At 37.7% G+C, this 144179-nt stretch overlaps 2 protein-coding genes across 5 annotated transcripts in view; one reads left to right on the top strand and one right to left on the bottom strand.

Moving 5' to 3' along the window:
- LOC126827870 (muscle calcium channel subunit alpha-1) overlaps nt 1-43764 on the bottom strand; it is a 68471-nt gene extending 24707 nt beyond the window's left edge. The window contains exons 1-29 of the mRNA XM_056102175.1: nt 43665-43764; nt 41032-41171; nt 39961-40067; nt 39084-39236; nt 32230-32423; nt 29269-29372; nt 28721-28836; nt 28241-28297; nt 27626-27710; nt 26539-26699; nt 24540-24765; nt 23262-23472; nt 22127-22247; nt 21193-21326; nt 19855-19964; nt 18294-18400; nt 16639-16843; nt 15458-15587; nt 12825-12884; nt 11922-12028; nt 10943-11030; nt 9181-9288; nt 8022-8074; nt 6744-6890; nt 5082-5283; nt 4233-4391; nt 2800-2910; nt 1365-1448; nt 1-7 (exon numbers count right to left, since the gene is read on the bottom strand). The exon at nt 1-7 is cut by the window's left edge and continues 116 nt beyond it. Of these exons, the coding sequence (XP_055958150.1) occupies nt 1-7; nt 1365-1448; nt 2800-2910; nt 4233-4391; nt 5082-5283; nt 6744-6890; nt 8022-8074; nt 9181-9288; nt 10943-11030; nt 11922-12028; nt 12825-12884; nt 15458-15587; nt 16639-16843; nt 18294-18400; nt 19855-19964; nt 21193-21326; nt 22127-22247; nt 23262-23472; nt 24540-24765; nt 26539-26699; nt 27626-27710; nt 28241-28297; nt 28721-28836; nt 29269-29372; nt 32230-32423; nt 39084-39236; nt 39961-40067; nt 41032-41171; nt 43665-43673 (3496 nt within the window). The 5' untranslated portion in view covers nt 43674-43764. The remainder of the gene's footprint in view (nt 8-1364; nt 1449-2799; nt 2911-4232; nt 4392-5081; nt 5284-6743; nt 6891-8021; nt 8075-9180; nt 9289-10942; nt 11031-11921; nt 12029-12824; nt 12885-15457; nt 15588-16638; nt 16844-18293; nt 18401-19854; nt 19965-21192; nt 21327-22126; nt 22248-23261; nt 23473-24539; nt 24766-26538; nt 26700-27625; nt 27711-28240; nt 28298-28720; nt 28837-29268; nt 29373-32229; nt 32424-39083; nt 39237-39960; nt 40068-41031; nt 41172-43664) is intronic.
- A 16977-nt stretch (nt 43765-60741) lies between these two features.
- LOC126827255 (mRNA-decapping enzyme 1B) lies at nt 60742-143830 on the top strand. 4 transcript variants are annotated; one of them, XM_050556524.2, is made up of 10 exons: nt 60742-60873; nt 68583-68623; nt 118188-118315; nt 125916-125979; nt 126905-127082; nt 129575-129846; nt 130957-131212; nt 132636-132762; nt 133706-133806; nt 136865-143830. In XM_050556524.2, the coding sequence occupies exons 1-10, from the start codon at nt 60754-60756 to the stop codon at nt 136937-136939; spliced, it is 1362 nt and encodes a 453-aa protein (XP_050412481.1). In that variant the 5' UTR covers nt 60742-60753; the 3' UTR covers nt 136940-143830. The 4 variants fall into 4 exon arrangements, with proteins under 4 accessions (XP_050412481.1, XP_055958151.1, XP_055958152.1 ...); XM_056102176.1 differs by lacking the exons at nt 60742-60873; nt 68583-68623 and adding an exon at nt 115297-115397; XM_056102177.1 differs by lacking the exons at nt 60742-60873; nt 68583-68623 and adding an exon at nt 115694-115844.
- The last annotated feature ends 349 nt before the right edge of the window (nt 143831-144179 follow it).

The following is a 144179-nucleotide window of genomic DNA, read 5'->3' as shown; positions in this document are numbered from 1 at the left end:
CTCCATCCTGGAAAAAAAATTAAAAAAATGAATCAATATAAAAATAAGAAGGCATATAAATCATTACAATCCAGATATAAAAGAATTTTAATAAACGTAATATTAGTCTAGATTAACATTTATTATCCTTATAGTGTTACATCACATGCTTCCTTAAAACTGATACTCAACTTATTTCAGTAGATTGTTCGTGGTTTTTTAAAATGTAGCACTGTGCTCTCAAACATTGACTAGTCTGGACATTGACTAAGAGCATGGAGTCCAAATTTTGGGGAATTTTGAATATGATTCATCATATGGTGATGTCCGATTTAACATATAGCCGGTCGGACGTTTGCAAACTTTCGTAGGACATGTCCGAGTTATAGAAGCGAAGCGGCGCCCTGACCCTCGCGCAAGACAATGCGTAATATATTTAAACAACTGAATGACCAACGCCCTTGTGCAGTATCACTATATCACCTAATTCCTCGCTCTCTACAATTAAACCACACAAAAATTATCTAAACATTTTAAATCTAAATCGATCTAGTTCTATCTTTTTAATATTCGGAATCTACTACATAAAATCTACTACATGATATTGTTTTTATTAAATTCATTAGCAACTGAATTGACATGAAATAAGAGAACTTAATGCAAAAGAGATAAGTTATAACTAAACATAACAATAAACTCATATGATCATGCACATGTAGTTCATGCTGAGGAGTAACAATTTAGGTTTCAAGTAGACCAAAATATGTTATAAAATATTAACAAACCTCACCACTCTAAAGGAACAGCATTGAAGGGGAAAAAAAAATTATATATGAAAATAAACTAAATCGATGCAATTCATATATCATCCATGTTAATTTACGTGCAAAGTTAAGAGTAATAAAAGTGTTATTCTGTATAAATAATGATGTGTTTAATTAATTATAATTAGTGGAGTATACTACATGTAGGTATGTTAAAACTTTCTAGCTAAATTAAAGGCATCCATCATCCATTATCAAATACTTATGACAAAATATGGGGTTGGATGGCTGAATGGTTAGTGCGCACGCTGTACCATACGGTCTGTCATTGAGTCAACTGGCGGGTCGCCTGTCCAACCTCGTGGGTTTTCTCCGTGTCCTTCGGTTTCCTCACACTGCTAAAGACCCCTATGCGCAAACGAATTATTGAAATAAAATTGAACCTTGTGTTAGTCCTGAAATGACCTAGTTTGTGTCGAGTGGATGTTAAACCCCATTTCTCTCTCTCTTCTCTTTATCACAAAACATTTTTGAGATTAGGAACTCTATGATCACAAAACACGGAGCAGAGGCATGGAGATAAAGCGAGAAAAATTTGGCGAGAGAAAAGATGGTACTTACGTTGGTTTCTGTATAGATAATATCTATAAAACTGCCCAGTACAATAATAAAATCAAATACATTCCACGCATCACCAAAATAATTCTGGAAAAAAAAGGAAAAAATCCAATATTCAGGGGAAAAAATTTGACTGAAAACGATTCTCTATCAGTTGATATAGAGAATTGGGTTTAACATCCACCGGACACAAACTATTTATTTCTTCAGCAATGGGACAAAACCAGAGGACCTGGAGAAAACCCATGAGGCTGGACAGGCGACCCTACTCCTTGTCACGTACAACCGGAACATCGAAACCACACCAGTTAACTCAATGACAGACCTTATTATACAGCACGCACGTGCTAACCATTCGGCCATCCAACCCCCTAAAGGTAAGAAACAGCCAAGTCCAACTATAGGTTGGAATCAAAGTCCACTACCCTATAGTCTGTCAACCAGTCGCGAGGGGTTGGATGGCTGAATGGTTAGCGCGAGCGCGCTGTATCATAACATCTTTCATTGAGTCAATGGCCTGGTTTTGATTTCCCGGTTGTACGTGACAAGGAGTTAGGTTGCCTGTCCAACCTCGTGGGTTTTCTCTGGGTGCTCAGGTTTCCTCCCACTGCTAAAGATCCCCTACACACAAGCGAATTATTGAAATAAAATTGAACCATATGTTAGTCCCAAAATGACCTAGTTTGTATAGAGTGGACGTTAAACCCCATTTCTCTCTCTCTGTCAACCAGTCGCACTACTCATCAGTTCTCACTAATTAGAGGAAGCGACTGTGCCTAAGTAAGACGCTGGCTCATTAGCCTGGAGGTTGTGGGCTCATTCCCGGTGTTGGCCGAAAAAGTTCATCAGGAATTCCCGGCGTGGTTTTTCCTTGTCAGGTCAACTGTCTAGTCGTTCAGATGGGACGAAAAATAAAAAGAGATCCGATGTACACATTGGCTTGCACGTAAAAGATCCCTTGGCAGTTAGAATTCGACATAAGAACTGGCCCCGAGTTCACAAAGCATTCTCAGACTTAAGTTGAGAATTTGCTCAACTTTCAATCTCTGTTTATGAGAAATATCTTAGATCCAGAAACACAAAACTTTGCACATAGTTTCTTATTGATATATCTGATACATTCAAACAACAAAACTATTATAAAGGGCTATATTTTAGTTAAAATAAGGTGAACAAGTTTGAGTAAATTCTCAACTTAAGTCTGAGAATGCTTTGTGAACTCGGGGCCAGGCCGTATTGCCACTCTCCAGACAAAATTTCCCTCGTAGAATTTGCCGGTCTTCATTAGCCCAGTCGAAGCAGAACAGTAGGACATTAAAACCATTTCATTTCTTACTAGTTAGACAATTGAGTCTTTGTTAAAAATGTCCACTTGACATGAATATTGTGTCGCTATGGTTATCTTGTGGTGCTCTGAGAGAAGTAACACTAGACTTACCTTAAACCTAAAGGCTGCAAGTTTGAGCAGGAACTCGACTGTGAAGACACCAGTAAAGATCATATTGAGGTAGTCAAGGGCCTTGGAGTATGTGCTACTTTGACCATAATACTGTAATTACAACCAAATATTCTAGAAAATATAACTTTATTTAAACATGCATTATACAAGAGCAAAATCTGCTTATTACAAGTCTTTCTTTAGGCCTGAAATGTTATCTAAATTATCAATTAGACATTAATTAACTTATCCAGACCATAATCAACTCTCGATGTCAAGGCTAGCCTTCGATGTTGGCTGGATTAGATTCCTATATGCCGCTAACGGCTATTGATAATTAAATCAATAAAAGCGGATAATCGAGACTATGCTGTTTATATTAATGATTTTAGTAATGATGACCGAGACTATGCAAAAATTTCACCCGCTTCTTTCTCGGCTCATAGTGGATCAATTTGACTGAAATTTTCAGCAAATTACCTTTACACTATCTAGTTTTTAACTATTATAGCGAGAACTGCCATCTCTTTATCTTATCTCCCATAATGTATCTTTAATTTATAGAAAAATCAATCCAGAATCATATCTGCATGAGCATCACCCACATCTTACTAAGCCACACCAGTCGTCGCCCGGATGTAATGCAAAATTGCCGAACAAGTTTCCCTTGAACTAAGTAGGCCTATTTCAAAGGACCCAAAAGAATTAATATTTCATTGTAGTTTGCCAACTGGTTTCCATTAGTCCAGGAGGTGGGGGGGGGAATGGCCAAAAGGTTAGCACAGGTGCGCTGTCGACTCAATGACAGACTTTATGATACAGCGCGCATGCTAACCATTCAGCCATCCAACCCCCCTATTGCCCAAGAAGAAGAAAAAGTACAAATTGAGTCGTGGTTAGCGACCAGTTAGTTCTTTGTCCAAAAAATGTGCAAGATATTTCTGAAGAAGCAAAAAAGATGAATGTCATAAAATATGCCAAAGATGACCCTTTGATATGCTCACCGATATGTTAATGAATAAATGCAGATTAAGTGTTCGTTCACAAATGAAACTTACACTGTCTGCCGACAATAGCTCAAGTCTGTTCACCGCCATTTTCATTATCTTTTCGACGACTTTGAGGATTTTTGTAAGCATTTATTTTATGCGTACTAGACCCTGTACACTAATTTTCAATATGGCAGCCAATCAGGACAGAGAGAGAGAGAGAGGGGGAGAAATGGGGTTTAACGTCCACTCGACACAAACTAGGTCATTTCGGGACTAACATATGCTTCAACTTTATTTCAGTAATTCGCTTGCACGTTGGGGTCTTTAGCAGTGGGAGGAAATCGGAGGATCCGGAGAAAACCCACGAGGTTCGACAGACGACCCTAATCTTTGCCACAATCGGGGAATCATGAACATAATATGAAGTGTTCGTCAACTTACCTTCATCGCCAAGGTTACCGTATTTATCATAATTAATAGAAAAATACCGTACTCAAAAGCCTGTGACGTCACAAACCACCAAATTTTATACTGTAATCTAGCTTTAGGTATATAACGACGAATAGGTTTGGCTTTCAAAGCAAACTCAATACACTTTCTCTGAAATATAAAAAAAAACATTTGCATATTATGGTCAATAAAAATGTCAGAAAATATGCTAAATAATAATTTAAAAAATGACTTTGATGGGAGATCACAAACTGATAACTAGTTTTTATTCGTTTGGTCGTCAATATCACCAAGTAGAATGGAATCTGGGCGAGTTGATTAGCTCGACCCAATATTCAACTTCTCTCTCCTGCTAAATATTTCCTAAATGAAATGAAATGGGGTTATCCTATGCTGGGCTAATGAAGACGGGCATACGCCATACAGTGTGCTATGCGGGAAATTTTTCCCAGGCAGCGGCACTATGGTCAACTCTTATATCGAATTTCAACGCCCAAGGGATCTTTTACGTGCATTTTTCCCAGGCAGCGGCACTATGGTCAACTCTTATATCGAATTCCAACGCCCAAGGGATCTTTTACGTGCATTCCAATGTGTACACGGGACCTAGGTTTTCCGTCCCTCCGTCCTGCACAACTGACAAGAGGAAACCACGTCGGAAAATCCTAATCAACTTTCTCGCCAAATGCAGGGATCAAACACCCGACCTCCAGGCTAGCGAGCCAGCGTCTTACCCACTTACCCACCGTGATCCCCATATATTTTCTTAAAACATTTTTCTTAAATTATTAGAAAGATAAATAAAGATTCAAGTTTCAAAATATTAAAAGGGTGTCTCACCTGATTTTTATCCAGTTCACAATTTTTATATTCCTGTTCTCCTTCATTCTGGAAGGTGACGATAACAAAAGCAACAAAGATATTCACCATAAAGAAAGCAATAACGATAATAAAGACAAAGTAGAATATGGCCACAAAAGGCCTAAAGTTGTGGATAGGTCCCACCCCCTCCTCATTAGAATCTATAGACTGATATAATAATCTGAAATAAAAAATAAAACAAAACCAGTAAATATAAAATAACTGATTAACAAGTAGGACCAGGAACTGACTATTACGTCATCATAGCCATCTTGGAATTGAGACGTCATATCAAAATAGACGTCCATCAAAGGAATAAGCGTGGCATGTATATATATATCGTACATGAATTGGTGGAGCGTCACCCACCCCCAAGCACGTCGGATCTATATATTAAGGCCATCTGCAGATTTCGCCAAGGTCACAAGATGTAAATAGCTTTAGGGTACAAGATTGTTGATTAGATTGTGGGTTAGGGTTTACCTCTCGTGACCTGGACTGAATCTGCAGGTGGTCTTAATATTTAGACCTGACCCCCAAGAACAAGATGGGCATTTTTTTGGTCTAAAGAATCATCTAAATCACAATTGTTGTGTTCTACAGAAAAAAAGACCTTTTTGATGTTAACTTTTAAAATAAGAAAGTATTATTGACTAGGAACTGAGTATGACGTCATCGCAGCCATCTTGGAAATGTGACGTCATATCAAAACTCAAAGTCTGACCATTGTCTATAGCCCCGTTTACACTTGGCTGCGATAAGAGTGCCATTCTGAGCACAGTACCACGCCGCGATAAATCTAAAAAATTTGACCAGTTTACATTACTCTAAAATAACCGGTCTTGGAACCTTTCCAAGAATGTCAAATGTAAACTCTTCACAGAAAAGTTTATTTCAGTCCCTATGCAAATTACCCGGGTAGAAACAATTATGATGGTTGATTTAGTTTGAGCAGCCATTTTGATCGAACTGATGACAACTGTCAAAGTTTCGAGCATGTGCAGTAATCAGTACTGGTACCGTGCTAAGACCACCTCATTTGACCCATTTACACTACAAAAAAATTAACCGTGCCGTGCCTGGTACCGTTCCTGGCATGCTTAAAATTTGTAATGGAAACAGGCTATAATAAACAGTTCAATCACACATGAAATGGTTGGAGTTTTAGGCTTTTTTCATAGAGCGTCGCCCCAAAGACGAACAACAAGAACAAGAAATGAAATGAAATGGGGTTTAACGTCCTACTGTTCTGCTCCTAACCTGGGCTAATGAAGACGGGCATGTGCCATACAGTGTGCTATGGGGGAAATTTTGCCCGGGCAGCGGCACTACGCCTACTCTTATAACGAATACCAACTGCCAAGGGATCTTTTACGTGCACGCCAATGTGTACACCGGACCTCGGTTTTTCATCCCATCCGAACGACTAGACAGCTGTCCTTGTCAGGCCCTCTGTCCTGCATCACTGACAAGGGGAAACCACGCCGGAAAATCTGGATGAACTTTCTCGGCCAATGCAGGGATCGAACACCCGACCTCCAGGCTAGCGAGCCAGCGTCTTACTTTCTTAGCCACGTGAACCAACACAAGAACAAGACAAGTACGACAATTATTATGTTGTCAAGAAAGACCGTAACTTACGTAGGCCAGCCTTCAAATGTTGCTACTGTAAATAAAGTGAGCATGCCTTGTTTGACGTCATCAAAATTAAAGGCACTCTCTTCCCATTCTCTATCTAACACAATAGGCTGTTCAAAATCTCCTTCCTTAAAGTCTATATATTGGCCCCTGGAATATACAAAATATATATAAAATATTGGTGGGGGGGGGGGGGGCGTTTGAGGGCTCCGAGTAGAAAAGGGTGTCGGCATCAATGGTGATTTGTGGCACTTGATAGATTATTATTTTTGTACTGCCAGAGAGCATGGGCGTCACACATGGGGGGGGTCTGACCCCCCCAATTGTTTTTCTGGGGGGGTCTGAATATACTTGGACCCCCCCCCAAAAAAAATTTACATAGTAGGCCCAAACTCCTATTTATTTACAACAATTGGAAACAAATTATATGGAAAACAATTACTGAGTTTATTTCACACTACGTTGCAACAAGTTCCTCTTGTTTGCCTGAGAACGACAAGAGCATGTTTTTCGGGGGGGGGGGGGGGGTCTGAATATACTTGGACCGCCCCCCCCAAAAAATTTACATAGTAGGCCCAAACTATTTATTTACAACAATTGGAAACAAATTATATGGAAAACAATTACTGAGTTTATTTCACACTACGTTGCAACAAGTTCCTCTTGTTTGCCTGAGAACGACAAGAGCATGTTTTTCGGGGGGGGGGGGTCTGAATATACTTGGACCGCCCCAAAAATTTACATAGTAGGCCCAAACTCCTATTTATTTACAACAATTATTAGGATTAGTTAAGATTCTATCTGTATAAAACCTATACATATCCCAATATGGTTTACATTGCTAAAATAAAACACAAAGAGAATCATCCTGGAAACATGTGTGAAGTAAAATGTACCTGTGTTCCATAAAATTGTGTCTAGTTAGCCTTTCAGTAATATTTTGTTTATTTTTTTCTGCCACTTATCAGAGTGAATCGCATGTAGGTACCCAAAAACATAACCGCCTAAACCAAATATTTATCGCCCGCTCAGCCAGCAATGTAACCAAAATGCTTTTGCACACGGTGTCTTGGTAGACAGCATGGCCACATGGTGTTTGTTTATATTTTTTAGGGGTTTTAAAAAATGGGTTATGGTTAGGGTTGCGCCCCCCCCCCCCCAATATATATTTCACAGCTACGCCTCTGCCAGAGACGGACTCGAGATGACTGTTGGTATCTCAACTACAATTATTTATTGTAACGAAATCTGAATTTAGCCAAGTTCCAAAATATTACTTACTGACATTCGGCTTCTGATAATTTAGATGTATCTGTACAACTGTAAAACTTCCCCTAAAACAGAAACATCACAGGCTTATTCTTAAACCAGTTCAAAATCGCCGGGGTTTTTAAGACACCATCGTGTTGCGTTCACACGTACTATAATATATGCTAAGCCAGTTTAACTATTCTGACCTCTTCGGTCGGAGGTTAGAGTTAACTACGCATGGGTAGCTTTACATTCTTTATTCGGTTATAGCATGCTTTCGATAACATTGGCACTGTCTGACCCCAATATTTTCAAATGAATGTAACTTACTGCGTACTGAGCACGCTCAAAGCAAGCTGGAGCCAGGGTTTTTAAGCCAACCCGTTCAGATGGCCAAGATGAACCAGTTTAAAATAAATAAAAAGCCTTCTAGAAAACAGGTAGCGAACTAGGGTTTTTAAACTGGGTTATTTGCCCCACATTTGCATTTCAGACGACAAAGTTAGCGTCTGAACGGGCTAATAGTCACACTCACAACTAAACAATCATATTAAATCAATTATCGTTGTCATTTTTGTAAACTAGGTGCTCATGTGGAGAATATTCTCGGGACACACTTACTAGGATTATCGTCCTTGTTATTTTTATTTTTTTTTTTGGCATTCTAATTCATGACATCACCTGACAAAGAATCGCTATCTAGAAATGAAATGAAATGGGGTGTAACGTCCTACTCTGTCCCGACTGGGCTAATGAAGACGGGCATATGCCCTGCAGTGTGCTATGAGGGAAATTTTACCAGACAGCGGCGCTACAGCCTACTCTTATATCGAATTCCAACTGCTAAGGGATCTTTTACGTGCACGCCATTGTATACACGGGACCTCAGTTTATCGTACCATCCGAACGACTATACATTCTCCCTTGCCAGGCCCTCCGTCCTACACCACTGACGAGGGGGAACCATGCCGGAAAATCCTGATGAATTTTTCGGCATACGCAGGGGTCGAACGTCGTACCCACTGATCCACCGTGGCCCCTGCCATCTAGAAACAAGGGGTAGCCAGACTTGAAAATCCTGAGGAGGTTTCTTGGTCTACACCGAAATCGAACACGGGACCTCTAGTCAGTGAGATAGTGCGGTAGCCACTGAGCCCCATGGCTCCTAAATTAAAAATGTCAAAATTACCTTAAATAGTTGAACTCCTATTACAGCAAACATGAATTTGAGAAGGAATGTGACCAACATAATATTATAGATAGTTTGTACAGCTACAATAACACACTGTACTACATGCTGTAATAATAAAAATATATAAACATATTATAAACCAGATTAAAATATATAAACATATTATAAATACTCCCATAACAACCAGATTAAAATATATAACACTCCAATTTAAACCAGATTACAATATATAAACATATTATAAAAAAAAACTTTTATAAGTGTAAAATCAACAAGAATACAGAGGGTAATAAATATTTCAAGCATTTACAAAGATATGATGAATTTAAATTTTTCCAACATTCAGCAGGCGATGCGTAGAATTTAGTCAACACAAGTCATCTATGATTTTTGATGAAATCTCTGGACCTCTTTTAAAGAACAATATTGGTGTCAGTCATTATTATCACATGTGTGATAGAACTTGTTAAAGGGACAATAACACTCTTGCTGGCTTGACAGCTCCAGAAAATAAAAAATAGCCTTATTCTAAGTACTAGATGTGTTAGTGTCCTACCTGTTGTGTAAATTATCCATTAAATCCTATTTTACTTGTCCACGGGGTTCAAAAATAATTTTAAATCCAAGTCACATTTGAAAAGCTTTACGTCAGGCTTTTCAAATCATTTAGTTGAATTTTTCCAATTTTTTAAATTAGGTGTGTTAAGATGAAATTTGTAACATCAATTAATTGGAATATTGTAAAATAGTACAATTTGTTGACCAGAATAAAGATTGGGACATATTATTCAGTTACAACAGGAGTGGTATTGAGCCTTTAAACACGTTCCAAATATAATTTTAACACAGAGATCATTGCTACGATAGATGCGTTATGAAGATTTCAAGAAATGGAAGTGACAAACACAATTTCTGCTCACTAATAATTTCTTCGAAAACCGAAAGGATATCTGATAATTCAAAAAAGTAATTGAATGTCACAAGATAAGGGAAAACAAGAAAAATAGAAATAGCACGTACATTCCCTTGTCTTTATTCATTCTATACTTAACAAAAAAAAATGGTAATGCTCGAATATCCAAGCCATGGTACTATCTACCGTTGATAATTCACTTTTAATTTTTTTAATTCAATTTAATGTTAAATCATCAATTTGAATACATTTTAAAGTGGATGAAACAGTGAAAAAAATAATATATTGTCCTAAAAAAAATGTACACGTCATGATCAACCACTTTAATCTTTAGAAAGGGGGATTACATGGCTAAGTGGGTAAGACGATGGCTCGCTAGCCTGGAGGTCGGGTGTTCGATCCCTGCATTGGCCGAGAAAGTTCATCCCGATTTTCCAGAGTGGTTTCCCCTTGTCAGTGATGTAGGATGGAGGGCCTGACAAGGACAGCTGTCTAGTCGTTCGGATGGGATGGAATACCAAGGTCCCGTGTACACATTGGCGTGCACGTATAAGATCACTTGGCAGTTGGAATTCGATATAAGAGTAGGCCGTAGCATCGCTGCCCGGGCAAAATTTCCCTCATAGCACACTGTATGGCGTATGCCCATCTTCATTAGCCCAGGTTAAGAGCAGAACAGTAGGACGTTTAACCCCATTTCATTTCATTTAAACTTTAGAAACAAAAATAAAATCATACTGGGTTTATCCCATTAAGTTTAGGTATAACATCTCTGGAAAAACCCAATTCAATGGTTTATGTTGAGGTATAGCCCATCCTCAAAATAATCAAGAGCAAAAATCCTACCTTTAGACCTTTAGCTCTGTTTATGGCACGTAACGGACGTAGTACTCTCAACACACGGAGAATTTTTACAACTGATATAGCTTCGTGACTGAAAATATTTGAACAAAAATATAAAAATCATAATTTCATCTGGATATGAACAAAATATCACAGGGCACCCAGTATCTTGAAGATGTGCTTAATTCTTCATCACCTATTTGAATATACAACCTCAGTTTTTTGTTCCTCCTCCCTGACAGGGGGTTGGATGACTAAATGGTTAGCACTTGTGCGCTGTATCATAGAGTCTGTCATTGAGTCAACTGGCGTGGTTTCGATTTCCCGGTTGTACGTGACAAGGAATAGGGTCGTCTGACAACCTCGTAGGTTTTCTCCGCGTTCTCCGGTTTCCCCCCACTGCTAAAGACCCCTACGCGCAAGCGAATTGTGGAAATAAAATTGAACCATATATTATTCCCGAAATGACCTAGTTTGTGTCGAGTGGACGTTAAACCCCATTTCTCTCTCCTCCTCCCTGTCATGTTCCTGAAGCAATGACTGCGAGTTTTACAACATCTAGATGTTGCTAGGCTGGTCTGAAATTCCCGAACTTATAGCTACATTATCTCCCTTTAACTCACACACGTTGTGACACAAACATACTCAAATCAAACATGGCGACCTCGATGGAAACCTTGACATTGACTGAACCTTTAACTTTGCAACTCAATTATCACATGTAGATATTTTAGCTGGAAATCCTGAGACTTGGTATTCGCGATGATCGAGGAATCTGGGTCAGTAGCCAATCGAAATTAGTGATGAAATATGTATGAGAAGGCCTTGATAAAATGTACAGAGTTAAAGTGGGATCAAGGCTTCTATTGAAACTAGGTGAAACTAGGTAGGAATATATCAAAGGAACTCTGTTGGCTAACATATGACCACGGCCCACTCACTGATCCACTGTGACTCCCATATAAAAGAAAAGACAACTTACTTCAGTGGGAAAGATATCAAGGAAACTGCTACAACAATTAAATCCAGAATATTGAATGAACTGCGACAGAATGATTCTTTATGGAAAACCAAACCATATGTTATAATCTGTAACAAGAAATACATTAACAAGGTTATTTTCTGTATCAGCACAAGACGAAATGTTCAAGTCATTATGACTAACATAATGATATGGTTAAGTCTAAATATTAAGGCCAACTGTAGATTTGGTCAAAGGGCACGAGATGTGAACAGGGCTAGCTCTAACATAATGACGATATACTGTCTAAATATTAAGGCCAACTGTAGATTTGGTCAAAGGCCACGAGATGTGAACAGGGCTAGCTCTAACATAATGACGATATACTGTTTTTTGTAATGAAAATGAAATGGGGCTTTAACGGCCATTGTTCTGCTCTGACTGGGCTAATGAAGACGGGCATACGCCATGCAGTATGCTGTGAGGTAAATTTTGCCCGGACAGCGGAGCTACGGCCTACTCTTATATTGAATTCCAACTACCAAAGGATCTTTTACGTGCACGCCAATGTATACACATACCGGCACACATGATTCGATTTTATCTCAATTATTTATTTGTGCGTAGTAGTCTTTGTCAGTGAGAATAAACCGGAAGACAGGGAGATAACCTACGAGGTTGAACAGGCGACCATACCCCTTGTCATATAAAATTATGGGATTGAAACCATGCCACTAATTGACTCAATGACAAACCCTATCAGCTAGACCTTAAGAAATAGACCCCCACCCCCACCCAACCACCCCTAGTCCAACTTACCTATAGCTAATGCTCTGTACATATTGGATTATCAAACACGAATACTACCCCCCTCCACCCCCCCCCACCCCCCCCCGATTCATTTCAACTTTGTTATCTACTTACTTTAATAATAATTTCAACAGTAAACACACTGGTGAAAAAATAGTCAAAATAGTTTAAAATCTGAAAAATAAACAAGTAACAATAAGATATTTACTGATCACAGATAATAAATGTTAATGTAATCAAATTTAGTAGTGTACCTTAAGAGAATTCGGGAGTGTACCTTAAGAGAATTTAGGATTCGGGAGTGTACTTTAAGAGAATTTAGGATTTAGGAGTGTACCTTAAGAGAATTTAGGATTTAGGAGTGTACCTTAAGAGAATTTAGGATTTGGGGGGTGTACCTTAAGAGAATTTAGGATTTAGGAGTGTACCTTAAGAGAATTTAGGATTTGGGAGTGTACTTTAAGAGAATTTAGGATTTGGGAGTGTACCTTAAGAGAATTTAGGATTTAGGAGTGTACCGTAAGAGAATTTAGGATTTGGGAGTGTACCTTAAGAGAATTAAGGATTTGGGAGTGTACCTTAAGAGAATTTAGGATTTGGGAGTGTACCTTAAGAGAATTTAGGATTTGGGAGTGTACCTTTGACGTTCACGTCCAAACGACTGAATATTTTTAGCTGAAATTTTGTGACAAGGTAAATACACCATTCTGCTATATTTTGGCGCTTAAATTTCATACGTACTCTGACTTTTATTTTTGAGACTCTGTTCAAATCAAATCGGGATAGTCCCTTTAAGCAAATAAAGGAGTGTACCGTATGAGAATTTAGGGGTGTACCTTATTAAGAAGATTTAGGAGTCTACCTTCAGACAATTTAGGAAATAAATAAAACGAAATGGGGTTTAACGTCCTACTCCGACTGGTCTAAAGAAGACGGAGAGAATTTAGGAGTGTGCCTTCAGAGAATTTAAGAGTGTACCTTCAGAGAATTTAAGAGTGTACCTTCAGAGAATTTAGGAGTGAGCCTTAAGTGAATAAAGGAGGGTATAGTAGGAGAATTTAGGGATGTAGTAGTGTACTGTAAGAGAATGTAGGAGTGTACCGTAAGAGAATTTTGGAGTGTACCGTAAAAGAATTTAAGATTTAGGAGTGTACCTTAAGATAATTCAGGGGTGTATACAATAGCAGAATTTAGGGGTGTACCTTAAAGGCTCAATACCACTCTTGTTGTAACTGAATAATATGTCCCAATCTTTATTCTGGTCAACAAATTGTACTATTTTAGAATATTTCAATTAATTGATGATACAAATTTCATTTTAACACACCTTATTTAAAAATTTTGAAAAATTCAACATAATGGTTTGAAACGTCTAACGTAAACCTTTTCAAATGAAACTTTGATTTAAAAATATTTTCGAACCGTCTGGACAAGTAAAATAGGATGTAATGGATAATTTACACAACAGGTAGGACACTTAAACATCTAGTACTTAGATAGAGATATTATTTATTTTCTGGAGCTTTCAAGCCAGCAAGAGTGTTATTGTCCCTTTAACAGAATTTAGAGGTATATCTAAAGAGAAATAGAATTTCACGCTGTCAGTCTTTAATCTCATTTCAGATGTCTAATGTCAACACAATACATCCATCCTTTTTATTGCATTGCGAGGTAGAAGAATTTTACTAAGGCATTGGTGTTTACGCCTACTCTTCTGTAATTTCCAAATGTCACACTAATCTAGATGTAGATATACGCACAATCACACAGCATACCACATTATATTTATGATCCTGCTGAATTTCCCCCCCCCTCTCTCTCTATCAGATGGCTGGTCCCCAAGGTACAGCTATAATCTATGCCTGATTATGTCTGAAGCCCTCCCAGTCACATCTGAAAAGTTGCCAAATGTGACAGAATGCTCTCATCCGGAATCGAACCGCAGGATTCACAGCAGGATTCAACATCGGTGTGATGGTAACAGAATCTTTGGCAGTTCCAATTCAAAGAAACGAATGTGGAAAAGCCGTTGTCCGAACAATATTCTCTTCATTTGTCTCAGTTGGTGCGAGGGTGTTGGATGGCGGAATGGTTATCATACGGTCTGTCATTGAGTCAACTGGCGGGGTTTCGATTCCCCGGATGGGCGTGACAAGGAGTAGGGTCGCCTGTCCAACCTCGTGGGTTTTCTCCGGGTCCTCCGGTTTCCTTCCACTACTATAAAGACCCCCTACGCGCAAGCGAATTATTGAAATAAAATTGAACCATGTGTAAGTCCCGAAATGACCTAGTTTGTGTCGAGTGGACGTTAATCTCTCTCTCCTCTCTCTCTCTCTCTCTCTCTCTCTCTCTCTCTCTCTCTCTCTCTCTCAGTTGGTGTAGAAAGGTAGGAACGTAAACCCCATTTTATTTTACACTGTTTGAGAGAATGGTCAAAATCTGAGAGAGAGAGAAATGGAGTTTAACGTCCACTCGACACAAACTAGGTCATTTCGGGACTAACACATGGTTCAATTTTATTTCAATAATTCGCTTGTTCGTAGGGGTCTTTAGCAGTGGGAGGAAACCGGAGGACCCGGAGAAAACCCACGAGGTTGGACAGGCGACCCTACTCCTTGCCACGTACAACCGGGGAATTGAAACCTCGCCAGTTGACTCGATGACAGACTGTATGATACAGCGCGCGCGTGCTAACCATTCGGCCATCCAACCCCCCCCCCCCTCCCGGTCAAAATCTAATAACTTACTTTATTTCTAGGTGATTCCGACTGTAATGGATCTTCTGCAGCTAACATAGAACTACTGATTAAAATACACACCAGAACCACATTACGGAAGTGAGAATGATTGCATATCTTGTGACATAGGACTCGGAATCTAAAAATAAACATCATTTTTTGTAGTCATTCAAGCTCAAAGACGTCATCAACATTTTAAAATAATAAATTTCTTACTTTCTCAATTAATCCATTTCTTTATTATTTTTAAGACTGAAATTTTCCATCAATACTTTTTATATCATTGAATTTTAAACGGGCAGCAAATTTTTCCTGCTTTGGGGAGCAGTCTTGCAAACCTGTGGCATAAAAACAGAATTGGATCAAAGTAATAATTTCGTTAAATTTTGACATGGCAGAAACTGACCTCTACTATTGTCATTTGACTTACAAGTATGTGGGGCCTGGCCTTCAACGAAAAACAAAGGGTTATCTCCACTCGTGCCATGATTATGACGGGGACAAAGTATAAATTTATACAAGGAGCAATAAAGAGAGAGAGAGAGAGAGAGAGAGAGAGAAGAGAGAGAGAGAGATTTAACTCACTAGACACAAATAGGTCATTTTGGGACAAAGATTTGGAACCATTTTATTTCAATAATTCGCTTTAGCAGCAGGACAAAACCGGAAGATCCCGATAAAACTGGTAACTTTACTTCCTTGTCAGGTATAAGTGTGGGATCGAATCCATGTCACTTCATCTCATGGCAGACCTTATGATCTAAAGCACACGAGATTGACCACTAGACCACTAAACCCTCAGGTACAATAAAGGTGAGGTTGGACAGGTAACTTCACACCTTGTCATGCGTATAAGTGTTGGATCGAAACCATACCACTTCATCTAATGACAGAACTTTTGATGTAAAGCACACACAATAGACCACTAGACCACTAAACCCTCAGGTGCAATAAAGAGAGACAGAGAGAAATGGGGTTTAACGTCCACTCGACACAAACTAGGTCATTTCAGAACTAACAAATGGCTTAATTTTATTTCAATAATTCGCTTGCGCGTAGGGGTCTTTAGCAGTGGGAGGAAACCGGAGGACCCGGAGAAAACCCACGAGGTTGGACAGGCGACCCTACTCCTTGCCACATACAACCGGGGATTCGAAACCAGGTGCAATAAAGGTAATTGATCAACATACTTGTTTGTGGGAGAGAAGAGGAACAAAGAGCTAGCCTGTGGTATTGGTCTGACTTTATTGGAGATATGAATTTCAGATATTCGTCGTGGTCTCATCTGTGTTGAAGTTGTTCGTACGTCATCTTCTTCTTCATCATCCATTTCATCATCTGTTGTTCCTTCTTCATGTTCAGTTTCTTCACCTTTCTCCTCCTCATCGGTATCTTCTAAAAAATAATTAATAAGGCATAAAATCTTATTATTATGGAATGTTCCTATACATCATATTTTTTTTTGAGGGGGGGGGGACTGTTGTACAAGTTGAGAAAACAAACTATTTACATATTGTCCGACTTAAAGGAGCTAAATCGCTAATATTTGGGACCTAGAAATCGACCCAAATGGGTCGCAACGCATATAATAATGTAATCTGATTGTATATAAACTGATTTACATTCAATTGTTTCCGTTTTGACTCTAATTTCAAATCAGTTATGTCCTGCGAAATACGGCATGTGTCTCAACCCTATAGCAATTTCTAGCGTCTGGTTATTCCAGTCTGTCTAGCAGACTCTCCAGTTGAATATGTCTAGCCTCATACTTTCTGATCACTTGTTGCAAATGACGCTCAAACGTACTATGGTACACGATTCGTGCACCAATGGTAAAATGTTTATTTTGTCTTAAATATTGGATATCAGAAGCCTGCCTTTTCCTGGTAAGATCACAACATCAATGTTGATTTGAATTGACAAATAATTCGTATTTTCAATGTGTAAAACTTTGGATGATATTGAGTTAGAGAATTAGCTACTTTAAAGCGGAAATTGCAAATTTTCTAAGAAAGTCAAAACGTAATTATTTCTATGTCTTTTGCTCAATAGGTTGTCAACAATTATACGATCATAGGTGTCATCCTCACACTTAAAACTCATTTACACATGAAATAATAACACAATTACCTCCCAATTACCTCCCTTGTTTTCTATTCTCCACCATGGAGTAGCTTTCTTCAAACGTTTGAAAATGAAGAGGAAAATGATATTTTTGCCAATTTCTCAGCTGGCAATAGTGAATTATAGGATTAATAGGATTATTCTTTAACAAGGTAGGACTGTTTATAGATACCATCTATTTTCAGGCTTTATTTTAATAAATTTTAAAAATATAACTTAAAAATTTGCAATTTCCACTTTAACTAATATGCCCAATGTCCGAAAGGCAGCAGCACTGTTAATGATTATATTCAAATAAGCGAGTCTAAATGAATTGAAATGGGGTTTAACGTCCTACTGTTCTGCCCTGTCTGGGCTAATGAAGAGGGGCATACGCCACACGATACAGTATGCTATGAGGGGCAGCGGCGCTACAGTCTACTCTTATATCAAATTCCAGCTGCCAAGGGATCTTTCACGTGCACCCCAATATGAACACGGGGCTTCGGTTTTTGCGGGCTATCCGAACGACTAGACAGCTGTCCTTGTCAATCCCTCCGTCCTGCTCCACGCGATACAATCTCGTACTTTCTCGGCCAACGCCAGGAGCAAACTCGCGAACCAGCATCTTACCCACTTAGCCCAGTTGGTACAGAACTGTAGGACGTTAAACCCCATTTCATTTCATGAAATTTCGTTATATTTGTTCAACTGCTAAAAGTCATTCAAAGCGTTATCATACCGTTATTTGGAACTTTTTGACTGTGACGATATTCATCAGAATCTGCATCTTCAGCACGAAGATTAATACGCACATGATGATCAGCAGCGCTACTTTTTCTACGACTTCTGTAACAAAAATATATATTAATTACAAATATCTATCAACCAGTGAAAAAAATCGGGAGTTCGCAGGATGTTCGCCAATCTGATTAAACCACAGATCCTATTTCGTTTCGTTTTACTTGTCTTCACAACAGATCTTCATGTAGTGTAGGACATCGAAAAGGTAAAAAAAAACGAAACGAAATATAGATCTGTATGTTAATCAGATATTGGAGAGAGAGAGAGAGAGAGAGAGAGAGAGAGAGAGAGAGAGGTCATTTCGGGACTAACAACATGTGGGTCAAGTTAATTTAATTAATTCGTAGTCTTCAGCAGTTGGAGGGCACCGGAGAAGCTGAAGAAATCCCACGAGGCTGGACAGGCGACTCAATGACCGACCTTATGATGCAACTCACACGCGTTAACCATTCGGCCTCCCAACGGCCCCCGCTGTTATTAATAGGAATAGTGATCATCTTGCTATGATTGACCAGAAACTGTAATTGTTTCATACATATTTGTTTCGTAATTTAATGTTTTACCTTCATGGACCATGCTCAGGTTTATCAAAGATTTATTTTGTGATTAGTGGTTTCACGCACGTTAAGTCATAAGGCACCTAATATTATGGGATACACGACTGCCTACAGTAAATACAGATGTTGTGGGTGAGGGATGGGATCCACTGTTGCGATCCACTGCCCTATGTACTGATTAAATAACAGTGTTATTATTCTAAAGGATCCACTCGAGAATGATATAAGTTGGGAACCACTGTTCTAGGAGACGAAATGGGTAAGGAACCACTGTTCTAGAGGATGAAATAAGCTGGAACCACTGTTCTAGTAGATGAAATAGGTTGGAACCACTGTTCTAGGGGATGAAATGGGTTAGGAACCACTGTTCTAGAGGATGAAATAGGTTGGAACCACTGTTCTAGGGGATGAAATAGGTTAGGAACCACTGTTCTAGGGGATGAAATGGGTTAGGAACCACTGTTCTAGAGGATGAAATAGGCTGGAACCACTGTTCTAAAGGACATCTTGAACATGTTTTTATTGTTTGTTTATCTAGTTCCTCCAATCACTATTAGCAGTGTTACGTTCATCTAGAAGGCTTGATCTCGCTTTAACTACGTACATCTTATCAAGGCCTTCACGTAATACCCTGCATATTTCAGCACTAATTTCGATTGGGTACAAGCCCAACCTGTGAGCCTATCAGATTCCTCGGTCGTCGCGAATACCAGGTCTCGCGCTTTCAAGCTAAAATGTCAACCCGTGATAATCGAGTTGCAAAATTCAAGGTTCATTCAATGTCAAGGTTTCCGGGGAGGTCGCGATGTCACAACCTCTGAATGGACGCTACTGCTCACGTGTCTGTGGACAACATAGCTATAAGTTCGGGAATTGTGAAGTAAACAAGCAACGGCCAGATGTTGTGAAACTCGCAGTCGTTGCTTCAGGTACATGTGTTACCTTCTACTTCTGTTACTCGGATGGCGACTCAGTTTCTCGTTTTCTTCTCCACTTTCAGCTTCGTTATTCTCATTACCATTTACATCTACTCCTTCAGCTACCTCAGCATCCTAGTAATATATATACGGACAATACGTAAATAGTTTATTTATTGGTTTTAAGTTACGGACAATATGTGACCACCCAGAGAAGTAAATATAAATTCAAAGATCAGCTAGGAATGGCCAATCGTCGCATTCGTAACGCATCACACGGCAGTGGGAAATGAAATGAAATGAAATGGGGTTTAACGTCCTACTGTTCTGCTCCTATATTGGGCTAATGAAGACGGGCATACGCCATACAGTGTGCTATGAGGGAAATTTTGCCCAGGCAGCGGCACTATCGCCTACTCTTATATCGAATTCCAACTGCCAGGGGATCTTAAACGTGCATTCCAATATGTACACGAGACCTCGGGTTTTCGTCCCATCCGAACGACTAGACGGCTGTCCTTGTCAGGCCCTCCGTCCTGCATCACTGACAAGGGGGAACCACGCCGGAAAATCTGGATGAACTTTCTCGGCCAATGCAGGGATCTAATACCTGACCTCCAGGCTAGGCGGCAGTGGGACCTTAGCATCGGTAATATGCGATTTATATGACAGTTATGACTTATTTTTCATCATAATCTCCGCTGACATCAATGCAATTGTTCGACTGATCATCCAACGTATTTAATCTGCCGGAAAACCACTGGTTGTCACATGCCTCTAAAATCCCCCACAGCAATGATTACATTTAACACCAGTCCAAAATATGCAGCCCTAGAGGACAGATTTGATTTGTGGGAAGCGGAAGAAGTGAGAGGGAGCTCTATCTGGAGAATAGGCTGGGTAAGGGAGAATCCTGAAGCCACAGTCCCTGCAGCGCTCACTGCTGTTTGGGTTGTTTGAACAGAAGCATTGTCCTGGAGCTGCCAGGCACCGCGGCGCAATTGGTGCAACTCATCTGTGTACTATTCACCATATTGTTGTCATGGTAATCTAGTCTTAGTAACAGATATTGTTGTCATGGTAATTTATAGTGGAAACCTCCTTTAGATCATATATCTGTTAAATTTATCAAGCAATCGTTTTTTAGCTTTATCAATTTTGTATTTCTGAACCATTCATTTGTTTACATTATAGCTTGGTTGATATTTTAAACCATTCATTTATCTATATTATAGCTGGGTTGATATTTTTGAACCATTCATTTGTTCACATTAAAGCTTGGTTGGTATTTTTCAACCATTCATTTGTTTAAATTATAGCTTGGTTGGTGAAGAAAAGCAGTAAGCTTAACCCTATTTCATACCTGCGAATCTTTAACGGGACTTTTACTTTTCGTGCGTTCTTTCTCTTCGTTCTTTTCTTCTTCTATTTCTGTTAAACTCTGGGCATCGGCTAAATTATCAACAGCAATAGCCAAGAAGACGTTCAACAGAATATCTGATTTTATGGTCAAAGAAAACTGGGGGGTTGGATAGCCGAATGGTTAGCATGTGCGTGCTGTATCATAAGGTCTGTTACTGAGTCAACTGGCGGTGTTTCAGCCAATATTGCGTTAACCAATATTTTGCTATCAAATTCGATATTTTTGTTTCATACAACACGTCTCAGTATTATGTATAAGCATTCAAAATTTTATATTCTGTATTCCTGCAACAACTGGAAGGCAAATAGAATAGACGAGAGAAGCGTTTGTATTTTGAATGATCTGATCAATGGTTTATTTTACGTAGATATAAACTCCACTAAACTAAAACATACCAGTCTCACAGCTAGAAATGAAATGAAATGAAATGGGGTTTAACGTCCTACTGTTCTGCTCCTAACCTGGGCTAATGAAGACGGGCATACGCCATACAGTGTGCTATGAGGGAAATTTTGCCCGGGCAGCGGCGCTACGGCCTACTCTTATATCGAATTCCAACTGCAAAGAGATCTTTTATGTGCACGCCAATGTGTACACGGGACCTCGGTTTTTCATCCCATCCAAACGACTAGACAGCTGTCCTTGTCAGGCCCTCCATCCTGCATCACTGACAAGGGGAAACCACGCCGGAAAATCGGGATGAACTTTCTCGGCCAATGCAGGGATCGAACACCCGACCTCCAGGATAGCGAGCCAGCGTTTTACCCACTTAGCCACGTGATCCCCCCTCATAACTAGAAGACAATAAAAGGCCCGTGGAGTGTTGTAATTTTGAATGTTTTGATTAAATGCTCAGTGGTTTTTAAAAGGATACAGTTACCGCAAATAAAAAGAACAACAAAATAAAGACAAACAACACATCCAATTCCTGCAACACCACCATATGCTCGTATACCATCATACATAACAACATTCCAATCTTCACCAGTCAATATCTACAAATAAATAATGAATTCACTAGTAGTACCACTCGGCAAACCTTGGCAAACTCTGGTCTCCTACATCTAGCCTCAGCTGTACGACGATTCAATGATATGTACCTATACCTATACAATTGCTATGCGGCTTCCAGTTTACTTGTGACTTTTAGAAAACAAATTTCAAAATTGCACTCTTCCAAGAGTGTATAGAGCTTTCATAGCAAATTTTTCCTTTGTTTAAAGAAAACTGGGTAAATAATGTAATCCTTGAGTGGCATTTAGCGATTGGGCACATTAAAAACATAACATAGTTTATATGGAAAACAATCACTGGTTTATACACATAAAGCAAGACGTTTCGACAAGTATTCTCTTATCGTTTTCAAGTGCAAAGGATTCATACCTTTTTTTTTAAAAAACAAGTATTCTACTATAGTTAAAAACGTATTTAGAAGAACTGTGTGTTCCTGAGTTGTTTAACATAGTGAAGTGATATTGAGTCCATGAAGATGTCGAATTTGAAGTCCATTTTGAAACACAACGTGAAGCAAATATTTAGCGTTCGTACGAAGGGCATTTCTACTTTTGGTTCCATTTTACTATTACTATATTGACCATCATGGTACAACGTTACTGAAGTACGTAGTCTGTATGGAGACGGCATTCAAATGAAATGAAATGAAATGAAATGGGGTTTAACGTCCTACTGTTCTGCTCCGAACTGGGTTAATTAAGACGGCCAAAGCAGCGTCTTGCCCACTTAGCCAGGACGAAGGTCTTGGCAAGGATAAAGACAGCTGTCTAGTCGTTCGGTTGGGACGAAAAAACTGAGGTCAGGTGTACACATTGGTGTGCACGTAAAAGATCCCTTGGTAGTTGGAATTCGATAAAAAAAAAGTAGACCGTAGTGCCGCTGTCCGGGCAAAATTACTCTCATAGCACACTGTATGACGTATGCCGTCTTCATTAGCCCAATCGGCACAGAACAGTTGGACGTTAAACCCCATTTCCTTTCATTCCATTTCTTACCTGAAAGACGGTGAGTAGAGACTGGAAGAAAGTATCAAAATTACTGCGTGGTTTCATCTGGGTATCGTCAAAGTTAAATCGTCCACCAAACAGCTGCATCCCCAATAAGGCAAATATCACAATAAAGAGGAAGAGTAGTAACAATAAACTGGCAATAGAACGCATACTGTTTAACAAAGAGGCTACAAGATTTCTTAGAGAAGACCAGTATCTGAAATAAACAATAAATATTACATATTGTAGTTAACATATGGTTCATTTTTATCTCAAACATTTGCATGTGCGCAGGGGATTTCAGAAAAGGGAGAAGATCGAGAGAGAGAGAGGGTTTAACGTCCACTCAACACAAACTAGGTCATTTCGGGACTAACATATAGTTTAATTTTATTTCAATAATTCGCTTGCACGTAGGGGGTCTTTAGCAGTGGGAGGAAACCGGAGGACCCAGAGAAAACCCACGAGGTTGGACAGGCGACCCTACTCCTTGTCACGTACAACCAGGGATTCGAAACCGCACCAGTTGACTCAATGACAGGCATTATGATAAAGCGCAGCACACACGTGCTAACCATTCGGACATTCAACTCCCCAGAGAAAATCGAAGTACCCAGAAAAAAGCCTTGAGGTTGGTCATGCAGCCATACTGCTCAAGTTCACGTCCGGACGTAAGCCGTCTGTCACAAACATTTTAACATAATTGAGAATGGACATGGGACCTTATTTAAGAGAAATATTAAGCAAAAATATTTTTTGAATGTGGCCATTCTATTGGTTGATGGTTAAAATTCTAGTAAAAATTTTTTGCTCTTAGCCAATCAAAAGGCTGCATTCTTCAAATAATTGAAGTTTTAATGAATAACGTCCAAGATATGTTATCAATAGGTTTAATGATTGACGAGGACCACGAATTTCCCTATTGGCGGGCACGTAAATGATACATTGACAGTTGGAATTCCACTGCTGCCTGGGCAAGTGTTGTTTCATAGCACACAGAGTTGTGATCGGGCGTCTTCATTGGCCCTGTAGGTCCAGAAATGGTCGCCTTCATTAGCCCTGTTCGTGTAGAAATGGCCGCTTTCATTGGCCCTGTTGGTGTAGAAATGGCCCCTTTCATTGGCCCTGTAGGTCCAGAAATGGCCGTCTTCATTGGCCCTGTAGGTCCAGCAGAAATGGGCGTCTTCATTGGCCCTGTTGGTGTAGAAATGGCCACCTTCATTGGCCCTGTTGTTGTAGAAATGTAGGACGTTATACAATTGACGAGAGGATTAAATTAATTACCTGGTTGCTTTAAAGACACGTAATAATCTGGCACATCGCAACACACTGACACCTAATGGTGGCATAACTTCTGTATAGATTAGAACCACCTCTAATATACTACATAACACAACAAAACTGTCAAAACGGTTAAACAAAGACACAAAATAACCCTGGAAGCCTAAACTGTACATTTTTAACAGCATTTCAAATGTAAATAACACAACAAAAAACAGATTGGCGAGACCTGAAATACGAAAAGAAAAAAAAAATCATTAAATTTAATCCTAAACATTATGTTAGTTTTTATATCTAATTTTTTTTTCAAATACAATAATAAACACATATTGGGTTATTGTCAAGAATAAAGACCCTGCACACCAAATTGGGTTACTGTGAAGAATAAAGACCCTGCACACCAAATTGGAGTTTAATAACCTTAGAGATCAAGAACAATAGGATGATAACCTTGTACCGGGTTATTATGTAGAATGATAACCATGTACCAGGTTATTATGTAGAATGATAACCACGTGCCAGGTTATTATGTAGAATGATAACCTTGTACCGGGTTATTATGTAGAATGATAACCATGTACCGGGTTATTGTGTAGAATTATAAACCTGTAACGGTAAATCTCTTTGATCTTTTGGGTATATTCTATGCCCGGAATAACTTGCGGTCTGCAAGTCTTTGGTTATTTATAGGGGAATTTGTGGTTATTCTTCTGAAAGTTTTTCTTTAAACCTGTAACGAGTATGTTTTTTTTTTACATAAGAAAACATGATATAAGGTTTTTCTTTCAGGAATTCTGGGATATTCTCATTTTTTGTACATAAACGTTTATAAGCAAGATAAAGTCCTCGGCTTTGGTTATGCTGGGAAAGAAAGACTTCAGAAAAAACCCTCGACAAAAAAAGCTTGGCCTGTCGGCCTCGGTTTTTCTTTTTCTCGGGTTGTTTTCTTTTCAGTCTTTCTTTCCCCAGAAAAGTAGGGCGCTAAACCTTGTTTCTTTTCATTTACCAGCTTATATGGGATAATAACCTCTTATTATGTTGAATAACAGCCTCTTATTATGTCGAATGATAACCTCTTATTATGTCGAATTATAACCCCTTATTCTGTAGAATAATAACCTCTAATTATGTAGAATAATAACCTCTTATTCTGTAGAATAATAACCCCTAATTATGTAGAATAACAACCTCTTATTATGAAGAATAACAACCTCTAATTATGTAAAATAATAACCTCTAATTATGTAGAGTAATAACCTCTTATTATGTAAAATAAATAACCTCTTATTATGTACCGGTTTATTATATAGAATAATAATAATCTCTTATTATGTAGAAAAATAACTTCTTATTATGCAGAAAAATAACCTCTTATTATGTACCGGGTTAGTATGTAGAATAATAAGTTCTTATTATGTAGAATAATAAGCTCTTATTATGTAGAATAATAAGCTCTTATTATGTAGAATAATAATCTTATTATGTAGAATAATTATCTCTTATTATGTAGAATAATAATAATCTAGAAAAATAACTTCTTATTATGTAGAATAATAACTTCTGATTATGTAGAATATTAACCCCTTATTTTGTAGAATAATTAGCTCTTATTATGTAGAATAATAACCCCTTATTTTGTAGAATAATAAACTCTTATTATGTAGAATAATAACCTCTATTTATGTAGAGTAATAACCCCTTATTATATAGAAAAATAACCTTTTATTATGTCGAATAATAACCTTTTATTATGCCGAATAATAACCTCTATTTATGTAGAGTAATAATCTTTTATTATGTAGAAAAATAACCTCTTTTTACGTAGAAAAATAACCTCATTTTATGTAGAATAATAACCTCTTATTATGTAGAATAATAACCTCTTATTATGTAGAATAATAACCTCTTATTATGTAGAATAATAAGAACTTTACTAAATCTGTACAGCAAATTAATCAAATAAAGAAAGGAATTCAAACACACTATGAACAGGAAAACTCACTTTGAAAACTATCGAGCCATTCAGGCTGTCTATAATGTTCTGATGTTAACACACAAGTATTTAAAAATACTAATACAATAACTGCCCAATAAAAAGCTTGTGATTTCACTATTTTACGGCTAAATCGTCTACATCTTCGGTTCCATTTCTCTAATATAAACCTGAAACATAACATTATGATTATGTCTATATATCATTTCCATAAGTATAACATGATCCCGAATGTCAATGTTACCTGCCACAGGTAAAATTTCAACAGGTATATTTCCGCCGTTCTCCGTGAGTAGTCGTTACTTTCCGCCAATTGACAAGAACTCAAATGACGTCACGGCTTGTTTATTGGCGGAAAGTTACGACTACTCACGGAGAACGGCAGAAATATACCTGTTGAAATTTACCTGTGGCAGGTAACATTGACATTCGGGATCATGTTATACTTATGGAAAGGATCTATAGACATAAGTCCTTACATTATTTAAAATTAAAATACTTATGAAGCTTTTCCGGTGACCTTGAAGTTCACAGAAATAAAGAAAATTTGGGATTTATATTTTCTCAAGGTCCAACCGATTAGATATTTCGTTGTTAATAAAATTGAAAACTTAAAATTGGAAACTAAAAGCTTTTGAAAAGAATTACCAAGTATTTTTAATTTTTATATTTAAATAGGAAGCAAACAAACTTTTTTGTTAAAGTTACAATTTCATATTTTCTAAGAAAGTCAAAACATAATTATTTCTATGTCTTTTGCTCAATAGGTTGTCATCTCACTATTATACGATCATAGGTTATCTTTCTCACACTTAAAATTCTTCACACCGGAAATAATAACACAATTACCTCCCTTGTTTTTCTATTCCCCACCATGGAATAGCTATCTTCAAACGTTTGAATTTGAAGTTGAAATTGATACTTTTGGCAATTTCTCAACTGGTAGTAGTGAATTATAGGATTAATAGGATTATTCTTTAACAAGGTAGGACTGTTTATAGATACCATCTAATTAAGGGCTTTATTTTAATACATTTTAAAAATATAACTTAAAAATTTGAAATTGTAACTTTAAAATATCTCGAGTTTTCCTTACTTTTTTTGTTGGAACCAAGATGGAGTAGAGTCCGTGCTATCTACCTCTGCTGACGGATCTGATAGTTCGGCTTCCATAGCTTTACCTGTAAAAACCAATATTTAATTACTGTCGGAACCAGGAACGCTGTTCCAAAATTTTACCTGACATTTTTAGTTAGGGTTTTTCATATTTAATTCCCGTTCCGGTTTCAAGTTCAAAGGGGGTTGGATGGCCCAATGGTTAGCGCGTGGGCGTTGTATCCTAAGGTCTGTCATTGAGTCAACTGGCGTGGTTTTGATTCCCCGGTTGTACGTGACAAGGAGTAGGGGCATCTGTCCACCCTCATGAGTTTTCTCCGGGTCCTTCGGTCTCCTCCCACTGCTAAAAACCCCTACGCGCAAGCGAATTATTGAAATAAAATTGAACCATATGTTAGTCCCGAAATAACCTGGTTCGTGTCTAGTGGATGTTAAACCCTCTCTCTCTCTCTCTTAGAAATTCTAATTGCATGGCATGTAAAATGACTGAATGATAAGTTATGGCGTATGCCCGTCTTCATTAGCCCAGTATTGGAGCAGAACAGTAGGACGTTAAACCCCATTTCATTAAATGAGTTAAGAAAAATTAACATACTATGCCTGGGTGTGGCTACTTCTTCACCTTCTTCATCACATTCAGGATCAATATCGTCTAGAATATAATTTGATTAAAATAAACTTGCTTAAAATAATTATATGTATATCTCTTTAGTTACAGTTGCGTGCAGAGTTTTATCGTGCACGTGGCTAGCTTCTTGATTGTATGCCCGTACGACTCTAGCAGAAGTTACATTGATTAGCCGCCAAATCCTTCTTTAAATTAATTAATCTTACCAGCTTGTGTAATATCTGGTATAACCCCTTTAAATAAACCTGCCTTACCAGCTTGTGTAATATCTGGCATAACTCCTTTCAATAAACCAGCCTTACCAGCTTGTGAAATATCTGGTATAACCCCTTTAAAATAAACTAGTCTTACCAGCTTGTGTAATATCTGGTATAACCCCTTTAAATAAACCAGCCTTACCAACCCGTGTAATATCTGGCATAACCCATTTAAATAAATAAGTCTTACCAGCTTGTGTGATCCAATCATAATAACCACGCAAATCCTCCTCTAACTGTTGTTTTTCCCGTAATTTTTGGAAGTCTCCTCTAGCTTTTGCTTTTTCCCTTTCTTTGGAGAATTCTCTATAAAACACAGTGACAACAATACGAATGGATTGAACATGAAACTGAAATCGGGTTCAACGTCCTACTTTTCTGCACCGACTGGGCTAATGAAGCGGGGGGGGGGTAAATATTTGCAAATTTGGGTCATATCAATGTTAATGACTACTGTATATCGTCGGTGAAGTGTCAAAAGTGTGTATCTAAGAATTTCTAAAGATTACGAAATAGAACCTTTTGCATTTCAAAATTTCCACAAAACAAGATACAACATTTGGACACATGATACCCAGAATAGTTCTTATTGGCATAGAGATACACAGCTTAGACAGAAATGTGCATATTAATTGAGAGTGTAATGAGACCTACGTTCAGAGCTTAACTAGTACGATCGATGATTTGCACGGAAATGCACATTATAGAGTTTGCTAGGCAAATAACAATTGTACGTACCCACTCAACACACCAAGAACAAGATTAAGTACAAAAAAAGAACCAATAATAATAAGACTGATAAAATAAATCCATGGCCATTCATTACCAACTGCATCATTTACCTGAAAATAAAACAAAATGGCGTTTAACAACATCCTTATGTTGTGTACCAGTTGAAGTTATGCAGACGGGCATACGCCATGTAGTGTCCTATGAGAGAGAGAGAGAGAGACAGACAGACAGAGAAAGAGAGAGAGGGAGAGAGAGAGATGGGTTTTAACGTTCACTCGACACAAACTAGGTCATTTCGGGACTAACACATGGTTCAATTTTATTTCAATATTCGCTTGCGCGTAGGGGTCTTTAGCAGTGGGAGGAAACCGGAGGACCCGGAGAAAACCCACGAGGTTGGACAGGCGACCTTACTCCTTGTCACGTACAACCAGGGATTCAAAACCACGCCAGTTGACTCAATGACAGACCGTATGATACAGAGCGAGCGTGCTAACCATTCGGCCATCCAACCCCCCCGTGTCCTATGAGTGAAATTTTTCCCTGGACATCGGCAATACAGCCTACTTTTATCTGGGATTTGGATATCGGTCTAATTACAAGGGTTTATTAATGTGTCTGTCAACGTTTACACAGTGCCTCAGTTTGTCGTCTCATCCGAATGACGAGACACGGCGAGAAACCACACTGCAAAATATCGAGGTATTCTCTGGATCGAACCCTGGAACACACCCAACCATTCGGATAAAATCCGGGATCTTCTGATTGGCGAACCAGGGCCCTGATTCACGAAATCTTAACTAAAGATAAAATCCAAATTTTAGTAGATACTTCAGTTTTGATTGGCTAAGCACTAAAATCAATCTAATATTATCCAATCAAATAACTAAAATTTTGATTTTATCTTAGTTAAAATTTCGTGAATAAGGCCCCAGGGATCAAAACAATACAAAACGAGTATTCGGATCCGCGGTTATTAAGGGGAATATCCCGGGTTTGAATTATTCAAGTCAGCTTCACACAAGTTAAGTGTAGCTGACATGGTGCTGAGAATGGAAGTGTTGCCAAGTCGAAGAAACGCAATTTAATTAAAATACAGATCTATATTTCGTTTCGTTTTCTTTATACCTTCAGTGACCTACACCACATGAATATCTGAACAGTTTTTTGTAGGAGGTCGCGTCAGGTGTTGTACAAGCTGCTTTTTGACCTTATGATGTCAGATATTGATTAACGAGTCAGCTTGTCGTTTCTGTTGGTTTACGCACAGTTACGTGCATCGAACACCAAGAAGTCGCTGTAACAGACGGTTTCATTGGCTAATCTCTCACGCCATCCAGAACGCAGGTTGTATAACAACTCTTCCAGATATTAGCGTAGTACAGACAATTAAAATGAAATTTTGAACTATAAAAAAACGAAACGAAATAGGATCTGTGTTGTAATCAGATTGGGTGTAAGCAAAGCTTATGACAGTGTCAAAAATATTATACACCTTGAGTCCCTGGGCTTTAACCTACCAAACTTATTGCGAAATCCGGCAGTGAGCTGTCAATTAAATTGGCATTTGAATGGGTTATTTCTCCTGTCGGAAGTATTTTATAATATTAGGTCAGTGGAATCGAAATGAAATGAAATGGGGTTTAACGTCCTACTGTTCTGCTCCTAAACTGGGCTAATGAAGACGGGATCAGTGGAATCAATTGTTCTGCTAACATATATTAACAAATAAAGGAAACATGTACTATTTTAAAGAATCCCCGGTTGTACGTGACTAGGAGGAGTAGGTTCGCCTGTCCAATCTCATGGGTTTTCTCTGGGTCCTCCGGTTTCCTCCCACTGCTAAAGACCCCTACGCGCAAGAAAATTATTGAAATAAAATTAAACCATATGTTAGTCCCAAAATGACCTAGTTTGTGTCGAGTGGACGTTAAACCCCATTTCTCTCTCTCTCTCTCTCTCTCTCTCTATTTTAAAGTTTCGTAGTTTCTTGGAATCAGAAAATGCAAAACAATGATCAATTTTGTTTTAAAACAATTAATCATTCAAAATGAATCGAACAATATTCCAATATCAATCCAATAACTTCATAGTTTCTTGAAATCAGAAAATACATAAAAATGATTCAAAACGATTTTAAACAATTGATCACTTAAATGAATCAAATATTTGAATATAATTCCAATAAAATATTTTAATAGTAAAATCATCATTCGATGTGATCACTACTGTTTTACAGTAGGTAAATCGCAATTCTATGACACCTAGAAATGGACACTAATGGGTTCAACGCATTTAATATGAATGTATATAAACTGATTTACATTCTATCATTTCTGTTTTACTGTAATTTCTAATCAGTTAGGTTTTGCGTAATAGCCCACGTGAAGAGTCCAAATTGAATGTCAGTCTTTGGTGTCTGGTTATTACAGTCTACATAGGTAGTATTTTACCGCTCGAAAGCATTCTGGCACGCCAATTTAAAAATGTGCATTTTGATTTAAATGTTGGATATTATATGCCCATCTTTTCAGGGTAAGATAACAACATCAATGTTGATTTAAATTGACCAATATAAGTCGTGTTTGCAATGTCAAAGACTGTGGATGATATTGAGTTAGCGTCTTGCCTCGTTGAATGGTGTAAACATACTTACTCTTAGTACACATGTAGAGGTGTAGACACACTTACTCTTAGCACACATGTAGAGGTGTAGACACACTCACTCTTAGCACACATGTATAGGTGTACACATACTTACTCCTAGCACACATGTAGAGGTGTACACATACTTACTCTTAGCACACATGTAGAGGTGTAGACATACTCTTAGAACACATGTAGAGGTGTAGACATACTTACTCTTAGCACACATGTAGAGGTGTAGACACACTTACTCTTAGCGCACATGTAGAGGCGTAGACACACTCACTCTTAGCACACATGTAGAGATGTAGACATACTTACATCATATAAGACATCAGTCCATCCTTCCATTGTGATACATTGAAACACTGTCAACATAGCTAGGCCAAAATTATCAAAGTTTGTAATGCCAAAATTTGGCCCTTCCCAGAATTCCCGGCACACTGAGTCTGGTACATATTCCGCACACTTAAACCCTCTTCCACACGGATGTGGATCTTCAAATGCCATAGATCCTGAAAACATCAAATAATAAATATCAACAAGTTCTTACAAAATATACAACTCAAAACTAAAATCTGAAGAAATGATCTAGATCCCTAGCCAAGCGAATTATTGAAATAAAATTGAACCACACGTTAGTCCCGAAATGACCTAATCCTAGTTTGTATCGAGTGGACGTTAAACCCCATTTCTCTCTCTCTCCCCCTACGCGCAAGCGTACTATTGAAATAAAATTGAACCACATATTAGTCCCGAAATGTCCTAGTTTGTATCGAGTGGATGTTAAACCCCATTTCTCTCTCTCTCCCCCTACGCGCAAGCGTACTATTGAAATAAAATTGAACCACATATTAGTCCCGAAATGTCCTAGTTTGTATCGAGTGGACGTTAAACCCTATTTCTCTCTCTCTCTTTAAATAATATGAATAAAAACACCCCAAACAAGACAAATCAGTGCTGGAGAAAGTGACCCACACTGTACCGGACAACGCCTAGATTTGTGCCTGACAATGTTTACCATATCTCCAGTCTTACCATTTAAAAATAACCAAATAACCGTAGCAAAAGTTGGCATGCCTTACATAAGTTTTGGTTGGCTTGCTTTCGATATTGGATTGGATGACCTGTATTAACGTGATTATGAGATAAGTTTGTATATTTTGCCAAGTTGAACCGAACAGGGGCGTAGCGATGGAATCTATATTGGTACAGCCGTGTGAAATAAAATATTGAATTAGCGGACATGATAACCCAGACCATGGGCGGTACCTGTTTTCCATTATGTTTGGAAATATATGGGTTATTGATTGAAATAAATACCGGATATACAGGGAATGGTAGGTTTAAGTTATGGATTGATATAAGTGTATGGATTGATATGAGTATAATTATATGGTTTGATATGGTAATAATTATATGGTTTGATATGGTAATAATTATATGGTTTGATATGGGTATAATTATATGGTTTGATATGGTAATAATTATATGGTTTGATATTAGTATAATTATATGGTTTTATATGAGTATAATGATATGAGTATAATTATATGTTTTAATAGGAGTATAACTATATGGTTTGTTAGAGTATAATTATATGTTTTGATAGGAGTATAATTATATGTTTTGATATTAATATAATTATATGGCTTGATATGGATATAATTATATGGCTTAATATTAATATAATTATATGTGTTGATACAAGTATATGGTTTAATATGTGTATAATTATATGTGTTGAATACAAGTATATGGTTTAATATTATGAGTATGAATATATGGATTGATATAAGTACATGGATTCATATAAATATATGGTATGATATGAGTATATCATTGATATAAATATAAACACAGATCCTTTTTCGTTTCGTGTTTTATAGTTCAAAATTTTGTTTTACTTGTCTTCACAACACTAGGTTCTGGAAGAGTTAGCCAATGAAACGATCTGTTACGGTGAGTTCTTGGCGTGCTCTGTATGGAGTGCACTGTATCATAAGGTCTGTCATTGAGTCAACCGGCGTGGTTTCGATTGTCCCGTTGTACGTGACAAGGAGTAGGGTCGCCTGTCAAACATTGTGGGTTTTCTCCAGGCCATCCGGTTTCCTCCCACTGCTAAAGACCCCTACGCGCAAGCGACTCATTGAAATAAAATTGAACCATATGTTAGTTCTGAAATGACCTAGTCTGTGTCAAGTGGATGCTAAACCCCATTTCCCTTTCTCTCACTTCGATAGATGTGTAGGATTTGAACGGAATTAATTATAAGCTACACTATATAGATCATTTTGAGTCTAAGAGAAATTTTCATGAATTCAACTGTGGTAGGTTTATAAATAGACATAACCGGTATACTGGCTGAGTGCCTGATGTAAGTTGAGACATGCAGTAGTGGATATGCCAGGTACGTTAATTCTAAACTCCAGCTGTTACTGTCTAGTAAGATAAAGTACAACTATACACCTTAACAAACTCTTGTATGTTGAACAGACTCATATATCATCTTCTAAATAGAAATTACACATCTATACTATATAATACTAGACTATATATACTATATACAGGGCCGGCGGAAGCAATTCTTGATTGAGGGGGCTTCCATCCTAGGTCCTTATAGGCAAGGGTCCAGGGGCCGCAATAACCTGGAGAAAAGAGTACTTGCGGCCAAATTATGGGGGCTAAAGCCCCCCCTAGCCCCCCCACTCCGCCGGGCCTGATATATACCGCAACGTTTCAACAACATTTCACAAGTCATTTTCAAGCAAATACATATTGTACATTGAGTACATTAGGTATTTGCTTGAAAACGACTTGGTTTATTATACTGCAGGGGGATCACGTGGCTATAAAGTGGGTAAGACACTGGCTCGCTAGCCTGGAGGTCGGGTGTTCGATCCCTGCATTGGCCGAGAAAGTTCATCCAGATTTTCCGGCGTGATTTCCCCTTGTATTTGCTTGAAAACGACTTGTGAAATCTAGTTGAAAACGTTGCAGTATAATAAACCAAGTGATTGTGTCCATAATAAGTGTTCTACTAGTATTAAATCAAATGCTAAATGCCTATAATATAACCAATATATAACATCTGAAGCCCAAATAAAGACCTACAATAGGCAGATTTAGCTCTTAAATAATCCATCTTTAATGCGTCATGCTAATTTTTTTTAATGTAATAATAATCATAAACTCTAAAGAGAGAGAGAGAGAGAGAGAGAGAGAGAGAGAGAAATGGAGTTTAACGTCCACTCGACACAAACTAGGTCATTTCAGGACTAACATATGATTCAACTATATTTCAACGCGCGTAGTGGTCTCTAGCAGTGGGAGGAAACCGGAGGACCCGGGGAAAAGTCACGTGGTTGAACAGGCGACCCTACTCCTTGTCAGGTACAACCGGGGAATCGAAACCACGCTAGTTGACTCAATGACAGACCTTATTATACAGCGTTTACCATTCGGCCATTTTGTATGTGCAGGACCAAAAGTCTCTGTGGGCCGTCTGCAATCTTCTACAGTGCCGAGCACACACTGATCAGCAGTGAATATTCGCTAGGCCTCTACAATCACTGATCAGGATGACATCAATGTGGCTTAAAGGACAATATTGGTGCCAATCATTATCACATATGTGATAGAACTGGTTAAACAGGTTTCAAATATTATTTTATCACAGAGATAATTGCTACGATAGATGAGTAATCAATGTTTCAACAATAGGAAGTGGCGAACGCGAAAGGAAAACATGAGTTATCCCTCTATATAACTGGCTGAAGTGACGGGTGATAACAGATACATGGGCGAATTTCTGCTCACTTAAAATTCCTGGGTTTACTAAAATTTTCGCTGTAGATTGCCCATAGGCACACGTACTCGCGAGCTAGACTTTATCAGTAAATCTAAGTAACAGTCTTATATTAAACATACATTATGAGAGATTATAATAGTTAAAAACTAGATAATGTAAAGGGAATTTGCTGAAAATTTCAGCCAAATTGATCCACTCTAAACCAGGATTTAGGATTGAATTTTCGGACTAGCCTTAATCATTACTAAAGTCGATTATCCATTTCATGATTAAATCATAAATGAAAGTAGAGCAGCAGATCAGATCCTAATCCAGTAAATATCGCAGGCTACCGATCATCGAGAGTTGATTATGGTCTGGATAAATTAATTAATGTCTAATTAACATTTCAGGCCTAAAGATAGACCTGCAATAAGCAGATTTAGCTCTTGCATAATGTCTGTTTAATTACGCAATACCTCATACCGTTTTGATTATGGCAGAAAATGCATCAATTTGTATATCTCATAATGTTTTCATTATGTCAGAAAATAAACGTTAGAATATAAATTAATAAAACAGAGATTTACTGGAAAGTACACGGTGAATGATATCGGTGTACTCATACCTAATACCCCCGTCAGACCGGGGTGGCTTCCTTACTGCACTGCTTCGACCGTACGGCGACCTGAAAATACACAAGGTCGCCCGCAAACGTAAACACAACCCGAGAAAATGTCTCAAAAAAAATTTACAAACTTGAAAAAAGTCGCGTTCTTACAGCTTTCCAGATCAGATCGCAGAACCTTGGCGTTTGTTTTGAACATGCTCAAAACAAACGCCGTGTCTCGGCGATCATTTGCGATCTTGACGCGCTCTGCGACCATTTTTCGTCGCCGTCAGACGCCACCCCAGTATAATATCCCCGTCAGACCGTCTACGGCGATAGAAAATGATCTCAGAGCGCGTCAAGATCGGCATAAGCGTGGTAAAAGCGTGGTGGAAACGCCAGATATCGTGCTGTGGTCTCCGTGGTCGCAAATGATCGGCAAGTCACGGCGATGTGAGAATGTGGTGGGGTCGCAAAGGTCGCGAGACAAGCCTCGTAACATCTCCATGAACGTAGTACACGTGCCGTACACACGCGTACACACGTGGCAAAGACGCTTCGAAAATTGTAACGTTTGCAACGGCGACTTCATAGCATCTTCACTACGACACTTGCGTGTCTGCCACAACCCCACTAAGCGTTCGGAGTCCTTAGGGCGTTGACATGGCGATGTTACGATGATTTAATCACTGTTATGCGATTGCGTTTAATACGACCATGGCGCGGTTACCAAGCTTGCATTACGCTCCTATGGAGACCATGCTTTACATGTACGACTTGCTATAAAAACAGGTGATAAAATTCATACATCTGTGTGCATGTCGTCATCTTGAAATTTTCAAAAATCTGACCAGCTTATATAGTCGCCGTGATTACGTGGTAAAAACGTTCGTGCAGCCGCGATACACGCAGAAGACATGTGGTAAGAACCCCATGAGCGTGGACAGAGCGCCTCGGGTTCGCCAATGATCGCCGTTGCCAAGCCAATAGATCTCAATAGAAACGCCATAACCGTCGAGAGGTCGTGACGAGCGAACCGTGAGAACGCGGTATAATCGCACAGATCGCCGTAAGAACGCGACTTTGTTGTAATTTTATACGGACATTTTCTTGCGCTGTGTTCCCGTTTGCCGGCGGCCTTGTGCATTTTCTGTCCGCCGTACGGTCGCAGCAGCGCAGTAAGGACATATCTGCACGAAAATGAAATGCAATGAAATGAAATGGGGTTTGACGTCCTACTGTTCTGATCCCAACTGGGCTAATGAAGTATTCCATGAGGAAAATTTTGCCCGGACAGCGGCACTACGGCTTACTGTTATATCGAATTACAACTGTCAAGGGATCTTTTACGTGCACGCCAATTTTTAAACGGGACCTCGGTTTTTCGTCTCATCCGAACGACTAGACAACTGTCCTCCTCGGGCCCGCAGAATAGCTGTGTTTTATATATTTTGTGTCACTTCCCGTTTCTTCAAATCTTCGTTACACATCTATCGTAGCAAGGATCTCTGTGTTATAATTATTTGAAATGTGTTTAACCAGTTCTATAATCACATATGTGATAATGGCTGACACCAACATTGTTCTTAACCAATGCATGTACGGACGGTTAGTTTGGATTCGCGATAAGACTTTTGGCAAGCGGAATTTTACCATCCGTATCACGTATCCGTATCGTATACTTGATCCGTTGCGTCAATGTAGTTTTAGAGTTTTGGCAGATTTTCGCGTCGCGTACGTGTGCGTCGATCAGCTAAGCTTAGTTCTATTACAGCATAATGGCAGATATCTACCAAGATCACCATCAGTACTAGTCAAGTGCCCATTACAGCCGATAATTCCTCAGAGAGAACAAAGTAGCTCGACAGTCGCTGAGCTATTAAAAAAATTAATGTCGAATCTTATTAAAAATCTTCGACTTCGACGCGACTGCAATTTTTGGTTTCACTAATGTATCATTTCAGAAAGTTTATACCCATTTACCACACAATAAAATCATTTACAGTAAATTACAGATTTGCAAGGTTCCGCCTCCCTAAATTTAGCACGTAGATCAACCATCATGGTTAAAATCACATCAAATATACACCTTCGTGTTCTAGAATACACAAACATTCATAAATTCATAAAAAAGACGGTAAAAGACACGACAATGTTATACGGACCTTTTCTGTATGAAAGCCGTTCCATACGTGCTGCCGTATCCGTGTGCAGTATCACGTATGAGAAATACACACCCATTGATGACGTCACACGCAAAATCCATACGGATACGCGATACGGACCTGAAATTTACGCTTGTCAAAAGTCTCTTACGTCTCACTTTCACGTGGGCTACGAACACCACGAATCGACCCCGAACAGTGGTGAATCGAAATTCGTGGCGATTCGGCAAAAAAAATAGAAAATATCGCAGAGAATCGGGAGTAGCTACGAAGTAGTTACGAATAATTTACGAAAGCGGTACAGTAATTCGTGGGTAATCGGGTGAACAATATGTCGAATGTCAAGGTATGGGGTTACGATAAAGGTACGAAATGAAAGAATGATCTGCGAATTGGAGCGAGTCAGTTACGAATGAGTTACAAATCTGCCTCATTGCTTACGAATATGCCAAATTCAGTTACGAATACACTAGTTACGAATGAGTTACGAATATGTCTAATTGGGGGCCTCCATTGCCTGGAGGGGGGTGGGGGTACTGACTGGCTGTAAATCTTGATTTCTATAATAGCTAGAATGTTGTAACTCCATACTTATCATATTTGTACTTACCTGATGTTTTGTCAAAACAGGTTTTGTGCAATTTTCCTGAGAATAATTCCAATCCTATGATAGCGTATATGATAATGACAAAAATGACTAATAGAGCTATGTTTAACAAAGGCACCATTGCTCGAAGAATCGAGTTCAACACAACTTGTAAACCTGAAAGAAAAACAGACAAAATTTTAAATTAAATTATATTTCTGGAATTTCTGTCGATAATAATATATCTATGCGAAACAAAGTAAGATTTGTTAATTGTGAATAGGAGCAGTCATATGTAAGGCCGAGAAGAATCTCAAGATCGGTACCAACTTGTCACTGTTGACTAGTCGTTGGGATGGGACGAAAAACCAAGGCCCATCCGACTACACGTTGGCGTGCATGTGAAATTAAAAATGAAATGAAATGAAAAAGCGAGGTCCCGTGTACACATTGGCGTGCACGTAAAAGATCACTTGACTGTTGGAATTTGATATAAAGTAGGCCGTAGCACCGCTGTCCGGGCAAAATTTCCCTCATAACACACTGTATTGCGTATGCCCGTCTTCATTAGCCCAGTTCGGAGCAGAACAGTAGGACGTTAAACTCCATTTCATTTCATTTCTTACTCATTGAACCCCCGTCTTTTGGAAGAGTGTCGGCCCAGGTATAACAACTAACACACCAAGATGATCAATGCACCTGGTACCATCTTCCTGGGGCCTATTTCACGAAATTTTAACTAAGATAGAATCCAAATTTTAGTAATTTGATTGGATAATATTCGATTGATTTTAGTGCTTAGCCAATCAAAATTGAAGTATCTACTAAAATTTGGATTTTATCTTTAGTTAAAATTTCGTGAAACAGGGCCCTGGTCCGTAAAGCAATGAATTCTACTTACTTGGAGCTCTTGAAACTAATCGTAACGGTCTTAACACCCTAAACGCTCTGAGAGCTTTTACATCAAAACCCTTGCTATGCACAGCAGTTAGAATTATACTCACTAAACTGAAATAAAAGAAAACAACTAAAATAAACTCTTTATTAAGGAAGGGTTAGAGCAGTGATTCTCAAACAGTGTGCCACATCACACAGGTATGTCGCGAGATCTTCCTAAGTGTGCCGGTGAATTTTGAACGGCACACACTAAGAAAATGCGAAAAACCAGGTGATCGCAATTGAGTATTCACTGGAGTCTACTGAAAAGCTGCCTTACCAGCTTGTGTAATATCTGGCATAACTCCTTTCAATAAACCAGCCTTACCTTGTGAAATATCTGGTACTAGCAGGATACCCGGCTTGGCTCGGGGGTCATAACTCCGAAACCGGAAGTGGTTGACTAACGCCACCTGGCCTATGTTACTCCCCGGTCCGAGCTACCCCTATACCCCAAATTTCAGACTCGGGGCAGACCTAGTGTAGCCGCCAACCCCGAACAGACAGACAGACAGACAGACAAAGGACAGTCACAAATATATATATATATATAGATTTGAAGCGGAAAGAAAGACGTACAATAGGCAGATTTAGTTCTTACATATTGCAGCTTCAATATTAATGACATGTGATTTCCACTAACTTTAATTGGAAAGGGGGGGGGGGTCGAATGGCCAAATGGTGTAACACGTGCGTTATTGAGTAAATTGGCAGATTTAGTTCTTACATATTGCAGCTTCAATATTAATGACATGTGATTTCCACTAACTTTAATTGGAAAGGGGGGGGGGGGTCGAATGGCCAAATGGTGTAACACGTGCGTTATTGAGTAAATTGGCCTTCGATTCCACGCTTGTACGTGACGAGGAGTAGGGTCGGCTTTTCCAACCTGGTGGGGTTTCTCTCGGCCCTCTGGTTTCCTCCGACTGCCAAACATCCCTACACGCAAGCGTTCGTCCCAAAAATACCTAGTCGAGTGGACGGTTGAACCCCCTTCTCCCGATTTTTCTTTTTGGAATTGAAAAATCCCACTTACCCTATAACAACTATAATAAAATCTAATATATTCCATCCATTCCTCAGGTACGCTCCAGAATGCATCACAAAACCATAGGCTATTATCTTTAGAAATGCCTCAAAGGTAAAAATAACTAAAAATGCATATTCTACGTATTCCTAAAAAAAACAGAGAAAAGATTTATCATTTTAATCGATTTCAGATTTACAAAAATAACACAAAAATAACACATAAGTATAACACAGTCAGTTCACAGAGCACCCCATTCATGTCATGGGGGGTTGGATGGCCGAATGGTTAGAGTTGTATCATAAGGTCTGTCATTGAGTCAACTGGCGTGGTTTCGATTGCCCGGTTGTACGTGACAAAGAGTAGGGTCACCTGTCCAACCTCGTGGGTTTTCTTCGGGTCCTCCAGTTTCCTCCCACTGCTAAAGACCCCTACGCACATATGTTAGTCCCGAAATGACCAGGGGTCTGTGCGATAGCTCAGTGGTGCAGGGAAGGACCGGCCACTGCGAGGCGAATGGGTGTCGCCATGAGTTCAATTCCCATTGGGTGCAAATGAAATAAAATGAAATGGAGTTTAACGTCCTACTATTCTGCTCCAACTGGGTTAAAAAAGACAGCGTGGGTGGAAGGAAAACGTGCTTCTGTGGAGGAATCTACATGAACCCTCCCCTCCCGCTAACCCTAACCTTAACCTAGAATTCGGTTGAAAAAATATAAAATCCCTAGTTTTATGATCTTACTGATATTTTTATACAAATTAGTAGACATTTTACATTAAAAATATGCAAGCTCCTAGTTTAAAACAAGTATCACTGTACTGTGTAATGGACCAGGAACTGATACACTCGGCAAACCTCGGCTAGATGTGGAGTAACGGAATCTGCCGAAGTATGACGTCCTTTAAAGGAGCTAAATCGCTAACATTTTGGAACTAGAAATTCACAAAAGTGGGTCGCAACGCATATAATACTGTAATATGAATGTATATAAACTGATTTACATTTAATGGTTTCCGTTTTTACTCCAATTTCAAATCAGTTATGTTCGGCGAAATAAGTCAGCAATCTCAATCGAGTGCAAATTTCTAGCGTCTAGTTATTCTAGTCTACATAACTCCATTTGATTTAGTGCAATGTGTCTAGCCTCGTCCCTCGAGTCTCTCAATACAACTGTGGCTGAAGCGCATTATGGTACACGATTCGTGTACCAATGTTAAAAAAATTATTTTATCTTAAATATCGGATATCAGAAGCTCATCTTTTTCCGGTAAGTTTACATCATCAATGTTGATTTAAATTGACCAATAATTCGTGTTTTCGATGTCGAAGATTTTGGAGGATTTTGAGTTACGGACTTAGGTCCTTTAAATCGAGGAACAAGCATGACAAGTTTCATGTTGATGGTACATCCATCAATTTTTGGAGCATTAAACATTTTTCGAAGAGCGTCACCCACAAGAACAACACGATGAGTAACGCTTCGAAACCGTCTTCTGGTCCAAAGTTGATAGGTACAGTTCAGGCAGAATAGATAATTAATATTCAGTTTCCGTGTGTTTTACTCACGAGAGCCGTGTGTACTTCGTTGGTATCAAATTAGTCTTAGTCAGCCTATTTTAAGGTCTTAAAGGTCTAAATATTAGGGACCTAGAAATTGACACAAATGGGTTGCAACGCATATAATAATGTAATATGGTTGTATATAAACTGATTTACTCTTAATTTCAAATCAGTTATGTTCGGCGAAATACGCCTGGGCCTTAACTAAAGATAAAATCCAAATTTTAGTAGATACTTCAATTTTGATTGGCTAAGTACTAAAATCAATCTAATATTATCCAATCAAATTACTAAAATTTGGCTTTTATGTTAGTTAAAATTTCGTGAAACAGGCCCCAGAAGTGGCAATGCCAATCTCTAGTGTCTAGTTATTCCAATCTACACTGATAGTATTTATTGCGCATGCGCTCCAGATAAGAATATGACGTCACCGTTTGACATGACTTGTGGAATATGTCTAGCCTCGTTACTCGAGTCCCTTGTTACAAATGGCGCTGAAACTCATTATGGTACACGATTCGTGTACCAATGGTAAAATGTTTATTTTGTCTTAAATATTTGATATCAGAAGCCCATCTTGTCCCAGTAAGATCACAATATCAGTGTTGATTTAAATTGACAAATAATTCGTGTTTTCAATGTCGAAGACCTTGGATGATATTGAGTTAGAGACTTAGCTACTTTAAAGCGAGAATTTCATATTTTCCAAGAAAGTCAAAACATAATTATTTCTATGTCTTTTGCTCAATAGGTTATCAACTCACTATTATACGATCATAGGTGTCATTCTCACCTCCCAATTACCTCCCTTGTTTTCTATTCTCCACCATGGAGTAGCTTTTTTCAAACGTTTGAATTGGAAGAGGAAAATGATATTTTTGCCAATTTCTCAACTGGCAATAGTGAATTATAGGATTAATAGGATTATTCTTTAACAAGGTAGGACTGTTTATATATATACCATCTATTTTAAGGCTTTATTTTAATAAATTTTAAAAATATAACTTAAAAATATGAAATTGTAACTTTAAGACCGCTTTAACAAACTAATAAATAAACAAACTCCATGTGTTTTACTTACCAGAGCCATGTTTACTTCGTTGGTATCAGATTCAGGATATGGAGTATATGTAGCAAGGGCCACGCAGTTGGCAAAAATTGTAATCAGGATCAGATATTCAAATGCTGTAATTCGTATTAAGGAAAAATAAAATCTTGGTATGTTAGGTTTTAAAATAGGTTTGTCATCTGGGGTTCCCCAAGGTTCTGTTCTTGGCCCGATTTTATTTACCCTCTATACGTCACCATTATGAGATATTGTCAGAAAATATGGTCTCAGCTTTTATTTGTATGCCGATGATACTCAAATATATATTTCATTTACACCTAATTGTCCATCTTCTTTCAATTTATCAAAATTGCCACCTGAGAACTGTATTAGTGAAATTAGAAAATGGATGTCAAAAAACTTTCTAAAATTGAATGATGATGATAAAACAAAATATTAGTTATTAGGCTCAAGGCATCAATTAAGTAAATTTGCACATGATAACCCCCCTGTTGTAATTGGCAATTGTGATATATTTTGATCTTATTCTGCTCGTAATATTGGTGCAATCTTTGATAGTTTTATGCTTATGGGAGCTCAAGTAAATAATATTTGTAAATTGTGCTATTTTAATATCAGAAATATAGGTAAAATATGTAACTGTAGAGGCCACTAAGTCACTTGTTAATTCTCTGGTCACTTCTCGATTAGATAACTTTAATTCACTTTTAGTTGGTTTACCTTTAAAGCTTATAGATAAATTACAAAAAGTACAGAATATTGCAGCTAGACTTGTTACTTTAACTAAGAAATGTGACCACACAACTCCTGTTTTATATAATTTACACTGGTTACCTGTTAATTATCGAATTGATTTTAAGATTTTATTACTTAATTTTAAATGTTTAAATAATTTAGCTCCTATTTACCTCTCAGATCTTTTAGAACTTTATACACCTGACCGAACATTACGTACATCAGATAAACTACTTTTAAAGCCCAAAACTGTTCAACTAGTCTCTTTTAGTTATCAAGCACCTGTTTTATGGAATAATTTACCATTTAGTTTAAGATGTTGTACATCTCTATATTCTTTTAAAAAACAACTTAAACACATTTAATCAGGCTTTTAACTGGTCCTGAATATACTCGTTAACATGTCCATAATCTTGTTGTTTATTTATGATTACATTGTCACTTTGTAAAGTGCCCCTCAAAATGTTATATGAAAGGGTGCACTATAAATATGCTGTAATAAATAATAATAATAATTAGAAGGTCGAAAGATACGTCTTAGTGTGTTGCTCTAAATGACCGGGAGATTTATTTCTAGAAAACTTAAATTTTCCGGCGTGGTTTCCCCTTGTACAGTGATGCAGGACGGAGGGCCTGACAAGGACAGCTGTCTAGTCATTCGGGTGAAACGAAAAACCGAGGTCCCGTGTATACATTGGAATGCACGTAAAAGATCCCTTGGCAGTTGGAATTCGATATAAGAGTAGGCCGTAGTGCCGCTGCCCGGGCAAAATTTCCCTCATAGCACACTGTATGGCGTATGCCCGTCTTCATTAGCCCAGGTTAGGAGCAGAACAGTAGGACGTTAAACCCCATTTCATTTCATTTTTTTAGAAAACTTAAAACTAAAAGATTATAAGACATCCGCCTTTTCATTGGCTAAAATTTGTACCATGATAATACACGTGGTATTAATAACAAAATAACAATATCCCGAGATTTTCAGAAATATATAATTTAGTATATTCCACCCTCTACTATTTGAGAAAAACGTTGCTGTTGGCAGAGAAATGAAATGAAATGAAATGAAATGGGGTTTAACGTTCTACTGTTCTGCTCCTAAACTGCGTTAATGAAGACGGGCATACGCCATACAGTGTGCTATGAGGGAAATTTTGCCCGGACAGCGGCACTATGGCCTACTCTTACATCTTTGATAATGTCAGTTGTCTATTTTTGTCAGTATAAATCTCAGATATCCACCTATCCGTCTTTATTTATTCATCATTTAGAATCCTCGTAATATTAAACGTACCAAGGTAACACTGGGCGTCACAATCCAGGGGCTGAGATGATGGTGATTATAAAATACTAGATCCGGAGGTAGTGGTGATTATAAAATACTAGATCCAGGAGTTGTGATGATTATAAAATACTAGATTCAGGGGTTGTGATGATTATAAAATACTACATCCAGGGGTGATGATGATTATAAAATACTAGAACCAGGGGTTGTGATGATTATAAAACACTAGATCCAGGGGTGATGATGATTATAAAATACTAGATCCAGAGGTTGTGAATGTCATGATGATAAAATACTAGATCCAGGGGTAGTGATGATGATTATAAAATACTAGATCCAGGGATGATGATGATTATAAAATACTAGATCCAGGGGTTGTGATGATGAATATAAAATATTAGAAATAGGGGTAGTGATGATGATAAAATACTAGAACCAGGGGTAGTGATGATGATTATAAAATACTGGATCCAGGCCCCAGGGGTTGTGATGATTATAAAATACTAGATCCAGGGGTGATGATGATGAATATAAAATACTAGATCCAGGAGTTGCGATGATTATAAAATACTGGATCCAGGGATTGTGATGATTATAAAATACTAGATCCAGGAGTAGTGGTGGTGATTATAAAATACTAGAACCAGGGGTTGTGATGATGATAAAATACTACATCCAGGGGTGATGATGATTATAAGATACTAGATCCAGGGTTTGTGATGATGAGGAGTCGGGTTTGTTAGTATTGTATTAGTCACCGAACAGCAACGACAAGAACGTTGTTAGTTTTTTTAGCCTTTTTTCGGGCCCGTATCTAGACACCATTAAGCGGGGGGGGGGGGGCATTACCTTTCGGTAGGGGGGGCGAACATTTTGAGGAAATTTTCGGAAAGGTCATTCTAACAGACTGTTGTAATAATCATGCTATGGAGTTACCTTATAGGAAAGGTCATTCTAACAGACTGTTGTAATCATCATTCTATGTAGTTACCTAGGCGTCTAATAAGCATTTTAAAATAAGTATTCAAACAAAAAAAATCGTGATTTTTAAAATTTATTTAAAACTATTTAAGATTAGTACAAAAAAAATGGTTTATAAAGTAATGAGATACCGTGGGATTAATATGCGCATAGTCGCCTGAATTATACCTCCTCCTGCTTAGGGAAGCGTAGTTTTTTTAGGTTAATATAAGGAACTGTGTATACTTTAATGATTGTTAGCAATTTCTGAGCGGGGGGGGGGGGGGGGCGAGCATAACCCCCCCCCCCCCCGCGCCCCCCTGTAGATACGGGCCCGTCTTTTTTTTTTAGGAAATCATTTAAATTTTGGATATGATATGTAGAATATGTATAACATATCTTTCGCTGGCTCGCTAGCCTGGAGGTCGGGTGTTCGATCCCTGCATTGGCCGAGAAAGTTCATCCAGATTTTCCAGCGAGGTTTCCCCTTGTCAGTGATGCAGGACGGAGGGCCTGACAAGGACAGCTGTCTAGTCGTTCGGATGGGACGAAAAACCGAGGTCCCGTGTACATATTGGCGTGCACGTAAAAGATCCCTTGGCAGTTGGAATTCGATATAAGAGTAGGCCGTAGTGCCGCTGCCCGGGCAAAATTTCCCTCATAGCACACTGTATGACGTATGCCCGTCTTCATTAGCCCAGTTTAGGAGCAGAACAGTAGGACGTTAAACCCCATTTCATTTCATTTCATTTTCTTTCCCTGCTTTTTTTGCAATGCTGTGGACGCTGTTGACCAAAAAAACCGCTCTTGTCGGTGATTAGTAGGCCCTGTATAGTAAAATAGTTGCATAAAATATTAGAGTCTGGGGTAGGGTTTGTTGTAGTAATAGTGACTTTTGGCAAGCGTAATTCATGGTCCGTATCGCGTATCCGTATCGATTTGGCGTATGACGTCATCAATGCGTGTGTATTTCTCATACGTGATACGAAAGCACGTATCGAACAGCTTTCATACCGAAAAGGTCCGTATAAAATTGTCGTACCTTTTTACCGTCTTTTTGTTGTGCCGTGACGTTTTTATGAATCTATGTGTATCCTAGAACACAAAGGTGTATATTTGATATGATTTAAACCATGATGCAGACTGGAATTTAATCATTACTTTTATTGAGTTTTTCTCGGAATTTTCATATTTTTGCTGTCTGTCTACATGCTGGTTGAACTACCTGCTAAATTTAGGGAGGTGGAACTTTGCATATCTGTAAAAGGGGTATAAATACCGTCTGCAATAATATACTAAACAGCAAAAAAAAAAAAAAAAAAAGAAACGTCAGTACGATTTCAAAATCAAAGAGGCACTTTAATCAAATCATTCTAGAAAACGATTTACTAAATGGATCAAAGCAATTTTTTGTGAACAATATGTTGACACATTAGTGATTAATTCATCACAATTTCAAGACATTACGAGAACGTTTGGTCTCGGTACGACGTAATTAAGTCTCCTCTGAATTTTATCCCCAAGACGTTCAGTCCGGACTAAGGGCTGGCCAGTGCATAACGTTGACGCCGTTCTGCTGTAGAAAGTCCTGAGTAACTCTGGCGGTGTGAGCACGGGCGTTGTCATGCTGGAAAACATTGTTTCGATGATGTGCGAAATGTGGTATGGCGTGGGGTCTGAGAGCATGGTCGATGTAGCGCGCTGCTGTGATGCCGCCTCCTCTCCCTGGACCAGGATTTTGGAACAACACAGAACCCACTCTCTGGTTCAGGCCGATTCCAACCCAAATCATTATGCCTGGACCTGCCTATGAGTCTCGTTCCATGGCACATTGATCAGAATAACGCTGGCCACGTCGACGCCATATTCTGGTCCTGCCATCTGCAGTTGATACGCAATACCGACTCTCGTCTGTGAACAGGACAGTTCTCCATTGCATGTGTCGCCAGTTCTGGTGTTGTTGTGCAAACTGTAGATGTACACGTCGATGGCGATGAGTGAGGATCGGTAAGGTCCATGCTCTCTCTGGTGAGATGTCGGCACACTGTATCGGTACTGATGGGTCTTCCGTGTGTTCCCACTGTTTGACGTGCTGTCTCAGATGCCTGTGTGAAGGGATTCTGCACGTACTGTCGCACAAAATAGCGGTCTTGTCGCCTTGTGCTAACCCTTGGTCTACCAGTTCGTGGGCGATCATCCGTGGTGTTGGTGGTCCGAAAGCGTTGCTGAAGCCTGTAGAAAGTCCGAACATTGACCTGGAAGTGATTGGCAACGGCTTGGGCAGTGTGGTCAGCGTCGAGTCTTCCAAGTGCCTGGTTCCTCTGAGCTGTCGTGAATCGTGGCATGTTGCTGACGTTGTAGTGCATTTCCTGGGTTCAATTCTGTGTTTGAGAAGGAGCCTTATTGCTCAGGTAAAGTTGGAGATGCGGTCACAAATATACAATAAAAACATTTGGTAAGTTTTATGCAATGCGTCTATTCAGAGTAACATACCAACCTGACGTTTCTTTTGCTGCTTAGTATACATTGACGCAACATATCACGTGACGATACGGATACATTATACCGTACGTAACTAACGTACGAAAATTAAATGGTAGCTGGCTTTTTTTTTCGCACGTATACAGTGAATGGCCATTTTGCTCAGTAATCCCAGCCAGAATTTGGCTATTTTTTTAAAATTGCGTTAAAGTTTTAAATTTTTGTTTAGAACTGAAATAAATTAACTTTTAGTCAATCCCCACGCTAAAAACATTAACAGAATTGAATGTGTATATCTAAAATAGACACGACCGAAGCACAAAATAGTGCCAATATGCCGACGTCAAATCTAGAGTTGTAGATAATGAAAAATCATTGGAAGAAGCGATAAGACGTTCTGTACGGATTATACAGTCCTAAAGGCTGCAAGAAGGCTATTGTTTACAATGTAACATTGTGTCTTGTAATGTTGATAATGATCATAATGATGATGTTTACATTTGTTTGTTGATGTGACCTCATGACCTGTGACGTTTAGATAACGTCATATGGATATCATGGCTATTCACTGTGTCAGAGTCACTTCTCTGCAGGTAGGGTGAGTCTATCGTTCAGATTGACATTATACGGATGGGAAAAATTCCACTTACCATAAGACTCTAGTGTAAAACAGTTGTGATCAGATTATGACTTGTTTCCGAAATGAAATGAAATGAAGTTTAACATCCACACCCCACCGCACCCTGTTGATGCAATAGCCCAAATGTCATTTTCAGCAGTCAGGGTTCCCATGCAAGTTTATTCCGACCCTGTTACTGGAATATAAGGATGACGTGTCTTGTACACAAGAATTGTCACTATTAATTCGAATCACAGACCTAACTCTAACCGCTGCGTTAATTGCTTTGGTAATGGAAAAGCTCTGTTCGATGAGTTCTGTGTAACAGATGGAAAAGCTCTGTTTGATGAGTCCTGTGTACAGATGGAAAAGCTCTGTTTGATGAGTCCTGTGTAACAGATGGAAAAGCTCTGTTCGTTTAAGGACCATAGAGACGAAGTAACAAAGCTTAAAGTAGCTTGAAGTTCATGGGAAAGGTCAGGGACGAGACTTACTATGAAAAGAAATGAAATGAAATGGGGTTTAACGTCCTACTCTTCTGCTCCAACTGGGATAACGAAGACGGGCATACGCCATACAGTGTGCACTACGGCCTACTGTTATATCGAATTCCAACTGTCGAGGGATCTTTTACATGCACGCCGATGTGTACATGGGACCTCGGTTTTTCGTACCGTCCGAAGGACTGGACAGCTGTCCTCGTCAGGCCTTCCGCCCTGCATCACTGACAAGGGAGAACCACGCCGGAAAATTTGGATGAACTGTCTCGGCCAATGCAGGGACTGAACACCCGACCTCCAGGCTATCGAGTCAGCGTCTTACCCACTTAACCACCGTGGCTCCCCAGACTTACTAGTTAATATATTAGTTATATGTTTAGTGGACATATAGATTAATAGTATGAGTTATTAATAATGATATCATTTGAAATATTTTCGAAGTTTAGGCATCTATTGCTGGTCCCAGGACTAAGAACACAGAGATTCCCGCTTATGGGTGATAGTTGGCGCTATGGAGAGTTGACATACCAAGGGCAATCACCACAGAGTTAACTATGTAGAAATGGCTGCCCTTTAAACTTTGGTTCAGGGTTGGAAAAAAATTTGAAGTTTAGCCATCTATTGCTGGGCCCCAGGAGCTAACCCATCCGGCTGAACGGAACCAGTGAACAACCAAATTTTAACATGGGTCTATAACTATATAAAAATACAAGATGCACACTGGGAGCACACATGACTTCCTGAAAAAAAACCAACAACAAATACCTGTACGTTGGAAATTTGAAGCAAGCACACACAGCTTCCCGAGAAGAAAAAAAACCAAAGATGATTTTGAATAGCCAAACCATAGTTTTCAAAGGTTATCTACCCACCTCAACTCCACGCCCCTCCCTCCATACAAACACATAACACACAACAAAAATTTCTATAGAAAAAAAAAGGATATCTCCATTCCACCACTTTAATACACAATTTCCTCAAAGGACTTCTAAGAGTCAAAAAGTACAAGGCCCTAGCAGGCCGAATGTTAATGTTTGGCACTTTACGGAGTTGCCGTTTTCGTGTCATATTTGTGCCGGCTGCTGCAGCTACTAGAGCTGTACTCCACGCATTACTAATCCGAGGTTTATCGCCAACTGGTCCACCCTCCGCTGGTGGTACTCCACCGTCTGGTTGTAACAAGGGTGGTGCAGCTCCCGGATTTCTTTGTGCTTCTGGTACAGGCCCGGTTGGGATTTGAATGGTGGGTCGATCATGATTCGGACCTGAAGAGATATGACAAAGAGAATCTTAATATTTTCATTTCTCAATATACAACATCTAATTATATATGTAAGAATTACATAAAACACATTTAAACAAGTACATATGGACCCAGAACTGAGTATGACGTCATCGCGGCCATCTTGGAATTGTTACATCATATCAAAAATAGACGTCTGTCAATCAATGCATAATTATCCAAGGAACAAACATGTCAAGTGTCATGTAGATCGTACACGAATTGGAAATAAAATGAAATGGGGTTTAACGTCCTACTGTTCTGCTCCGAACTGGGCTAATGAAGACGGGCATACGCCATACAGTGTGCTATGGGGGACATTTTGACCGGACAGTGGCACTACGGCCTAGGCTACTCTTATATCGAATTCCAACTTGTTGAAACCTTGCAGTATAATAAATGAAATGAAATGAAATGGGGTTTAACGTCCTACTGTTCTGCTCCTAAACTGGGCTAATGAAGACGGACATACGCCATACAATGTGCTATGAGGGAAATTGTGCCCGGGCAGCGGCGCTACGGCCTACTCTTATATCGAATTCCAACTGCCAAGGGATCTTTTACGTGCACGCCAATGTGTACACGGGGCCTCGGTTTTTCGTCCCATCCGAACGACTAGACAGCTGTCCTTGTCAGGCCCTCCGCCCTGCATCACTAACAAGTGGTACACGAATTGGGCTTTTTAGGCAGACCGTAAACCCCAAGAACAACAATAACAAGATGGGTAGCGGTTGGGGGCCAGTTCCTGATCCATTAAATAAAATTTGTGTTCTTTATCCTTTATCATCAGATGTTGGGATGGAATGGGCATTCAAAGCGCGAGATAATAATATAGACATTATGTGATATCACAATTAATGCCTTACATTCATCAAAAAACACCCACACCACTTTTCCTCTATTTTAGGCGGGGGGTTGGCTAGCCGAATAGTTAGCACGTGTATCATAAGGCCTGTCATTGAGTCAACTGGTGTGGTTTCGATTCCCCGGTTGTACGTGACAAGGATTAGGGTCGCCTGACCAACCTCGTGGGTTTTCTCCGGGTCCTCCGGTTTCCTCCCACTGCTAAAGACCCCTACGCGCAAGCGAATTATTGAAGTAATATTAAACCATATGTTAGTCCCGAAATGACCTAGTTTGTGTCGAGTGGACGTTAAACCCCATTTCTCTCTCTCTCTCTCTCTCTCTCTCTCTCTATTTTAGGCTCTTGTCAAGTTATTTGTGCCTCGGCGTATTGGGAAAAAAATAAACGAATAGTTTATGTGGTGAATTTCTTGATATTCTGGTGTTTGACACAGTCGCAGTCGTTTTTTGTTTTTCTAAGTTGCTTCCTTAAAGTTTCCTGCCAAAATGGTGCAGAAGTGATTTTATTGCATATTAGTAAAACTAAAATGTAGCGTAGTATGTACATGTATTTTATGTAAAATCCCAGTTTCTGTGTTTTGTCAAAATGACGATAGAGACCATGTATTTCTCAAAAGTTTTCAAGGCCAGGGTAAAAGACCCCCCCCCCCCTAAAAGACACGTTGTCTCAGGAACCTGGCAACCCCCCTCCTGCAGAAACTCCGGGATCCGCCCCTGTGTATGGCGTATACCCATCTTCATTAGACCAATAGGTACAGCATTATAGGACGCTAAACCCATTTCATTTCATTTTTGAACATAAATGCAGCCTCAAGCTCAACATACAGGTACATGTATATAAATATATATATCACGGGCCAATTACATAAATTTACCTGTATATACCTGTATAACCATGGTATATATATATATATATATATATATATATAATATATAACACGGTATTATTTATATACAAGGTAGTAAATATCAAGAATTTAGTGATAGGTTTCGTCTACATGTTTTTACCAGGAGTGGTATACATATCCATCTATCTATCTTCCTCTTCCTGGCAAAATGCCTTCTATAACATAACTCAAACTAATGGCGAGGGTCGGAGTCATCGCTTGAATAGTTAGTACCGTATATTAAACGTTATAGACTCGATTCCATTTTCTGGGTTAGGCTAAACACAAGCAACTACTACACAATAAATTGATACCACACAGATCATGTACACTTAACAAAACCCATCTGAATTAAAAACGGATATATTATCTCAACTTTTCTAAACAATGAATCTCTTTATAATATAACCATATGATAAATCTGAAAATATATCCTAACTTTAAGAGAATTCTAGTTATAACTTCGCTCGGTTATACAATGTAATTTGATTCCTGTGTATATCAAGTTCAATTATTAAATACCAATGAAAAAAAAAAGTTCATTAGACATCAGAAAACATATCACGATATAAAACCTGCCCCAAATGTACCTGAACCATTATTTTATACGGACATTCCGTAATACATTCCGAATTGTAGACTGCCATGTTTTGACGAGAGTACCGTTATCTCGGTTCTCCTTCGTTCTATTTCATTCAAGACCAAATTCTGGCATTCCAACCAAACCTGATACTTCATTAATGGCGACTAAAGTTCTCTAAAAGTTTCTTTTACACTTACCCGCTCCGACCGAAGCCATTTTCGAATGGGAAACTGATATACAACGTTCCCTATAAAATATTTTCTATCTCATGATTTCCTCCATTTTTGTGTTAACCAAAGTGATACGGCACTACATCCGGGTACCTGCATGCAACACCATTCTTGAGATTTTTTAGCAGATATGCTGAGGTCCAAATGATGCAATACACAATATTCGCAAAATCGCATTCCAAGATTTATTTTAGGATATCGACGGGGTCACCGAGGTAGAATGTCGTCTGCTTTGTTTGACGTTTGTTGTGCTCGACGTTCCAATTAGTATTCGGGAAAAGGGCTGGGCGTTAATTATTAAAGGCTCAATACCACTTTTGTTGTAACTGAATAATATGTCCCAATCTTTATTCTGGTCAACAAATTGTACTATTTTACAATATTTCAATTAATTGATGATACAAATTTCATCTTAACACACCTTATTTAAAAATTTTGAAAAATTCAACATATAATGGTTTGAAACGTCTAACGTAAACCTTTTCAAATGAAACTTCAATTTAAAAATATTTTCGAACCCTCGACTGGACAAGTAAAATAGGATGTAATGGATAATTTACACAACAGAGGACACTTAAACATCTAGTACTTAGATAGAGATATTATTTATTTTCTGGAGCTTTCAAGCCAGCAAGAGTGTTATTGTCCCTTTAAAGACGTCGCGATCCTGTTCCGTCGATGGTTTAAACTATAGAGGATTTTTAGTTTTAATGAATGAAAAATATCGTTAGTTGGCAGGTATATATGCCGTGACATAGTAGGCTTCATAGTTGTAGTAGTTTCTTCATTATATCACTCATTTACAAGAGAGAGAAAGAGAGAGAGAGAGAGAGAGAGAAATGGGGTTTAACTCCACTCGACACAAACTAGGTCATTTATGGACTAACATATGGTTTAATTTTATTTCAATAATTTTATTTCAATAATTCGCTTGCGCGTAGGGTTCTTTAGCAGTGGGAGGAAACTGGACGACCCAGAGAAAACCCACGAGGTTGGACAGGCGAACCTACTCCTTGTCACGTACAACCAGGGATTCGAAACCTCGCCAGTTGACTCAATGACAGGATAGGCCTTATAATACAGCGCGCACATGCTAACCATTCGGCCATCCCCCCCCCAAACACCTCAATTACAAGATAGGTAGACTAAAAATACGACTGTGTGTTAAAACAGTTAGTACTAAATGATAAGTCCAGCTCAATTTTTCCTCATAGGTCACGAGATGTAAACAGGGCTAGCACTAATCCCAACCCTAACCCAAACCCTAACCTATAATCTTGCCAACAATCACGTGCCCTAACCTTATTTACATCTTAACAACCTTAATTGACAAAACTTGAGCTGGCCTTAATAAATAGATTCAGCCGTGTTAAAACAGCCCCGCAGTATGTCAGTAAATTATAATACCTAAGTAAAATTCCGCCACATTAATATTGAGTGTGGTAGTAGCTAATAATAAAGTCAGTAATTGATTTTAATATTGAGTGTGATAGTAGCTAATAATAAAGTCAGTAATTGATTTTAATATAATACATTCGACACAAACTAGGTCATTTTGGGACTAACACATGGTTCAATTTTATTTCAATAATTCGCTTGAGCGTAGGGTTCTTTAGCAGGAGGAAACCAGAGGACCCGGAGAAAACCCACGAGGTTGGTCAGGCGATCCTAATCCTTGTCACGTACAACAAGAGAATCGAAACCCCGCCAGTTGACTCAATAACAGACCGTATGATACAGCATGGCGTGCACGTGCTAACCATTCGGCCATCAACCCCCCAAGAATGGTTATGATGATGATCCTGAAATGGGGTTTTACGTCCTACTTTTCTGTACCGACTGGGCCAATGAAGACGGGCATACTCCATAAAGTGTGCTATGAGGGAAATTTTGCTCAGGTAGGGGCGGTACTCTTATTTCGAATTCCACCTGTCAAGGATTCTTTTACGTCCACGTCAATGTGTACTCGGGACCCAGATTTTTCTTCCTATCCGAACGACTACACGCTGACCCCGTCCTGCAACACTTACAAGGGTACATGCTGGTAAATCCGGGGGAACTTTCGTGGCCAACACCGGGGTCAAGCACCGGTCCTCCTAGTAAGCGATCAAGCACCTTACTCACTGAGCCACCGCGGCTCACAGGTTATGCCAAAAGTAAGCTTATATAGATGCAGGTAAGAGAGAGAGAGAGAGAGAGAGAGAGAAATGGGGTTTAACGTCCACTCGACACAAACTAGGTCATTTCGGGACTCTATGGTCTAACTTTATTTCAATAATTCGCTTGCGCGTAGGGGTCTTTAGCAGTGGGAGGAAACCGGAGGACCCGGAGAAAAACCACGAGGTTGGACAGGCGACCCTACTCCTTGCCACGTACAACCGGGGATTCGAAACCACGCCAGTTGACTCAATGACAGACTTTATGATACAGCGCACGCACGCTAACCATTCAGCCATCCAACCCACCCCCCACCTCTAATGCAGGTAAGATTATGATGTTTCGCAATTCATACCTTATTTTCTTTATGTTTTCTCCGGGTCCTCCAATTTCCTCCCACTGCGAATTATTGAAATAAAATTGAACCATGTTAGTCCCGAAATGACCTTTTATGTCGAGTAGACTTTAAATCCCATCTTTAAATCCCAGGCTCGCTAGCCTGGAGGTCGGGTGTTCGATCCCTGCATTGGCCGAGAAAGTTCAGGACGGAGGGCCTGACAAGGACAGCTGTCTAGTCCTTTGGATGAGATGAAAAACTGAGGTCCTATGTATCCATTGGAATGCACGTAAAAGATCCCTTGGCAGTTGGAATTCAATATAAGAGTCCTACTGTTCTGCTCCTAACCTGGGCTAATGAAGACAGACATACGCCATACAGTGTGCTATGAGGGAAATTTCGCCCGGGCAGCGGTGCTACGGCCTACTCTTATATCGAATTCCAAATGCCAAGGGATCTTTTACGTGAACGCCAATGTGTACACGGGACCTCGGTTTTTTGTACCATCCGAACGACTAGACAGCTGTCTTTGTCAGGCCCTCCATCCTGCACCACTGACAAGGAAAAACAACGCCGGAAAATCTGGATGAACTTTCTCGGCCAATACAGGGATCACCACCCGATTTCCAGGGTCGCGAGCCAGCGTCTTACCTACTTAGCCACATGATCCCCTCATGAAGATTAAAGTAATGATGCGTGATTTGTGTTTTTCGCTAAAATATCAAATTCCTCACGGCTTCATCCACGTTAATATGTTCTGTTTTGGTTCACAGAAATAAAGATGGCGACCATCTTACACAGGAAGCAGCATTGATCTGATCAATGGAATTTTCATTTCGTCATATCTTTGTAAATACTGAACGGAATTGAGTCATGTTATTGTCATATATAGCTCCTATTACTTACTCAATATTCTACTTTACCTCGGGATTGGGTGAACTTCACGATAGATTTTCGTTTTGAAGGACTCTTAATAAATAAAACCAATCCTGGGCTCTTATTCACGAAAACTTAAACTAAGAAAACAATCGAAATTTTAAGAAATACTGCAATTCAATTGGCTGACCAATATGCAAATTGGATATATGCAAATTGATTTTACTGGTCAGCCAATCGAATTGCAGTATTTCTTAAAATTTCGATTGTATCGTGAATAAGGGCCCAGGACAATCCTAGAATAAACAGGGGGATCACGTGGTTTCCCCTTGTCAGTGATGCAGGACGGAGGGCCTGACAAGGACAGCTGTCTAGTCGTTCGGATGGGACAAAAAACTGAGGTCCCATGTATATATTGGAATGCACGTAAATATCCCATGGCAGTTGGAATTCGATATAAGAGTAGGCGATAGTGCCGCTGCCCGGGCAAAATTTCCCTCATAGCACACCGTACACATTGGCGTGCACGTAAAAGATCTCTTGGCAGTTGGAATTCGATATAAGAGTAGGCGGTAGTGCCGCTGCCCGGGCAAAATTTCCCTCATAGCACACTGTATGGCGTATGCCCGTCTTCATAAGCCCAGTTTAGGAGCAGAACAGTAGGATGTTAAACCCCATTTCATTTCATTTCTAGAATAAACAACACAACATTATTGTATGATGTCATCAAGAGGAGACATATAAGAAGTAAACGAATGGGTCCAAGAACATTATGGCACACCATATTCAAGTGATATAGAATCTAATTGAGAGAAATCTATTATCACACATTGATGACGACCATTCATATAAAATATTATTTGATTTAGTAGGCTACATTCCAAGGCACTGCAAGATCCTTTCCAAATGATCTTGCAGCACTGAATTGTCAATCGTCTCAAATAAAATTGAACCATATGTTAGTCCTGAAATGGCCTAGTTGGTGTATAGGGATAGCTTGAGAGAGATGGGGTTTAACGTCCACTCGACACAAGCTAGGTCATTTTGGGATAATAAAATAAAACCAAGTACGAACAATCCAAACCATAAGACAGAATTGGAAGTCCTAAAAAATGTTATAGGCAAAATAGTGTATTCAAGCAAAATAGTGTAATCAGCAAATGGACTGCTCCTCGTGTACAGAATACACGACAAACAGTGGTAACAGGTGTCCGGAAGAGTAAGCTACCCTGCCTGGCACCACACCCGCCATAGCTGCATCCAAACTATTAGGCGAAATGGGACTAACATGTGGTTTCAATTTTATTTCAATAAAACGCTTGCGCGTAGGGGTCCTTAGCAGTGGGAGGAAACCGGAGGATCCAGCGAAAACCCAGGAGGTTGGAGAGGTGACCCTACTCCTTGTCACGTACAACCGGGGATTCGAAACCACGCCAGTTGACTCAATGACAGGGCTTATGATACAGCGCGCACGTGCTAACCAATCGGCCATTCACCCCCCACCCCGCCCAAATTTGAGATGGATCTGTTTAAAAATGTAGCTCCTCGTGTTAACAGCAAAAGGTTGGGGGATAATTTTCATTAAAGATAGCAAAGCAAAGCATGGAAATACACCCACACAGCTGCTATATCTTGACAGAAGCTTTTCTGAAAGGGAGTTGACCAAGTCAAATGTGATATTTCTGCAAATGGGGGATAACTCTGGATGGGAAAATCTCAGAATGCTGAATACTAATATATACTATTCAAAAAAAGTAGGGGATATTTGATTTTTAAGTGTTATTAAAGTCACCTAATGAAACTGACGAAGAAACAAATGACAAAATGAAATGAAGTTCACATTCATCGATTTATTCCAAATGATCGTTAGACTAAGTAAGGCACAGACTGACCATTATAAGGGTAAAATGATACCCGGGGTCAAACAGCAAAGTTACCACAGCATCACAACCAAGGCAGTAACGGGTAAATCCTCCTCTGTTTGCCAAACAAGCATTGATCCGACGTGGCATACTCCTAATGAGACGTCTAAGGTCATTTTGGTCCAGATTGTCCCATTCCTGTTGCAACGCAGCAGCAAGTTCTTGGACATTGGCAGGACGTTGTTGACGTTGACGTAACCTCTGTCCAAGCATGTCCCAGACATGCTCGATGGGGGAGAGGTCGGGACTCAGTGCTGGCCAAGGTAATGTGGTGATGTTCTGTTGTTGGAGGTAACTTGTAACGATCCTGGCCCTGTGACATCTTGCGTTGTCATCCTGGAAGATGAAACGGCGGCCATGACGTCGTGCGAACGGCACAACATGGACTGCCAAGATGTTGTCCCGGTAGTACTGGCCTGTAACACGCCCTGCAACAACATGTAAAGTCGTTCTTCCAGCAACAGTGATGCCTCCCCACACCATAACAGAACCACCCCCAAATCGATCATGTCTGATGACGTTAACGTCTTGGAAGCGTTCGTTTCGACGACGCCACACCCTCCTAAGTCTGTCCAAAAAATCAACAGTGAACCTTGACTCATCTGAAAACATCACATTGCTCCAGCGTCGATTATCCCAGTGTTGACGATCCCTACACCAACGACGTCTTGCCTGAATGTGATGATCTCTCAAACAAGGGATCACGCGAGGACGTCGGGCGCGAAGGTGACCCCTATGCAGTCGATTCCGAATCGTCTGGCCACTCACTCTCACACCAGTGTCTGTTTGAAGACGAGCGCTGATCTGATTTGCTGTGATGACACGATTTCTCAAGGCCAAGGTACGGATAAATCGATCCTGGGCTTGAGTTGTCGCCCTTGGTCGACCTGAGCGTGGTCTGTCCTGTACAGATTGTGTATCACGGTATCTATTTGAAAGGAATCGGTTAAAAAAAAATATGGTTTTCACAAGTTTTTCGGCAAAGGGGAATACCGATAGGGTTCGTCCCCTCATGACCACTATGCTTCACACCCAATTTGAGAATAACCGGTAAAAACAGCATGCGCACTAATTTTGTGGCTATCTTGTAGATCAGGTTGATGGAAATTAATGGTTATTTCTGATGTCCAGGGTCATTAAGTGCATGACGGTTAGCTTTTGTAGCGGCGTTTTTTTGTTTGCGAAAATATTGAAAGAAAATAATTCATCTTATAAAAAATGATAGATAGTGGTTATTTCCATATAAACTATTTATTATTGGCATATAAATATTTATATGAATTATTCTACAAAATTTTCCAGCATTAATAACCATAAGCTGACGAGTAAATATTCGCTGCGCAATAGAACGTCGCAAGTGCGGGGCTATTATTGAAAACAATTATGGCGGAAAGTCGAATGAATTTGGCTGCATTACAGCAGAGAGACCCATTTATTACCGATATTATTGACACGGCATCACAAGTGGCATTATATTCTTTTAGTTCCAAAACCAACAAATGGGTAAGTGGATTGTCAATGTGTGACTAGCTTTGTACATTGTTATACGCAGCCTCTAACATACGGTAAAGTCAGTGTAGGCCTATCATCTGATATTTTCAAGAACGAAGAAACTCGTTCATCATCATCATGCAGCATCCGCTACCCTGTTTTAATCGGTACTTAGGCTATGTATGTGTTGTTGGCGTTGTCTGGATAGGAGAATATATGATGATCTTTCCCTTTTTCATCACACTTGAACACAACCCACTCATTTACATGTCTGCCAACGGCCCAACACTGATACTGATTGCCGTAGTTCGTCTTTTATTTCTTATTACAGCCAATGTTATGTTGCATGTTTTCTGATGTTACCTGGGGTGCAGGCTGTTTCGTAACCTGGATGTTTCGTACTTAGTTCATTCGTACCTCACTTCGTACCTCAAATTGATTCGTACCTTTTCCTATGTTGTTGAAATCAGTTGAAAGAAATTGAATATGCCGAACTAGAATTAGAATATGCACGAGATTTGGACCTCAAATTGAATAGTTCCCTTTCCTAAATCCAAAGGCTAAATTTATAAAAATGGCAGCCAAACGAGAATTAGAATACACACGTGATTTGTACCTCAAATTGATTCGTATCTTTTCCTACATGTTGTTGAAATGAATTGAAAGGAATTAAAATAAATCTATATGTTGTTGAAAGAAATTGAAATAATAAACGATTACCTGCCTTTCTTTTGAATCTGGTGTTGATTATCGAACCCATTCAATGCCATTCAGCTCAGTGAGTTGTGATTATTGACGACAATTGAGCAGTTTAAAAAACGATTGAAAAAGTATTTAATCTAGGGTTGATTATTGAACCCATTCTGCTGAGTGAGTTGGGATTTGTGATTATTGACGACAACTGATTGGTGGTTGTTAAAGCGGTTAAAAACTATTGAATATATATACATGTACTAAGAATTCCAAAATCAATTTAACTCATTATAAGGTGAAACTGCATGCTTTCTGATATGGTTGAGTTATTTCAATTTGAGCCTAGAAATAGAATGCAGCAATTAAGTCTCCAAAAGGTGCCTACGTGTTAAGATGGGCGTATGTGTTTCTTTGATCTGTTATACCATGGACCATATACGGTCATATCACAGGGTAATTCTGTTATTGAAACCCAACTGCATGAAAATGGCTTTCGATCGTAACCGATGTAAATTTAGAGAAATGCTGAAGCAATTTTAGTATAAATGTATCCTTTGTGTGCGAATTACTACTATTATATTGGGCAGGCTGTGTAATACAAATTTAGCGTAGCCGTTGGATTTGATCAAATCGTTTCACCTTTATTTCAATTTCTTTTAACTGATTTCAACAACATAGGAAAAGGTACGAATCAATTTGAGGTACTAAGTGAAGTACGAAACGGCTCATGTGAGGTACGAATGAACTAAGTACAAAACAGCCAGGTTACATACGGATGTCAGCTGTTTCATAACCTGGCTGTTTCGTACTTAGTTCATTCGTACCTCACATGAGCCGTTTCGTACTTCACTTAGTACCTCAAATTGATTCGTACCTTTTCCTATGTTGTTAAAATCAGTTAAAAGAAATTGAAATAAAGGTGAAACGATTTGATCAAATCCAACGGCTACGCTGAATTTATAAAAGTGGCTGCCGAGCCATAATTAGAATATGCACGAGATTAGTTTGATTTCCTAAATGTGTTTGAAAGAAATTGAAATAAAGGTGAAACATAATGAAACGATTTGATCAAATCCAACGGCTGCGCTAAATTTTTAAAAATAATGGCCGAACGAGCATTAGCTATGATGATTTAATAACAAAAAGCAAATTTTATGCATTGATAATTACATGAATATGAAACATTTAAACCATATACCACAGCCTGTTAAAATATTGAAAAGAACACTTTTTTTTTTTATAAAAATGGCTGCCGAACGAGAATTAGCTTCGATGATTTAATAACAAAAAAGCAAACTATATGCATTGAAAAAAAATATAGAAATTTCCATATTTATATTACACAGCCTGTCCAATAGAAGTAATTCACACACAAAGGATATATTTAAACTAAAATTGCTTCAGCATTTCACTAAATTTACATGGGTTATGATCGAAAGGCATTTTCATGTAGTTGGGTTTCAATAACAGAATTACCCTGTGATATAACCGTATATACGGTCAGTGATATAACAGATCAAAGAAACGCATACACGCCCATCTTCACATGTAGGCACCTGTTGGAGACTTGCTGTGTTCTATTTTTAGGCTCAAATAACCCAATCATATCAGAAAGCATGCAGTTCCACCTTACAGTGAGTTAAATTGATTTAAGGTTTATTATGTAATGAATAATACATTGCGTGTTACATGTACATTTTGGAATTCTTAGTATATATTCAATCATTTTTAACCGCTTTAACAATCACCAATCAATTATCGTCAATAATCACAATCACAACTCACTCAGCAGAATGTGTTCAATAATCAACACCAGGTTAAATACTTTTTCAATTGTTTTTTTAAACTGCTTTAACAATCATCAATCAATTATCGTCAATAATCACAACTCACTCAGCAGAATGGGTTCGATAATCAACACCAGATTAAAAAAAAAAGGCAGTTAATCGTTTATTATTTCAATTTATTTCAACAACATATAGATTTATTTTAATTTCTTTCAATTTATTTCAACAACATACATGTATAGGTAAAGGTACGAATCAATTTGTCAAGGGATCTTTTACATGCATTCCAATGTATACACTGGATCTCAATTTTTTGTCCTTGAAAGACCCTCCGTCCTGCACCACTGACAAGGGGAAACCATGTCGGAAAATCCGGATGAACTTTCTCGGCCATTGCAGGGATCGAACACCTGACCTCCAGGCTAGCGAGCCAGCGTCTTAACCACCCAGCCACCGTGGCTTCCAAAAGGAATATGAACAGTCCTACTGCACCGTGTTGAAGAATAATCCCAGTTAAGTTACATGTATCACATCGGGTTAGACTATTACCCAATATCCATGACAAAACACAACAAGGTATATGGAATTCACTGTTATTTAATAACAACGTTTCGTAACACATACAGGTCATGTTTTCAAGTTAATGTTAAATATTCATCTAGTCAGCCTATTTATACATATTACCCCATATACATGTACCACCACATACAGTAGCATGACATTTTGGTCCCTCGACCTTTCAGACTCAACAAAATCTTTCCTTTCGGACTACATACAAATGTACATGCATATCATTGTACTACCCCTTAATGACGTAAAAAGGGCATATTACTTGGATTATTAAATTGCATATGAAGCACATTTTTACATCATTATGAGGTAAATAATAATTTAAATAGCATCTTTAACTATGATTATTAACAACTATCTGCTTGAAATTGTACAATGGATTTTATTTAGCCTGAAGTCCGAAGGTGATTTCAAACATATACACATAGCTAAGTTTTTAATAATCATGATTAAACATTATGGACACTAGCACTTCAATCTAAACGATCAGTACAACCCCGGTAAGCGAGCTAGCGACCCCGGTAACAAATTTGGCACCCCGCCAATTTGTCAAGCCTCTGTACAACCCCGGTAAGCGAGCTACCGACCCCGGTAACAAATTCGAAAAACCCCGCCAAGGGGCCAACCCCGGTAACCCCGCCAATTAGTAACCATAGAAACCCCACCAGGGTTTCGGAATAGTATAAATAAAAACGCCTAACACGTAAGTCCAATCAGTCTGATTCTGAAGAGTTCAATACAAACGAAACTAGTCACTGACATTCGGGATAACCAGGTCTTCATAGCCACCTTTTCTCTTATATTATCATGATTAAACATACACTATGCAAGAGCTAAATCTGCCTATTGCAGGTCTTTCTTTAGGCCTGAAATGTTATCTAAATTATTAATTAGACATTAATTAAAGCTACGTTCCCAGAAAGTATTTATCGGGTGGTTATTTTCAAAAAAAGTATGGCAATTTTGGTATATACATGTATGGAAAGTATAAATATCCAATTTTACTAGAAAAATACTGGATTCCCTGAAAAACACTCATGGAGCACATACAGGACAAATATGTAAGGGTTTCCCCAATCAACAGCCCGACCATTAGGAGTATCTGCACACGTGACCGAAGGTTGCACGCGAAGATTGAGCGCTTGATGTACGTTTTGATAAACTTTATGAAGAATTAGACGTACAACACTTTCTGAGATAAAAATCGCAGAAAAAGCCGCGGGCAGTTGATAATCCGAAAATTTAATTAGGCTTCGATATTTGTAATAAATAGTCGGCGATTAAACACAACATCGTCTTGTGTATGCAGTAAATTCTCCTCCAACTTCGCTTGCGTTGCTAGATACTGAGAGAGGTAAGTCACGTGACACAAACATCACCTCTTTTGATCGATTTTTTATAGACAGGGTATTCCCTGACAATTGCAATGTTTTGAGAAGGATTTGAAGCAAAATTATGATAAATTAATTAGTTTGAATATGTTTTTAGTCCAAATACATGTATATCATCAAATCACCCAGTTTGTACCCGGGAATGTATCTTTAACTTATCCAGACCATAATCAACTCTCAATGGCATCGGATTTCTCTGATATTAAATAGATTAGACAATTCAGCCATATTTTGATTTAAGCTAAAAAAAATCAGTTACATGCATGTTCGATGAAATAAGCGAAAAGTCTCTTTCGAATGGCATTTTCTAGCGTCTGGTTATTCCAGTCTACACCAGTAGTATTTATTGCGCATGCTCTCCAGATATGAATTTTGCTTCATCATTTGACATGACTTGTGGAATATGTGTAGCCCCGTTCCTCGAGTCCCTTGTTACAAATGGCGTTGAAACGCATCGTGTACCAATGGTAAAATGTGTATTTTGTCTTAGATATTGGATATCAGAAGCCCATCTTTCTGGTAAGATCACAACATCATTGCTGATTTTCAATGTCGAAGACTGTGGATGATATTGAATTAGAGACTTGGCTACTTTAAATAACTGATGCAGATTTAGGTTTGAAATAAATGTACTATGTGGTGTAAGGGGAGACAATCGAGGTCAATGGAAGAGTTATTTCCCTTTAATAACTAGACCATTTATTATTCATTGTACAGTACATGTAGATATGTGATTCATTCAAAAATCTAGACAATCTAAGTATTTTTTGTAAATAAAGGGTTAAAACTTGTAGCTTTGATCTGTAATTAAATGAATTTAATTCTTTCTTTAAAGATACAATCCCACAAAAGTAATTATCGGCCAGTTATTTCCAATAAAATTATGGCAAGTTTGGTACATGTACCTACATGTATACGTATGAAATAGAGACACCCAATCTTACTAGAAAAATACTGGATACCTTGAAAAACACCCATGGGGCACACATTTGACAGAAGTATAAGGATATTCCTTGAGCAAGGACTGTACAATATAAAAACATTTAAAATTCCATAAAATTTCGTGATTTCTCATAAAATGGAAAAAGATCATAAAAAAATATATTTTTCACAAAATGAGGCGAACATTTTTTCAAAATCTATAATTAACAATTAAATTTCTACTCCCAATAATAAATTTCTATACTAATAAATCCGGATGTGAATAAGAAATTCATCCAGACATTTTATGACCCCGGCTTGCTGCTCTTTCATTTTTTATCTGATACACAGGGGCGGGCGCCCAAACATACATGTACTATCTAGGATTAACACAGTACTTATACAATTTAAGTTCAACAAGTTACGTAGCAAAGTTTTAAATTATAACCCTGTGTAGCCAATCTAGTGGTCATATTATGAGTAGAAACTTTCAGTATTTTCTGTCAAAAACATTGTAATTACACCAAGCCTAGAAATAGGGCACTTGTCTGAAGAAGTTTTTCCAGTGACTTCGCCAAAGGGGTAGAACATTGGGACCCGCTACCATCTCTGACGGAATTTAATCGAGGCTATTGATTTCGGCATCGAGCTTATTGACAGCTTTTGCAGCTAAAATGAAATGAAATGGGGTTTAACGTTCTACTCTTATGCTCCGAACAGGGCTGATGAAGACGGGCATACGCTGTGTTGAAACAGTTTTTAAAGAACTGGACCTCATTTTTACGTCCCATCTGAATGACTACACATTGTCCCTTGACAGGCCCTCGATCCTACAAGAGGGAACAATGTCGCAAAATCCTGATGAACTTTCTCGGCCAACGCAGGAATCGAAGGCGGGACCTCCAGATAAGCGAGCCAACGTCCCGAGCAGTGGTATAATGTATGGAGTAACAATGTAGATGTACATGTATTGTTTGTATGCCCAGGTGTTACTACATGAAGTTTTTGACACAATGCCAATACTAACATCATGTCAGCCAGTACTATCTGCAACTTATCACTAATTTATCTCCCTTTATAAAAAAACTCTAAAATACAATTATAGGAGTCAATAAATTTGTCTATAATAACACCCATCATTAAAATCCACTTTAATGATATTTTTGATAAGGGGGGTCAGATGGCCGAATGGTTAGCTTGTGAGCGTTGTATTATAAGGTCTGTCATTAAGGGGAGGATGGATGGCCGAATGGTTAGCACACGCGCGCTGTATGATACGGTCTGTCCCTCGTAGCACACAGTATGGCGTATGCCCGTCTTCATTAGCCCAGTTTAGGAACAGAACAGTAGGACGTTAAACCCCATTTTATTTCATTTCATTTTTGTGTTAGTGGATTTAATTTGTCCCCCGCCTTTCGAAGAAAGCAGGGGACTATTAAAATGGGTTCGTCCGTCTGGATGGCCGAATGGTTAGCACACGCGCGCTGTATGATACGGTCTGTCCCTCGTAGCACACAGTATGGCGTATGCCCGTCTTCATTAGCCCAGTTTAGGAACAGAACAGTAGGACGTTAAACCCCATTTTATTTCATTTCATTTTTGTGTTAGTGGATTTAATTTGTCCCCCGCCTTTCGAAGAAAGCAGGGGACTATTAAAATGGGTTCGTCCGTCTGTCTGTCCGTCTGTCTGTCCGTCACACTTTTTGGGACACAATAACTCTCTTCCTAATTGAGCTAGAATGTTCAAACTTGGTGTATGTGTTTATTAGGTCAATGCCTTGATGGAGTTCGAAGATGAGCATTTTCCGCTTAGGGTAAGCAGAGATAAGCAATTTGATTGGTTGATGCTTTGGGACACGATAACTCTCTTCCTAATTGGGCTAGAATGTTCAAACTTGGTGTATGTGTTGATTAGGTCAATGCCTTGATGGAGTTCGAAGATGAGCATTTTCCGCTTAGGGTAAGCAGAGATAAGCAATTTGATTGGTTGATGCTTTGGGACACGATAACTTTTAATTGAGCTAGAATGTTCAAACTTGGTGTATGTGTTTATTAGGTCAATGCCTTGTTTATTTTGATTCTATCTGATAGAGAGTGATGAAACTTAATGTATACTTAATAATCAGTTTGATTGCTGGATACTTTTGAAAAAGATAAACATGCAATTAATTAATATATGTCATCTATTTATTTCGGGATTTCAGCGGGGGACATCAGCCTCACTGTTGGCTTGTTTTATCCGTTTCTGGTAATAACTTTTTCTTGGGATAAAAAAAACCTGACAACCCATGTACACATTTATTTGCCGACATTAGAAATATGCTTAAAAGTATTTAAAATTATTTTTTCTATGTTTCAGGAGAAGATATCAATAGAAGGAACACTTTTTATCTACAAACGGTGAGTTTGAGTTCAATAATTACAGTTTTAAATTAAGATTACGAATTACTTGAATCATAACTACTGGGCTGATTCTCACTATTGTAGGACTGTTACGGATTGTAGCTGACAGGTTGATTGACAAGTAATAATTAACTCTTTGTAATTGAGGGGGGTTGGATGGCTAAATGGTTAGCGTGCGCGCGCTGTATCATAAAGTCTGTCATTGAGTCGACTGGCGTGGTTTCGAATCCACGGTTGTACGTGACATGGAGTAGGGTCGCCTGTCCAACCTCTTGGGTTTTCTCCGGGTCCTCTGGTTTCCTCCCACTGCTAAAGACCCCTACGCCCAAGCAAATTATTAAAATAAAATTGAAACCATATGCTAGTCCCGAAATGACCTAGTTTGTGTCGAGTGGACGTTAAACCCCATTTCTCTCTCTCTCTCTCTCTCTCTCTCTCTTTGTAATTGAGCAGAAATTGATTTATGATACCATAGTGGCTGGTTCATTGTCTTATCAATCAGCCTTTTCAAACATCAAGCAGTTGTGAATTTTATGTTTTCTTGAGCCATGTGCACTGTAATTACAATGTACACAATGGCAATAAGTTTAACCCATGTATTATTAGTTACAATGTACCCAATGGTAATTATATTACCCACATGTATATATAATCGGTTACAATGTACCCAATGGTAATAACATTTAACAATAACCGTACATTATTAGTTATAATGTACCCAATGATATTAACATTACCCATACATTACCCAATGTTATTGACATTACCCATACATTATCAAATACAATACACCCAATGTAATTACATGTATTATTACCTATGCATTATCAAATACTATATACCCAATGGTAATTACATTATCCATACATTATCAATTACAATGTACCCAATGTTATTGACATTACCCATATATTATCAATTACAAAATACCCACTTCGTCCAGGGCCTTTAATATTCATGGAGTTATACTGGTTAATTTGATACTACATACATATATGTGACAGTGGAGAGCAGTGGCGACGAAGTGTGATTCGCCTGGGCCCCAGACCCAATTTTCAAATTCGATGGCCTGAAACATTCACAGGGTAATGCTGGTTAATTTGATACCACATATCACTAGTTTGACATCGGTTGTCTAGTTTATGAAACTAAATGGTCATAAACTGGATGACCAATATCAAAACTAAACTAAATGGTCATAAACTAGATGACCGATGTCAAAACTAAATGGTGTTTCTTAAACTAAACGGTAGCACAAACTGGGCGTTATTTGATGAATCTTGATGGTATTTAACACTTTCTGCATGGCAATCTATTAACTCAATATGTGTATTAGATTATAGATGGTAAGCTCAGTTCCTTTCCTTTTTTCATCAAATCTGAATGATACCCGGTCCCTATTGGAACATACCCACATACATACATACATCTTCAATTTTATTTGTATCGAAACTGTCTTGAGAAAATCATGTTGGCAAAGATTCCTAATCATGTTGTTGTAACAAAGCCTTTATTTCTGTTAGAATAGATTGGGAATGAAATTGTATTTTATTTACGCATGTTGAAGAGATTTGAACCTTGTTATCATCTTGTAAATGTAGATATAACTGTTTAACTAGCTTGTAACATGTGTGGTGTTTGATGTATAAACTCTTTAACTAAGATTAACTTCATTTCGTTACTGATACATGTATTACAACATCTTACAATATAGTCAGCGCCTTCTCATTTACGTAACACAGTCGAGAAAACATTTTCACATACTCTATGCCGAGTTTACATCAATATTTTTCAAACCCATGCTGGACTATCTTTATTTCCCTTAAAGTACACAGCTATTTGGGGGTCATGGTGGCTAAGTGGGTAAGACGCTAGTCTGGAGGTTGGGTGTTCGATCCCTGCATTGGCCGAGAAAGTTCATCCAGATTTTCTGGCGTGGTGAAGGAGTGAGAGCATGACAAGGACAGCTGTCTAGTCGTTCGGATGGGATGAAAAACCCAGGTCCCATGTACACCTTGGTGTGCACGTAAAAGATCCCTTAACAGTTGGAATTCAATATAAGAGTAGGCCATAGTGCTGCTGTCTGGGCAAAATTTCCCTCATAGCACACTGTATGGCGTATGCCCATCTTCATTAGCCCAATTCGGAGCTACTGTGATAAAAAAAATCATTATTAAGTAATATTGAATTAATTAGCATTTTATTTTATCTAAAGTTTTCTTAACTTAAGCACATGTTCTTCATTAACGGTCTTTCTTGTCGATCTTACCTGTGTACAGGTGTTGAATAAAATCATTAACGATCTTTCTACAGAGAAATCCGTTCTTGTTTACAGGTGTTAAATAAAATAATAATGTATCGGATATACAAGAATAAATATTAAAACAATATGGAATGGTGGAAGATTTAAAAAAAAAAAAAAATTATTGTGGGTTTTTTTTGTATTTGCCACAGGTTAAAATCATTTCTGTTAGATATGAGTATTTTTTTTATCTGATCGACAAGAACAGATAAACTTATATACTGCAGGTGTTTTAGAATATGTTGGAAGTATTCAATGAACTAAGTACATGTAACAGTTAATTTCAACACACACAGTTTTGTGGATATTACGAGAGAACGTTTTATTTATGAGAATATTTGACTGTGCAATGGGAGCCAGCACCAGGCCATGAGTTCACAAAGCAATCTCAACTGAAGTTAATTTAGTCAAAATTGTTTGTCTTATTTTAACTTTTGTTGTTTTAATATATCAAATACATCAATAAGAAACTACGTGCAAAGTTTTGTGTTTTTGGATCAAAGATATTTCTCATTATAAACAGTGATTGAAAGTTGAGTAAATTCTTAACTTAAAGATACATTATGTAAGATTTAAATAAAGAACTAGCCATTCTTGCTATAATAGTTTGAAAGTAGATGATGTAAAATGAATAATTTGAAAATTCGATTCAAATTACTCTATTGCAAGCGAAGATATTAGCCTTTGAAGGTTTGACAGACGTGTGCAATAATTTCAACCACCGTACTGGTTGATCGAAGCTAAGTCTCCGTCCTCCATATTTGGTTAAATCAAAGTATTGCTGAACCATTCTAATCTATTTAATATTGGAGAAATCTGATGCCATCGAGAGTTGATTAAGGCCTGGATCAGTTAATTAATGTCTAATTAATACTTTAGAAAAACATTTCAGGCCTAAAGAAAGACCTGCAATAGGCAGATTTAGCTCTTGTATAATGTATCTTTAAGTGTGAGAATGCTTTGTGGGCCAAGATTTGTCATGTCGTGGAGGTGCATTGTATCAGAATTGTTTATTCCTTAGTTTTGGGGGATAAATTGACCTGCAATAGGCAGATTTAGCTCTTGTATAATGTATCTTTAAGTGTGAGAATGCTTTGTGGGCCAAGATTTGTCATGTCGTGGAGGTGCATTGTATCAGAATTGTTTATTCCTTAGTTTTGGGGGATAAATTGAAATCTCGTATTTATAAAGCAGATGGCCCAGACATTAGATAGGTCAATAGTTAAAGTAGACAGAGATAAGAGCCACATACATGTATATCTTTACGAGAAATTTAAACCACATGTTAGCCAGTGTTCACCATCTGTCCAACTGCCCACCATCGCAAACTCAACCAATGATTTAACAACAACAAATATTAAATATGTCTCCACGAATTTACAGAATATAACACTGTAGTCCAGGTATCATTTAATCTTGTGTGTTTAACACTAATTTCTTTCACATTCATTCAATTCTTAAAAATCGTTTAAAATCACCCAAGATCATCTAATTTGTACTTAGTATAAAGCTGACCATGCAATTTTGATAATGAGTGTCCAATTTACAACTGTTTTATTTCTGTATCACTGTTAAAAAATAACCAACCCAAAAATTCACTGAATAATTATATACAGAACATAACACTGTTAAAATTGAGTTTCTGGTTTTTTTTGCTTGGGAAGCCACAATGGTTCAGTCAGTAATACCTGGAGTCAAGTGGCCTGGTTTCGAATCCAAATTTGTACGTGACAAGGAGTAGGGTCGCGTGTCCAGCCTTGTGGGTTTTCTCCGGGTCCTCCGGTTTCCTCCCACTGCTAAAGACCCCTATGCGCAAGCAAATAATTGAAGAAATATTGAACCATATTACATTTATGTTAGGCCTGAAATGGCCTAGTTTGTGTCAAGTGGATGTTAAACCCTCTCTCTCTCTCTCTCTCTCTCTCTCTCTCTCTATGTAACCTGGAGATCTCAGATTCTCTTTCGGTGTTGGGGGGGTTGGATGGCTGAATGGTTAGCGTGCGCGCGCTGTATCACAAAGTCTGTCATTGAGTCGACTGGCGTGGTTTCGAATCCCTGGTTGTACGTGGCAAGGAGTAGGGTCGCCTGTCCAACCTCGTGGGTTTTCTCCGGGTCCTCCGGTTTCCTCCCACTGCTAAAGACCCCTACGCGCAAGCGAATTATGGAAATAAAATTAAACCATATGTTAGTCCCGAAATGACCTAGTTTGTGTCGAGTGGACGTTAAACCCCATTTCTCTCTCTCTCTTTCGGTGTTGGCGAGAAAGTTGATATTTTCAGGTGTGGTTTTTCCACTCGTTAGTGGTGCAGGATGGGGGGCCTCTAGTGAGGTAGATGTTAAAGAACTCATATGACAGTTGGAATTCAGAATTGAATTTCTGCAATGTTTTGGTGAAAGAAATAATTTAGAAACCAGATGCTCTGGAACTGACAACAAATTAAACTGCTATTTGCAATAGAAAAACTGTAGTAAACAAATCCCCTAATTAAAGATGCACTTGATACCCTTGACAATTCTACGTCCTGAACAAACAACTTTAATAATTCCTTTTGCATAGTACTATTATTAGTAGCAATGAAATTCATAATTCAAGCTCTTTTTTTATATATATACATCAAGGCTGTGTTTTTAATGAGATATCGTTGTATCATAAGGTCTGTCATTGAGTCAACTGGTGTGGTTTCGAATCCCCTGTTGTACGTGACAAGGAGTAGGGTTGCCTGTCCAACCTCGTGGGTTTTCTCCGGGTTCTCCGGTCCCCCCCCCCCCCACTGCTAATGACCCCTACGCGCAAGTGAATTATTGAAATAAAAAAATAAACCATATGTTAGTCCCGAAATGACCTAGTTTGTGTGGAATGGACATTAAACCCCTCTCTCTCTCTCTCTTAATGAGACATAAATCGGTTCTCTGTAAACAAATTTTCTAATTCCTTTTGCATACATGTACATGTAGTAGCAAAGAAATTCATAATTAATATTCCTACTACATGTATATTTAGTACATGTACCATCATACGTCAAGACGTGAGTTTTTAATGAGACAGGATCAGTTATCTGTAGACAGACTGTAGGAGATAAGTTGTATTGAATATGGTAAACTGATTATCTAAAGGTAATTTAACTATGGTTAATTAAACACAGACATACTCGCTGGCTAGAGTACAGTATTCCCTAGGGTAAGGCTAAACCAATTTAACTTTCATCAGTTCTTTAGGGGTGGGGGGGAATGGCCGAATGGTAAGCACATAAGGCCTGTCATTGAGTCAACTGGCGTGGTTTTTAATCCCAGGTTGTACGTGACAAGGAGTAGGGTCGCCTGTCCAACTTCGTGGGTTTTCTCTGTGTGCTCCGGTTTCCTCCCACTGCTAAAGACCCCTACGCGCAAGCGAATTATTGAAATAAAATTGAACCATTTGTTAGTCCCGAAATGACCTGGTTTGTGTCAAGTGGACGTTAAACCCCATCTCTCTCTCTCTCTCTCTTTCTGTCATTGAGTTTAATGCGAGTGGTTGCGATCCCAAGCTGCAAAGTGTAGGTTCGCTTGCTCAACCTTGTGGGTTTTCGCTGGGTCCTCAAGTTTCCTCCTACTGCTAAAGCCCCCTACACGCAACCTTATTATTAAAATCAAATTGAACCATATGACCTGGGCCATGTTTCACGAAATCTTAACTAAAGATAAAATCCAAATTTAAGTAGATTCTTCAATTTTGATTGGCTAAGCACTAAAATAAATCAAATATTATCCAATCAAATTACTAAAATTTGGATTTTATCTTAGTTAAAATTTCGTGAAACAGGCCCCTAGTTTGTGTTAAAATGGATGTTAAACCTCTGTTTCCCTCTCTCTGATTTGCACTGTACATGTAGGTGTAAAATTTGCTAATTATAGGCCGTTAACAGATAAATTTAAAGGTCATGTATTTAAAAAAGATTTGGATCAATTAATATTGCCAGTAAAATGAGAACTTATGTTGATTACATATAATTGAAATTAAAGCCATGCTTATGAATCATCGAGACTTATTATAATGAATCTATAATAAAATAGAAACATATGAATGAATGAATGAATGGTTATTATTAGGTTATTTTTAGACAAATGGAAGTTGGGTGGTCGAGATTATAGGAAACAGGTGAACTGGTTTAAACAGTCAGATGTAAACTGGTTTAAACAGTCAAATATAAACTGGTTTAAACAGTCAGATGTAAACTGGTTTAAACAGTCAGATGTAAACTGGTTTAAACAGTCAGATGTAAACATGATTTAAACAGTCAGATGTAAACATGTTTTAAACAGTCAGATGTGAACATTGTTTAAACAGTCCGATGTAAACTTGTTTAAACAGTCATATTTAAACTGGTTTAAACAGTCAAATATAAACTTGTTTAAACAGTCAGAAATAAACATGGTTTAAACAGTCAGATGTATGGTTTAAACAGTCAAATGTAAACATGGTTTAAACAGTCAGATATAAACATGGTTTAAACAGTCAGATATAAACATGGTTTAAACAGTCAGATATAAACATGGTTTAAACAGTCAAATATAAACTGGTTTAAACAGTCAGATATAAACATGGTTTAAACAGCCAGATGTAAACTTGTTTAAACAGCCAGATGTAAACATGGTTTAAACAGTCAGATGTTCACAGGTTTAAACCTCGAGGCCGTAGTGATTTCTACTAAAACTAGTGTAAACCAGCAAAAGAATGCAATAACATTGAACATGTCTAGTTATTGCACGGTTAACTAGAGGGATAACAATCTGCTTATTTAGCGAAAAGAACAAAGGAAGATTTCCCGTCCATGTTACAAACTGGTTTAAACATTCAGATATTCACTGGTTTGAAGAGACAGTTATATTTATAAAAGGGGGGTTGGATGGCCGAATGGTTAGCACGTGCGCGCTGTATCATATGGCCTGTTATTGAGTCAACTGGCGTGGTTTCGAATCCCCGGTTGTACGTGACAAGGAGTAGGGTCGCCTGTCCAACCTGTTTCCTCCCACTGCTAAAGACCCCTACGCGCAAGCCAATTACTGAAATAAAATTAAACCATATGTTAGTTCTGAAATGACCTAGTTTGTGTCGAGTGGACGTTAAACCCCATTTCTCTCTCTCTCTCTCCCCTCTCTCTCTCTCTCTCTCTCTCTCTCTCTATCTCTCTATATATATATTTATAAATGGACAAGAGTGTTTTCCGACTATGGTCAGATTTGAGACTTTTTATTTCTATAACCCTAATACTTGTACCATGTCTACTGATGACCAATTTATAACTCGTTCCGTGAACATTTTAAATAATAAAGTTAAACTGAGTTAAACAATCACCCTGATTTTAAAACCTGTTTAGCTTGAGTGTCTGAATGGACTTTAGACAATAATAAGTAAAAGTATGGTTTTTCCACAATCAATCTTTTGTTTCTAAAACCGGTTTCCTCACACTGCAAGCGAATTGTTGAAATGAAATAAAACCATATGTTAGTCCCGAAATGACCTACATGTAGTTTTTGTTGAGTGGACATTAAACCCCATCTCTCTCTCTCTCTCTCTCTCTCTCTCTCTCTCTCTCTCTCTCTGGTTTACAAAAAGAACAACAGACAAGTAGTAAACTGTTGCACAGATTTTAAAATAATGTTTTTAACTCTGGGCTTGAAATATGGCCTGCCTAGCTACATGTACATGTACCTAAATGTCGCCAACCAAAGATTTTGTCTTGACAGGTGGACGAAATTTTATTTAATTTTCAGTTTTAAATTTGAATTCTGACTAATGGTTTAATGCATGTGCGTGAAATCATAAGGTCTGTGATTGAGTCAAGTAGTTTTGATTCCCCGCTTGTACGTGACAAGGAGTAGTGTCGCCTGTCCAGCCTTGTCGGTTTTCTCTGTGTCCTCGGGTTTCCTCCCACTGCTAAAAAAAACTATGCAAAAGCAAATTATGGAACTAAAATTGAACCATATGTTAGTCCTAAAATGAGTGTCGAGTGTCGATTGGATGTTAAACCCCATTTTTCTCTCTCCCCAACAGTTTGTTTACACGAAGAAGTCCAATGTACTAGAATAGTGTTGAGGGGATGTTAAACCCCATTTTTCTCTCTCCCCTACAGTTTGTTTACATGAAGAAGTCCAATGTACTAGAGTAGAACTACATGTAGGTTAATATTAATTTATTGTTTATGGGAGTGTCTTGTATTATAAATATTATATAAAATTTAACATGGTAATAGATTTTCTCTGGTTTACAGATTCTACTTGAAACAACCTTACACTTGATCTTAAAATACTTTACATTCTGATGGTTGTAACAGTTTGTTCGTTCCTAAAGTTTTACATCCACTTCCACCTAAGGTGATATCTTAGACAAGGTTGTAACAGACTTGTTATACATTTATATAACATTCACATTAAATGCTGAGTAAAGCTGTGGTCACACTACATTCTGATGGTTGTAACAGACTTATTACATTTATATAACATTCACATCAAATGCTGAGTAAAGCTGTGGTCGCACTACATTCTGATGGTTATAACAGACTTGTTACATTTATATAACATTCACATCAAATACTGAGTAAAGAGGTGAACACACTACATTCTGATGGTTGTAACAGACTTGTTACATTTATATAACATTCACATCAAATGCTGAGTAAAGCTGTGGTCACACTACATTCTGATGGTTATAACAGACTTGTTACATTTATATAACATTCACATCAAATACTGAGTAAAGCGGTGGACACACTAGCTGAATCAATCGGCGCTGGAATTTGTCTAGTTTGGCCAGTGTCCTGATATATTCGGCGTATGCCCATCTTCATTAGACCTAGTCCAGTCGAAGCAGGACATTAGGACGTTAAACCCCATTTCTCTCTCTTTTACATTTATATACATGTACAATGTACCATTCACATCAAATGCTCATTGGTCGATAAAGATATACGAGGGAAATTTTGCCCGGGCAGCGGCACTACGGCCTACTCTTATATTGAATTCCAACTGTCAAGGGATCTTGTACGTGCACGCCAATGTGTACACGGGATCTCGGTTTTTCGTCCCATCTGTACGAGCCAGCGTCTTACCAACCGTGACCCCCATGGGGAATCGAAACCACACCAGTTGACTCAATGACAGACCTTCAGACCTTATAATTCAACGCGCACATGCTAACCAAGCGAACATCCAACCCCCCATTATTCGAATGATCAAACTCACATAATGTTTTTATGACTATAATTAGAACGATATTTAACTTCGATACAAGGTTAATTTAATAGTTAATAGAAATAATGGAGAAACTGCTGTAGGTAATTGGAAGATAATAGTTATCAAATCTGTGTTTACACCTTTAAAGTACATTTATCAAGTTTGAAACACAGCAGACAAATTGTAAGTGAAGTTTACTAGGGGTGGGCTGGCAGGATAACATTGTGCTGATCTTTTAAGTACAGATTCTTTTCAGTCTTGCACACAACCAGAGTTTAGGCAAAATGTAGTCTGACTGTTCATTGTTGATAGCAGTCGTTGTTTTTTGTATTTCAGAGGAGGGCCAGAAAAAGCTCCCCTCAATCAACAAATTGAAAAAAATCGCTCCCCTAAATAAGCTCTCCCAGTTTCGATAAGAAGAATGATTTAGAAATAAAGGAGAGTGATTTAAAAATTAAGGAGAGTGATCTGATATTAGGGAGAGTGATTAGTTGTGTGTATGGGAAATGGTTCTGAAGATCAATAACTGCATGTAATGGGGTCATTCCTGGTTTCATAAATGATAATAAACCCCCCAATGACTTTGTAAAGGAGAGCGATTTTCAATTTTAAGGGGAGGCAAAAAATCCTCCCCTCGGTCGACATTCAGGTGAGCGGCAGACGCTCGAGAGCGATCACTCATCTTAAAAAACAATGACTGTGATAGTCATCAACAGTACTGCTACCTGGTGCTTTAACGTCTGCTTCCACAAAAGTTATATCGCAGACAAAAAAAAAATGAAATGGGGTTTAACGTCCTACTGTTCTGCTCCGAACTGGGCTAATGAAGACGGGCATACGCCATACAGTGTGCTATGAGAGAAATTTTGCCCGGACAGCGGCACTACGACCTACTCTTACATCGAATTCCAACTGTCAAGGGATCTTTTACGTGCACGCCAATGAGTACACGGGACCTCGGTTTTTCGTCCCATCCGAACGACTAGACAGCTGTCCTTGTCAGGCCCTCCGTCCTGCATCACTGACAAGGGAGAACCACGCCGGAAAATCTGGATGAACTTTCTCGGGCAATGCAGGGATCGAACACCCGACCTCCAGGCTAGCGAGCCAGCGCCTTACCCACTTACTGTAGCCACCGTGATCCCCAGACGTAGGATAGCCATGGCTTCCTCCTGTTTTTAGAATATGATTTTGCAATCTTTCCATTTGCGGCCTCTGGCCATGGAGTGGGTTTAGTGGAGAATTCTTCCCTTTATTTAATAAAAAATGCATTGTTTGGTAGTTGATCTATACAGACAATATTTATGCGGACATATGCGTTTCTTCATCAACAGTTAATCCATCCTGACTATCTAGTGTTCATTGTTAATTTTCATCAGCCGTAATTATTACTTGGAGAAACCATTTAAAATGAAATGAAATGGAGTTTAACGTCCTACTGTTCTGCTCCTACACTGGGCTAATGAAGATAGACATACGCCATACAGTGTGCTATGAGGGAAATTTTGCCCGGGCAGCGGCACTATCGCCTACTCTTATATCGATTTCCAACTACCAAGGGATCTTTTACGTGCATTCCAATGTATATACGGGACCTCGGTTTTTCGTCCCATCCGAAGGAGAGAAACCATTTAACTATATTTAATAGCAGATTAGGATACACGAATTTCAACTTTGTGACCTTGTCAAAGAAATATAACACAAGACAATTCTATGGATAATATTGAGCCAACCGGTGTGGTTTCGATTCCTCAGTTGTACTTGATAAGGAGTAGGGTCGCCTATCCAACCTCGTGGGTTTTCTCTGGGTCCTCAGGGTTCCTCTCACCGCTAAAGACCCCCTGCGTTCAAGCAAATTAATGAAATAAAATTGAACCATATGTTAGTCCTGAAATCTCTCTCTCTCTCTGTCTCTCTCTCTCTCTCTCTCTCTCACCTACATACCACATTTCAACAAGGTTTTACTGTAAATCTCTCTCTCTCTCTCTCTCTCACCTACATACCACATTTCAACAAGGTTTTACTGTAAATCTCTCTCTCTCTCCCTCTCTCTCTCACCTACATACCACATTTCAATAAGATTTTACTGTAAATATATTTGCTTGATGACCAGTGAAATCTTGTTGAAACCACATTGTTATCCATAGAACTGTGTTGTGTTATAATCTACATGTACATACCACATTTCAACAAGATTTTACTGTAAATCTATTTGCTTGATGACCAGTGAAATCTTGTTGAAACCACATTGTTATCCATAGAACTGTGTTGTGTTATAATCTACATGTACATACCATATTTCAACAAGATTTTACTGTAAATCTATTTGCTTGATAACTACCAGTGAAATCTTGTTGAAACATCGTGTGTGTATAATATAGTTATCTATAGAACTGTATTATAATATATATTAAGTTATTATGTTCAATCGCTAAATGCCATTCAAAGATTTGTCAAAGAAAATCTGATTTTGGAAATGGTCTGTGGCCGTGTTATGTAATATTGACTACAATAGCAAGGATGCATTGACAGCCTGAACAACTTTGTGAATATGGAAGCCCCGAAGGGTATCGCTGCCAATATTAAATGCTCTACGTCTTTTCCATTGATTATATGTAAAAAGTACAGCATTTTCCAATAAAACATTTGACGTACGTAAATACTTTGCTTTAGAGATATTTTGACTTTTTTGCCTGTCTTCATTAGCCCAGTTGGAGCAGAACAGTAGGACGTTACACCCCATTTCATTTCATTTTTATACAATCAATCTATACATAGACCAGAACAGTAGGACGTTACACCCCATTTCATTTCATTTTTATACAATCAATCTATACATAGACCAGAACAGTAGGACGTTACACCCCATTTCATTTCATTTTTATACAATCAATCTATACATAGACCAGAACAGTAGGACGTTACACCCCATTTCATTTCATTTTATTTCTGTTTTCACTGATCATAAGGATTTTATACATTGTACTTTTTACATATAATCAATGGAAAAGACATTTTAGCAGAGCATTTGATATTGGCAGCGATACCCTTCCATATATGAAACCCCCAAATCAGTAATTATTCCCGCTTGGCAGCTTTCTGAAACACTATTTTTTTTTACCTTTTTCACCACTTACCAAAGAAAATGTGATTTTTATACAGTAATCCTTATGCGACATTTAGCTAGTAATTGAATATATAATAATAACACACAATTTATATGGAAAACAATTACTGAGTTTATTACACACTATGGTTTACATTGCTAAAATAAAACACAGAGAGAATCATCCTGGAAACATGTGTGAAGTGAAAAGTAACTGTGTTCCATAAAATTGTGTCTAGTTAGTCCGTCAGTAATATTTTGTTAATTTTTTTCTGCCACTTATAAGAGTGAATCGCATGTAGGTACCCAAAAACATTATCGCCTAAACCAAATATTTATCGCACGCTCAGCCAGCAACGGAACCAGAATGCTTTTGCACGTGGTGTCTTGGTAGACAGCATGGCCACATGGTGTTTGTTAATGTTTTTTAGGGGTTTTAAAAATGAGTTGGGGTTAGGGTTGCGGACCTCCCCAATATATATTTCACGGCTACGCCTCTGGACAAGAGGAACTTGTTGAAATGCAGTGTGAAATAAACTCAGTGATTGTTTTCCATATAAATTGTATGTTATTATTTTTTATACAGTAGTTTTCTATGGCCATGTATTATATAATAATTACTACAGAAGCCAGAGTAGGTTGATAGCCATTTAATTATCTTGACAGCAGTAGAGATATTTCTGAAAATTAACTTTAGCAACGTTTCCTATTGGCTAGTAAGACTGTTTAGAGCGGCATTATGGGAGGTCAGGTGTTCGATCCCTGCATTGGCCGAGAAAGTTTATCCCGATTTTCCAGCGTGGTTTCCCCTTGTCAGTGATGCAGGACGGAGGGCCTGACAAGGACAGCTGTCTAGTCGTTCAGATGGGACGAAAAACCGAGGTCCCGTGTACACATTGGCGTGCACGTAAAAGATCCCTTGGCAGTTGGAATTCGATATAAGAGTAGGCCGTAGCGCCGCTGCCTGGGCAAAATTTCCCTCATAGCACACTGTATGACGTATGCACGTCTTCATTAGCCCAGGTTAGGAGCAGAACAGTAGGACGTTAAACCCCCATTTCATTTCATTTCATTTCTTATTTTTTATACCGTACTTCAGTGGCTTAAATAACAGGTGGCCCAGTCTGCTGTATATAATTGGTTATTGGACTGCATGCTGCGTACAATAAGTTTAATACAATAAGTCATTCTTGGAATAAAAAAGTTTTTGATATATAAAATTAAAAAGTATAAGCTTATTTGACTTACCTTAGCAAAATGTCATGAAGTAGATAATCCATTATAATAATTAAAAGTTGTAGATCATAACAAGTATATATATCCAATTTATTAACAACTGCTAGTGTAGGTATCCAATAGGTTTAGTGTGGTATACGACTATATAACTACTAGTATATAGGTATCCAACAGATTCAGTGTGGTATACGAGTATACTACTAGTAATATTCCCCACTACTTGAGTTTACTGTTAGAGATCAGGGTATACTCCTGTGTGTTTCTAATATTCCATGAGTCAGCTGGCAGCACGAATATCACTTCCACTACAATAGATAGGAAAACAAAATACTAAATTTTCATAGCTATCACTGAGCAGTGGTCTTTTCGGTGTAGGCAACACTGCTAACAGTATGTACATGTACAGACCTAAGACTAGACCTCAAGTGGCCAACCTTTGTATCATGTGTCAATTTCTTCAAATGTGCCAATGCACATTGAACAGTTACTTTACAAATGCAGAACAAAAGTCCATCTTTCTTAGTGAGAGAGTGAGAGAAATGGGGTTTAATGTCCACTCGACACAAACTAGATCATTTTGGGACTAAAAGATGGTTCAATTTTATTTCAATAATTGGTCTTTAGCAGTGGGAAGAAACCGGAGAACCCAAAGAAAACACACGAGATTGGACAGACTACCCTATTTCTTGTCATGTACAACTGGGAAATCGAAACCACGCCAGTTGACTTAATGACAGACTTTATGATACAGTGCGCACATGCTAACCATTCGGCCATGCAACTCCCCTCATAGTGAAAGAAGATAAGATTAACTAATAAAGATTAGTCGATAATTACTGACTTACTTTATTATTATCAGTTATCACAGAAATGCAATGAACCACCTCTTATCATCCAGGGTGGCCACGGTGGCTAAGTGAGTAAGATGCTGGCTTGCTAGCCTGGAGGTCACAGGTTCGATCCCGGTGTTGGCCGAGACTGTTCAGTGGCATTTACCGGCGTGTTTTCCCCTTGTCAGTAGTGCAGGACGGAGGGCCTGACAAGGAGATCTGGTTAGTTGTTTGGATGGAACGAAAAACTGAAGTCCCTTGTACACATTAGTGTACATGTAAAAGATACCTTGGCAGTTTAAATTTGACTGTACGGTGTATGCCCGTCTTCCTTATCCTAGTCAGAGCAGAACAGTAGGACATTAAACCCCCATTTCATTTCATTTTTGTAATAAACCGATAAGCTACATTTGACAAATGCACCAGTGGTTTGCCATCCCAGGACGAGATCCTTACTCGTTAGGAGAATCATTTTACTAGCACGTTTTTACGACCGTAAAGGTGTGAACAGTATCTCTTACTTGTCAAGATGCAAAAATAACAACCAAACAAATAATCTACCATTACACCAATATCTGTGTGAAATTAGCACAGTATTTGATGTATAGAAAACAACTAGATTCATTTTCCTTCACCAAACAAATAATCTACCATTACACAAATATCTGTGTTAAATTAGGAAAGATTATTGCCTGGCATGACTTAATGCACGATTTAAGAAGAGTGATGATAGCCATGGCATGAATGTAGATTAATTATAAAAACAATTAAATGTTCAACCATTTGTACACAACTCTGTAGTCATGGATTATTTTTACACATATTATTCTGTTTGTATCTCCTGCACTTAATAATTTTATACATTAAAATTTATACTAATTTATTACTTTAATAGTATTATGTATTCTTACTTTAATCAATGAAATAATACATTTAACTATACTGATTCATGAATTTATAGTATTAGATACATTAAAATTGTAACATTGTTGTATATTTTATAACGGTTCATGATATATTAATACTTTGTATCAGTGTATATATTAGTTTATTGTATGATACATGAAAGGGGCATTATTCAAGAGCTAATCTGCCTATTGCAGGTCCTTATTTAGGCTTTAAATGTTATCTAAATTATTAATTAGACATTTATTAACTTGCCAAGACCATAATCAACTCTTGATGGCATCAGATGCTCGAGATTTTCAACAGATTTAAATACATTAATACTTGGTCCCGAAATGACCTAGTTTGTGTTGAGTGGATGTTAAACCTGATTTCTCTCTCTCTCTCACACATTAAAACTGCAACATTGTATCAATGTTGTGTATTTTTACTGATTTATAGTATATTATACATTAATACGGTAACTTTGTACAATGTATGATCTATGGTGCATTTTTACTTATTAGTTTTATAGTATTATATACATTAATACTGCAACATTGTATCAATGCTGTATATTTAAGCTGATTTATATTATACATTAATACTGTAACTTTGTACATATATCTATGATCTATTGTGCATTTTTACTGTATTATATACATTAATACTGCAACATTGTAGTACTTTTATACTGATAAATTAAACTTACATAAATTGAACCACAGCTAACTTAATAAACCTGCACTGACTAAATCCAATATACTACAACAAAATGACTGCCATATCACCCTGGATTAAAGTATCTAACTATCTGTATGTGTATATGAACTATAATAAATACCATATTACATTTAGTAATAACGGTAGTATGGAACAGTTAACTGAACTGTTGTAAGGATTGTATATATGTCCTATACTATGATTGTACAGTGTGTTACACTATTCTAACTCAGTATTCTTTCATCAATTAGGCAGCCACCCAAATCTATTTATTTGTGATGATTTTTGCAGAAGAGATTTCTGACCGACTAACTCCATGTATATTAAGCACATGCAACTAAATGATATGCTAACAAAATCCTTGGTAACATTTACTTTCATTTTATAAATGCCAGCTATATTTCAAGATATACATAATAGTAAGTGCAGGGGGACTGCACCACACATAATTTACACAGAAACAAATATATGGACAAGACACAATAGGCAGAAATTCCTGCAAAACCGAGGTCCCATGTACACATTGGCGTGCATGTAAAAGATCCCTTGAGAGTTGGAATTCGATATAAGAGAAGGCCGTAGTGCCGCTGTCTGGGTAATATTTCCCTCATAGCACACTGTATGGCGTATGCCCGTCTTCATTAGCCCAGTTTAGGAGCAGAACTGTAGGACGTTAAACCCCATTTCATTTTATAAATGCGAGCTGTATTTTAAAATATATATAAAGTATTGTAATATTTATATTCAATCCATATTTTCATTTATGCCATAAAACTCCATTTCATTTGATGAATGTGAGACTTCAGCTATTCAAACATTGGCAAATAAATTATGTTAGTGAATTTAATTGAATTTCTCTTACATGTCATAAAAAATAACACAGACGTTTAAAATTCAGGCAGAAATTCCTGCAATAATAGTTAAGTATGAAATCAGTGGAAGCCACAGTGGCTAAGTGGGTAAGATGCTGGCTCGCTAGTCTGGAGGTCGGGGGTTCGATCCCTGTGTTGGCCGAGAAAGTTCATCCAGATTTTCTGACATGGTTTCCGCTTGTCAGTGGTGCAGGACGGAGGGCGTGACAAGGACAACTGTCTAGTTGGAATTTGGTATAAGAGTAGGCCGTAGTGCCGCTGTCCTGGCAAAACTTCGCTCATAGCACACTGTATGACGTATGCCCATCTCCATTGTCCCACCCGGAGCAGAACAGTAAGATGTTAAACCTCATTTCATTTCTTAGGGTCGCCTGTCCAACCTCGTGGGTTTTCTCCGGGTCCTCCGGTTTCCTCCCACTGCTAAAGACCCCTACGCGCAAGCGAATTATGTAAATAAAATTAAACCATACGTTAGTCCCGAAATGACCTAGTTTGTGTCGAGTGGACGTTAAACCTCATTTCTCTCTCTCTCTCTCCATTTCATTTCTATAGTGCAAAAACCAAGCTCAGAGTCTTTGTTGATGTACCTTTACCAAACCCCAGCTAATTTCAACCTGAGCTTTTTGTTTATTGTTCAATTCTGTCTTAATTTGAACCAGTAGAAACAAATTGGATGCTTTTAGTTTGAGTAAATTGGCTTTATTTCTATGAACCATACATCTGATTCGATGTCTACCTTAGATTGTCTGATTATTGGAAAATGATTAATGCCAGAGGTGCGTTTGATTTGTTTGCCCGATCTCAAATGGTTAGAAAAGATTCCATAATGTAATGCTATTCAGTTTCCCTGACCAAAAGAACCCCAGCGCTTCAGTTTTCCATAATTTCAAACAAGTGTAGCTTTGGAACAGTTCTGGCACCTGAACACAAAGATTAAGATAGAGATACCGTCAGGTTTATATTTAGATAGGGATATTGTACATGTATGTCTTTATCAGATGAGATGCGTCTAAATGATGTACGAAACTTACACTACTAGTCTACAATTAGCTCTACTAGAGAATAGACTTGAAGGGAGAGAGAGAGAGAAATGATGTACGAAACTTACACTACTAGTCTACAAGTAGCTCTACTAGAGAATAGACTTGAAGGGAGAGAGAGAGAGAGAGAGAGAGAGAGAAATGGGGTTTAACTTCCATTTAACAAACTAGGTCATTTCAGGACTAACACAAGGATCAATTTTATTTCAATAATTCGCTGTATAAAGTCTGTCATTGAATCAACTGGCGTGGTTTCGATTACCCAATTGTATGTGACAAGGAGAAGGGTCACCTGTCCAACCTCGTGGGTTTTCCCCGGGTCCTCCATTTTCCTCTCACTGCTAAAGACCCCTAAGCTCAAGCGAATTATTGAAATAAAACCAAAGCATATCTTAGTCTCGAAACAACCTAGTTTGTGTTGAGTGGACTTGAACCCCATCTCTCTCTCTCTCTCTCTCTCTCTCTCTCTCTCTCGCGATTGCCAAAGTAGTTAGTTCTTTGTGTGGAAAATGGCTAAATGTGTGTAAGATTGGGAGCCGCAGTGAATCAGTTATTAGGATGTTGTCTCGCTAACCTGAAGGTCCCATGTTCGATCCCTGTGTTGACCGAGAAAGTTCATCAGGTTATTCCGGCGTGATTCCCGCTTGTCAGTAGTGCAGGAGTGTGTAGGCCCATCATCTATAGCCCAGTAGGATGTCAACACCCCTCCCCCCCTCCAAATTTCATTTACAGCGTGAAAGGCTATATTATTTGTTAGTAGTTTACAGATTGACAAAAACTTGCAATGAAAACACAGAAAGTTGAAATGGTTCTGTTTAAAAACGGTGGTAATTATGTGTTTGTTTTCACAAACAAAAATATACATCAGTCAAAATGTGCTTCACACATGTTACAAATGAACAATAATGTTCTTTCTGTTTTCTTCAAACCTCTTTATTTTAATGATTTTCTTGCATGTACATGTAGATGAGTTTATTACAGCTCAAATGTTTAGTTGCCACAATTATTTGATAGCCGTAAATAGTATAAATAAAATCAACATATTATTGCGATGTTTTTGTGCCTGTAGAAATGGCACAGATCAATAAGTATAAATCAACAAGTATTTGATAACCATAACAGATTTATTAATAAATAGAAGTACTGCACAAAATAACAAGCCTAATTCATGTGTTTGTTCAGTATCAGTAACATTTATTTCTATGTCTTCTTGCCCCTCAAGAGTTAATATCATCATGATCGTCATCATCATAAACATTGTCATCAGCATATAATGAGTTGATGCATCATCATCATCGTCATCAGCATCTAATGAGTTAATGTATCATCATCATCATCATAAACATTGTCATCAGCATCTAAGGAGTTGATGTGCCTCATCATCATCATCATCATCATCCTGAACATTGTCATTATCAGTATCTAACATGCATATAAGAAATCCTATATTTAAGACACTCAGTTCAGAGTAAGATATTTGATGGTAGATAATAAAGATTATCTGATCTAAACCCTATTTCATCTTTCACCATCATCATAATTCAAACCATTGTCATCAGCACCAGCAACTAACAAGTGTAGGGGTTTATATACCCCAATCATCGTCATCATCATCATCCAAGCCATTGTTATCATCAGCAGCAACTAACACGTGTAGGGGTTTATATACCCCAATCATTGTCATCATCGTCATCATCATCCAAACCATCATCATCATCCAAACCATTGTCATCATCAGCAGCAACTAACAAGTGTAGCTGTTGATGTACCCCAATCATCATCATCGTCATCATTATCCAAGCCATTGTTATCATCAGTGGCAACTAACAAGTATAGGGGTTGATGTACCATAATCCTCCTCCTCATCATCAACAACAGAGTAAGATATTTGATGGTAGAGATAATGAAAGATTATCTGATGTAAAATGTGAAGTGTTTTTTGGTTTGTAGAAGATTAACATGGTTTAGTGTCATTAATATATTTACTCTTGCAATAAATCACACTTTGTGGTACAATCTATCTGATAATAATCTTTAAACGAAACAAACAATCGCGGTGAATCCGGTTCCTGGTATTACAGAAACTATTTTTAACAGAGGTGTTTTTTTTTTATTCTTAAGCATCAAATAAGACAAATATTTTGCGGGGATATCATATATTATGAGACATGTACAAACTCAAGATGAATTCATTGTGTGTTTTTCTTTTATTCTTTAGCGTTAAATAAGAGAGATATTTTGCGGGATACGACTGGAATGTTATTATCTTTTTACATATATTATACGAGGCAGAGTTCCCTGTTCTTGTCAAAAATATCTTATAGATCTCTATTATGCCCAGTAATTAAGGATGGATTACGTAAGATTTAGATAAAGAGCTGAATGTTCTTACTTAAATAGTTTAAAAGTAGATAAGAAATGAATATGGCTGAATGGTTAGCATGTGCGCGCTGTATCATAAATTGAAATGAAATGAAATGGGGTTTAACATCCTACTGTTCTGCTCCTATACTGGGCTAATGAAGAGAGGCATACGCCTTACAGTGTGCTATGATTGAAATTTTGCCTGGGCAGCGGCACTACGGCCTACCCTTATATCGAATTCCAACTGCCAAGGGATCTTTTACGTGCACGCCAATATGTACACGGGACCTCAGTTTTTTTCGTCCCATCCGAACGACAAGACAGCTGTCCTTGTCAGGCCCTCCATCCTGCATCACTAACAAGGGGAAACCAAGCGGGAAAATCTGGATGAACTTTCTCGGCCAGTGCGGGGATCGAACACCCGACCTCCAGGCTAGCAAGCCAGCATCTTACCCACTTAGCCATGTGATCCCCCTGTACCATAAGGTCTGTCATTGAGTCATCCGGCGTGTTTTCGAATCCCCGGTTGTGTGTGACAAGGGGTAGGGTCACCTGTCCAACCCCGTGGGTTTTCTCTGGGTCCTCGGACTGCTAAAGACCCCTACGCGCAAAAGAGAATTAATTGAAATAAAATTAAAACATATGTTAATCCTGAAATGACCTAGTTTGTGTCGAGTGGACGTTAAAATCATTTAAAATCGCCCAAAATCATCTAATTTGTACTTGTGTCCAGTTTAAAGCTGACTGATTAATTTTGATCATGAGTGTCCAATTTACAAGCGTTTATTTTCTCGATCACAATTTCTCGATTAAACTGGACACAAGTACAAATTAGATGATTTATAGTGATTTTAAACGATTTTTACAAATTTTGAAACAAAGATTTGATATTGAATGAATGTGAAAGAAATTAGTGCTAAATACAGAAGATTAAAGTGTTGCAGTGTTGTATTTGTGTGGTAGTTATTGAGATTGGGAACACAAACGTTTTTCTTTATTTGGTTATAGGGGGGTTGGATGGCTGAATGGTTAGCGTTAGCGTGCGCGCGCTGTATCATAAAGTCTGTCATTGAGTCGACTGGCGTGGTTTCGAATCCCCGGTTGTACGTGGCAAGGAGTAGGGTCGCCTGTCCAACCTCGTGGGTTTTCTCCGGGTCCTCCGGTTTCCTCCCTCTGCTAAAGACCCCTACGTGCAAGCAAATTATGTAAATAAAATTAAACCATATGTTAGTCCCGAAATGACCTAGTTTGTGTCGAGTGGACATTAAACCCCATTTCTCTCCCTCTCTTTATTTGGTTATCAATCTCTGATGTTTCTCTCGAGAACCACTTCTTCTAGCTTCCATAACTACAGTCTAAATATTGTCTTGCCCTTTCTCAAGTGGTCGATATATTACACATGCACAACTGTATATTAGCCAATGTTTGGCGTCTGCAGCAGGCATTTTATAAACAAATTAATGGCTTTTGTTTCTTCCGCCATTTACGACACGTGGCCTCCTTTAGCTACAGATACCGTATGTTTTCTTGTCTAATATTCATAATACTACTCACTCCGGAAATTATCTCTGTATATAACTGTTGATCTATTGTAATACTGGAAACCAGATCATAAAACAATCATTCCTATAATGTTGGCTTTGTCTTTGATTCTGTAATATTTTCTTAGTTTTATTTTGTATTAAATACTTTCTGTGGTTTATTTTGTATTAAATACTTTCTGTGTTTTATTTCATATTAAATACTTTCTGTGCTTTATTTCGTATTAAACACTTTCTGTGCTTTATTTTGTATTTTTTTCTCTACTATATTCAACAAATGTGCGAAGCATTGCAGCAGTTTTGGCCGAACTCCTCTTTAACCCTAACTGAGCAGAAATATTGTCGGGTAATCCATCACACATCACGCAAAACTTGACATCTGAATTCTACACATCTGAATCCATGTCATTTCGGATTGTGGAATTGCATGAATCTTCTAGTCCTTAACCTAAGCAAATTCAGGGACACCTAAAGCAGATTCAGGGACTCACGAGTATTTTTAATCCTGCCAATGTCAAAGAAATAAAATTGTTTTATACTACGATATTCATAGGGATCAAGTGACAGGTAGCTTTTTGTAACAATTCAAGGCGTGCAACATCCATTACCCTACATCAATTGGAGTTACAAAGAAACTAAAAACAACATTAACATTACTTTCTGTAAACATTTAACAATGAAAGACTCAGACTAAATTGAGAGTGAAAATAGTTTGGCTGTTTATGGAACATTAAACCAAAGCTAATGGTGAAGAATTGATCAGAACAAACGGTCGTGGTGAAACATTACAAATAACAAGTGCAGAAACATCTGTATAACTAATAGATCGTTGAAATAAAGACTATTTTCGACTTATTGAAGGAACTGAATATAGATATCAGTGCCTACTCTTTTTACATGCATCTCTTTTAACCCCCCAACTGTGCCAAATTTAAAGGTCATACAGAGTTGATAGCTATGGACCTGACAACTGTGAAACGTAATCTAGATGTTGGTTTAACGTTGAAGAACTATCTGAATAGTTCATCATTTATCAGATGTAAGTATTACGGGAGACGGATGTAGACAGATGTCGCCTTGAATAGATATAAATGATGTTAATGTTAATGACTTTAAATGACTTGTACTTGACTCAAATTACCATCTTCCTACTCATTTAAGGTAGTTCCTTTTGTAACCATTACAATTACAGGGTGGTGGGGGTGGTGGTGGATAGACGAATGGTTAGTGCATGCGCGCTGTATCATAAAGTCTGTCATTGAGTCAACTGGCATGGTTTCGATTCCCAGGTTGTACGTGACAAGGAGTAGGGTCGCCTGTCCAACTTTGTGGGTTTTTTCTGGGTCCTTGGGTTTCCTCCCACTGCTAAAGACCCCTACGCGCAAGCGAATTATTGTAATAAAATTGAACCATATGTTAGTCCCAAAAAGACCTGGTTTAAACCCCATTTCTTTCTCTCTCTTCTGTAACCATTACAATAAGATCATTATAAGAGTCACAGTGGCTCAGTCAGTAAGTTGCCAGTTCACTTTTCCCATTTTCAGTGGCCTGACAAGGACAGCTGTCTATTCATTCGGATGATACGAAAAGCCGAGGTCCCGTGTATACATTGGCTTGCACGTAAAAGATCCCTTGACAGTTGGAATTCGATATAAAAGTAGGCCGTAGTGCCGCTGTCCGGGCAAAATTTCCCTCATAGCACACTGTATGGCGTATGCCCGTCTTCATTAGCCCAGTTTGGAGCAAAACAGTAGGACGTTAAACCCCATTTCATTTCATTTCCCATTTTCAGTAGTGCAGGACAGCTCTAGTCATTAGGATGAGAAGAAAAATTGAGGTCCTATCTTTCAATAACCAGAAAAATATTACCATATATTTGTCCCAGAAATACGAGATATCAAATCCCCTTTCCATGTCATACTTTCCTGAAAATGAGCGGAATTGTGTAGAGTAAAAAATCAACCCATTACTCTCTTTCACCCGGGAATTATTATAAATTGATTCAGCAACTGCAGAAGAAAACCCACAAAATATTTCTTGATCCCAAAAAAAAGTAAGATGTATGAGGATATTGAAATATTACTAGTAGAAAACACAATGTTAGTTGGAAATGTTCCACCGATAAATAGTGATGGTAGTATTAGATACCAGTGACCCAATATCAAAACATGTTGTGTGAAATTACAACAGTCTGGTAGTCTCTAACCTTGTCTCTTGATCACTACCGGTAACTGATTCAATATAAACTTTATATAATGATAAATAATGATAAATGAATAACTGAGGTCTTTCGTGTTAACTAGTCAATAAGATGATTATTAGTACATGAGTTATTTATTAGAGTAAAGATGGTAGATATCAGTGTCTATTTGTCTGTGTTCCACTGTCCCCTTTGGACTCGCCAATGCCCCAGATAGGTTTCACATATCAATAGATTTTTAAATATTACCCATGAAATTATAACGGTCTAGTGAACTATCATCTCTTCTATAACTTATTCAACAGACTGCAGTTTATGGTAACTGATCCAACAGAAATGTTATATAATGATTAATGAATAACTGATGTCTTCCTTCTCTTGATCAGGGAGCCACGGTGGCTAGGTGGTTAAGACGCTGGTTCACTAGCCTGGAGGTTGGGTGCTCGATCCCTGCCTTGGCCGAGAAAGTTCATCCATATTTTCTGACGTGGTTTCCCCTTGTTAGTAGTGCAGAACGGAAGGCCTGACAAGGACAGCTGTCTAGTCCTTCGGATGAGACGAAAAACCGAGGTCCCGTGTATATATTGAAATGCACGTAAAAGATCCCTTGGCAGTTGGAATTCGATATAAGAGTAGGCGATAGTGCCGCTGCACGGGCAAAATTTCCCTCATTGCACACTGTATGACGTATGCCTGTCTTCATTAGCCCAGTATAGGAGCAGAACAGTAGGAAGTTAAACCCCATTTCATTTCATTTCATTTCTCTTGATCACTACAGGTTATGGTAACTGATTCATTGAATAGCGGGGTATTGGATACACGAATGGTTAGTGCGTGTGCGCTGTATCATAAGGTCTGTCATTGAGTCGGCTGGCGTGGTTTTGATTCCCCGGTTGTACGTGACAAGGAGTAAGATTGCCTGTCCAACCTCGTGGGTTTTCTCTGGGTCCTCTGGTTTCCTCCCACTGCTAAAGACCCCTTCACACAAGCGAATCATTGAAAAAAAAAAGAAACATATTTTAGTCCCGAAATGAAGTGGTTTATGTCTCTAAGAGTAAGACCTTTATCCTTGAGTCTCCAATTTTTTTTATTTAATATACAATCTCCTGTTTTGTTTCTTAGCACTGAACTCAGCTAGCAGGGGGTGGGTGGTGGTGGCTGAATGGTTTAACAGCTGTTAAAGACACCATGTTAATCCCATATTCTGCTAAAGACCCCTATGTGCAAGTGAATTATTGAAATAAAATTAAAACCATATGTTAGTCTCGAAATGACCTAGTTTGTGTTGAGTGGATGTTATCCCCCCTCTCTCTCTCTCTCTCCCAATGAATAGCTTATATATCTTCCACATTAACTAGTCAATAAGATGATTATTAATACATGAGTTATTTATTAGAGTAAAGATGGTAGATATCAGTGTCTATTTGTCTGTGTTCCACTGGCCCCTTTGCACCCTTGGTAAGCATAACTGCAACCTTCAGCAGATGGTCACAGGCTGGCATTAGAAGAGTATGAGTCGTTGTTTGGATCCGCTCCAACTAACACGGCCCCCTGTAGGTTTCCCATGTATCAGTAGGTTTTAAACTATTAGCTCGCACATGCCAACACTCGATTCCAGTTGTCAAACATATCTTGGCTACACGGATAGATTACCCGTATTATCGTAATATAAATATATCAACACCGGAAGATTAAATGTGTTAAAGATACATGTTTTATATGTGATCTTAATATACATAACACTGTATACCGTAATCGCAGGTGGTCAGGGTTTTTATACCCTATATCACACTATTCTATTACTAACTTAAGGGGTTTTATACCGTATACCACACTGTTCTATTACTAACCTCAAGGTTTTTATGCCGTATACCACACTATTCTGTTACAAACTTCAGGGTTTTTATACCGTATACCACACTATTCTATTACTAACATCAAGGTTTTTATGACGTATCCTACACTATTCTGTTACTAACTTCAAGGTTTTTATACCGTATACCACACTATTCTATTACTAACTTCAAGGTTTTTATGACGTATCCTACACTATTCTGTTACTAACTTCAAGGTTTTTATACCGTATACCACACTATTCTATTACTAACTTTAGGGTTTTTATACCGTATATCACACTTTTTTTATTATTAACTTAAAGGGTTTTATGCCGTATACCACAGTATTGTATTACTAACTTCAAGGTTTTGGGGCTCTATACCACAGCATTGTATTACTAACTTCAAGGTTTTTATACCATATACCACACTATTGTATTACTAACTTCAGGGTTTTTATACCGTATACCACACTATTATATTACTAACTTCAAGGTTTTTATACCGAAAACCACACTGTTCTATTAATAACTTAAGAGGTTTTATGCCATATCTCACACTGTTCTATTACTAACTTCAAGGTTTTTATAGGTATATTACACTATTCTGTTACTAGAAAAGGGTGTCTACTAACTAACTTCATTAACTTCTTTTATACTGTTATCAGAGGTGGTCATGAGTTTTTATGCTAAATACTGTTTTATTACTTGATAAAAGGCTGGCTAAGGAGAATAAGAAATTCATATTAAATACAGACCTAGAGCTTCTAATCTCTTCATGTATAGTATAAGATTTAAAATATTTATGCTTCATATATAGGTGGTCAGGGTTTTTATATCCTATACCACACTATTATGATACTTGATAGTTCTTTTGAAAAAAATTCGCCAAATTGATGAAGATTCTGCCAGTAGCTATTCCTTTAAGTGTGTTGGGTTTATTCAGTAATCATGCAATATTGGCACCAGAATCCGTTGATTTCATCCTAGTTGTGAGATGAACCTAGCAATGATGGGTGGTCGTTCGATTGAAGTAGGACCATGTGCTCATATTGCAACCAAGGGAAGAAGAACTATGTACAATCTCAAAATAATTAAATATAAATGTTTTATTGTAAATAATATTTTATTTAGGATATCTGAATAGGATTGGGGAGCAGGGGCCTGTTTCATGAAATTTTAACTAAGATAAAATCTAAATTTTAGTAATTTGATTGGATAATATTAGATTGATTTTAGTGCTTAACCAATCAAAATTGAAGTATCTACTAAAATTTGGATTTTATCGATAGTTAAGATTTCAAGAAACAGTTGCTGGCCTCTTAGACTATGAAAAAACCCTATCTGTTTTGATCCTCAGCCTTTGTTACACATGGGTCTGTCATTCAAGTGTTGTAAAAAAAACAACCTGAGGCCAATGTGTACATATTGGTGTGCACTTAAGATTTCTCTTGGAACACTGCATGACATATGCCTGTCTTCATGGACGTACATTTCATTTCATTTCTATTGCTAATGTCGATTTGAAATATAATTATATTGTTAGAACACCTAAAGAGACATTTTAAAAACTATTATTATGTATTAACAGTATACTTGGTGTAGACAAAACACCCACAAAATATATCTTTGATGGTTGCAATTTGGCAGCTTGTTTTAGTGCATCGCAATAAATTTTCAATCCAGCAGTCAGCATCATATCGGATAGAAGGTAATTAAGAAACCTATTTTAATCTACCTACGCATGTGCCTTAGATATATTTTACTAATTTCTGCCAAAGAGAAACAGATAAAGATACACTTGTAAAATGTCATTTTAACCATTCCGTGTTCCTCAGTTTTGGTTTGTACGTGACCAGGAGTAGGTTCGCTTATCTAACCTCGTGGGTTTTCTCTGGGTCTTCTGGTTACGACTACGCACAAGTGAATTATTGAATTAAAATTGAACCATATGACCTAGTTTGTGTAAAGCCCACACTTGTACGTGACAAGGAGTAGGGTCGCCTCCCAAACCTCGTGGGTTTTCTTCGAGTCCTTGGTTTCTCTCACAGCTAAAGAGCCCATCACAAGCAAATTATTAAAATGAAATTGAACCATATGTTAATCCCGAAATGACCTAGTTTGTGTTGAATTGATGATTAAATCCCTTTATCTACAAAATTGCACTTTGCAAGGTATTTTATTTTGTCCAACCTCGTGGGTTTTTTCCGGGTCCTCCGGTTTTCTCCCACTGCTAAAGACCCCTACATTAGTCCCTAAATGACCTAGTTTGTGTCGAGTGGACGTTAAACCCCATTTCTCTCTCTCTCTCTCCATTTTTAAAGAATTTGTTTTTTTAAGTGACGGAAACCAGCGAAGGTTGAATATCAGAGTAAACATATTTATGTTTAAATATTTTAATACCGCTGTAAGTTAGCGATGTTGAGTGATAATCGTCACTAAATGAGAAGATTAAGATAACACCGGTTGAAGTAAACGGAACTTAACGTAAAGAGTAGGAACAGGTTTTGGTGAAGTAATTACATGTTTTCACTAAAAACTCGAGATATTTTTGATGTTTTTGTAAATAATCATGCCAGTACATGTATATGTCTTGGCACAGTTGATACATTTTGTTTTAATCGCCGACGTACTATTATCACTTGAGAATTTACCTTGGACAACCAACACTGTAACCCAGGTATCGTCATGCAATCTTGTGTATTTAGCACTAATTTCTTTCACATGCGTTCAATATCAAATCTTTGTTTAAAAATTCGTAAAAATCATTTAAAATCACTAAAAATCATCTAATTTGTATTTATGTCCATTTTAAAGCATTGGGGTATAGTACTGGTACATAATATTTGTTTACCTCCAGTCGGTATTGGGATGTACTGGTAGATAATCACGGTTTACCTCCAGTCAGTATAGAGGTACATGTACATGTATACTGGTATATAATCTCAGTTTACTTCCAGTCAGTAATGAGGTACATGTATACTGGTAGATAATCTCGGTTTGCCTCTAGTCATTATTGAGGTATATTACCGGTAGATAATCTCGGTTGATTGAAATAAAAAATTGAACCATGTGTTAGTCTCAAAATGACCTAGTTTGTGTCGAGTGGACGTTAAACCCCATCTCTCTCTCTCTCACCTCCAGTCAATATAGGGGTATACTGGTATATATTTATGACTGTAGAAGATTTGGTCATATCGTGTTGTGTTTCATTAAGATGTTTGTAATTTTATTGTAACATCAAGTGTAGATGTTCGCTATCTAGTGTTAACACATGTATGTAAATCAAGACTGATCAACAGGTGAAAACATGCTTCATGCAGAACAATGGAAACTTACATAATAAAGCACAATTGAAACTCATAAAGCGCAATGGAAACAGAAAGCACATTATGGAAACTTACAACATGATCTACAAAATATGAAGCCCAATGGAAACTTACATCATGCTCTGCAAAATGGAAACTTACATGTACATCACGATGCACAATGGAAACTTACAACATGCTCTGCAAAATGGGAACTTACATCATGATGCACAATGGAAACTTACATGATGATCTGCAAAATGAAAACTTACATCATGATGCAAAATGGAAACATACAACATGATGCACAATGAAAACTTAAAACCCAATGGACACCATTAAGCAAGTTATGTCTCTTAAGACCTTTGGGGGGGTTGGATGGCTGAATGGTTAGCATGTGCGCGCTGTACCATAAAGTCTGTCATTGAATCAACTGGCGTGGTTTCAAATCCCCGGTTGTATGTGGCAAGGAGAAGGGTCGCCTGTCCAACCTCGTGGGTTTTCTCCGGGTCCTCCGGTTTCCTCCCACTGCTAAAGACACCTACGTGCAAGCGAATTATTGAAATAAAATTAAACCATGTGTTAGTCCCGAAATGACCTAGTTTATGTCGAGTGGACGTTAAAACCCATTTCTCTCTCTCTCTCTCTTAAGAACTTTATCCTCAGTCGCCGATTTTTATTCCCCCACATTGAAATGTGGTTGTATATTGTCGTGGCCCCGACAGTAGGGCTCTACTTTTATTTTGATTTGCAGCTGTCACAGGATAGGGACCATGCTGATAAAAGAGGCCCATTGAAAGATTTTAGTGAAGTTCATATATATCATCTGCAGGGGATGGCATATGTTGAGAAATTTTCAGTTGATCATATCTTACGGAATTGAACTATTTTTGGAACTTTATGGAACTGATAAACTTATTTTACAGATTCAATTATCACAATTACATAGACATTTGGTAATTGAAATGAAATGGGGTTTAACATCCTACTGTTCTGCTCCTAAACTGGGCTAATGAAGACGGGCATACGCCATACATTGTGCTATGAGGGAAATTTTGCCCGGGCAGTAGCGCTACGGCCTACTCTTATATCGAATTCCAACTGCCAAGGGATCTTTTACGTGCATGCCAATATGTACACGGGACCTTGGTTTTTAGTCTCATCCGAACGACTAGACAGCTGTCCTTGTCAGGCCCTCCGTCCTGCATCATCACTGACAAGGGGAAACCATGCCGGAAAATCTGGATGAACTTTCTCGGCCAATTTACATGTAGGGATCGAACACCGGACCTCCAGGCTAGCGAGCCAGCGTCTTACCCACTTAGCCATTTGATCCCTCATTTAGTAATTGAACTGGAGATATCGGGTGACAATTCTATGGAATATTGTTTATTACTGAGCGATGTAAGATGCTGGCTCGCTAGCCTGGAGGTCTCGGGCTCGTTCCTGGTGTGGCCAGAGAAAGTTCATCGGGATTTTTTCCGACGTGGTGTCATCTTGTTAGTAGTACAGGACGGAGGGTCTGACGAGGACAGTCGTCTAGTCGTTCGGATGGGATGGAAAACCGAGTGAGTGTACACATTGGCGTGCACGTAAAAGATCTTTCAACGAGGCTTCTCTCATCTTTATCAAGTATCAATAGTTTTAATAGTTTAAAATTTCCTTTTACGTGTCTTTACTACACTAGGATCTGGAAGAGTTGTTATATAACCTGCGTTCTGGTTGATGTGAGGGATTATCCAATGAAGCAGTCTCTTGCAGCGAATTCCTTCCACGCGATGCACTGAACTGTAGGTATCCCACTAGAAACATCAACGCTGATCGGTTAATCAAATGTCAGATGTCGTAGAGTCAAAAGTCACTCGTATGAACCCTAATGCGACCTCCAACTAGAACTGGTCAGATCTTCATGTAAAAGAGGATATCGAAAGTATAAAAAAAATGAAACGAAATATAGATCTGTATTTTAAGCAGATTGTATCAAGCATGTACATGTACAGGCCTGGAAATAATAGTTTTAGATATACCTGACAAAATGTCAGACACTAATGACAGGCACCAGAGGTTTTGTGCTTGACAAAGCCTGAATCTGTACCTGTCTGTGACAGGTGCCTTATTTCCAGGCATGTACATATAGAATTGTAACCTGTGTATGTACTGTATATAGATGTGTAGTACATACAACGCTGTACCCTGGGTATCATTTAATCTTGTGTATTTAGCACTAATTTCTTTCACATTCGTTTGATATTTACATCTTTGTTTAAAACTTCATAAAAATCGTTTAAAATCACCAAAAATTATCTAATTTGTACTTTTGTCTAGTTTAAAGCTTAATTTTGATAATGAGTGTCCAATTTACAAGTATTTAATTTCATGACCACTGTTCAAAAATTAATCATTGTACATGTACATCAATAATCAATTGGGTTGTTTATTTCCTAACAGTGATAGAGAAATTAAACGCTTGTAAATTGGACACTCATTATCAAAACTGAATGGTCAACTTTAAACTGGACACAAGTACAAATTACATGATTTGTTGGTGATTTTAAATGATTTTTTCATGCTTTTAAACAAAGACTTGATATTAAATGAATGTGAAAGAAGTTAGTGCTAAATACACAAGATTAAATGATACCCGAATTACAGTGCAAGTACCTGCAGGTAAAAATTTACTGCACTAGAGTAATAGTAGTACAGTCTAGACTAATAGTCGACAAAACCATGACCTTTCAATTGAAACATATTTGTTTATTTTTTTATCAGATAGGTAAAATGGTAAACGTATTCTTCACTTGTATTATTGTAATATTAGAAACGTAAGCGCGAGCCAAGAAGTTATACGAAACGTAAAATTATTCTCACCTTTAAGTAACTATACTATGGTCTCGTGAGACAAAAAAAATGGTTGCATTTACATTTGATTTCTGGCAAAGATATTACTCATCTAAGCCGTGTGATTTGATGTAGTACGTTTTTTGTTTTTCCTTCTTTTGTTTTACGTATGTGAGCTTGAGTACAGTCAAGAACATCCATACTAGTAGTACAGGATGCATCACAAAGGGGGACCACAGTGGATTTGTAGTTAGTATATACTATACTGGAAATCAAATGAAATGGGGTTTAATGTACTACTGTTCTGTTTCTGACCAGACTCGTGAAGACACGCATACAGTGTGCTATGAGGGGAATTTTGCCCGGACAGCGGCATTACAGCCTACTCTTATATCGAATTCCAACTATCAAGGGATCTTTTATGTGCATGCCAATGTGTACACAGGACTTCAGTTTATCGTACCATCCGAATGACTATACGTTATTTCTTGCCAGGCCCTCTGTTTTGTACCACTGACAAGGGGGGACCATGCCGGGAAATCTGGATGAACTTTCTTGGTCCAATGCAGGGATCCCACACCCGACCTCAAGGTTAGCGAGCCAGCTTTTTACCAGGCTAGCCACCGTGGCCCCCATCCTATACCTGTTCTCACAACCAGAATGGAGAACGTATAAATTGGTAGAGGGCATGTGTAGTAATATCGCTTAAAAGTTGGAATTTCAATAAGAATAGGCAGAAATGCTGCTGTTTAAGTGTTTGGTCAAAATTCACCCTCTTGCATAGTACATAGAAATAAAAATGAACAAAGTATCGTGTTGATCAGAGGTTAAACATTATTCCTGCCCGGGGGGGGGGGTTTGATGGCCGAATGGTTAGCAAGTGCGCGCTGTATCATACAGTCGTTCATTGAGTCATCTGGCAGAGATTTGATTCCTTGGTTGTAAGTGACAAGGAGTAGGGTCGCCTGTTTAACCTTGTGGGTTTTCTCCGGGTCCTCCGGTTTCCTCCCACTGCTAAAGAACCCTACGTGCAAACAAATTATTGAAATAGAAATTAACCATATGTTAATCCCGAAATGACCTAGTTTGTGTCGTGTGGACGTTATACCCCATTCTTTTCTTGATATAGACAGGAAAACCCATGTCGAATTGTCGCCAGAAATAACGTCTAAAGTAACTTGTAAGCCATAAATTGTGTCATGTGTTAAATATATAAATGTATCATGTTTAGGACTCGGATGTACAGGAACCCCTGCCAAGTGTTAATTGAAGACCAGGTATTAATACAGGTATAAAGGAAATAGATCTGATGTTTATATGGTCTATTAGGTATACTAACAGGTGCACGTCCAATACCTGGACAGGTGAATATAATGTATCATTCAACACTTGTACTCGTCAATATCTTCTTACTCATTTCATGCCAAGAGATGACTGCAGTTTAAAAACAGAGAGAGGGAGAGAGAGAGAGTTTAACATCCACTTGACACAAACTAGGTTGTCTTGGGACTAAATTTTGAAAAAAGGAGTTAACTAATGATCCACAATTTGATTTTTATGGTGTGATTTAATTTTAAAAATGGGAATTTACTAACGGCCCACAAATTAATTTCTGTGATGTGACAGTAATTTAAAAGTAGGAATTTACTAACAGCCCACAATTTGATTTCTGTGATGTGACAGTATTTTAAAAAAAGGGGTTTACTAACGGCCCGCAATTTGATTTCTATGATGTTACAGTATTTTAAAAATAGGAATTTACTAACGGCCCACAATTTGATTTCTGTGATGTGACAGTATTTAAAAAAAAAGGGGTTTACTAACGGCCCACAATTTGATTTCTATGATGTTACAGTATTTTAAAAATAGGAATTTACTAACGGCCCACAATTTGATTTCTGTGATGTGACAGTATTTTAGAAATAGGAATTTACTAACAGCCCACAATTTGGGGTGATTGAATTCGAAAAATAGGAATTTACTAACGGCCCACAATTTGATTTCTGTGATGTGACAGTATTTTAAAAATAGGAATTTACTAACAACAGCCCACAATTTGGGATGATTGAATTCGAAAAATTGGATTTTACTAACGGCCCACAATTTGATATCAATGATGTTACAGTATTTTAAAAATAGGAGTTTACTAACGGCCCACAATTTGATTTCTATGATGTTACAGTATTTTAAAAACAGGAGTTCACTTACTATATTGCTTACAATTTGATAAATTTCTGTTAATATCAATGCAGGGTTTTAAAAGTAGGGATTTATTAAAGCCCCAAGGACCATATACGATAAAGATATATCACAGAACCTGAAATAGTTGTTTGGTACTAGAATAAATCACTGGATTTTCTCCTTTAAATTTGACTCCTTTAGAATTACAGCAGTCAACTTCAACTTTTTATTTGCATATTACGTCCATTAAGAACAATATACACAAAACATACACATACATCAATATACATGTATACAAAAATATATTTTACATGGAATAATATATTGGAATAACATGATATAATGAAATGAAAATATAATGAGATATATACATGTACCATTGGGATGTCAAGAAATCTTGAATAACCTGCTGCTAAGAAAAGACTATGGAAAGATTTTAGCAAAGATCGTGTACATGTATTGAATTTTAATAATAAGAGTAACAGATTACTAAAACATCACAAATTGATTGATTTTTCGACGAGGGGACGGAATTTTGAAAGTAGAAGTTTTGCTGATTGGCTCACAATTTGATCAGTTTCTAGGAGGTTACTGTGAACTTCAATGAGAAATGTTTTAGAAGTAGGGGTTTCATAGAGCTTGAGATAGTTGCTTGCAAGTCAATCTGATTAAAACACAGATCTATATTTCGTTTCGTTTTTTATACTTTCGATGGTCTACACTACATGAAAATCTGACAAGTTATAGTAGGAGTTCACGTCAGGGGTCAAACGAATGGCTTTTGAACCTATGACGTCGGACATTGATTAATCAATCAGCTTGACGTTACTAGTGGTTTACCCACAGTTCCAGCATAAAAAGGCCAAGAACTTGCCGTAACAGACTGTTTCATTGGGTAATTCCTCACATCAAGTAACGCCTGTTACATAACAACTTCTTCCAGATTCTAGTGTAGTAAAGACAAATAAAAACGAAATTTTGAACTATAAAAACAAAACGAAATAGGATCTGTGTTTTAATCAAATTGCTTGGAAGTAGAACAAATATATCGGGAATTTCGCCTTTAGATTTGACCTCTTCAGAATAGTTATTTTCTGCTGACTTAATGAGTTTGTATAATAATAATACAGATGATGAAATAAACATATTCTGACACTAATGTATCCATGTCTGTAAACTCACTGAATGAAGACATCAAAATGTTTAAAAATCAGATCCCAGTAATCTCTACCACATGTTCGCTACATTTATTTAAAGTTTGAAACTAAATTTGTGTATTGTTTAGGTAAATTGAATAAATGAGAGAGAGAGAAGAGAGAGAGAGAGAGAGAGGAGAGGAGATGAGAGAGAGAAGGAGGGAGGAGGGAGAAGGAAAGAGAAGGAGGGAGAGGAGATCCATGCGACACAAACTCGTCCTTTTCAGGACTGACAAGGAGTAGGGTCGCCTGTCCAACATGGCTGGTTTTCTCCTGGTCCTCCAGTTTCCTTCTGCTGCTAAAGACCCCTATTATTGAAATAAAATTAATTGAACCATGTGTTAGTCCAGAAATGACCTAGTTTGTGTCGAGTGGACATGAACCCCATTTTTCTCTCTCTCTCTCTGTTCATGGGTTCTTAATTCAGTCACTCAAATGTAGGTCAGTTGCAGTGCACTGATCTGACTAACTACTAAAGAAACGAAGAGAAAGATGATTCAAATGTTACAGTTATAGATTCATTTGAGTATTAGTGTGGTTTTGAATCAGGTGAAAGTATTTTTGTCTTGTAGTACAGATGTCTACATGTTTGCAGTTGACTCATCGTCTCTTACATTGTAACACCTATAGTTATATGGCTTACTGGGGGGCTGGATAGCTGAATGGTTAGCGCATGGGGGGGGGGGGATGACTGAATGGTTAGCGTGCGCGCGCTGTATCATAAAGTCTGTCATTTGAGTCGACTGGTGTGGTTTCGAATCCCGGGTTGTGCATGACAAGGAGTAGGGTCGCCTGTCCAACCTCGTGGGTTTTCTCCGGGTCCTCTGGTTTCCTCCCACTGCTAAAGACCCCTATGCACAAGCGAATTATTGAAATAAAATTGAACCATGTGTTAGTCCCGAAATGACCTAGTTTGTGTCGAGTGGACGTTAAACCCCATTTCTCTCTCTCTCTCTCGGTTAGCGCGTGCGCGTTGTATCAGAAGGTCTGTCATTGAGTCAGCTGACGTGGTTTCGATTCCCTGGTTGTACGTGACAAGGAGTAGGGTTACCTATCTAACCTCGTGGGTTTTCTCCAGGTCCACCGGTTTCCTCCCACTGCTAAAGACCCCTACACGCAAACAATCATTGAAAGAAAATTGAACCATATGTCAGTCCCGAAATGACTTTGTGTCGAGTGGATGTTAAACCCCATTTCTCTCTATCTCGTTTTGTTTTTTAAAGTTCAAAATTTTGTGTTACTTGTCATCACTACACAAGGAACTGGAAGAATTGTTAAATAACCAGCTTTCTGGTTATTGTGAGGGATTAGCCAATCAAATGGTCTGTTAGGTTGAGTTCTTAGCATGTGGCGCATAGAACTGTGGATAGACATTATCAGCGATAGAATACAAATTGGGGATTACATGGCTAAGTGGGTAAGACGCTGGCTCCCTAGCCTGGAGGTCGGGTGTTCGATCCCTGCATTGGCCGAGAAAGTTCATCCAGATTTTCCGGCGTGGTTCCCCCTTGTCAGTGATGCAGGACGAGGGCCTGACATGAACAGCTGTCTAGTCTTTTGGATTCATTTAATATTCAATCTTTGTTTAAAAATTTGTAAAAACTGTTTAAAATCACCATAAATCGTTTAATTTGTACACGTGTCCAGTTTAAAGCTGACCATTCAATTTTGATAATGAGTGTCCAATTTACAAGTGTTTAATTACTCAATCACTGTTAAAAAATAAACAACCCAATTGATTAATGATGTATAATGATTAATTTTTGAACAGTGATCAGGAAATTAAATACTTGTAAATTGGATAGTCATTATCGAAATTGATCAGTCAGCTTTAAACTGGACACAAGTAGAAATTAGATGATTTTTGGTGATTTTAAACGATTTTTACAAATTTTTAAACAAAGATTGGATATTAAACGAATCTGAAAGAAATTAGTGCTAGATACACAAGATTAAACGATACCTGGGTTACAGTGCAACCCCCCTAATTAAAAATGGCGTTTGGTTGAGTGTTTTGTTATTGTCAGAGTATTTACAGCTGTTTTTTTGGAGAATATCAACACTAATTACCAAGATTAGAAAAGCAAAATATTATTACATTATGGTAGACACCTTATACTTGTTTGTGTAACAATACAATAAAACAGATGTACTATTAGTGATATGAGTAGGTACAGTATAAGACCAGGGCCCTTATTCACGAAAACTTATACTAAGTTACAACCAAAATTTTAAGAAATACTGCAACTTCATTGGATATATGCAAATTGATTTTACTGGTCAGCCAATCGAATTGCAGTATTTCTTAAAATTTCGATTGTATCTTAGTTTAAGTTTTGGTGAATAAGGGCCCAGGGCCCTGTTTCTCGAAATCTTAACTAAAGATAAAATCCAAATTCTTCAATTTTGATTGGCTAAGCACTAAAATCAATCTAAGATTATCCAATCAAATTACTCAAATTTTAGTAGATTCTTCAATTTTGATTGGCTAAGCACTAAAATCAATCTAATATTATCCAATCAAATTTCTAAAATTTGGATTTTATCTTAGTTAAAATTTCGTGAAACAGGCCCCTGGTTATCCTGGGTGTCAGTGACTAGTGTCTTCACAACTTATACTTGTTTGTGAAATGAAATGAAATGGGGTTTAACGTCCTACTGTTCTGCTCCTAACCTGGGCAAATGAAGACGGGCATACGCCATAATCCTGCATCACTGACAAGAGGGAACTTTCTCGGCCAATGAAACAATTAAATAAAACTATGTATTATTACTTTAAGCTAATAAGAGGAACATTTCCATTAAATAATTAACTTAGAAAACAAGATGTTTTAATTGTTCCTCAACTCTTCCATGCATTATAAACTACACTAACCTGAGTATCATTTAATCTTGTGTATCTAGCACTAATTTCTTTCACATTCATTCAATATCAAATCTTTGTTTGAAAACACATAAATTTCTTTTAAAATCACCCAAAATCATCTAATTTAAATACTTGTAAATTGGACGCTCATTATCAAAATTAATCAGCTTTAAACTGGACACAATTTTGGGTGATTTTAAATGATTTATACAAATTTTTAAAGAAAGATTTGATATTGAATGAATGTGAAAGAAAGATTAAATAATACCCGGATTACCGTTTGAAGGGGTTAATATTTTGTATATCATATTGTTGATGATAACAAATGGTGATATAACACAACAGAAGGTCAGCTTGTACCAATATCATCTTAAACACCAAACAAATTGGCCGTATCACAACAAAGTGACGCAGGTGCATCAATATCCATGTGTGTGCGTCATAGTGATAACTTCAAAGTTATAATGACGTGAAAAAAAAAACCTCTTGCATTTTCATTCTCTTGTTGTAAGTACACTCGCTGCCAAAATTGTGCATGTTGTTGGAGTAATCAGATGTTTATATTGTATCTTGTTCAATCAAGTACTCTCTGAATTAACAAGATCAAATTGGCAGTACACGGTAGTTTTTGTTGTGATGGGAGGTTGGATGCCCATCTGGTTAGTGCGTAGGAGTAGGGTTGCCTGTCCAACCTCATGGGTTTTCTCTGGGTCCTCTAGTTTCCCACCCCACTGCTAAAGACCCCTATGCATACACTAGGGACCGGGTATCATTCAGATTTGATGAAAAAAGGAAAGAAACTGAGCTTACCATCTATAATCTAATACACATATTCAGTTAATAGATTGCCATGCAGAAAGTGTTAAATACCATCAAGATTCATCAAAAAAAACCCCATTAACTGAATACATGTATGTGTATTAGATTATAGATGGTAAGCTCAGTTTCTTTCCTTTTTTCATCAAATCTGAATGATACCCGGTCCCTATTGATATGTTAGTCCTGAAATGACCTAGTTTGTGTCGAGTGGACATTAAACCCCATCTCTCTCTCTTGTTGACATGCATATTGGGTTGCCTGTCCAACCTCATAGGTTTTCTCTGGGTCCTCTAGTTTCCCCCCAACTGCTAAAGACCCCTATGCATATGTTAGTCCCAAAATGACCTAGTTTGTGTCAAGTGGAGTGGACATTAAACCCTCTCTCTCTCTCTCTCTTTCTCTCTCTCTCTCTCTCTCTTTCTCTCGCTCTCTCTCTCTCTCTCTCTGCTCTCTCTTGTTGTTGACATGCATATCTTGTTTTATGAAGTACTCTCTAATTTAAAGTTACAATTTCATATTTTTAAGTTATATTTTTAAAATAAATTAAAATAAAGCCCTAAAATAGATGGTATCTATAAACAGTCCTACCTTGAGAAATTGGCAAAAATATCATTTTCATCTTCAAATTCAAACATTTGAAGATAGCTACTCCATGGTGAAGAATAGAAAACAAGGGAGGTAATTGTGTTATTTCCTCTGTAAAAGAGTTTTAAGTGTGAGAATGACACCTATGATCGTATAATAGTGAGTTGACAACCTATTGAGAAAAAGACATAGAAATAATTATGTTTTGACTTTCTTAGAAAATATGAAATTGTAACTTTAAGATCAGTGGGTTCTCTATCACAGGAAAGATGCCATCTGCAGATGGGTCCGATTTTCAAAATATTTGAATCCGATCTGCAGTCGAATGGTTGTTGATGATTAACCGTAAAAATGGAAATGAAATGGGGTTTAACATCCTACTGTTCTGCTCCTAACCTGGGCTAATGAAGACGGGCATACGCCATACAGTGTGCTATGAAGGAAATTTTGCCCGGACAGCGGCACTACGGCCTACCTTATATCGAATTCCAACTGCCAAGGGACCTTTTACGTTCACGCCAATGTGTACACGGAACCTCGGTTTTTCGTCCACTCCGAAAGACTAGACAGCAGGGATCGAACACCCGACCTCCAGGCTAGCGAGCCAGCATCTTACCCACTTAGCCACGTGATTCCCCCCGTAAAAATAGACAATCAAGACTTGGTTTATTATCATAATAATGGTAACAATGACAATCAAGACTACCATGTTAACTAATAAAATGAATAAACTATAAACATACTTATGGAAAACAGCTACTGATTTATTTAGGCGACGTTTCGAAGAGTATTCTCTCAACGTTTTCAAGCTAATACAATATAACAAAATTTGAGGCAAGATATATAGACAAAATTACAATAACAAGGTTGAAACCATACATGACAACAATAAGATCAAAGGCCTATGACACAATGGGGTTATGATGTACAATAACAAGATGAAAGGGACTAATTAACTTGTAATATTGTATTAGCTTGTTATATTGTATTAGCTTGAAAACGTTGAGAGAATACTCTTCGAAACGTCGCCTAAATAAATCAGTAGCTGTTTTCCATAAGTATGGTTATAGTTTATTTATCTGCCCAGTTACTAAATGCCACTTAAAGAATTTAATAAAATGAAGTTTTCTTTGGCTTAGAGTGAAGTAATTGGACTGAAAATTTCAGCAGATTCCCTTTACGTTATCTAGTTTTTAACTATTATATCGAGAACTGTCAGCTTTTTAAATCTAACCTTCAATAATGCCACTTTAAAGTATGCCCTATGCACTCATCTTTGCGCAACGCTCTTCGAAAAGAGCCTACAATTCCGCCAATTCTTGTTCGATGGACGTGAAACTTGACATATTGTTTCCTTGGACATTTGTGTGCCAATTGTTGATATGTCACAATTCCTAGATGGCTGGCTTTTCTGCGTTGTCAGAGTCAGTTACTGGTCCATAGTATGGTGATATGATTAAAAACAAAAGAAAAAATGGCTTCTGATAACTCCAGTGAGGTTAATTTAAAGTCTCTAACCTCCAAAACCTTTGACAATGAAAACACGAATTATTTGTCAATTTTAATCAACATTGGTGTTGTGATCTTACCGGAAAAAGATGGGCTTCTGATGTCTAATATTTAAGACAAAATAAACATTTTACGATTGGTACACGAATCGTGTACCATAATGCGTTTCAGCGCAATTTGTAACAAGGGACTCAAAGAACGAGGTTAAACATGTTCCACAAGTCATGTCAAATGGTGACCCCCATATTCGTATCTGAAGAACATGCGCAATAAATATTATCGGTGTAGACTAGAATAACCAGACACTAGAGATTGCCATTGGATTGAGACTTCTGGCGTATTTCGCCGAACATAACTGCTTTAAAATTAGAGTAAAAACGGGAAGGATTGAATGTAAATCAGTTTATTTACATTCATATTACATTATTATATACGTAGCGACCCATTTGTGTCAATTTGTAGGTCCCAAATATTAGCGATTTAGCGCCTTTAAACATACACTATGCAAGAGCTAAATCTGCCTATTGCAGGTTCTTCTTTAGGCCTGAAATGTTACATTTATATAAACTATTACTTAGACATTTCCTTCCACAGCTAAAGACCCCTACGCGCAAGCAAATTAATAAAATAAAATTGAACCACATGTCAATCCCGAAATTACCTTGTTTGTGTTGAGTCGATATTAAACCCCACTTCTCTCTCTCTCTGTTTCTTAATTACCCGCATAACACACTGTATGGCGTATGCCCGTTTTCATTAGCCCAGTCGGAGCAGAACAGTTGGACGTTAAACCCCATTTCTCTCTCTCTCTTTCTTTAGGGGGGGTGGTGGGGGAGATGGCCGAATGGTTAGCACGTGCGAGCTGTATCATAAGGCCTGTCATTGAGTCAACTGGCGTGGTTGAGTGGAATAGGGTCGCCTGTCCAACATCGTGGGTTTTCTCTGTGTACTCCGGTTTCCTCCCACTGCTAAAGACCCCTCTGGGCAAGCGAATTATTGAAATAGAATTCAATATGTTAGTCCCCAAATGACCTGGTTTGTGTCGAGTGGACGTTAAACCCCATTTCTCTCTCTCTCTTTAGCCCAGTCGGAGCAGAACAGTTGGACGTTAAACCCCATTTCTCACTCTCTCTCTTTCTTGTTATATTTTCTATGTGTGGCCGTCTGTAACCAATAAATGTACATATGTCGGTATTCGGTTGTCAATTAGTATTCTATGTTAGTACTAATTTCAGTAAAGCAAGATTATTTTCTTTCTTATAAATCCAAGAGATCAAACGATTCCTATTTCTACCTCCAATAAACAATTCAACATAACGCAAATTGATGGACTCGTGTATATTTACTAAACATAAGAAACGGAGAAAGGTTTACACTCTCAGCAATCTGGTCAATCGCCTAACTTCAGGTGGTTAGATCAAGTTTACACTCTCAGCAATCTGGTCAAACGCCTAACTTGAGGCTAGATCAAGTGGCGGGTGAATATTTGGTGTAATAATAAATCGTTCTGAATGAACAACTGTAAGTTATCTCTGAGATCTAATATATATACATTATTTCTGATATTTGTATAATATATAAATGAAAGGGAATGGACCCGTAGATTCATTTACATCAAGAATTTACACGGCAATAAAATATGGGGTCAAGCCTAGAAAAATGCCGCTAAATAAGCCGCTCTTACAGAAATTAAATGAAATGGGGTTGAACGTCCTGCTAATCTGCCTATTTCAGTTAGGTCTTTCTTTTGGCCTCAAATTTTATATGTATTGTTTAATAGTCGAGAGCGAGACATTAAGTAATATATTGTAACAACAAGAGGGCCGTCTTAAGCTCAAGACCATTAAACGACTTAAAATACAGACACTCCGCACATGCTTTTAGAGTGAAATATGTTGCGCAAGTCCAATATTTCACTAGTATAAATAATGTACCATTGACAAGTTGCCCATATGATAATTTGAAATAATGGTACGCCAACATGACAAGCCCATAATCAACTCTCTAGTCCATGCAACTACATGTAGGTCTTTTCTTTTAGCCTCAAATGTTATATAAACTATTAATTAGACATTTATTAACTTAAAAAGACCATAATCAACTCTTGATGCCATTGGATGCTCCAGATTTTCAGCGGATTTAAACATGATTTGTAGTTAATGATTTAATTAGAAAATAGATAATCATGACTTTGTTTACTTTTGTTACAACGGTAGCAATGACAATCGAGGCCTAACTTTACCCAGAATGAAGTAATATGACTGAAATTTTCAGGATATTTCTGTTTCATTATCTAATATTGAACTACAAAAACGAGAACTGTTAGCTCTTTATCTAAATTTTACATACTGCATCTTTAAACCGGCAAGATTTGCATACTGTACAATATATTCAAATCTTTAAAAAACTAAAAAAATAAGCCAGTTTTTACATGGATGAAATTTTGCAAACTACGTTTAAAACTGTTAGTGATTGGAGCTCTTAACCGGAAAGATTTGCATACAATCTACAATATATTCAAATCTTTTAAAAAAACTACCCCCCCCCCCCCAAAAAAAAACAAAACAGTTTTTACATGGATGAAATTTTGCAGACTACCTTTAAAACTGATAGTGATTGGAGCACTTAACTTATTTATCAAACATTTCTATAAATACTATAATAGCATGATCAGGGTTTATCCATGTTGAACACAAGTTTAACATAAGGTTAATATTATCTTTCCTTGTTTAAATGTAATAACTGATAAACACCATCAACCTTGCTATAACCAGAATGAAAATTGCTGATTACAGAGATTGCTGTAAGCTAGAAATAACAACAATTGTATAGTTGTCCTTTATCACTATTCTACAGTTACCCCCTAATCTTGTGGTTACTGGGTTACCCCTAATAATTTGATAGACGTTTTTTAAAACAGATGTTTAACAGATATGAATATTTGCCTTTAGAGAGAGATTTTTTAGAGAGAGAGAGGGAGATTTTTTTGAGAGAGAGAGAGAGAGAGAGAGATTGTCCAAACTGGGTCATTTTGGGACTAACACATGGTTCAATTTTATTTCAATAATTCGCTTGGGCATAGGGGTCTTTAGCAGTGGGAGGAAACCGGAGGACCCGGAGAAAACCCACGAGGTTGGACAGGCGACCCTACTCCTTGTCACATACAGCCAGGGATTCGAAACCACGCCAGTTGACTCAGTGACGGACCTTATGATACAGCGCGCACATGCTAACCATTCGTCCATGCAACCCCTTATTTTTTGGAGAGATTTGATGCAAGACAAATTGGAGGGTCTAGAGCACAAGTGATCTAACAACCAACTAAAATGTTTGCTAGTTAGATCACTTGTGTTCTAGACCCTCCAATTTATAATCAACCTTTTTCATGGTCATCATTGAGTTAAACATACATTATGCAAGAGCTAAATCTGTCTACTGCAGGTCTTTCTTTAGGCCTGAAATGTTATCTAAATTATCAATTAGACATTAATTAACTTATCCAGACCATAATAAACTCTCGATGTCAAGGCTAGCCTTAGATGTTTGCTGGATTAGATTCCTATATGCCACTTAACGGCCATTGATAATTAAATCAAAACAATGGATAATCGAGACTATGCTGTTTATATTAATGATTTTAGTAATGATGACCGAGACTATGCGAAAATTTCACCCGCTTCGTTCTCGGTTCATAGTGGATCAATTTGACTGAAATTTTCCGCAAATTACCTTTACACTATCTAGTTTTTAACTATTATATCGAGAACTGGCATCTCTTTATCTTATCTCCCATAATGTATCTTTAACCTAAATAATTTTGTATGTTTTACTTTAGAGAAATATTTAAGAGGTATGAATATGAATATTCGCATTTATTTAAAGAAGGATATTTGACCGTAAGATTTGTTATCAATTGTTTTCATCAATGTACAGTTAACCCCTAATGAATTTATTCATTGTATTTTAGGGAAATGTTTACCTTTATTTTTGTGAGATTTGATAAAACGGTTTAAAGACCAATATGTAATCAAACTTTTTATTTATCCTCGTGTGTACGTGACAAGGAGTAGGGTCGCCTGTCCAACCACGTGGGTTTTCTCCGGGTCCTCCCACTGCTAAAGACCCCAACACGTAAGCGAATTATTGAAATAAAATTGAACCCTCTCTATCTCTCCCTCTGTCTTTCTTTCTCTGTTAGGAGATTATCTATTTGGAGGGTTTATTTTAAACATAGGTCAATTCATCATTACTCTTAGAGATTTAACATAACATTTCTAAGATGGTAAGATTTGACATAGCACACTGTAGCCCATCTTGATGAGCCCAGTTGGAGCAGAAAAGTAGGATGTTAAACCCAATCTCATTTCATTTTACATCGCTCAGTGATGAAAATATAATCGTGTTTTTATATATATATATTATTAAATGTCTGATATGATATGATAAATAATCATGGACACTTGACATGCTTTGAGAGTATGTTCACAGATGAAGAACTTATCGCCCCAACAGAACCACTGAGCTGCACATGCAACACGCAATAGCGCCATACACGTGGGAAGGGTTGATGAAAACTGCTGCGTGCCGGTTTATCCATGTTTGCTTTCCTATCGGTTCTTGCATAAAATTTACTGTTCAGCGTATCTTTGCTTTAGTGTGTTACGTTTAATTTGATTGTCGACATCAACCGACAACACTGCAAGAATTAGCCGTGGCACTGCAAGAGGTGTGGGTCAGATTGCCCCAAATCGTGACTGGACGGTTGATTAGGAGCATGCCACGACGAATTGCTGAATGTCTGAGGATTGGTGGAGCAATTACTCACTTTTGACAGTGTATCTCTTTGTGAGTGAAATGGGGCCGTCAGATAAGCCGCCCATATGAACTGTTTATGTTCATCTGTAGGCAATTGGCCTGTTATTAACATACACTGGTTACCTCTAATAAAAACAGCAGTGCATTTCCACAGTTTTGTATTGTTTCTGAATATCCCCTACTTTTTTGGAAGAGTATATTTTTTGTTGTTATCTGTACTGCTGATTCTACTAAGCGGTTAGCTAATCACTTCAAGTTTCCTCAAGGTTGTGATGACAGATTTTGTTCTAGAATATAGAAAAACTAGTAACTGTTGACATTGAGTTTTTTTTACCCCAGAAACGTCACACTTGATACTATAAATAGTTTTGCTTGTTGAAATCAGTAATTATACAGAATGATAATGATGTATGAGATGAAGCGAGGGTCCTTTAAGATGTCGTCCTATCATGGGAAGTTTTCAGATTGCACCATGTTTTGCTGAATATTCTTTACTTGAACTTGGAATACATGTATGTTATTTCTTAGGTTGTTCAAACTGTGACAGTATCTGGATCAGTGTTGGATTTAGGTGAAGAGAGAGGAAATAAAATGGGGTTTAATGTCCTACTGTTCTGCTCCGACTGGGCTAATGAAGACGGGAATACACCATATAGTGTGTTATGAGGGAAATTTTGCCCGGGCAGTGGCACTATGGCCTACTCTTATATATATAAAATTCCATTTGCCAAGGGATCTTTTACATGAACGCCAATGTATACACAGGACTTTGTTTTTTTGTCTCATCCGAATGACTAGACAGCTGTTCTTGTCAGAACCTCCGTCCTGCATCAGTGACAAGGGAAAACCCTGTTGGAAAATCCTGATGAACTTTCTTGGCCGATGAAGAGATTGAATACTTAATGTGGCTCCCAATGTGGCTCCCGATGAAGAGAGGCCCTAACTTATTTCACTTACAGGTATGAGACCCGCCCCAATCCCCTACCCTCATGACTATGAGACCCGCCCTAATCCCCTACCCTCATGACTATGAGACCCACCCCAATCCCCTACCCTCATGACTAGTGCAAGATGAATGCGTTTTTTTAAACATAATTGAGCAAAGTTAAGGATGATGAGGAATGTTTAAGAATACAGTGTGTTAGAAAGGCTGGTGACAGTGTATAAAATATTATACACATAGACTGGAGGCTCCGTGGATCTTGAAGCCCTAGTCTTCAGCCTGCCAATTCCAATTCTGTAGGTAAATCCGGCACCGATCTGGAATAATCAAGACTACCTCCCTGGCATGATCTTGTTTTCTGTAATTAGGATCCAATCCAATCACAAGCGCCTGTGGATCTAATATAATTTCACTTATTTGTCCAGTTTTTTTAGGGGGGGGTGGATGGCTGAATGGTTAGCGCGTGCGTGTTGTATCATAAGGTGATTCATCAAGTCAACTGGCGTGGTTTTGATTCCCCTGTTGTACGTGACAAGGAGTAGGGAACCATATGTTAGTCCCGAAATGACCTAGTTTTGTGTTGAGTGGACTTAAACCCCAGATCTCTCTCTCTCTCTCTCTCTCTCTCTCTCTCTCTCTCTCTCTCTCTCTCTCTCTGGCTTTGTAAACTCAGGGCCTGGATATCTTAACAGGTTATCCATACCATATAGCATGGATTAATCAAGAATCCGGTGGCTTTACCCTTTCTGCCCTTCTCCCTACATGCTGCTGCTTGAACAATCCATTATAATTTCACATATTTTGCCGAGACTATTTTCATTGTGCGATAGAATAATCAAGACTACCGTTCTGACACGATCTTGTTTTCTATAATTATAATCCGATACAATATAATTTCACTTAAAAGCTGAATGGCCTAAAAAACACGTTTACAATAACACATGTGTTTTATAAAGTTAATAGTAGATAAACGTAAATAAATACTTTAATACTAACATGTGATGTAACGGGGTGTTTTATGGAAGAACGTACAAACGGATCTATTTACAATAACAACAAGGTTATCATCAGTGCAAGAGGTTTGCTGCTTTTAGTCCGTGATAATAGGCTTCTAGCATCACAATTCTCTACCTATTATTTGGCACATGGTTGGATTCTGCTCCTCGTGATTTATGTTTGACTATATAATGTGTTATATTTTGCGTGTTTTTAAGTTGGTTAGGTTATTCGTAGTTCTGTGTTAATTGATGCTTTAAAGTTAAAGTACATTGGTGTGTATTCTTGCAAGGCCACAGGTTGTCGCGATTTGGTAACCTGGTTACTCCTTGTTAGCATGTGCGCGCTGTATCATAAAGTCTGTCATTGAGTCAACTGGCGTGGTTTCGAATCCCCGGTGGTATGTGACCAGGGGTAGGGTCACCTGTCAAACCTTATGGGTTTTCACCGGTTCTCCGGTTTCCTACCACTGCTAAAGACCCCTATGCGCAATCGAAGTAATGAAATAAAATGTTTTGTGTCAAGTGGATGTTAAACCCTATTTCTCTCTCTCTCTTTAAAGAACCTGTAACGTAACTGACCAGACATCATTTGCCTAACACACTACCCATCCATATGTCATTCCTGTACATGATGTATGAAGTTTAAGTTTGCCGAGCCCCCACCCCCTTTCAGTTTTTATGACAACATTTTTTTTTGTTAGTCTTAAAGTTAATAAAAATTAGTCACTGGACCTTTAGATTACAACCATTACGCATAAACATCAGAAATAAAAGTTATACTGCTTTTTCCCCCAGTGAAAATAACATCCTTTCAAGGATATAAAAACTACATTTCATGTATGTATTAGTGCTGGAATTCTCATTTATTTTTTGGGTGGCATGTACAAGGATTAGTTATTTGTTATATTTTATGATGTGTTGTAAATGTACTGATATTATTATATGTGTAAGACACACCATATAGCTTGTAGTCTTATATAGGGTGGGGGTTGGATGGCTGAATGGTTAGCACGTACGTGCTGTATCATAAGGCCTGTCATTGAGTCAACCGGCGTGGTTTCGAATCCCTGGTTGTACGTGACAAGGAGTAGGGTCTCCTCGGTTTTCTCCCACTGCTAAAGACCCCTACGCACAAGCAAATTATTGAAATAAAAAAATTAAACCATATGTTAATCCTGAAATGACCTAGGTTGTGTCGAGTGGACATTAAACCTCATCTCTCTCTCTCTGTGTGCAATATTGATTGCTTATATAAAATAATGTGTTTATATGTTAATATTTGTGTATAATATTTGTGTATATTTTATGTAAAAAGAATTTAACCGATGAGTTTATAATTTTACCAATTTTTGTATTTTCAGATCTGCTGCACCGTTATTTGGTTTTATGATTTTAAACAGATTAGGATTACAGAATTTGATTGAACCGTTTACCAAGACGTTAGAATTCCAAGTTCAAGAACCGTTCCTGCTCTACAGAAATGCCAAAAGTGAGTAGCTAGTATTTGATAACCTTTCTATTTACACGCGTGAAGCATGCTAGTAAGTTGTAACTAGCTAGAGAAAAAGGTTCAACATTCAGGATATATTAACACACCATCACACAGTGAAGCATGCCAGTAAGTTGGAGAGAGAGAGAGAGAGAGAGAGAGAGAGCACTCAGGGGGAAATCATATGTTTCATTTTTACACACCATCACATAGTGAAGTATGCCAGTAAGTTGTACATGTAGCTAGCGAGAGAGTGAGAGGGGATCAACACTCGGGGTATATCCATATGTTTCATTAACACACTATCACACAGTCAGGTGCTATAAAACAATACTCTTAATACATACATGTATATACTTTGGAGCCACTGTGGAGGCAGGGGTGGGTGGCCGAATGGTTAGCACTCGCGTGCTGTATCATACGGTCTGTCACAACGGGCGGGGTTTCGATTCCCCGGTTGTACGTGACAAGGAGTAGGGTTTTCTCCGGGTCCTCCGGTTTCCTCCCACTGCTAAAGACCCCTACGCGCATGCGAATTATTGAAATAAAATTGAACCATGTGTTAGTCCCGAAATGACCTAGTTTGTGTCGAGTGGACGTTAAACCTCATTTCTTTCTCTCTCTCGCCACGGTGGAGGTCCGTTGTTCGATCCCTGTGTTGACCAAGAAAATTCATTGGGATTTCCTACCATGGTTCCCCCTTGTCAGTGGTTAATCTTTAGTCGTTAGGATGAGCAGAAAAACCGAGGTCCCGTGTACACATTGACGTGCACGTAAAAGAACCTGTTGGAATTTGATATAAAAATAGGCTGTAACGCTGCTGCCCGGGCAAAATTTCCCTCATAGCACACTGTATGGTGTATGCCCGTCTTCATTAGCCCAGTTTCTATATACATGTAGTTACACAACAACTTTGGGTATCATTGAGTTGTGTTGTTTAAGCAGGAGTTTCTGTATTTAAAGGAGCTAAATCGCTAACATTTGGGACCTAGAAATTGACACAAGTGGGTCGCAACTCATATAATACTGTAATATGAATGTACATAAACTGATATACATTCAATGGTTTCCGTTTTTACTCTAATTTCAAATCAGTTATGTTCCGCGAAATAAGCCCGCAGTCTCAATCGAATGCAAATTTCTAGTTATTCCAGTCTACATGAGGCGTTGCTAGAACTGGGGCTGAAACGCATTATGGTATACAATTCGTGTACCAATGGTAAAATGTTTATTTTGTCTTAAATATTGGATATCAGAAGCCCATCTTTTTCCGGTAAGATCACAGCATCAATGTTGATTTAAATTGACAAATAATCTAACAGTGTTAAAGCTAGTAGGTTACTTCCATAAAATCAGGAACAACTGTATGATATGGATTTATTGACCAGCAACAACATTAAAATCAATTTACAGCTAAAAAGGAATGAACAAGATGATGTGCATTCTTTTTTTGATAAAATAATATATGTATTTATATGAAACTTTAATCTAATATATATATGATTTGGTTGTTACGACACTAATCTCCAATAGTTTTTTAAGATAAACAAAATGACTTATACTAAATGAAAATATGTTAATTATAAGACAATACGTAAGGGTGTAGAAGGAGCTTAATTAAATACTAAATCCTTAAAACAACTATGCAATAAAACTTCTGTTTCTAAAAGATTTTAAAACAATGAATACAGATAATTATATTGCAACAGGCTTGTAGATTAGTGTCTGACTATAGGTATTACTGGTCTCCATTTACAATGTATAATAAAATGATAAGAACTATTTATTTATGAATATATACTAATGTCCAAAAGAAAGTATACACTGTGCATTTTGTGCTGCATCAACCAAAGTCGTTTTTCCATGGTAGACGGTATTTGGGTAGAATGTCAATTTGTTTCACATTTTTATTTTGCTTAGAAATGTTGAGTTTGGATGCAAGAGACAAACTCAGTAATGCTTTATCAAATGTTTTTAATCTAAACAAAACTTAGTTATACTTTTAGTGTGTATACTTTCTTTTGGACATCAGTATACTTATTCCATGAAAATATGTCGTCCAAGCATAATGTCAAATTCTTGGTTATATACTGTCAGGTACCGGTAGTTTAAAGCGAGAAATTCATATTTTCTAAGAAAGTCAAAACATAATTATTTCTATGTCTTTTGCTCAATAGGTTGTCAACTCACTATTATACGATCATAGGTGTCATTCTCACACTTAAAAGTCATTTTCTACACCGGAAATAATAACACAATTACCTCCCTTGTTTTCATATTTTCTAAGAAAGTCAAAACATAATTATTTCTATGTCTTTTGCTCAATAGGTTGTCAACTCACTATTATACGATCATAGGTGTCAAAAGGCGTTGAGTAATTAACAGGCTAATTAATTACTTAAAGGAGCTAAATCGCTAACATTTGGGACCTAGAAATTGACAAAAGTGGGTCGCAACGCATATAATACTGTAATATGAATGTATATAAACTGATTTACATTCAATGGTTTCCGTTTTTACTCCAATTTCAAATCAGTTATGTTTGGCGAAATAAGCCAGCAGTCTCAAGCGAGTGCAAATTTCTAGCGTCTGGTTATTCCAGTCTACATACGCCGTTTGATTTGGTGCAATGTGTCTAGCCTCGTCCCTCGAGTCTCTTGATACAACTGGGGCTGAAGCGCATTATGGTACACGATTTGTGTACCAATGGTAAAATGTTTATTTTGTCTTAAATATTGGATATCAAAAGTCCATCCTTTTCCGGTAAGATCACAACATGAATGTTGATTTAATTTGACAAATAAATCGTGTTTTCAATGTTGAAGATTTTGGATGGTATTGAGTAATAAACAGACTAATTAATTACTCACCACTGCTCCAGAAACTAAACAGTAATAAACCCAACACTCTTCACAAAAAGTAGCTTGGGCACAGTGACAAACATTTTACCTCCGTAATAGTTTTAAAAAATAGAATTATAGTTTTCTGTAATGGTTTATTGTAAGAGAAGATGTGGGTCAATACGCAGTATTTGGATCCCAGTATTACAGACCTAGTTGTGTAGCACTTTGGTCCTTAAAGTTGCAATTTCATATTTTAAGTTATATTTTTAGAATTTATTAAAATAAAGCCTTAAAATAGATGGTATCTATACACAGTCCTACCTTGTTAAAGAATAATCCTATTAATCCTATAATTCAGTATTGGCAAAATATCAGTTTCAACTTCAAATGTTTGAAGATAGCTATTCCATGGGGGGAATAGGAAAACAAGGGAGGTAATTGTGTTATTATTTCCTGTGTCAATGATTTTTAAGTGTGGGAAATAATGCCTATAATCGTATAATAGTGAGTTGATAACCTATTGAGCAAAAGACATAGAAAAAATTATGTTTTGACTTTCTTAGAAAATATGAAATTCTCGCTTTAAGACAATATTGGGTCTTTGAAAAATTGTTGCTTCACTCTTTCTATCGAGTCGAATCACACATACTTAATGAACGTGAATGCTATATAAAAAACAGTGATATTTTGGTAAAATCCTAACCATTGTCAAAATATCCATCAAATTCTGTCTGTTATAGTATTGGTAGACCAAATAAGGTAATGTTCTCCCCCCCCTGGTCTTGGGAAATGGGGAGGTTTATTCCATATTTAGGATGGGAATTAACGTCAAGGTCAATCTAAGACGTGCAGAAATTAGGGGGTTATAAAGGAGGGTGTTGAGCGAGTTTGGTCAGAGCTCACCCAAGCATTCCAAGCAGCTATTATTATTGAGAACGAGGAACCTTTGAAGCCATACTAGCTTAACAATAAAGTTGTAGGAACCATTTAACCTGTTGTGTTATATATTACGATCACGATGAAAATAAACACAGCAAGAAAAGTCAGAGAGAGAGGGAGAGAGAGGGAGGGAGGGACGTCCACTCGGCACAAACTAGGTCATTTCGGGACTAACACATGGTTTGATTTTATTTCAATCATTCGCTTGGGCGTAGGGGTCTTTAGCAGTGGGAGGAAACCGAAGGACCCGGAGAAGAAAACCCACGAGGTTGGACAGGCGACCCTACTCCTTGTCACGTACAACCGTTGAATCGAAACCCCCCAGTTGACTCAATGACAGACCGTACGATACAGCGCGCGCGTGCTAACCATTCGGCCATCCAACCCAGTCCGATAGTACTATACAGTTGAACCTGACAAGAGGTCAAGCACTAATGAACTGGAACTGCGCGTAGTTATTGACATTTTAATTTTTGTGCCAATAAAAATTCAGAAATGGACGGGGGTTCGGGTGGCTAAATGGTTTAACGTGTTGACGATAGATCGCAAAGTCTGTCATTGAGTCAAGCGGCATGGTTTCGATTCCCTGCCTGTATATTACAAGAAGGGTCGACTGTCCAACCTTGTGGGTTTTCTCCGTATACCCCAGGTTTCCCCCCTCCCCCCCAATAATGACTCCTACTTCTGTCCCATGTGATAATATTATTAGACAACTGTATATATTAGGTATGTTATAGAATATGTTGGACTACTATTTGATTTCTCGGTAGTTTTCTCAGTGGTGGAGGTAACATTAGTTATATTAATAAACTGCCAAGTACAGGTAATGTTATACATGTGTAAGGTACTCAGATCGGCTAAATCTATTTGTTAAGGCCAGCTCAATTTTTGCCAAGGTTGCTGAGATGTAAATAAGGTTAGGGCACATGATAGTTGGCGAGATTGTAGGTTAGTTAGGGTTAGGGTAAGCATTGGAGCTAGGTCCAGGGTTAGGGTTAGGGTTGGGATTAGTACTAGCCCGGTTTACATCTTGTGACGAAAAATTGTGCTGGCCTTATCATTAAACACTAATCACTCGCTTCGATCTCTTGTCTGATGTCATATTGAGTCTTTGTCAACAGGAGATAACTCTACTTAACAATCATCTGTATATGGACTCAGACTAGCAATTATTTGCCCATTGACTTCAATGTTAAATGGCTGTAACATCACAGGCTGTAGCTTTTTGCTCAACATTCCGTTGGTTCCAATCTTTATAGGCACAATGGGGACCACATTTGGCAATCTCCTCATCATAATTTTGTAGGGGGTTGAACGTTTAGTTTTTTTGCCACAGGGATTTGAAGTTGACTGGGGTGAAAATCTCACTTGCTCTACAGAAAGACACTTTACACCCCATATCCATTATCCCTCCGCTCTAATATCATCAGTATTACCCAAAACTGCTATGAAATTGCAAATTTGTTCCCTTTTCTCCAATTCTAGACCAAAAAGTCAACCAAAAAATGCAGGAAGAGGGGAGAAAAAAATTAAGGAAAAAATTGTCTACAGATTATCACACTACAATGGTCCATCATGAAATAAGGGGAAATAATTACTAGTCTGAGCCCATATCCTGTTTAAAGCTGAGTGTTGTTTTGTGTACAAATATATCCTGTTCAGAGTCATGTGATGTCTACTATACAGTTGTAAACTAACGAAAACTTATTGTTGTGATAATCTGGACACAAATTTGAATATCCTGTTAAAAGCTTTTTAAAGTCTTGGATACAAACCAGAATTGTGAATTAACTTATTGTTGTGATAATTTGGACACAAATTGTTTTGATTCTGTGGTGTTAAGTGCATATCCTGTTCAAAGCCTTTTGATGTTTTATGTACAGTTATAAATTAACTTATTGTTGCAATAATCTGGTCAGAAATGTTTTAGGTTCGTTAGAATTAAGTGCATGTGTAATGTCTTTAAGTACATGTACAATTATAAATTAACTGGACAAATAATCGTAAATGAACTTGTTGTGATGTTCTGATAATGTGGTCACCACTGGTTTCAGTTCTGTAGAATTAAGTGTGTATCATGTTCAAAGCCTAGGTACAATTGTAAATTAACTTATACACAAACATATCGTGTCCAAAGCCTTTCCTCCCACTGCTAAAGACCCCTAAGCGCAAGTGAATTATTGAAATAAAATTAAATCATAGGTTAGTCCCGAAATGACCTAGTTTGTGTCGAGTGGACGTTAAACCCCATTTCTCTCTCACTCTCTTTTATGTCTGGTATTGTTCATGGCAGGTACACTATTTATGGGCGTGTAAATATTTCATATAAAAAATATCTTTTTTGCTTGATAACTTAAACATACATTATGCAAGAGCTAAATCTGCCTGTTGCAGGTCTTTCTTTAGGCCTGAAATGTTATCTTAATTATTAATTAGACATTAATTAACTTATCCAATCCAGGCCATAATCATCTCTCGATAGCATTGGATTTCTCCGATATTAAATAGATTAGAACAGTTCAGCCATATTTTGATTTAAGCTAAAAATGGAGGAGCGAGGCTTAGCTTCGAACAACCAGTACGGTGGTTGAAATTATTGCACACGTCTTGTCAAACCTTCAAAGGCTAATATCTTCGCTCGCAATAGAGTAAATTGAATGAAATTTTCAAATTATTGGTTTTACATTATCTATTTACGAACTATTATAGCAAGAATGGCTAGTTCTTTATCTAAATCAAACATAATGTATCTTTAATAAAACCTCGTCTTCATTGGCCCAGTTCGGAGCAAAACAGTAGGACGTTAAACCCCATTTCATTTCATTTCATTTCATTAATAAAACTTCGCTTTAATGGAAAGGGCAATTGTGTTCCATATTAGGTTATATTGTGTTTGATACTGATGTCAATGTCTAAATTGTGGGTGAGGGGTGAATAACCGAAGGGTTTGCACGCGCGTTGTTTTATAAGGCCTGTTATTGAGTCAACTGGCGTGATTTCGCTTGCCCGGTTGTACGTGACAAGGAGTAGGGTCGCCTGTCCAACTTCGTGGGTTTTCTCTGTGTCCTCCGATTTCCACCCACTGCTAAAGACCCCTACGCACAAGCGAATTTTTGAAATAAAATTAAACCATATGTTAGTCCCGAAATGACCTAGTTTGTGTCGAGTGGACGGTAAACACCATTTCTCTCTTTTTAATGATCAAGTAGACTTATACCAACTTTATGAGGCACTTTGTCACAATTTTCAACAATGGCGTATCTCTTTCAATGTCTAAATGCCGCTCACAGAATTGAAACAATCAGTGTAAGAAGTGCTTTGGGGGATCACGGTGGCTAAGTGGGTAAGACGCTGGCTCGCTAGCCTTGAGGTCGTATGTTCGATCCCTGCATTGGCTGAGAAAGTTCATCCAGATTTTCCGGCGTGGTTCTCCCTTGTCAGTGATGCAGGACGGAGGGCCTGACAAGGACAGCTGTCTAGTTGTTCGGATGAGACAAAGAACCAAGGCCCCGTGTACACATTGGATATAAGAGTAGGCCGTAGTGCCACCGTCCGGACAAAATTTCCTGCATAGCACACTGTATGGCATAAGCCCATCTTCATTAGCCCAGTTCAGAGCAAAACAGTAGGACATCAAACCCCATTTCATTTCATTTCAAGAAGTACTTTGAGAAAACTTGTGTTGTACATGTATTTAGTAACTTTTGAAAGAACCATAGGGCAACATTATGTTATAGATTGCTTGGATGATCTGCTGCTGTGGGTGTGTGTTTCGTTGCCTGGCAACCTATCTTTATTTTATTCGTATTTATTTTTAGATATTTATGGAATATGGTTTTATGAAAAAGATGAGTGTACCAGATTAGGAACATTAATGAATAGGTAAGTTTTAATATATGATCTTAACAGGTAGATTAATAACCAATATTGATGAATAGGTAAAGTTTGAAGTATTACCTGAACAGGTAGATTAATAACCAATATTAATGAATGGGCAAGTTTTGAAATATCACCTGAACAGGTAGATTAACCAATATTAATGAATAGGTAAAGTTTGAAGTATTAGCTGAACAGGTAGATTAATAACCAATGTTAATGAATAGGTAAGGTTTGAAATATCTTCTGAACAGGTAGATTAATAACCAATATTGATGAATAGGTAAGGTTTGAAGTATTAGCTGAACAGGTAGATTAATAACCAATATTGATGAATAGGTAAGGTTTGAAGTATTAGCTGAACAGGTAGATTAATAACCAATATTAATGAATAGGTAAGGTTTGAAACATCATCTGAACAGGTAGATTAATAACCAATATTAATGAATGGGCAAGTTTTGAAATATCACCTGTAGATTAATTATCAACAGTAAGAAAATAGGTAAGTTTTGAAATATCTGAACAGGTAGATTAATAATCAACAGTAAGGAAATGGGTAAGGTATGCATATACATGTAATGCTGTAACCCGCGTATTTAATCTTGTGTATTTTGCACTGATTTCTTTCACATTCGTTTAATATCAAACCTTTGTTTAAAAATTTGTAAAAATCGTAAAAAATCATCTAATTTGTACTTGTGTCCAGTTTTTAAAAAGCTGACCATTCAGTTTTGATAATGTGTGTCCAGTTTACAAGTGTTTAATTTCTCGATAACTTGGCTCAGAATAAAGTAATTTGAATGAAATTTTCAATATTTCCGTTTTACATTATCTATTTTTGAGCTATTATTGCAAGAATAATCAGCTCTTTATCTAATTTTTACATAATGTATCTTTAAAAACTGCAGCCATCATATTATGTGTTTTTCAGAACAGTGCAATCTATTCAGACATTCCCGCCCTCCGAGACGGTGGTGCCACCCGTTGTCCAAACACGGCAACATGTACAGCATAGTCCAGTGTTGACGACTACTACTACTCTAGCTATGACTGGGACCACAGTGGACATCATGAAAATACTCACTAAAGCTCAACATGAATATGATCAGGTACGTGTGTACATGTAGATTGTTGTTTACCCCAAATGCCTGAACATAAGGCGCCTGTTACCATAGGCGTACGGGGAAATCTTTGACTGGGGGGGGGGGGGGCGGTGGTGGTTGGTGCCCAAAAAATGTAGTTAGGTTCTTAGTATGTTACATAATAATAATAAATTCGCTGTTAAATTGGACACATTCAAGAACGCAATATTATTTTATACAACATTTACAAAGTACAATTGTGTGACCAAATTTTCCCAGCATTTGGTGCCCAAAATGGGGGGTCCCCCCCCCCCCCCCCCAGCTCGTACACCTATGCCTGTTACAGACTTTGTCATGTACAACCTATCACACGTTGGCTGAAAAAGTTCATTGGGATTTAGGGGGGTTGGATAGCCAAATGGTTAGCACGTGCGTGCTGTATCGTACGGTCTGTCATTGAGTCAACTGGCGGGGTTTCGATTCTCCGGTTGTACATGATAAGGAGTAGGGTCGCCTGTCTAAACTCGTGGGTTTTCTCCGGGTCCTCCGGTTTCCTCCCACTGCTAAAGACCCCTACGCGGAAGCGATTTATGAAAATAAAATTGAACCGTGTGTTAGTCCAAAATAACCCAGTTTGTGTGGACATTAAGCCCCATTATAACCTAGTTTGTGTGGACATTAAGCCCCATTATAACCTAGTTTGTGTGGACATTAAGCCCCATTATAACCTAGTTTGTGTGGACATTAAGCCCCATTATAACCTAGTTTGTGTGGACATTAAGCCCCATTATAACCTAGTTTGTGTGGACATTAAGCCCCATTATAACCTAGTTTGTGTGGACATTAAGCCCCATTATAACCTAGTTTGTGTGGACATTAAGCCCCATTATAACCTAGTTTGTGTGGACATTAAGCCCCATTATAACCTAGTTTGTGTGGACATTAAGCCCCATTATAACCTAGTTTGTGTGGACATTAAGTCCCATTTTTCTCTCCCTCCCATGTTTCCCCTTGTCACTGTTGCAGGATATATGGAGGGCCTGACAAGGACACCTGTCTAGTTGTTTGAATAGACCGAAAAACTCGGCATGCACATAAAAGAACCCTTGATAGTGGGAATTTGAAGTAAGAGTAGGCCATAGCGATGCTGTTCGGGCAAAATTTCCCTCATAGCACACGGTATGGAGTATGCCTGTCTTCATTAGCCCAGTAGGAGCAGAACAGTAGGACGTTAAATCCCATTTCGTTTCATTTTCTTGGGGGGGGGGGTGCTGTGTGGAGGGCCTGGCCATAAACAACGTCTGTTGGAATTCAACAAAGAGAAGATGGACAATTTCCCACGTAGCACATTCATGGTGTTAGTCTGTCATCATTAACTCATTTTTTTATGTTCAGAACAGTAGGACTTTAAACCTTTAACCGGTCATTATCGACAATAATCACCAAAACGTTATACAGCTAAGTAGTCTACCACAGCAAGAACCTTTTTTATAAGCCGCATTTGAGTATTTAGTTTCGTATTTAATTGATATGGCCAAGCATGTGTGACAGACAGGAACTTGTGTTGTCAAGTGCATTGAGAAAAACATGTCTTTGTTCAACATTTTTTGACGAAAAACGTAATTTAACAATGTCGGTAAGGTTAAAAACGCTTGAAGTGGTTGAAATTCCTATGAATTATTACGACTCGGATTATATCGTTGACAGCTAAGTAGTCGACCACAGCAAGAACCTTTTTTATAAGCCGCATTTGAGTATTTAGTTTCGTATTTAATTGATATGGCCAAGCATGTGTGACAGACAGGAACTTGTGTTGTCAAGTGCATTGAGAAAAACATGTCTTTGTTCAACATTTTTTGACGAAAAACGTAATTTAACAATGTCGGTAAGGTTAAAAACGCTTGAAGTGGTTGAAATTCCTATGAATTATTACGACTCGGATTATATCGTTGACACCGATTCTGAAGACGATATTTCTTATGAAAAGGATTTAGAATGATTTGCAAATTATAGATCAACTTATCCCCTTCAACTTTTTTATTGGTGTCAAGAGTCTATCACTTATAATTATTTGACAGTAGTCGATTGAAATAGGCATACAAAATATTTCACGCCAGTCTTTATTTAGCCTGACCACTTGACGTCAGGATGTCATTCAGGACGTCAAAATGACGTCGACAGGTTAAGGGTTAAACACCATTATATCATCTTACATCATTTCATTTCATTTTAGGGGGGGTTGGATGGCCGAATGGTTAGCGTGAGGGCATTGCATCGATTCCCTGATTGTACGTGACAAGGAGTAGGGTCACCTGTCCAACATCGTGGGTTTTCTCTGGGTCCTCTGGTTTCCTCCCACTGCTAAAGACCCCTACGCGCAAGCGAATTATTGAAATAAAATTGAACCACATGTTGGTCCCAAAATGACAGTTTGTGTCCAGTGGACGTTAAACCCTCTCTCTCTCTCTCTCTCTCTCTCTCTCTCTCTCTATCTCTCTCATATTTCATTTTATTTTCAGTCAAAGTCAACCGTTGTGAAAAGATCTGAACCCAAATCAATGACAGATAATTTAGGTAGTGGTATCCAGAACCGTGATCAGCCTCTAGTCAGACCAACACCTGTGAAATACGACAGTCATCCTGTCACTGCCACAGACACTAACCCTGGTATTACGTCGACACCTCCTCAAGGAAACCCCATGTCTATAGAAGCGTTATTTCAAAAAGCCAGTTTAAATCAGAGAGGTGGGGCTGAATTACCAGATGTTACCAAACCTTCAGCTTTACAGAGGTATATTGAACCATATGTTAGTTCTAAAATGGACGTTAAGCCCCATTTCTGTCTGTCTCGTACAAACGGTTATTATTTTCCATGACAAATCATTGAAATGGTCCCTTGAAACGGAAATCCATCTTAAAATGGCATTTCACTGAAAGTTTCATTTTTTAGCTAAATTTTAAACCAAACTACCTGAAGCCTTCTGCATTACAGTGCTAATGTAACAATAGGTTTTGATTTTCAACGACAAATGATAAAACACTGAAATAGCCCCTTGAAACGGAAATCCAGTTTTTAAATGGAATTTCAGTGAATATTAGAACTGAAACGTCAGATTTGTTCAAAGAAAGTCACAATACTAATTCTTAATTTAATTAAGACTGAAGAGAATCCAAACTAAATGCTCAAAACAAATTTCTGTTTATTACAAATCATTCTGGTTAAATACAGACCCATATTTCGATTCGTTTTTTTATACTTTTGATGTAGATATGACAAGTTTTAGTGGAAGGTCGTGTCATGTGTCATACGAGTGGCTTTTGACCTTATGACGTCAGGCATTGATTAATCTGTACTAATGTTATACCTGTCTGTAATGTCTGTATTATTGTAATACCTGTATTATTGTAATACCTGTATTATTGTAATACCTGTATTAATGTTATGCGTGTATTAATGTAATACCTGTATTAATGTAATACCTGTATTATTGTAATACCTGTATTAATGTTATACCTGTATTAATGTAATACCTGTATTATTGTAATACCTGTATTAATGTTATACCTGTATTAATATAATACCTGTATTAATATAATACCTGTATTAATATAATACCTGTATTAATATAATACCTGTATTAATGTAATACCTGTATTATTGTAATACCTGTATTAATGTTATACCTGTATTAATATAATACCTGTATTAATGTAATACCTGTATTAATGTTATACCTGTATTATTGTAATACCTGTATTAATGTAATACCTGTATTATTGTAATACCTGTATTAATGTTATACCTGTATTAATGTAATACCTGTATTAATGTAATACCTGTATTAATGTTATACCTGTATTATTGTAATACCTGTATTAATGTAATATCTGTATATTACAGATCTGTATCTTGTGATAGGGAAGATAAAACTGATCTACATCCACTTCTGATGCAGCTGATCAAGAAAACACCTACCTTAGAGCAAATAGAACGACAGCAACAATCATCACATGATGCTCGCGAACGGCCTCCTTCCCAGGGGTACGAGGAGTTTAGCGTTCCGGTATCCCCCAGATCAGATGTTACTTCTACAGAGTTGTTACGTCCCACTGATGTTGTCCCACCTCCATTACCAAGTTTTACCCAGCCGCTGCCAGTAAGATGAAATTTATTTTTATTTAGAAAAACTAAGTATCTCTCTTATTGCAAGAAATTATTTTTAAAGTAGAAAAACTAAGTATCTTGCTTATTACAAAAAGAGGGGTTGGATGGCCGAATGGTTAGCACATGCGCATTGTATTGTAAGGTCTGTCCTTGAGTCAACTGGCATGGTTTCAATTCCCCTGTTGTACGTGACAAGGAGTAGGGTCGCTTGTCCAACCAGGTGTTTTATTCTTGTCCTCCAGTTTCCTCCTACTGCTAAAGACCTCTACGTGCAAGTGAATTATTGAAATAAAATTGAACCATATGTTAGTCCCGAAATGACCTAGTTGGTGTCGAGTGGACGTTAAACCCCATTTCTCTCTCTTTTATTACAAAAAAATCCTGTGTAACACATAAAAGAACCCATGACAGTTGAAATCACAGAGGGCTTGGCAGAAATGCAGCTCTACAGACAAAAGTCTCGTTCCTCTGTGACAAGGAGCCACAGTGACTCAGTGAGTAAGAGGTTGGCTTGCTAACCAGGAGATCCTGTGTTCGATCTTTGCGATAGCCGAGAAAGTTTATTGGGATTTTCTGGCGTGGTTCCCCCTTGTCAGTGGTGCTGGATAGAGAGCCAGGTGGTGCTAGATAGAGAGCCAGGTATCACACAAAAACAAGTAGGCCAATGCGCCACTGTCTAAGCAAAATTTCTCTAATAGTACACCAAGGGCAGGATCGAGAGAGAGGGGGGGGGGTACCCCACGCCTGCTCAGCTACATAAAAAATTTTGTAACAGAACACTTTTTATGACAAAAGTGTCACGATTTTGTGCTTTATCCTTTATCATCAGATGGTGGGATGGGATGGGCATTCAAAGTGCGAGATAATGATATAGACATATCACAATTAATGCTTTGGATCAATGAAATTGAATCCCAATGTGATCCTATTAATTCATAAAAGAAAAAATATAGTGTGTTGATTATTTATATTATAGTGTGTTGATTATTTATATTATAGTGTGTTGATTATTTATATTATAGTGTGTTGATTATTCATATTATAGTGTGTTGATTATTTATATTATAGTGTGTTGATTATTTATATTATAGTGTGTTCATTATTTATATTATAGAGTGTGTGTTGATTATTCATATTATAGTGTGTTGATTATTTATATTATAGTGTGTTGATTATTCATATTATAGAGTGTTGATTATTATAGTGTGTTGATTATTCATATTATAGAGTGTTGATTATTTATATTATAGTGTGTTGATTATTCATATTATAGAGTGTTGATTATTATAATGTGTTGATTATTTATATTATAGTGTGTTGATTATTTATATTATAGTGTGTTGATTATTATAGTGTGTTGATTATTTATATTATAGTGTGTGATTATTATAGTGTGTTGATTATTTATATTATAGTCTGTTGAAAGTGAAAAAGATTTGAGTGATCCTATATCATGTCCTGATGTCCTCTTGTCACCGATGGCCTTTACGAAATCAACCAATCCTACGTTACCATCTTCTAGTGCTTCATTAAATCTTAACAGTAAGTGTAAATACATTGAAAGGGGGCGGGGTTACAAGTGCTAGGTTTCCATTATCACGATTTGTGCTGTGATTGAAATCATGGTTTTAATCGTGGAATAATCGTAGTTATCCTATTAGGTTTTATCCTATATTGAGATCAGTCGTAGCAATCGTGTTGATCGTATCAATTGGGACAATCGCATAACAGTGCGAACCTAGCATAAAACACTCCTTAATTTCATCTTGTTATCTTTAAAAGGGGATACAAGGTACATGTATGTAGACTAAAGCACTCCTTACCCTTTTTTTGTTCTAAAAGGGATTAAAGCCGCTAACCCTCATTTGTATTGACCATCCCTTTTTTTTCACTGCTAATTCCAAGCTGGGGGGGGGGGGGGGTTGGATGGCCGAATTGTTAGCATGTGCGTGCTGTATCATAAGGTCTGTCATTGAGTCAACTGGTGTGGTTTCGAATCCCCGGTTGTACGTGACAAGGAGTAGGGTCGCCTGTCCAACCTTGTGGGTTTTCTCCAGGTCTTCCGGTTTCTTCCCACTGCTAAAGACCTCTACGCGCAAGCGAATTATAGAAATAAAATTGAACCATGTGTTAGTCTCGAAATGACCTAATTCCAAGCTAAAGTGTACTCATATTATATAACTTGTGGGGGGGGGGGGGTGAGTGGCTGAATGGTTAGCACGTGCACGCTGTATCAAACGATCTGTTATTGAGTCAACTGGCGGGGTTTCAATTCCCTGGTTGTACGTGACAAGGAGTAGGGTTGCCTGTTGGACGTTTAATCTCATTTCACATTTCAATTCATTTCTTTCCGTTTCCTTTGAAGTTTTAAATTTTTTATTCCATGATTTTGTGTATAATTGTAGATGTATCATTATCAGAATGTTTTGAATCCGGTTTCGTTTGATTATTTTTTTTAATTCTATGATTTTGTGTATAATTGTAGGTGTATCATTATCAGAAAGTTGTGAATCAGAAGAATCTAGTCTACCAGTAGCTGCTCTTACAAAACAACAATTACAGCAAGCTTTTGTTTATTTATTAAAGGTAGGATATTATTATTTAATAAAGTTGCCTAGCAACCTATCATTTTTATACGCCCACATGGAAATGTGGTCGTATATTACCGTCACTTGTTTATTTATTAAAAGTAGGATATTATTATTTAATAAAGTTGCCTGGCAACCTATCATTTTTATACGCCCACATGGAAATGTGGTCGTATATTACCGTCACTTGTTTATTTATTAAAGGTAGGATATTATTATTTGATAAAGTTGCCTGGCAACCTATCATTTCTATACGCCCACATGGAAATGTGGTCGTATATTACCGTCACTTGTTTATTTATTAAAGGTAGGATATTATTATTTAATAAAGTTGCCTGGCAACCTATCATTTCTATACGCCCACATGGAAATGTGGTCGTATATTACCGTCACTTGTTTATTTATTAAAAGTAGGATATTATTATTTAATAAAGTTGCCTGGCAACCTATCATTTCTATACGCCCACATGGAAATGTGGTCGTATATTGCCGTCACCCCTGTCCGGCCATCGTCCACAATTTCTTGTGACCACTCTACAGACTACATTTATCATCTGATTGTTTTGAAATTGATATATGTTGTTTGCATTAGTGAGATGAAGAAGTCTATTTAATTTCAATGACTTCCGTTAATTTCTTCTGGAGTTAAGGCCCTTGTTTCACTTCGTTGCACTTTGTGAACGCTCTAACGACAAAAGTTATCAACCGATCTGTATGAAATTTATATGTATCATTTAAAGGAACTAAATCGCTAATATTCGTGACGTAGAAATTGACACAAATGGGTCGCAACACATACAATAATTTTATCTGAATGTATATGAACTGATTTACATTCTATCGTTTCCGATTTTACTCTTAATTTCAAATCAGTTATGTTCGGCGAAATACGCCAAAAGTCTCAGTCGAATATCAATTACTAGCGTCTGGTTATTCCAGTCTATTACGCATATTCTCCATAAAAGAATATGGCGTCAGCGCTTGACATGGCTTATGGAATCTCTTGTCTTGTTCTTTCTTGTCCCTTGTTAAAATGGCACTCAAACGCATTATGGTACACGATTCATGTACCAATGGTAAAATGTTTATTTTGTCTTAAATATTGGATATCAGAAGCCTATCTTTTCCCGGTAAGATCACAACATCAATGTTGATTTAAACTGACAAATAATTGGTGTTTTCAACGTGGAAGATTTTCGATGATATTGAGTTGGAGACTTAGCTACTTTGAATTAGTGAAACGAAGAAGCCTGTTGAATTTCAGCAATTTCCGTCAATTACGGCATGAGTTATGGCCCTTGTTTCACTTTGTTTTACCTTGTGAATGCTCAAAAGTTATTATCCGATCTGTATGAAATTTATATGTATCGTTTAAATTAGTAAAACGAACAAGCCTATCGAGTTTCAGCAAATTTCCGTTAATTACATCTAGAGTTATGGCCCTTGTTTCACTTTGTTGAATCTTGTGAAGGCGCGAACGACAAAAATTATCACCCAATCTGTATGAAATTCATATGTATCATTTAGATTAGTGAAATGAAGAAGCCTATTGAATGTCAGCAATTACCGTCGATTACTTCTAGAGTTATGGCCTTTGTTTTACCTTGTGAACGTTTGAATGACAAAACTTATGCAATATTTGAATTAGGAAAACGAAAAAGCCTGTCGAATTTCAACAATTTATGTAGATTACTTCCAGTGTTACAGCCCTTGTTTTAGTTTTTAGAACCTTGTGAACCTCAAACGACGAAAATTATAATGTGATCTGTATGAAATTGTCTATTAAATGCCCCTAATTACATACAAAAGAATTAATATTCAACAACCCTTGTCAACATCTAGGACGATTTAGCTGCTGTTTGCCTATGTTTTGTTGCCTGGCAACCTATCTTTTATTTAGGCAGTAAAGGCGATTATTATTGCTTGCATGTTCTCTTAATAGACATCTTTAGTTTCATCTCCATACAAGGTTTGCACACTCCTTGAAACTCCTTAAATCCTGGAAAAATGAAAATGTGATTTACAGTACTGGAAAAATAAGATTACTCCTTGAAAATCCTAGAAATTTAATATTTGTGGTTTCGCTATTTAAGATATAAACTAAAAGTAGTAGACAAATATCTCTGTCACAATTGTTGAAATCTTGAAAGAACAATTGGACACTGCAAATGAATACCATTTTGCTTGTAAAAAATGAATAAACTCTGTTAAAATCTAATTTTGATGAGATTCTTTATTTCTTCGTGTCAGTCAAACAATGTTCTTCAAGCGTAAAAAAAATATATTATGATGTATACTAATGTCCAAAAGAAAGTATACACACTAAAAATATGACTAAGTTTTGTTTAAATCAACAAAATGTGATAAAACTGCACTGAACACGTCCAAACTCAATATTTCTAAGCAAATAAAAGGCAAAACAAATGGACATTGTACCCAAATACCGCATACAATGGAAAAATGACTTTATTTGAGGCAGGAAGAAATGCACAGTGTATACTTTCTTTTGGACATTAGTAAAGAATTCTATACAGGGACTCATGGAATCTGGTAAAATCTTCTGGAATTTTAAGTGTTCTGAGTTACGCACACCCTTGCCATAAAATTAGATGTAGGCATAAAATCCCGAGGCTCTTCTGTGCGACCTCATCCTTGGTATCCCTAGTGGTGTTGTTACGTTCTTCTCCACTAACCCCTGGATCCGTTCATGGGGTTCGGATGGGACGAAAAACCGAGGTCCTGTGTACACATGGGAGTGCACGTAAAAGATCCCTTGGCAGTTGAATGTCGATATAAGAGTAGGCCGTAGTGCCGCTGCCCGGGCAAAATTTCCCTCATAGCACACTGTATGGCATATGCCCGTCTTCATTAGCCCAGTTTAGGAGCAGAACAGTAGGACATTAAACCTCATTTCATTTCCGTTCACGGGGAAGACGCTGTCAAATTATAGTATTTTTATCGACCAATCAAGAAATGTCTGTGATGGTTGATTATTTCTCGAGGCTTGCTTTTATATTTTCAGTAACTAATTAATGTTTTTCTTTTGTTTATTTTAGAATGATGAAGGATTTATGTCAAATATTCATGAAGCTTATCTCAAAAGTTTACAAGAGTTGACGAAGCAGAAATGATAGTATTGGTACTGGCCATGTTTGATAAATATATACAATTTAATCAAAAATATGTGACATGGGTTGTACTTGATTTGATCAATGGATTGTATCAACGTATCTCTCTGTGTTATTCTGTAGAAACATTTTAGAACGACGGCCTCTGATTTTATTTTTCTCCGGGTCCTCCGGTTTCCTCCCAGTGCTAAAGACCCCCTACGTGCAAGCGAATTATTGAAATAAAATTGAACCATATGTTAGTCCCGAAAAGACCTAGTTTGTGTTGAGTGGACGTCAAACCCCATTTCTCCCTCTCTTACCTTATTTGGTGTGTGGGGGGGGGGGGGGCGGGGAACGAACGGTGTTAGCTCACTATTTCAAGTAAATTCAATGAGCCTGTGGTTTAATTATGTCCGAATGTGTGAGAACAGCGATACCTTACCTTGTTTGGGAGGGGAAATGGCATTTGCTCACTATTTCAAGTAAATCCAAACTTAAAAATACTCTGATGAAGTGAAATTTTAATTTCTGCCCCTGCTAGAAATATCAAAATATTTTGTGTACCACATTATGACATGACCTTTTTATATATTATGATTATTAACCTCTTTGTGGTTTTTGGCTTTTTTAAGCCATTTGACAAAACTCAGAACCTTCATTTTGAATCGGCATGACGATAATGCCCTTTTATGGTGTTCTAAGGCCAGTATTTTAAATTATTAAATTTGGTTTATCAGTACAATTTGTTGATCATTAAGTACAATTTTTGTTATCAATGAGTACAAACTGTTTATCTATGAGTACAAATTGTTTATCAATACATACAATTGGTTTATCAATGAGTACAATTGGTTTTATCAATCAGTACAATTGCTTGATCATTAAGTACAATTGTTTATCAATGAGTACAATTGGTTTATCTATGAGTACAATCTGTTTATCAATGAGTATAATTGGTTTATCACGTGTACAATCTGTTTATAATTGGTTTATCATTAAGTACAATTGGTTTATCAATGAGTACAATCTGTTTATAAATGAGTAAAGGTTGTTCATAAATGAGTACAATAAGTTGTTGACCATTGTGCACAATTTGTTATCAATCTGTACAATTCATTTATCAATATGCTCTATTGGTTTTATCAATGAGTACAGTTGGTTTTATCAATGAGTACAATTGGTATTATCAATGAGTACAATTGGTTTTATAAATGAGTACAATTGGTTTTATCAATGAGTACAATTGGTTTTATCAATGAGTACAATTTGTTATAGCAGTGAGTACAATTGGTTTTATCAATCAGTACAATTGGTTTTATCAATGAGTACAATTTGATTTATCAATCTGTACAATTTGTTTATCTATGAGTACAAATTGTTTATTAGTGCAATCTGTTTATCAGTATAATTTCTGTACAATTGTTTGTCAATACAGCCAACGTAACATTATGTATGCCTCATGAATTGAGGTTCTGAATTTACCAGTCTTTGGTCAAGAGGCCCTGTTATGTATGCCTCATGAATTGAGGTCCTCAGTTTTCCAGTCTTTTTTCAAGGGGCCCTGTAATGTATACCTCATGAATGGAGGTCCTCAATTTACCAGTCTTTTTTCAAGAGGCCCTATAATGTATGGTTCATGAATTGAGGTCCTCAATTTACCAGTCTTTGGTCAAGAGGCCCTGTAATGTATGCCTCATTTGTCTAGGCCCTGAAGCGGGTATTCATGAAATAGTTATCTGACTGGAATAAGTTGATCAAATTAAGAGTATTAGATCTCTGTTGTATGTGTATGTATATTTATATCTGGGGGTTATTCACATATAATTTAACTAAAATATTTCATGAATGGAGACGTTTCATTGGCATAAAACTTAAATCTGTGCTAGGAATTTATCTTTAAAGGGGGGGTTGGATGGCTGAATGATTATGCATGAGTGTGGTATCATACGATCTGTCATTGAGTCAGCTGGCGTGGTTTCGATTCCCCGGTTGTACATGACAAGGGGTAGAGTCGCCTGTCCGACCTCGTGGGTTTTCTCCAGTTTCCTCCCACTGCTAAAGACCCCTACGCACGATTATTGAAATAAAATTGAACCATATTTTAGTCCTGAAATGACCTAGTTTGTGTCGAGTGGACGTTAAACCCCATTTCTTTCTCTCTGTTTCACTGTAACCCAGGTATCATTTAATCTTGTGTATCTAGCATTAATTTCTTTCACATTCTTTTAATATCAAATCTTTGTTTAAAAATTTGTAAAATATTATTTAAAATCACCAAAAATCATCTAATTTGTACTTGTGTCCAGTTTAAAGCTGACTGATTAATTTTGATAATGAGTGTCCAATTTACAAGTATTTAATTTCCTGACCACTGTTTAAAAATTAATCATTATACATCATTAATCAATTGAGTTGTTTATTTTTTAACAATGATTGAGAAATTAAACACTTGGACACGCATTATCAAAATTGAATGGTCAGCTTTAAACTGGACACAAGTACAAATTAAACGATTTATGGTGATTTTAAACAGTTTTTACGAATTTTTAAATAAAGATTGGATATTAAACGAATGTGAAAGAAATTAGTACTAGATTCACAAGATTAAATGATACCAGGTTTACAGTGTTTTTATCTTGTCTAAGGATCACAACTTGAGAGTCATGGTGGCTGAGTGGGTAAGATGCTGGCTCGCTAGCCTGGAGATTGCCCCCCTCGTCATTGGTGCAGGAAGGAGGGCCTGACAAGGACAGCTGTCTAGTTGTTCGGATGTGACGAAAAACTGAGGTCCCATGTATACATTGGTGCATGTAAAAAATCCCTTGGCAGTTGGAATTCGATATAAGAGTAGGCCATAGTGCCGCTGCCCAGGCAAAATTTCCCTTATAGCAGACTGTATGGCGTATACTGTCTTCATTAGCCCAGTCGGAGCAGATCACAACTCACACAAATGATTTTTCTTAAACATCACATTTATCTCCAATCTGATTAGAATACAGATCTATATTTCGTTTCGTTTTTTTTTTATACTTTCGATGGCCTACACTACATGAAGATCTGACAAGTTATAACGATAGGTCACGTCAGGGGTCAAAAGACCGACTTATGACCCTATGACGTCAGACATTTGATTAAATCAGCATTGATGTTACTAGTGGATTACCCACAGTTCCGGGCAAAAAAGGTCAAACACTCGATTCGACAGACCATTTGATTGGCTGACCCCTCATTTCAAGCGGAACATGAGTTAAATAACAAGTCTTCCAGATCCAAGTGGAGTGAAGACAAGTAAAACGAAATTTTGAACTATAAAAACAAAACGAAATAGGATCTGTGTTTTAACCAGATTGATTTATCTCATGCGGTTTATAGTAACGTGTGATTATCCAGTATCATTTATCTCATGCGGTTTATAGTAATGTATGATTATCCAGTATCATTTATCTCATGCGGTTTATAGTAATGTATGATTATCCAGTATCATTTATCTTGTGTGGTTATAGGAATGTGTGATTATCCAGTATAGATTATTTTGGCATTAAAAATGTATCATGGTGTCCTTTTTAGTGGGCGGAGTTTATGAGAAACAGAATATTTATTATTTGTGGCCTAAGCATAGTGAATAATTCCCCAGTAGGCTGATTTTGTATATTTAGCCACTTTTGAATTATTTTGTGTTGTAAAATAATAGAATTTTACTAATTTATGGCATCATGATGGAGTTGTCTTTGTATTATTAATTGGCAACTGCCTTAATTTAGAGGTTGTTGTCATGGAAACCGGTGCTATATCATTCATATCATCATCATCTATTATGCTTTAACCCTTGAGCGCTTGGTACTAGAGAATCCTAGTCGAAACGTTGCTCAGTACCATTGCTTGATAAAGACCAGGCCTGTACCCCCATGGCGCCAAACCATGCCCTTTACACTGGACGCAATACTCAGTATGGGTGCCCCATAAAGCCAAGTGACATTGGTTGGGCTGCCCCCCTTGCCCCCAAGCTAGCTACGGGCCTGAAGACTAGAGCATCCTAGCCGAAACGTCGCTCAGTACCATTGCTTGATAAAGGCTAGAGCATCCTTGTGGAAACGTCGCTCAGTACCATTGCTTGATAACGACTAGAGCATCCTAGTCGAAACGTCGCTCAGTACCATTGCTTGATAAAGAGCATCTTTTTCGAAACGTCGCTCAGTACCATTGCTTGATAAAGAGCATCCTTGTCGAAACGTCGCTCAGTAATAAACAAATTATATTTCATAGAATTGTGACCTCTGTATATTTCTCGTTGCAAGTACTAAATACCACTGAAACAATTTATCATCGTAGTTCCCAGGGTTAAAGGGAAGCAAATCCATTTTTATAAGTCAAGGATTGTGCCTTGTTAGAATACAGCATGACCATACTCTACATTTCCGATATACTATGGGTGAGGACAAAAACTGAGGTCCTTTGTATACATTGGTGACCATGTTAAAGTACCCTTTATTTACAGATAGAATTTGACAAAGTGTGGACTGTAATAATGCCGCTGTCTGGGCAAAATTCCCCTCATAGTATACTGCATGGCAGATGCCCATTTTCAGAAGAATAGTATGGGCAAACCCACTTCAGATAAAGATAAAGAGCTGGCAGTTCTCACTATAATAGTTAAAGATTAGATAATGTAAAGATAATTTGATGAAAATTTCAGTCAAATTGATCCACTCTGAACCGAGAATTTAGCGATTGCATTTTCGGCCTATCCTCCATCATCATTACTAAAGTTGGTACGATAAAAAACATAGTCTCGATTATCCATTTCATGATTAAATCATGAATAAGAGTTGAGCAGCAAATCGGGTCCTTATCCAGTACATATCGCAGGCTAGCGATGACATCGAGAGTTGGTTATGGTCTGGATAAGTTAATGTCTAATTCATAATTTAGATAACATTTCAGGCCTAAAGAAAGACCCGAAATAGGCAGATTTATCTCTTGCATAATGTATGTTTAAGTTAATATGAATATAAATAAATTATTTTAGGGCATTGGATCATTTTAGAAAATCGTTGATTAGACTTTCAGCTTTTTATGTTCAATTTCATTTCATCAAGTTTTTATGTTGAATATACATATCCTAGTACAAAGTATGAAAGATTTCTTGTCTCAATGCAATTAATCAGGAACATGGTAGGACGTCATCGCAGCCATCTAGGCCTTGTGACGTCGATCAATGAACAGTTGTACAAAGAACAAGCATGTCACGTCGATCGATGAACAGTTGATCAAAGAACAAGCATGTCACATTGATCGATGAACAATAGTCCAAGGAACAAGCGTGTCACATCAATCGATGAACAATAGTTTAAAGAACAAGAATGTCACGTCGATCGATGAACCAAATTCCAAGGAATAAGCACGACACGTGTCATGTCAATCGACAATGAATAGGCAGAGCCGTGGCACCGAGTTCACAAAACATTCTCAGACTTCAGTTAAGAATTTACTCTACTTTCAATCACTGTTTATTAGAAATATCTTTGATCCAGAAACACGAAGGGCTATAATTTAGTTAAAATAAGGAGAACTTTTTAAAAGAGCTAAATCGCTAATATTTTGGATCTAGAAATTGACACAAATGGGTCGCAACGTATATAATAATGTAATGTGAATGTATATAAATTGATTTACATTCAATCGTTTCTGTTTTACTGTAATTTCTAATCAGTTAGGTTCGGCGAAATACGCCACAAGTCTCAATCCAATGGCAATTTCTAGGGTCTGGTTATTCCACTCTATACCGATAGTATTTATTGCGCATGCTCTCCAGATAAGAATATGACGTCACCGTTTGACATGACTTGTGGAATATATCTAGCCTCTTTTTATGAGTCTCTTGTTAAAAATGGCGCTGAAATGCACCATGGTGCACCATGGTACACGATTCGTGTACCAACGGTAAAATATTTATTTTGTCTTAATTATTGGATATCAGAAGAACATCTTTTCCCCGTAAGATCACAACATCAATGTTGGTTTAAATTGACAAATAATTTGTGTTTTCAATTTCGAAGATTTTGGATGATATTGAGTTAGAGACTTAGCTACTTTAAGTCTGAGAATGATTTGTGAACTTGACCCAGGACTTTTTTTTTTTCGGATGTGTACAATTTAAGGACCAGTTGGTGGTATAGAAATATTTAGAAACTAAAAAAAATGCTAGGTCTGTCATAAAAAAGGGGCAATGGGCAGACCATTTATTTTTAAAAACTTATAAAAAGTTTATAAAAACTGTTGAAATAAAAGAAACCAACAACTTTGTTCTCCAATACTCAGTTTTTCAGTCTGATTAAAATACAGATCTATATTTCGTTTTTTTTTTGTTTTTTTTTTTGTTTTGTTTTTTTATATACTTTCGATAGCCTACACTACATGAAGATCTGACAAGTCGTGTCAGGGGTCGTACGACCAGTTTTTGACCCTATGATGTCAGACATTGACTAATCAATCAGCGTGGACGTTTCCAGTGGTTTACCCACAGTTCCGTGCATGGCACGCCAAGAAGTCGCCGTAACAGACCGTTTCATTGGCTTATCCCACACTTCAACCAAAACGCCGGTAATATAATAACTCTTCCAGATCCTAGTGTAGTGAAGACAATTAAAACGAAATTTTGAACTATAAAAAACGAAACGAAATAGGATCTGTGATTTAATCAGTTTTTAGTTTTTATATCCTTTTATTTTTGGATGTACATTTCGATATACTTAAAGCCACACTGTATTATTTTAGAAATCTCCATTATCAGGGAAAATTATGCCATGCTTCATGAATATGTATTTAAAGAAATGTAAAAAGTTAATTTACTGCTTGGTAATTATTGAGACCCTCTCATTTAATTATTAAAATAATGGCTATACATGTATAAAATATTTGTTGTTATTACCTATAATACGATAACAAGGACTATCAGTTGAAAGAGAAGTCCAGCTGTTACAGATGAAAGAGAGGGGGAGGGGGGAGGGAGAGGGAGGGTTGGAGGGAGACTTAAAAACTTACTTTTCATTTAAAGTTAACCATATCTAGAGGGAGGGAGGGGGGAGGAGATGGGTGGAGAGGGGGGAGGGGGAGAGATCTGTCATTGAGTCAAGTAGTGTGGTTTCAATTCCCCGCTTGTACCTGACAAGGAGTGGGGTCGTCTGTCCAACCCCGTGGATTTTCTCGGGGCCTTCAGTTTGACTTAATTTCCTCCCACTTGCAAAGACCCCTACACGCAGTA

This window comes from Patella vulgata, chromosome 7 (genome assembly GCF_932274485.2).
Source record: "Patella vulgata chromosome 7, xgPatVulg1.2, whole genome shotgun sequence".
Lineage (NCBI taxonomy): Eukaryota > Metazoa > Mollusca > Gastropoda > Patellidae > Patella > Patella vulgata.
Note: the sequence above shows the minus strand (reverse complement) of the source record. Positions and strands in the feature narration are given on the sequence as shown.

Bases quoted from the DNA above. Each gene is read 5' to 3' on its own strand.
- LOC126827255 (XM_050556524.2), top strand. From the start codon at position 60,754: ATGGCGGAAAGTCGAATGAATTTGGCTGCATTACAGCAGAGAGACCCA. The intron at 60,874-68,582 runs GTAAGTGGATTG...TCTATGTTTCAG, and splicing joins GTTCCAAAACCAACAAATGG to GAGAAGATATCAATAGAAGG. The intron at 68,624-118,187 runs GTGAGTTTGAGT...TTGTATTTTCAG, and splicing joins ACACTTTTTATCTACAAACG to ATCTGCTGCACCGTTATTTG.